Source organism: Xenopus tropicalis, chromosome 3, assembly GCF_000004195.4.
Source record: "Xenopus tropicalis strain Nigerian chromosome 3, UCB_Xtro_10.0, whole genome shotgun sequence".
In the NCBI taxonomy this organism is placed as follows: Eukaryota; Metazoa; Chordata; class Amphibia; order Anura; family Pipidae; genus Xenopus; species Xenopus tropicalis.
In genome coordinates this window covers 113,890,062-114,012,128 of record NC_030679.2, presented here as the reverse complement: position 1 = coordinate 114,012,128, position 122,067 = coordinate 113,890,062, and the positions used below count along the sequence as shown (strand labels likewise).

General features: G+C 39.9%; 1 protein-coding gene and 1 long non-coding RNA gene across 12 annotated transcripts; one reads left to right on the top strand and one right to left on the bottom strand.

The window, feature by feature from the left end:
- Positions 1 to 14,129: 14,129 nt before the first annotated feature.
- nr2f2 (nuclear receptor subfamily 2 group F member 2) lies at positions 14,130 to 27,300 on the bottom strand. Of its 3 annotated transcripts, none has more exons than XM_012958361.3 (3): positions 21,346 to 22,491; positions 19,169 to 19,717; positions 14,130 to 17,009 (listed from the first exon to the last, which is right to left on the bottom strand). In XM_012958361.3, exons 1-3 carry the CDS (start codon positions 21,767 to 21,769, stop codon positions 16,735 to 16,737), a joined length of 1,248 nt encoding a protein of 415 aa, XP_012813815.1. In that variant the 5' UTR covers positions 21,770 to 22,491; the 3' UTR covers positions 14,130 to 16,734. The 3 variants fall into 3 exon arrangements, with proteins under 3 accessions (XP_012813815.1, XP_012813816.1, NP_001107703.1); XM_012958362.2 differs by lacking the exon at positions 21,346 to 22,491 and adding an exon at positions 27,160 to 27,300 and having other exon boundaries at positions 16,634 to 17,009; positions 19,169 to 19,696; NM_001114231.1 differs by having other exon boundaries at positions 16,692 to 17,009; positions 19,169 to 19,696; positions 21,346 to 21,899.
- On the top strand, positions 23,339 to 78,633 carry LOC105946774. Of its 9 annotated transcripts, none has more exons than XR_001170225.3 (10): positions 23,339 to 23,781; positions 38,993 to 39,090; positions 40,991 to 41,159; positions 41,594 to 41,619; positions 45,618 to 45,758; positions 49,229 to 49,303; positions 55,774 to 55,868; positions 56,306 to 56,426; positions 62,413 to 62,554; positions 77,921 to 78,633. It is a non-coding gene; the product is annotated as an uncharacterized LOC105946774 (long non-coding RNA). The 9 variants fall into 9 exon arrangements; XR_001170223.3 differs by having other exon boundaries at positions 23,339 to 23,794; XR_004222061.1 differs by lacking the exon at positions 23,339 to 23,781 and adding an exon at positions 25,689 to 26,733 and having other exon boundaries at positions 49,145 to 49,303; positions 55,802 to 55,893.
- The last annotated feature ends 43,434 nt before the right edge of the window (positions 78,634 to 122,067 follow it).

The window sequence follows — 122,067 nt, the reverse complement described above, 5'->3', positions numbered from 1 at the left end:
AGATAGATAGATAGATAGATAGATAGATAGATAGATAGATAGATAGATGGATGATAGATAGATACTGCATTGCAATGGACAGGTTGTGCTGTGCCTCTGTGCTCCCCAGCACAATAAGGGTTAAGAAAGCCCCCTACTCCCCCAAAGCAATATTCATTACTGTGTTGCACCAAGTATTGTTCTGTTCTGCCCGGTTCTTATCTCAGCAATATGATTTGAGAAATAAAAGAGGGATAGGAGAGTGAGGAACATATGACAGAACGACACAAAGGATAAAATGACAGTGGGAAATTGGTGCTAACGCAATGCAGCTGAGATCTGGACTTCAGATCCGTACAATAATATATTGGACAATTTGCAGATAAGAGACCAGATTGCAGGGGCTGAATATTCCATCCTTCTCCCAGGGACTCTGCCCGGCATCTCTGTCTGTGCTTCCCCACTTTGTTCAGTACTATCGATAAACTCATTAAATGCGACTCATCTTGTTTGTCAACAAAACTTGTGCAATCAATCACTTCCGCCGATCAGATCGGCCAGAAAACTGAAGTTTTAACTCCATTGGCTCTAGGACTTCGTTTGTCCCCAATGACACAAACAGCCCAAAAATAATAAGTCAATAAGGAGCCTGGGAACATCCTGTGAATCGTTTTGCTTGGTAACCAGAATTTTATATCTAAAATGTTTATATTCAAGAAATAAAACATAAATATTCAGACTTGGTGAGCCCCAAATTAATTTGGCCAAGCTCAGAAAATATCTATCTATCTATCTATCTATCTATCTATCTATCTATCATCTATCTGTCTATCTATATGGTTGAAGGCTTTAGGTACACACTTGTGAAAAATTCAACCTCAGATCTATAATACAAGATTTGAAAGAAATGCAAATGCACACCAGGAACTTTAACAAAAAATACTTATTTATTGCATTAAATATCCATCTTATTTATTGCAATATATATATATATATATATATATATATATATATATATATATATATATATATATATATATATATATATATATATATATATATATATATATATCTCAAAATCAGAGATTGGCCATGGTCTCAGTTGAAGGTAGACATCATTACCCGTTTACCCTCGTCCCTGATATAAACTAAAGCGCAGGTTAATGCCTCTCTGACTTGTTAAACGGTGTATATTCCAGCTGTCGCTTTTTATATGTTTTCTTCAATAAATAAAAGAAATATGTTGATGTAAACTCAGAGATCACGTCCCACACCAGCCGCTCTCATTTTACACGACTTCTTTTTTTCTGATGCCTAAGTGGAAATCGCAGATCAATACAGACAGGGGGTTTTGCCTTGTAAGAGTCACATAATCGTCTTTTTATTCTCAGTCCTAAAATATATCTTTGATAGAGACAGATAAAAAAAAAAAAAAAAACAGGAGTCTCCATGTGTGCGGCACTGTACAAATTCAATTATACCAATATTTTAAAGAATTTCATTTGCTCTGCGTTTTGACTCCAGAATGAATAAGATCAGAGTCGTACTTATTAAACGCTAATATATAAACCGTAATTGAATTTAACATCGAAATAATAAAATATGCCATTATCCGTTAACACAAGTTTGGCAACCAATAATTAAGAAAAAAATTACCTTTAATTCATAAGCATATTCAATCATTTGAGTAGTTGTGCTTTCCAGAAGTGCTTATTCGTTTCGTGCCGATTAATAACTAGCTGTATTCGTCCTTTTTTAAATAGCAAGGCTCATTGTCTTCGATATATTTAGTTATTATCATAATATAATAAGCAGCGCATTTGTGATAAATTAGCTAACGCTTTATTAGTTACTGAAGCAAATACAAGGTATGGAATTCACATCCTTCTGCGTGTTGCTATTTTAAGTTTATTCAGTTTTACAGTAAAGAATATGCATGTTCGTTTATTTGTTGATTAATTCTCTTTATTGCTTTCCCTATAAAATGCCTGCATTAATTATCTTGCAAGTGACCTCTGCGCCGGCTGCAGAGACTGTGCTAATGGGAAAGGAAAAAAAAAAACTTTTAGACGTTGCAGCGACACCTTGCTGTCGCAGTAAGAATTGCCGCGATAAAAAATAAATAGACTCTCAAACACTTGCGAAACTTCAGCAAGATTACTTTTCCAAACCAAACAGTGAATGGGACAAGGACACTCAGAAGTAGCCCTTGGACTCATAGAGAAACATTCTATTTTTGACCAGATCACATACACAAAAAATGCCTTTTTTCCAAGTAAAACCAAGCATGCACTTTTGATAGCAAGTTGAAGGGGCTAATAACATAACTGGCAGTGATCACAGAAAGAGTTATAGACTGTCAATATTCCCATGCGATATATAGACTCTCAAATTGCATTTTCCCAGCTAATAACCAAATTATATTACAGGCAAGGATCGATGCAAATAGAAAGGGCAATGGATACAGGCAATTCCAAATGAAGAGTGGAATAGACTAATTACACTTTGTCACAGGGAAAAAAGCAAGCTTTATCTTGGATTTTTTACTCTAATAAATCTTATTGCATGTAAGTGAATTTAGCTGCCAAGTCTATGCTCTTTTGGAAGACAGATAATTAGCTAGAATTTAACAAGACATTATTTTAACTGGGGGAAAAAAAAGTTTGTACTGCAGACAAGAAATCGATGCGGCTTCCAAGCTAAAATGTTGTGGTGGGATATCTCTAATATATTGGAATTTAGCTGAACAAGTTATTGGGAAATACCGAATTCATTTGAAATGGGTTTAGGGATCTGGTTTAAGCTCCCTGCCAAATGACAGTTTATACACACACACACATATATATATATACATTTATTTGGACATTTTTCGTAGTTGTAGTAACGGTAACAGAAAGTATTAATAGGATATTTATCCTATTTTAAAATAATGTAGTAATTATTAAGATCGGAACACTGGTCTGAAAGTAGAAGAGGATTGTGTAGCATCCCTGACACAAGGAGAGAAGGCAGACCTGGCGTTGCAGCGGCCCCTGCTCCCTTTATTTTGAGGAGTCGGTTGATGCGACACCCAAGGTGGATCGGTCTCTGTTGCTCTCAGCACACAGAGATTCAAAGCAAATAGTCTGGGTGTGTAGTACAACTATGTTAAAGTGTTTCACTGATGCAAAACATGTAGCCAGAGGGGATTGCTAATGACTCCAGGATTTGAAAGGAGGAAGAGAAAAAAAAAAATTGCAGCAATAACTCAAACACATTTCAGCACATTCAGCGGCAAACATGTGCACCATATAAACACCTATTTGTTCGAATAAATATACAATAACACGATGCTTCGTTTCGAAAAACATTTATTTTAGTTTCCAGCAGGTGAAATCGTTCGGCACTGCGTAAAAGCCATCCATTACGTCATCTCCTGACGCAAAAAAATAGATTCTCTCTGTTCTGGTCCCAATGTGATGATGAATAAAGAGAAATTAAGAAAGGACAAAATGCTATAAAATAAATAGTATATACATATGGGCACACATACGGGCTGCTTACATTAAGCAGTGTTTCCATGTTACACTTTTAAAAGACGATTCTGTTGAGACCCCTTCCAGCCAATATAAATGTCATGTAACGCGGCTGAGATATTTATAATTTAACTTCATTTCTAAATCTACGCAGCGATTTTTGTGGGTGCGACAACTGAGAAATCGCAATTTTTAACTCTGGATAGTTGAGACTTAACATCTAAATGTAACCCTCATGGTCCATCATTTGCCCTGGACGTTACTTCCCGGTTGTCGTCCTCCTGAATATAAATTCTCCGAGAGTCTGCAACTGACTGCAGAAGGCAAGTGGCCCTTTTGGCTAGCAAATACTCTCTCTATGCCACCCGTATCATGAGATGAGATTTATGGCAGGTGTAGCCATTTTGGCAGAATGGAGGATCCATGATATTACTGGTGGGCTTTTTTTAGGTACCAATATAGGTTTGCAAATTATAAAAAACATTTCCACCAATAACACAATAGAGTGGGCAGAATTGCAGATTATGAGGCCGGGGAATGAGAGCTGTAAGGCACAATGTATTTATATCAATCGACATTAGAGGGAGACCCAAGATCAGAGCAGGAAAGAAAGGGAATAAAAGCAAAAGGCAAATGCCTATCCCCTCAGTGTCTGATCCGAACACCAGGACACATGCACAGGGGCCACACGATAAAATGCCCTCGCAATGTATGAGGTTTGCGCCTGTCACTGTATAGTGAATGCGTTGAAAAGAGGCCCCTGTGGCCCCAAATCAGTGGCACTAATGCATTGGTAATATCTCTTGGGATACACGGATATATCTATTAGCAGGAAAAAATAGGCAACATTAAATATATCTCTCTGCAAGGCAGCAACCCGCCCCCAAAGAAAAAATGAGAAAACTGATTCCTTTTTACTGTATGTGAAGTGCCATATAACTAGCACAGAATGCTAATTACTATCCCAGCCCACAGGTATCCTGGTAAATCCCAGTCTCACTAGTGCAGAGATGGCACCTTCCTTCCCCTGGCTGCTCCAGACTGGAGAAATTATAGGTGTTAAATGGATCCCAATCACACACCTAAAGGCACCTAATGGCATGTGATACTGAGGCAACAGATTTACTTACAGATTGGGCTAAAATGGTTTGGGGATAGGAGTATTTCTTTCTTTCTTTCTTTCTTTCTTTCTTTCTTTCTTTCTTTCTTTCTTTCTTTCTTTCTTTCTTTCTTTCTTTCTTTCTTTCTTTCTTTCTACAGAAAGCTATACAGAGAAGATGATACAGATAGACATACATAGACATACAGACAGATAGATGGGCTGTGCATGTCTCTGTTCTATAGTCTCTACATGAGCTATTCTACATTTCAACTAAATCTATTAAAAAAAAAGAGGGGAACTATTATGCACAAATACGCACAGACAAACTTTAAACTATATCGTTTCCTGAATTCACTGGGAAATGACTTGGGATAGAGTTATCACTCTGAATGTTGGACTAATATATATATATATATTTATATTATCTCTGTTGTTCCAGATGTTACAGCATTGAGACGCCAAAGAGGCATATGGAGGTGCCCAGCCAAGCAGGGGTTAAACATACCTTGCCATCGTTGGAGCTCACTAACTTGTACGAATAAACAACTGCATGGTCGCCGTTTCTTTTCTGGGTAAATATGTCTAACAGACCTGGACGCAAAACAATTGCTCTCATATCTGTACAACTCTAATGTCGCTGATAAATTTCTGCCTTCGCAAGAGGAATAGAAAATACTGTACTTTTTTTCCACTTTCGTTTTTGAACCAAAAATTGTAGTGAGTAATAAGGGAACTGCATGAAGCTTGTACTCGCATTTGGGCAAAGGATTCCTCCCTGCAAGGAGCCTGCTACACCATATACATATATCTAGAAAATAAAAATAAATGTATTTCTAAATAAAAAAAATGATTTTTGTGTGAATCCTGTGAAATGATTGTATTTTTTGTTTTAGCCCATTCCACGCCAGCTAATTTACTGCCTTTCCTGGCGCACATGGGGTTAATTGTGAAAGTAGGAAGGGCTAATTTGGATAAAGGTATAGCTGTAGATTTTTTTTTTATCCCATTCAATAAAAGTAAAATGTGAGATGCAAAAAGACTTTTTTTTTATCCAGGAATAGAAATTACTCAGAATTCTGTTATTAGACTGGGAGCTGCTGGAGCCAAATACCCTTTTCATTTCGGGCTGTGGCCCATCCATAGACTGGTAGCAATGCCAGCCTGACTGCTGTACGGATTCCAGTAGCCTTGTTGCCATTCTAGCCTTGTTGCCATTCTAGCCTTGTGGCCATTCTAGCGTTGCACTGGGCTAGAGATGCCACCAAAGCGAATGGTTATTTATCACCCCAAATCAGCACTGACACCGGGGAAATATCAGAGAGGGTGAGGCGATAGGCGATATCATTAGCGAAATGCAATCAGTATCCTAATCGACATTATTCCTTATTGGCGATGATTGATTTGGCCAGTTGGATTAAATTATATATATATATAGATCTAGATTTATATGTATATATAATTTAATCAGGGACAGAATAAAAACAAGTGGCTGGCATCTCACTGAGGAGAAAAGTAATCACAACATGGGTAATTATAGGCACATTTTATGGCAATGGGGAAAACACACCTTTGGGGATCCGAGCTACAAATCCATTAGCATTAAAAATCATATTTCATAAGAAATGTAATAATTTTAATTACCACGTCTCATTTCTCCCCAGTGGCCCCCAACTAGGGATTTATATATATAATAGTAAACTGCATTACCCGTAATCTGCTTTTAGAGATGGATTCTGGGAGTTGTAGTTTATGTACAATTGGGGGGGGGGGGGGATCACAGATTGAAGAGGCTTCACCAGCAGGATAGACTTTGATTTCACACTGCCAGGTTTACCATATCTTTTCGGCATTAAGTTCTTGGTACCGTGCTGGGCACTAGCGTGGTGCTTTATCAGCATCAGCGATAATGGAAAACAAAGAAAACTAACCAGACGTTTTGTTTGGGGCATCGAGCTTAATACATTTCCTGATTTATATATATTATATATATATATAGAGAGAGAGCTTTGTCATTTCAACTACCCTGTCTGATATGATCCCCCCTAAATATTTTGGATGTGCCAGAGCAAATAAATGTTGGCAGAATGGCTAAATCCACCCCAAAGATTAGTACATTGTAAAAGTTTTTTTTTTTTTACAATTTCCCCCTAAACTGGGAGAATTTGGCAAGTTTTAACGATAAAAACCAGAGAATAGGAGACAGTGCAAGCCTGGTAGACTCCAGCCTGCCTCTCTACAAAAGATACCGGCTGATTGAGATTTATCGGTTTGCAAATGAAAAGGTTCATTCGGTATAAGAGGTTAACTCCGAGTTCCTCCAGCGTGACCAGAATTACCAACAGGCCGTTCCTGCTCAGCACAAAGGCGCTTCAAAGGCATCTTTAAAACACACACAGATATAGACATACACACAAACACACTCTCACATTTTCGCCTGCACTGCAGTTTTCTTTTCATTTTTGTTTCTTTCTGTCCTTACAAAGCCCCCAAGTCCCTTTGTAGAGAGAGAGCTGGGGAACTATCCTTTCTCTATAGCACACAACTTGAATAAAAGACACAAAAAAAGATTAAGGAAAAAAAGTGAAAAGAATCAGGGATGGGGGCTGCAATCCTACCAAGAAACTAAAGAGCTGTAAAATGAAGGAACACGGGGCTAGGGATATGGGGAAACTGTTGTAGTTCTAGATTGGGAAGGGCGCCCTTAGTGCTGCGTAAAAAAAAAGGCAAATTGCGCGCCTTAGCAGTTTGCGTTACTAGGGAAGCGCAGAAATATGGCAAAGAGATGGAAGATAGAGGGGGGCGGTGAGGATGAGAGAAGAGAACGGGGGGCTGCCTGTGCTGTAGAAATGTTAATAAGGGGACATTAACCCATCCTTTTTGCAGTATTTCAGAAAGATCAATGACTGACCCAGGGGCGAATGAGATAGCTCACTTCTCCTATACACAGATATGAGATAATCTGCTGAAACAAACCAGTTCTGTAATAATACATGGAATAAACAGCGCTGCATCAAGGGCTCCAAAGGGAAGGCGACAGATTTAACCCTTTCATGACAGGGAACCCCCGAGAACGCACTGCAGGAGTCTCGCCCTCTGCTAACAATAAAGAACTTTAACAACCCTGCGATCTCTGGGCTTTGGTAGCACCCCTCTCCCCGCACACTCCATCCCCTCTCAGGGGGCTTGCGTCAAATGAGTTCTATTGCGTGGGGCATGAAGCACACTCATTAAACAATACAGGGTTCTGGGTATTTTTTAAAATCCATTTTCCTTTTTCTAATGGAATTTTTGAAGAAAATAAATAAACGTTAAATAGCTTTTTTTTCGACTCCAAAATATTTAATATTTTTGCACAAGCAATTCTGGATTATGACAGATATCACAACAGTATACACTATACTATAGTACATAGTAGGGTACAATATACTTTACTATTATACTATCACACTATAAACGATATTCCAGAGACCCTTCACTCTGCTGTATATGTGTATATATATATATATATATATATATATATATATATATATATATATATATATATATATATATATATATAGCAAGTAAAGATGTCCCGCACTCACAGGTCTTAAGTGAAATAAAGGTGTTTATTCAATCCACATCTAACGTTTCGGCTGCCTCCGCAGCCTTTCTCAATATATATATATATATATATATATATACCGAGAACACATTTTATTGCGCTCAACTTAATGCAAGTCAAAAATCTTAGGGAATCAGTCGTCCAATATTGTTAGAGCATCAAGCATGAAAATGCTGATACAACGTGCAATTAATTTGATAATTACATTACGAAAATTTAGCCGGTAAAAAAATAAAAATGGAAATTCAGCTGAAAATATTGTTAAAAAACTGTCCTTAATGGCAAAAGCGCAGTCCCTGTGCCATAAGTGTGGGTAATGCTGCCTGCTCGCCTTGTGTATTTATCCTTGGTGTCAGATGTAGGGGTTAGAGATAAATCATTTAGCAGTTTCCAGTATTAGAAACAGACCCTGTGGATTTGTTTGCGGGGAATGGGAAGATCAGGCGCTTGGTACTGGCAGGCCCGGTTCCCACTAGCGCTACAGGCTGAGTCCTATCCAAGCTGTGTGCAGTCCCCACCAGCCAACCCCTTGACACGGCTGCACTAAAATGTGCCGAAGGTCCTTAGAGGTCTGTGCCTGTGTCAGTACTTAGTATAACTGGTAGATGGCACAATTTTCCTACATTTAGACAGCAAGGCAGACTGAGAGCAAGGAGTCTATTTAAACCTCTTTTATTTAAAAGATTACTGAGTGGCAAATCAAGGTAACAACTTAGTGCAACCTGGAAATTGAATTTAAGATATTATGAAAGCAAATGGCACATTGTTTCTAATTTTCTTTAAAAAAAATAAATAAATAAAAAATGTTGAGGTCACCAGGACATTTGCTTGTTGGGCTGTAACATATCATACAACAAATAATCTACATTTGGATACATTTTGTACATATCTGATGATTTATAGCCTCCAGGTTCCTGTGCAAATTGACTCCTCATTTCCTGTATTATATATAAACGTTACATTCCATATATAAATATTTATTCTATGTACATATAAAAGGAATCAATGATCTTTCTGCGTTGTGCAGTTATATGTATTAAAAGAAGCAGGGATGTGTGAGCTCTGGGTGCGCTCCTAGGAACTAGGGAGCTTCAAATGAAGAACATGGGCAATGTCATTCTGAGAATAGAATCCTTATGGGAATGATTTCAAGCCACATACAAAAAAAAAAAAATAGATCAACAAAATACAGGAGAACAAAAAAAAAGCATCCTTCCCTAAAATAGGGTTGGAATATTTAGGAAAGATGATTTATAAACCAATTATGCTAATACGTTGCAATTAAACAGCAGGGAAGAGATGTAACACCAAGGAACAGAAAAACGACTTCTGTCAGATAAGAGAATATATGTATGTGTATATATATATATATATAATTTATTGATATATGTATATTGTTGTACATTAAATACTTGTGTCTTGAGTGGATTGGTTGTGGCAGTATATAAACACTTGCTTAATAAACAATAGGACACCATTAAACTAAAATACACAGAAGAATATGGGAAAGTCATGCCTACTTTTCATAAAGAATTCCATAATAAAATAATAGAATGGTGTAATTGTAACTCCATAAAAATGTACTGGAGAGAAAGGGGCTTTATGGAGATGGATTTAGGGAAGGAGAGAGAGAGAAACAGCTTGTGTAAAATAACAGTCTGATGAAAATGCCCCCAGTAGACCAGTAAAAAATGCGCTTTTTCTCCTTTTTATTAGTCATAAGAAGAAGATTGAAAAATGTAAAAAGAGGCCGGGTGGCTGGGAGCTGCCAGGGAAGGGGAATTCAGATTGAGGGCAAATAATTGTATTTGGGTGGGTGCTTGTGTGTCCTATTTGGAGAGTGGATCTCCGGCTGTGCTGCACCAGGATCCCTGTTGGTAAATCCATCATTACCGTTCGGATACAGGGAGAATGCCGGGCTACTAAATTTATCTTCCATTTGTAGCGCTTTAATAGACATTTATTAAATGCTCTCAGAGAGAGACATGCGGCGCCTGATTACATCCCAGTTATAGGCAGAACAGAAAGGCGCGCGTTACAGGCAATTTACTGGAAGGGAAGGGAAAAGGGAAGGAAAAAGACTGGAGATAAGAGAGAGCAGGGGACTCTGAAACAATCAATTGCATTTTCCTATCCAGTCGGACTGGAAGGCAAAGACATTCACGACCAAAAATAGTGGCCCCTTCTCTGCAGGATTCACCGCTGCTGGGGCCCTCAGTGCCCACGGAAGGCTGCCAATTAACTAATACATGTTCTCCAAGTTGCCCTCAGACAGGGTCAAGGTAGGGAGCTGGTACTTAGAGGGTTAATAGGCCTTTAACGCTTTAACAGCTGCTGTGCGGTTTATCTGCGGGGGCTTCTGGGAGCTGTAGTGCAACATCAACTACTGTATGTATCCCTAACAGCAAACAGCAGCGCTTCTAAGCGTTCCCCCAAACAAACATGATCTGTGTATAGAGTTTCTCTTACTACTTGAAAATAGTACCCTCCCAGTCGTAGTAAAACTACATCTCCCAACATTCACAGCTATCTCAAAGTTGTAAGAGACAACAATTAGGGGATGGAATTAAGTCCAACCCCCCCTCACGGCATAGACATATAAATGTCATTTCCTCTTGCAAACGCAATGAAAATGTAAAAACTGGCAGTTAAATGTCCTTTCCACTCTGTACCATCTGCAGCTCAACCAGCCAAACAATTTCACTTGTATCATCTGTGGATCCTGCGCCAATCTGCAATAGCAATTCCAATAATCCAGCTGTATATTATATATATATATATATATATATATATATATATATATATATATATAAAATGGACATTTCTCATTTCTTTCCCTCTATACAGAATGTATGGTCTCATTGCATATATTTTCCTGATTTTTAGACAGCTAATGGCCTATGATCTCCAGTGCATTAATCTCTTCTAATACAGCCAGAGTAACATTCTGCCTGAGCAAACTCAAATATCTTTACTCTGCTCCCAAAATCCATCTCTGGGTGCTAATGCATCTAATGTATTTAACTCTGTAAGCGGTGCAAGCAACAGGGATATTGGAAAACGATTTTTTTTTTCCAGAGAAACACTTGGGCTACGTTAAAGTTTCTAAAAAGAAAATAAATACAATTGACATTGTGCTGGGGGAAAACTCATTAGTTCGGTGTCTCTCTCTAATCCAGCAAGAGAAGTGCAAATTATAGAGTTCTGCCTGAACACACGCTCTGTCAAGTGAAATCAGCCCAGCGCACTGCTGATTCCCACTGCCCAGCCGTCCCCTTGCCTGCTGCTCTCTGGGAAAGGGGCTTGGCTGGAAAAATATTTTTCTAATGGGGGGGGGGGGAAGAAGACTTTTTACATTTTAGGAAGAAGAAGATCCAGCCTCGTTTCCCATCGGTAATCCCAATAAAATGAATATTGCAGGGCTAAGCAGCCTTTGAAAGAACAATATTCCTCTTCCAGGAGGGGAAGGAGGGCTGCAGACTCTCCCTGTTTTGGTAATTAAGCAAGGAGAAACTAAGAAAGCAGATGTGTTTGCTTAGCTAATCATTGGCATGTTTCTTTCTGAGAACCTCTAGCGCTTGGAAATTCCTTTGATTTTTTTTTTCTTCTTTAACCTCTCAAAAAGGAATCTATCTGTATAAATTGTGCCCCAGCAGTGCAGCTCCCCGGGGTCACGTGGCATTCTTTACACTAGTGTTTCACTTTGTCAACAGAGATCACTATTATAGATAAGTGAGCCCCATGCCTTTTTATGATCCGGGGGTAATAATGCGCCGGGTCCATTTCAGCAGACAGCACCAACTATTATCTTTGCATTATCAGGGAGCAGATAAGATTTATAACTTCTGTAACAGCTCCTTTAGCCGTGTGAGTGCTTGTGTTGTAGGGAATGGAGCCGCCTCTCCCCTCTGACAGGTGCTACAGTGCGCAACTACTCACTGCTCACTCCCTGCGCCACTTAGCCCTGCAATTCTCTAGTGTTTACACTTTCTGCTGGGAATATTTATCCCCCGACACCTTGGGCAGACCTTGCTTGTCACCTTTTGGATGCCACAGAGGTCAGCAATGTGTTCAGGCTGCCTCAGGCCCTAGTCTTTAACCCCCAGTTGCCCTCGGGGGTCACTATTATAACCTAACCCCTTTGCACAAGGCCACGGATCTGAAACCCCCCAGATGTAGTTCAAAAAAATGAAACCCCCTCTTGCCATTTTTATTTTTCAAATTCTGACTATTCTTATTTAACCCTTCTTATTTAAACTTTTTAGCGATCATTCTTCGCTCTAAGTGGTTAAATCAACATTTGCACTCTGCTGGGAAGCCTGAGGTTAAAGGGAGAGCGCACAGTTAAGTGTTTGCGCCATCAGTGGCTTTCGGGGTTCTAAACAGAGAGTGGGGGGGTTCCTTTTAGCCTAGTAGGTTACCGAAACTTATCTGCCCAATTTCCCAAGGCCAGCTGGTACCAGGCACCCTCAGATAAACCGAAACGTTAGCAATTGTGTTACAGTCCTACCCCTCTAGTTAATGTTTCATTAGCAGATAGAAACCCTTTCCTGACACAACCTATGCCTCACCTGCATTACATTTTGCCCAACACCTTGCTGCACACTATAATAAAGGGGATCAAACGCTTTTAAGGAGAATGCGCCCTTTTCATAGAAAGAGACGCCTCCGCAGAGGAAAACAATATGGCAGCTCCCAAGCATAGCATTAATTGCTGTTTCATGCTAACAATACACTGTTCCCTCTAATATGCTTATTTATACCTACATGTAAACAGGCAATGAGAATGAGCACTATTTGTCCGATCCCCTTGGCTTTGCACTGGTCAGAGAGCACCCCTTCCTTGCACCCAGCACTGCACATCTATCAGCACATCTATCAGCAGAGCCGCTGCCTGGGAGCCGCAGGGCCAAGGGCAGAATGTTACTGTATTACAGAATGATCAGAAGCCTTTCCCTGGGCCTTCTCCTTGCACAAAGCTGTAGGCAGAGAATGTAGCCTTCCCCTGACTGCTGGCTGCTGCTCACAGATGGAAGGTCCCCCGCCTGTCCTCCCTCAATGTGTTTTGTATTACTAAGCTCTGCCTTTGCCTTGTACAGCAGCTAACATTGTACTGAGAGCCGCCATGTTGGCTCAGCTAATAGGACAGCAAGTCACAAGCAAGCTTAAAGGCATACTTTCACACGCTTGGTTTGTCACTAAAACACCCCCTAAAAATTCCACTTAACGTAAACACAAGCCCTGAGACCAAATAACATAAAGGAAGCAGCTTCACTGTGTGTGTGGGGGGGATCACTGGGAAAAGGGATGATCTGCACATTGCAAAAGAATCCAGACCTTAACATAGGAGCATACACTTAACCCCTTCTCACTAGATCACAAGCGGGTTATTCAGCCGAATGCACGGTGAAATATCACCCCACTCGCTACATCTTTCAGATGGGAGGGAAAAAAAAAGAAAAAAAGATTTCAGTTGCTGGATTTACTGTCTGAGATCGTCCTTGGTTAACTGCAGATTGGGAACAGTCTGGCGAAAAAGACACTTTTATAGTGTTGCCATGTTGAGCAGCAATGCTTAACCCTTGCAGTCCGGGCCTCGGAGGCACTGCATGTCTGAGCCTACCTCCCCAGCCTTTTCCTAGCAAGGAGAGGGTTAAGATCTCACAGAACTTGCTCCTAAATCACATCCCCCTCTTTTGTCCTTTTCAAATGCTTTGCTAGATCTTTTGTTCTAACTCAGCATGGGAAGGCAAACTTGCTTTAAACGTAATAAACTTAACCCCCCTCCCAAAAACTGCAGCCTTCAAACAAATCCTCCTTTAAAGCAGCATACATGCATACACAGGTTTTGTGTTCAGCGATCATACACAATCTGCCTAGGACAAGAATAATGCATTCGGGCAATGTAATAAGACAGGCAGGGACTGGCTTTTGATTTTCAAAATCATAAATTATAATTTAATACCAATGACAATTTACAACACATGTTTACAACAAGCTAACACAAAACAAACAAGAGATCCTGTGTTTTTTGTTTCTTTTTTTTAGCTTTTTTTATACAAACTTCACACACTCACAAATGACTTGCAATGGAAAATTTTTAAACCTAGAGGTCAGCACTACTCTGCAATTGTCATCTTGCTCAACACATCCTTCTCCCTATATATGTGCTCTGTATGTATATATGTATGTGTACACACACACATATACACACATACAAACATACATTAATATCATATGTATCCATTTTCATTATGTCACATCCGTACATCATTTTCTGGTCCAGACGTGCATTTCAAATAAATTAAAAGTGAACTTTTTTTTTTTAAATTAACTAAAACGTAGATCGTTTTGGTAAAAATAAACCACATTGAACTGTGGGTGAATAAGTCTTAAACCAATTACAGGCGTTCATAGCACAGCATCTGCTAGATGCCTAAATTTAAATTTATGAGGAAAAAAAAATAATATATAATCCAAACCAGTTCTCTGTTGTAGTTTTGTGTTTTAGATATATAGATATATATTTATAATTACAAGGCCCAGTGCATGTTGTAATTGATTGCTATGAATTAATGTAGATGTCTAACCAATTATAGAATTATATATATAATTAGAAAGACTGGTAGTATATATATATATATATATATATATATATATATATATATATATATATATATATAGACACATACACATACCACCACTCTTTTTAAATTGTAAAATATGTATGATAGCTTGCTTTCTCCACCACCAGTTAAATTCAAATTCAATTCAGGTTGTTGTGTGTATTTTATAACCTTAAGGCTAAGCCAATTGATGTGTACACTTCACTCAATAGCAATGATAAATGATATTTAGAATCCCAATTTATTCCTGAAAACACAGTTAAAGCAGCTGGGCTGAATATGTGTGTGTGCCACTGGCTTGTGTATGCACACCAGAGATATATTTCCTCTTTAGGATTGTAAAATAGATGCTGGATGAATTCTGGGTTGATTGAAACAATCTATTTTACTTAGAAGGCGCTTAAATCAGGCCCTTAAAAACCCTACCTTTAATTAAATATGGGATAATGATACAAGTTGTTGGCAATATTGTACAGCACTGGTGAAACCGCAGATAAATCATTGATTTTTACATTTTCCAACCCAATTAAGCATGCAAATACACTGCTACACCTTTTGACTGAGGTGGTTTGTATAATTAACCCTTACAGTACCAGGCACACTCCGTCATAGCAGATCCAAGTACGCCAAGGGCTGTACGGGGTAACTATGTCTATCAATACTAAGGTCAGAAATATAATGATTGGAATGGTTATTCTGGGGTTGAAAGACACTTGTGACAGCCAGTTTTTTTCAGATATCAAATAATATTTTAATTTCTGAATACTTTCAATTTCCTTGGAATATAACACACAAAGACTTGACCAAACAGTTCAGTTATAACTTTTACAGTATACAGAAAAGAAGTTGCACTTTAAAATAAAAAAAAGAACCCTTCAGTTTTAACACAAAACTGTAAACTCTAAATACCGAATCAATCACATTATCTATAAGTGCCAACAGTGTTATTTGTCATGCTGATCTGAATTGTAACTTTTTTTTTTGTCTCTTTAAAAAAAAATGGGCAAATATCAACAATTATAATACAAAGGGATTGCAAATATACAAACAGGTAGAGGAACTTCAGATTGAGGATACTGCGTGGACAAAAAGGTAATTGAACTACACTGCAGTGTGTGTAACACGGCAGCTCCTTCCACTTCAACCCCACAAAGCAGTTATTTCTCAGAAAATGAAACAGAAAAAAAAAAAAAGATCTGTTTTGGGCAATGAAGTAACGTGTGTGGTTCAGGTAGGGAAATAATAATTAATTTAGGCTCATCACTTGTAAGTGCGCATCCAACCTGATTTTTGCTTTGTTTATTAAAATTCCATTTTTGTTTCCTATGATATCTGTGTGGACATTGTTTTAATTCCTGGAGAACATTTTCTTTTATAAGGATACAGTTTTTTTTTTAAGCCAAGAATATATCAAAAATATTATAGAACCACAGAATAAACTGGTTTGGAACCAGAAAAGTACAAAAAAAAATATGTTATAGATACATAGACACAGGACAATTAATAATTTGGAAAAAAAAAATCTTGCTTTCCCATTTCTGCTAATTTTGTCCACTTTTTCCTTAAATGCACTTTTAGCGATACTTAAAAGGTTACAAAAAATGACTAATTTCCTGTTTTGTTTTTTGAAAATTTTTTTGTCTTTTTTACAAAAAAAAAAAGATAAGTAGCAAGTTGTTCTCAACGACACGTGTTTAAATGCATTTTATAAGAGTTCATTGATAGTCTTTTTTTTAAATTCACAGTCCAATAAATTCTTCCCTCTCTTCTTTAAAGTAAACGTGTAACAGCTTTTTTTTTTTTTTTATCCTTTCTTAGCAGAGGGGGATTTTATGCAACCAGACCACCAGTCTCTTGTTTTAATCTTTTTTTTTGCCCTCCTTTATTTCCCTTTCAATACTTAATGTTTTATTGTATGGACATATAGGGCCAATTGAAACTGCTTCCAGAGAGTAACATATCCCTAATTAGGGTCTCTATAGGGGTTTTACCTACCAACCGGACGAAAAACAACTGCTCTATGACAGAGGAGGAGACAGTGCGGAGGGAGGGCAGTCGAAGTAACAATTTCCCAAATCTTGTTGGTTGGTTTGGGTACTGGCTTCTAACATATTCTTCCAAAGCACATTGGGACTTTTCTTGCAAACTTTCCACATGTGCCACATCAGACAGACCACAGGCATCTGGAAGAAAGTGTGATAAAAAATATATATCTGATTAGGAGTTTGCTGACTTGGTTGCCCTGCCACAAAACTGCAGATGTTCTGCTAATTCCCCTTGTTAAAAGTAATTTACCCTCCCCAAACTGTAACAGAAAGTGTATCCAGCTCATAGGTCCCTCATTTCTCGAGTTACTAGTGGGAGTTACTATACTGCATGCAATTCAGCAGAGGCCTGTTAATTATTGCTGCACAGCGCCGGTGTCCAGTCAACAGTAATGGCGTCCAGCACTCTGATATATTCTCCTTGGAGGACTATACGTTTTTCTTTAGTCTGGGAAACTCTCTTAAGTGGCTCTTTAAAGATCATGTCCAGGGTATATAGGCTGTTCAAAAGCAGCCATGCAGACTCTAATAGCCCTTCTCCCTGCAACTCTTCCCTTCACTTCATCCTATAAGGCCCTTTCTTTAATAGGAGCCTTGAGAAACCCCCTGCCTGCACTTATGCCCCCCTAAAATCGCATAGAGTGAGGGTTTTAAGCAGAAGGAATGTGAGCCACTGGTTTAGCAATGCAACACTGACATGGTTATGCACAGCATTGATAGCATAAAGATAATCTGACTAGCGGGTCTGGGAGGGAGGACTGGGGGGGGGGGGCGTCCCTGTGTAATTTATTCAATGACCCTGTTTTTGTTTAAGGGGGGGTGTAATCTGTGAGATTGTGAAGGTAAGAAGAAGCCTTGCAGGCAGAGGAAGTGTTAAATAATTGCCGTGGCCATTGTAACATAGTTATATTCTAACAATAAATAATATTTCATGGCAATAACAAGGCTTACAGTATATTCTGTAATTGAGCTAAAATAAAACAGATCTCAGATACAAATGCACTGGCTTCATAATGACAGATAAACACTGACATGGAGCTATGATGACACTATGGTGATGTCACTCACAATGCCATTAGTATGTACATGCTCCTTCAACATCACAAAATATAACACCCCGGGGTTTTTGTAAACACTGAATCCGTAAAGAAAATCACATCCCCACTTACAGATAAAAAATGGGCCACTAAATGATTGCCCACTATGTTGCTTCCACACCAGGCGCTGTATTAGTGTTTATAGCATTAGATAAGTGGAGCGATCAAGGCGCTGATATTGGAGCAAATCAATAAATATGAAACCATTTTATTTACAGAGGGAGCTACAGACGCTCGGTGGGAATGAAACATTTTAACAGCCATTCTCACTTTTGGCAACTTATTATCAGGGTATTTTTTTTATCATTTTGCAATGATTTCTTCAAATGGGGCTAAATAAGTTTGGGCTGCAAGGAATAAAGAGAAGATAGAGAAGGAGGGACACAAAGGCCCCAAGCCACTGAGACACTGTACAAGCATTTGTTTTACAGTCTGGACCGACGAGTTCATTATTGTCAGATATATTACTCCCACCGATTAACCTGTTATACATTCTAATTAGATTTCATAATACATTCATTATTGGTTTGTAAGTGACACACTAGCTCTAGACTGGCTGTAAATACGCTTTTATTATTTTTTTTTAACTCTGTTTTGTAATGTAAATTTTTTTTTTTCTTCTCCCTTTCTCTAAACTCCTTCCAGTGACAAAGTTATGGCTTCGCTTGTCTAGTATTTCCCACACCAGAAAAAAAAGGCAGGAATCTGTCTAAAGTTACACCGGTTCAGCAAAGAAACCCGAAGTGCCTGCCTGAACTCGTCCGATTTACTAACACACTTGCACTGCCACAAACAATACACTAAAAGCTGCAGAGTCTTGCTCTAAAAATGCCCAGTAAATAAACAAAGGGAACTGGATATATAAAAGTGCTGGGATGGTGTGGCAATTTTCAACTGCGCATTTTTGTAAATATTATAATTATTTTATGACTTGCTATTAGATTGTTTTCTCTCCTCATTCCTAGGGTATAAATAATAATAATAGATGAGTTCTGTTTTTGCATTTTAGGGCATATTTTTTACGGGCTGATGTGGGGTGGTCGTTCTTTTGTATGCTATGGGGTAGGCAAAGTAAACAAAGAAATCCCTATTAACTGTGTGAGTGACAGAGGCTAGAGCAGGCTACTGCACAACAAGGAGGATGCCCACCCCAACCCTGGCAGCAGAGGGGCAAAGCTGGCAGCACAAGAGGCATCTTACCTGAAGTGAAGAGTACTATGGCCTTGAGGCAGCTGTATTCTGCAGAGTCAACGTGCAAAGCCTTCAGTTTTTCGACCTGTTCTTGGAAGATTCGTATGTGATCCATAAATGCCACCACTCTGTCCGCAGACATGGGGGAAGCGTGCAGGCCAGCAGCGGCCAGTAAAGGGGCCACATGGAGGGGCATGGAACACTGGGCAGCGTTGAGGACAAACAACTCACTCCAGGTCAGCCTGAGCAATGCCACCTGGTCTGTGATCTGCAGGTCTGGGAAGAAGGGGATATTCCTTGCCCACTCCACAGCACTGAACAGCATCCTGGCTGCCAGCTCACAAATGTTCTCGATGCCCATGATATTGTTGGGTTGCATGCACTGGCTGCCAAATCTAGAGGTCGGGTAGGGTTCTGCCCTCAGGAGTAACGATATATATCCGGATAGGTAGGAATGGCAGTTGAGAGGGTCTCCATTTGTCAAGGCGAACTGCCCGTGTGTAGGCTGTGTGGGTGGCATTCTGCCCCTCTGTACGGCTGCAGTAAATAAAGAAGAGACTACAGCAATTAATATCTTCATCTGCATTGATCGTTTTGTGTCGTGCAGTGTGTGCCTAAGTCTGACAGGAAAATAAAACTCCCTAAACGCTGCCGCTGCTGCTGCTGCTGACATTGTCTTACTGGGGGAGATCGCACAAGTACTAATGTTTTATTTTAATGATTAAATTACAACAGCACATAATCTAAAGTGCCATGCCTGCGATTGCTTAAATATCACTGCGATTCTGGCTTCATAAAAACAACAACAACAAAAAAATCTGCTGACTTCCCAAACACGAAGACATTCAATTATTCCTCCATATGTGCTCGTATTGTCCTTATGTTTCTCTCTCCCTCTACCCATAGAACATCGCTGCTAGATTTTAATTATATTTTTTTTTATACTCCGCCTTGGCCCTAAAAGGCCTTTTAAAGCATTAGATTGTGGCTGGAGGGAAATATAATAGAACTAACAAAGGGAAGGCGTTTTCTTATATGGATATTTAAAGAGCTGCTGTGGGGTTCCAGGGCCTTTGGGTTGCAGGTTAATGCTGTTTTTATTTCATTAGAAAAACAAAAATCAGCACTAGGGATGATAGGAAGGGAAATTGCCGGGTTTAAGCTAAATTCCTAAAAGTGCAGTGTTTCTTGTGTGTTTTGGGGGGATTTCTATGGGGACATTCCATGCACCGCAAGGCCAGTGAGAGCACAAAGGAAACACCAGGCTGCCTGTACCCTCTCCCCTCCAGCCCGGCAGTGTAGCAGCAGCCCAGGCACAGGCAGCCTGATCGGCTCAGCCACTCACTCCAGCCCCCTGCTCTGCTCCCCGGCACAGCCTGACTTTCAACCACGTTGTATCTACAGTCAGAACCGCCACATCAGGGAAATCGAGTCACAAGACTCGCACAGATACAAAAAGGAAAGAATAAAATGACATTAAATCGCATTGTGTTATGGGCGAGACTAGATCCGAACTCTCCCCTGATCATGATCACTATTTACTCCTGCTGACATTCTAGGTCAAGGGGGGCACGGAGATTATACAAAGGGCAGGCTATTTTCAAAAATAAAATCGTGAATTTAGCATTAACCCTTTCCCTGGGTGGTGAAACCCACGTTCGGCCCTGTAGTGAGAGCGCTGACAATATGTGCAGTTTTACAGACAAAATCAAGGGTTTCCGTGCAAGTTTCAGGGCAAGACAAGGGGGTCGGGGGCAGGGTTGGCAGGCAGGAGTTGGGGGTAGGATAGGCAGGAGCTGGGGGGTAGGAAAGGCAGAAGCTGGGTGTAGGAAAGGCAGGAGCTGGTGGTAGGAAAGGCAGGAGCTGGTGGTAGGAAAGGCAGGAGCTGGGGGGTAGGAAAGGCAGGAGCTGGGGGGTAGGAAAGGCAGGAGCTGGGGGTAGGAAAGGCAGAAGCTGGGGGGTAGGAAAGGCAGGAGCTGGGTGTAGGAAAGGCAGGAGCTGGGTGTAGGAAAGGCAGGAGCTGGGGCAGGATATGGGATGTGGAGCCGGGGAAGGGAACATGCTCCCAGCTCTACTCATGCATTGGGGAAAGTTACACACTGCTCTGGCTGAGAGTGAATGAGGGGGTGGTTGGGAGGGAAGGAAAGAAATAACAAATAAGTGCAAAACAAATGAAATCCCAATACCTTCCCGTCTCATGCCAACTTTGAGGCATTTTTTGAGGCGACAGTACTGACACTGATTGCGGTGGTGTTGGTCTATGGGACAGTTCCTGTTGGCACGACACGTGTAAGTGAGATTTCGCCTTACACTTCGCTTGAAGAAGCTCTTGCAGCCCTCGCATGTGAACTGTCCGTAATGTTTCCCGCTGGACTTGTCCCCGCACACCACGCACTCGATGTGCTGCTGCTGCTGCTGCTTCTCCCCTTGGTTCTGGCTCGGTTGGCTGGATGGGTTGGACTGGGCTGGGGTAGTAGAGGGGACCCCTTGGCCCGGGGTCTGCGGGGTGTGCGGGGCCCCGTTTGGCCCTTGCCCTGGAGGTGCTTGTGAAGGTTGAGTTCCTGGCATATCGTCCTGAGGGTCTCGCCACGCACCCACTACCATTGCCATATCTATTGGGAACCGTTTCTCCCTCCTTTCTTTTGCCTTCTCACGCTTATGGGATCAGGCGAGACAGAATGGATTTAGGGGGGAGAAAAAAAAAGAGAGGGGTCGAGGGGGGGAAAGGGGGGGAATAAATTCAGATGAGGCTCAAGCTTGGGGTCGTGCTGTCTTGGCCGGGGAAGTGCAAGAGGAGATTTGGGGATGTCCCTTGGAGTGCTGGGGGCCAGGTCCTGGGCAGATCACAGTCAGCCATGGAGAAAAGCCATGGAGATAGGAGAAGGCTGAAGGGTTCCCAGTCGCACAGGAGAGAGCGGCTCTTCCCCAGAGCTGCTGCTGCTGCAACTGCAACTGCTACTGCTGCTGTCACAGCCAGTGGTGGAGGCTCCCTGGGTCTCTCTCCAGCAGTAGCAGGACTTGCACAGATCTCCTCTTCTTCCTCCTCCTCTGCCTCACTCACACATGCACAGAGTCCACTCTCCAGCAGCCACAGCCGCAAATAATAACAATAACAATAACAGGGCAGAGAGAGGAAGCAGTTCACAGGCTGCTGGACATCCTTCATGCAGAATAAAACCTCAAATAAAAGGCTGGAGCCTGGAATCAAAGTGATCAAATATGCTAAAGAGAAGGGGGGGCGCAGGGGGGGTGTAGGAAGTGATTGCGATTTGTAGGAAAGGGCTGGCAGAGTGGTGTCTCTCCGATCAGCTCACTGAGCTCTCTATATAGTGAACTTTGACACCACTGCTGCAACTTAGCACACGTTACCATGGAGACGCCTCTCCTTATAAGGCAGGAGATTGTGTTTAACTGGTCAGGGCTCCCAGCCCTCCCCTTGCACCTCATTGGTCAGGCCAGCCTTAGTGGTACAGGGCGTCTGGGACGCTGTGCAACGCCCGGTCCTAAAGGCAGTCCGCTCTGGCGCTCACTCTACAAACCCTGCTGTTCCCATCCAGACACAATAAGGTTGTGGTGGGTAAAAAAAAAAAATCACTTAACATTGCTGGAAGGGTGAAGGCAGAGAAGCCCGGCTAATATGTGTGGGATATTTTCTTTATATATTGACTGGTCTAGGCGAGTGGCATGGCTGTAGCACTTGAATGTAACCTTATTTCATTCTTCCATTGCCACAATATATCAACTTGATATCATAGGAGTACAATATGCAGAGTGTAAGGGCTTCCCAGCAGGTGAACTCACAACTGTCACTGACAGCCTCAACGTGGGATTCCATGCTTGGCAGGGGGCAGTAAGGCTAGCACAGGCTATGGGAATGGGAAGGGGTCAGGGATTTGCCCTACGGCATCTATCTATCGATCTGTCTTTATTATCTGTTTGTAGAACTGTCTTTCTATTCATCCATCTATCTTATCTATCATCTATGTATCTATCTATCTATCTATCTATCTATCTATCTATCTATCTATCTATCTATCTATCTATCTATATATCTATATCTTATCTATCATCTATGTATCTATGTATCTATGTATCTATCTATCATCTATCTATCTATCTATCTATCTATCTATCTATCTATCTATCTATCTATCTATCATCATCATCTAATATTCTTCTAAGTCTTCTATGTGTCTTATACACAGCACATTCACACACACTCACGCTTGCTCACACAAAGATAGATACTTGTGTGTTAGTGGGTGAAAGTGTTAGTGACCCTTGGTTGGACTGAAGGAGCAGGAAGGAAGGCTGAGGGAGCAGAGGAGGCATTTTCAGGGGAGGTGAGGAAGGTTCAGATGGACAATGCTCCTATGTTGAAGGATGAGGGTCGGGGGTGTTTGATCACTTGCCCATCACAAACTCAATAGCTGGGACTATGATTGACTTCAGGGGGGGCTTTTCGTGCCATCTAGGACTGCAGGGATCTGTTGGTTTAAGGCTAATTGCCCAGACAAGTCAGTATGACATTATCAACTGGAGATATCTGTCATTTTGTTCCTATTGCACGGATTTGCCCGTTATGAGCCTGCACCCCTGGACCTGCACAATGGATAGAATGAGTAAGCTGCTAAGGTATTTCTATATATTTTTCTGATGGAAACTTAATCTAAGCAATCTGCCTTATTGCTTATACTTACACCAACGGATCTAGAGGTGTGGAGGCAAAATCAGATCCACTCTAATTATTCTACACCTTCCAAAATCCCAGTCTGCTGTGCCTGTAAGGCATCCCACTGATATTCAATAAACTACCGGCTAAACTCTAGTAGGAAGGCAATAACCATACACTTAAGCAGCAATATATGGATGCTTACATATGTGTGCTTGTATATAACTCAGGGTGGATTGTCTGCTACACATGTATCATCACAGATATATCCACTCCTGTCTGTTGTCACACGGCTTAGGTGTTAAATAAGGCAGTAAAGAAAAAAACAAATAACACAAACACACACATATTTATATGTGTGCCTGCGTGGGAAATATACTGTGTAAACTCAGTGCTGTATATTTATTCACATATATGTAGACTTATTCTTATTATAAAATCAATTATCTTCTATAAGCCCATCGTATACGCTTTCCCTATGCACCCCACTCATCCCTTTTAATAAAACAGCACTGTGTAATAAAACACTGTGAATCCCAGATTTACTCCTGAGTACAAAGAACTCACACATCCACAAGGACACGCATTGCTATTTATATTGAGCCACACATACAGCACTATGAGCGTACAAAACATACAGTATACACACATGCATATACACACACATTTTGTAATAACATACTAAACACACGCAGACTAATGCCCTGTGTGTACCCATCACATCAAGCACAGAGCCACAGGCACACAACTACCATGTTTAGCCTTTTTTTAATGTATTATGAAATATAACGTTTTTGGATATAAATGGGCACCTTTACATGTTTTGTACAGGGGCAATGGCAGAAAACCCATCCAGTGTTACCCTTCACTAATCTCTCGGCAGGGGAATAATTAGCAGCAAGGGAAAGTTTGCACTGGAAACCCTTGTTTATACCAGAGTAGATATGACATCTATATTTTTACTGCTATCTATCTCACTTGCGCTGAATTCTCCTCCAGCCACAGTTTGGGAGCATATCAATTTCACATGGTCATTTGACTCTAATGAAACCCAGTACATAGGGCACTAGAGTCACAACTTCCTACACACCTATTGCAATTAATAAAATCCCAGCTAAGCATTCAGACTGCCCCTGGTTTCATATTATTGGGAGATGGGCCAGCAGGTTAGCAAAAGATTTTATTTTACTGTGAAGTCCAGTCTTCTAAATAATTAAGTCAAGATTTAGAGCAAGCCCTGTCCATCAGGCCCTGTGCCATGTGTCTTCATACTGCTGCTCAAGAGCATGTCGCAGGCAGTGTTCAGATGCTATATATTCCCATAACATGTTTGTCAAATCCTAATGATCATACTGTCCACTAAAGATGCAGTCAGTTGTAACATATACACTGCGAGTCGTACAGCAGCACCAGATAGGTACAGTGTGCATAGGAGCTTTAAAGATACTGCATTTCCCCTAATATAAAGTCTCTGTGTTTCAAATAAATTTAGATATTTCAAGGTAATTGTTGGGTATATTTGGAAATGATGGCGGTAATGCTTGCAGCCTTTTTTGTCATTAAAAATTATTTAACAAGCGCAGTTTATACCCAGTTCGGTCCAAATAATCTGCCACCCAGAGAAAATCTGAGTTTGCTTTTTCTGAATACTGTTACTATGTGCATTGTGTGAGTCCGTATTTGTGTACTGTGTGTATGCAGTATGTGGGAATTGTGTAAGCATCGTATAAGTGGGATACTGGAAATGTGTATAAATGCTTATGTCATATATCAGTGTATCAGCGTGTATGTGTGTGTTAGTGTCAATGCACAGAACATAAGTATTTGTATTTTCTGTATGTATGTATGTATGTATGTATGTATGCATGTATGTATGCATGTATGTATGCATGTATGTATGTATGTATATTGCGTGTCTGTGGAACGTAGGTGTGTGTATATTCTTTCTCTCTATGTATATCTGTGTGCTAATATCAGTGTGTAGTTACTGAAGTGCTTGTTGTGTGAGTTTATATTGTGTATGTGAATACTTATGTATTGTATTTATCCATTGTATGTACTTCGCCGAATATGTGTCATTGGATGTGTGTGTGATTATTATATATATATATTTGGGTAATAATGACAGGGCTTGACGAATGTTATGAGTCTATTGTGTATGTGTAGTTAGTTTCTGGAATAGTTGTGCCTAGTGTGTGAATACACTTTGAATACACCTGATTTATGTGCATATATGTGAGAATTTGTGTTTGCCTGTTAAGAAGTGTGTGTAAATGAGTGTATATTAATGGGAGAGTGCATGTGGGTGTATGTGAGTGTGTGTGAGCCCCAGGAGTGCCATGCCCCAGGGGCAGTGAGAGTGGCCCCTATTGTGTCCCTCTGAACTCCCAAGTCAATGCAATTTTTAACCACTGGCTTGTGGTACTGTGGAAATCACAAGGGGCTGTCAGAGTTGGCTCCTCTGCAAACTGTACAGTGCTAAATCAGAGCATATGCTGAGACAGAAAACGCCGAAGATTGGAGCAAGTACAGTATCTGTGCGCCCCCTAGCGTAAGGCTCTCGCCAGCCTGCAAACCAAACCTACAACGAGGGGGAAAATGTCTCTTAAAGGGAAAGGACTTTTTGGCTGGCACATGCGAGCGAGCAAGAAACTTCTACGAATATTAATGTGATTAAGCGCAAAGGATCAGCGATGAGTCGGCTCTCGGCGTGACTGGAGCGCCCAGCGTCAGGGAGCGCTTTGTACATGTGGCGAGTCATTGCTGCGGATCCGGGGCTGAGCTGCTCCCTGGTCTCACTGACAGAAGCCGTGTGTGCGCCTGAGCGGAGCGCTAGAAAGAAGCCTTGGTACAACAGCCCGTACAGAAGCACAGAGAGCAGTCCGTACAGAGAGAGAGCCGGGTAAGTGAGCGCTAGCAACCTGCCTTCATGCCAGCGAACGTTTGATAGATTTAACGCACATGCCAGCGCACTTTCTATGTCTGATCAAAGGCACCCAAGTTGCCTAAACCTTACATCACTCGTCTTAACTGGGGTGAAGTGGAATAGATAAGGTGTCATTGTGCCCTCTGGTACAGAAAAGCCTGTCCTGCCAGTGGCAGTGTTATGTACCTAGTATTTAGCGAATCTATATACATTTGTAGGCTCAGCTACTGGTGCTAAATAGTAACATCTCATCAGCCTCTGCATTCTGCCTCTGCACTGGGCTAAAGCGCACAGTCAGCAGCTCACTCCCCAGGCTAGCAGAGAGTTAACGAGAGAGAACATCTCAAGGCAATCTGAGCACATAGAGAAAATAATCATAATAATAATAAATAGTGCACATACCAAACACGTATTTTCCTTGCTCTGCGTCCCAAATGGCTTGCATCTTCTTCCTAAAACTGCAAATCCCCTTTATAGAGTGGCAGGTGAAATGACTCCCTTTCTGCACGTTAAAAAAGGAGGGTTTTTTTTCCTTGCAAAGAGAAGAGGATCTCTCCCTTTTCTGTGTTTATTTTAAGCGATTGAGCAAACTGATTCAAAGTGAGCCAGAGGGTGCAGGGAGAAAGGTGAATGGGATATCTCCAGCCTGAGAGAAGTAAGTACTCTTTAGGCTTTCAGGCTAAGGGGGGGAAAACTTGATACTATAACTTTAAATATAGTGGGGATGATGGAGTTGGGAGTGCAGAGCTTGTATGGAATGTGAGACTCGCCTTTAAGAAAATCCCCATAGCCAAGGTAAAGGCAGCATGCAGTGATCTCCTCTCATCTCATTCCTTAGAAGGAAGAGAGCCAGTCTGCTACACCTTCTTGTTTGGGGCAGGGAGAGATGGGACTTCAAGCATTCGCCCAATTGGAGAAAAAAAATCTTTAACTTAATGGGGATTTTGTAAGGCAGATTATGGAAGAATGTGAGCTCCACACAATCTCACAACAACCTTGTACTAAACATAGCACCATTTCCTGAATATTTGGAGCACATATTTACTTATTTGTTATGAGGGTTTAACAACTTTATTGCAATAAATGCAGCTTGCTAATGCAGTAATCAAGCTCTCATATGTATATATATAAATATATATATATATATATAATCTTTCTGTCTCCCCTAGGGCCCCTAGTATACTGGGAGATTTAATTACTGCCCTGCATCATGGGGGTATGTGTAAAGCACAGTGGTTGTGGGTGATTAATTACAAAAGTCTCAATGGGCACAGCCCTGGTAGAATTGATGTTCTAGAATCCCTACAGATTGATCAAAAGTAAAAAATACAGTAGTTTAAAGATTTATTTCTATTAAGTTTGTGCAGTTGTGCACCCACCCCACTCACACAGTCATATTTAGTGTTTAATCCCCCTAGCCTGTCAGCCCTGTTAACACCCCCCCCCCCAGCTTTATTAACTATCCACCCTTCTTATTTGTTAGTTCAGCACAAGAAAAAATGATTATATATACACGTCCACACAGAGCTAAATATGTCACCATGACATCAGTATGTCAGAAATGCAACCATAGTTTCACATGTCATTAGTCTGCCTTTAAATCATAGGGGCTGGGTGGGGCTGATTTGTTTTTTGTTTTTTTTTACATTCTGCCCAATTTTATATTTATAAAAAAAAAAACTAAAAAAACTTTATGCTACATTTTTGGTCAAAATAAGCGCCAACTTCTACTCTTCTTGGCATTGTAAGGAATGCAGTTAAAGACATTTCTTGCTAATTACATGTTTACTAACTAATGGGAATTACTATTGGTGTTACCACCTCAAAAAAAGCAGGTAGGCACAGTAATTACAGGCTTTAGGGAAAGGAGACTCGGGATCTTATGTAACATAAGTCACTTACTTTGTAATGCTGTAAATAGGAACAGGTAACAATGTAATAATAATAGTTATAAATATGAGTAGGTACAAAGGTATCCTAGATGCCCTATACAGTGGTGACAGTGGTCAGAACTCGAAGTCCTGGTATTATAGTAAATATATATATATATATACATTTCTAAGCTGTTTCAGAAAGTTATTGTAGCAGAATAAGATAAGGGGCTTTACAAGAATTTTCGTGTGCCAGGGTTTGACTCTTGCACAAGGCAGTGCATTAGAATTTGTGATGTTTAAAAGATCAGTAGGGATCACTTGAAATATGTGCTCCAGCTTTGCTTCCATAGCCACATGGGCTTTCATGTAGAGCAGAGTGGAGTTCACTAGCTGAGGTTTTTTAAACTTTGGCCCCCATTGTAGTGATAGAGGCAACTCTGCTCCCAGGGGTCAGGGGTGAGGATTGCCTTGGCCCCTATGTGCCGGATGATTGTTAGGCTGAAGCCACAATTCCAAAAGCCCAACAAGTCATTGTAAAAAAAAAATAAATAAATAAAAAACAAAACAGGACAACGTGGTGAATTTGGAGTTCACTATTTACGATTTGTTTCTGATTTTGTGCCATAATACATTTTTGTAGCTGCAGAATAGAAACGGTGGCTCTTTGCTTAGGAGACTGGATTCACTCGCCTGGGATTCCCAAGGCTTTGCCTTTGTGTTGCAAGGAATGGGGGTCTCTGAATGGTGTGAAAAGGGACCTAGAGGGTCGCTTCAAATCGATTTTACTTGTTCTCTGTGTCTTTTCGGATCAATGACTCTCAATAGTCTTATATGAGCTCTTTCAACCAAAAAACTTGTGCAACATTTTCTGTCTGTATTTGTGCTAAATACAATAAATTTGATGTTTTTCTTTTCTTTTTAACATTTTTTTTTTTTTTTTTGCCAATCAGAGAAAACTCTTATCATAAAGACAAGCGGGCAAGGTAATTAAGCCCAGGCAAGTAGGATGATTTTGATAATTAGCATGTGCTTTTTAAATCCACCATGCACTGGAATAAACACGTTCATGCAGGCAGAAGATAAGGCGAACAGGTGCCTTTTGTAGAATTTGGGGTCATTTTTATATTATTTCATATTGTCATTTCCCTTGCAAATAATCGGCAAGTTTAATGCACATGCATTCTGCGTTTGCCAGTATAAATGCAGTGAGAAGGCTGCCACAGATACCCCATATTTCCTTTCAAATAGCAGCAGAATTAAAAGGTAAATTCAAATCCAAAGTTGACAAATCATATGCACGTCTTGATCTGATAAATTTGTTTGCCAGCCCACGTTTAAATCCATCATGGAATGGCCACAAAAAAACTGTATTTGAACAAGTTCTTTCAGTGTTTAATGTAATTAATACAAGTCATGCTATTACAATGTATTGATGGATTTAAATACATTATGGCCATAAAATTTAGCGCTGATTGCAGCGGCCAGGGTGGGGTGGAATTACTATGATTAATTTTTTTTGTTGTACCCCTTTCTCTAGAAAGAATCGCCTTCTGTATACATAGGTAATACTGTACTCCACAGGTATAAAATAGAATGTAGATAAACACTGTAGCAGTGAAATGAGGTAAGATAAAATGTCACTGGTATTTTTTGAAAGCAGTTGCCTTCACTGAAAATGTACTTACAGCTGGTTTGTATACAAAGTTACTACTGTTTTCTTTAATTAAGGTGGGAGTGGGAAAGGATAAAAGAAACATATTTTTTAGTGAGGTAACTAGTGAGATTGAAAACTACAAAAAGAAAGATGGAAAAAAGAGGAAAAGAGAATCAATAGGGGTAATTATTAGCTGGGCGATATCTATCTATCTATCTATCTATCTATCTATCATCTATCTATCTATCATCTATCTATCTATCATCTATTAATCAGCTATTCTACCACTACTTCTCTCTCTAATCACCAATTATCTATGAACTTTCTATTATCTTTCTCTTTATAACTAATCACTATCTATCTATCTATCTATCTATCTATCTATCTATCTAGCTATCTATCTATCTATCTGTCTATCTATAATCTATCTATCTATCTCTCTATCTAACTATTATCTATCTATCTATCTATCTAATATCTATCTATCTATCTATCTATCTATCTATCATCTATCTGTCTATCATTCTCTCTCTCTCTCTCATCTATCGATCTATCTATCTGTCTATCTATCATCTATCTCTCTATCATCTTTGAGCATACAAAGTGCCTGGGTTGCCAAGAGCATTATTGAGCTAGCCCTGCACCGGACAATGCAATAAGCCCCCCGTAGAGCTGCCTATTGATAAAAAACAGAAGCTGAGATGTCCCCACACTAAATATTTACTGATGACACACAAATAGCTGGGACTGGGCGCTCATCCCCTGTGAGGAAGAAGAGGGAAAAGGTAAATCAGTGTATTAGTGTATATAGAGCACTGAGCACACACTGCCATAGAGGGCTTTAAGATGTGTCTTTAACGGGATGAAAAGAGTTAGGGAAATCGATAGTGAGTGATTAGGAGACCCAGCAGTGACTATTCTCTTAGTGCAGACACAACATTCATTTATCTGCAACAGAAGAGAATAAAGGCTAGTGTGGGGACAGGACAGACATTTACAGCAAAGCTCAAGGCAATGTATATAGAGTAGGGCGCTAACTGCCCTGGGTGAGGGCAACCTGCTATCAGTTAGACTTCCATGCTGAGAATAAGGACTTCACAGTGGCCCCCAGCGTTGGGCTTGTATCCCATTTGCTTACTTACCCCTAAGCAGGTGTCTGTAGCAACATAAAAGTGACACGATGTCTCTATGGCATACTACTGGCATATATTTCAAATATTATTAATATAGTTTAGGCAGTTTTTATTGTATGGGTTAAGAAAATAAAAAACCGAATTTATTGAATAAAAGTAAGGTTGCCAGAGTGATCACTAGCATGTGTAAGTGAAGCAGCGAGAAATGGTCACTATCATGTATAAGGGAGATGGAAGAGCTCTCACTAGCATCTGTAAGGGAGTCAGTGATGGGAATGTAACCCCTAGGGTGAATTTCCCATAGGCCAGAGGCACACAGTTTGCTCACTATGGGACAGATACGGGCTATTGTGCAGCAGGAGCTGACGATCTGCTCTCACTGGTGTCTGTAAGACACACAGGGCGCTGGGTAGGAATGTGGCGCTGCAGGGGTGGCACTGGCAGCTCAGGCTAAAGAGACGCAGTGACAAATCGCTGAAGGGAAGCAGAGCATTTAACCCTTGGCACTGTGCTGATGGCAGAGGACGGGCTGGGTGCAGGGGCTACTGGAAACAAACTTTGAGGTTAGACACATCTGCTAATAATCACCCCGGTCACTCCTCCCATTGAGAAAATGACTTTCCAATGGCCTTAATAAGCCCTCTCCATCTTAATTACGTTAGTGAAGTCACAGACTGCCTTGCCTATTTATACCTATTGACTGTGTGTGTGCTGTACCCAGGGCTAACCATACACTGATAATATATACAGGCAGCTCCACCCTGGCTCTGCACCTTCACATTAACCCATTCGGCCCTTCAGTAGAAGTCAAACTAAATATACACGTGGCTTGATTTCACCAGAGCTGGGTGGGTTCGCTATTTATCGATCAGCTAGGTTAATAAAGTGCAGGGCTATAGTGAATGATTTATGGATGAAACAATGCATCAAATTAAATAGGATTTATTAAATCAGTAGACTAAAAAAAAGGTAAAAAAAAGGAGAGAGGTCAGAATTGTATTGGTGGTGAATTAGTTAAACCCTCCAGCCATTCTTTATGGGAGCAGCTAAATCTCAGGTGCCCAGCAGCAGCTTCCACAGGCAGTTACAGCAAGAGGGCACCTTCTCACTAGATAAACTACTGGCTCCCTCCTTTGCCATTCCGTTTATCTCCACTTGCATCAGTCGTTTTGTGCAAGGAACCAGCACTGAAAACCCCACTACAGAGGTTAAAAAGAGCCATGTATTTAGTAAAAAAGCGTTAATTGCTGCCTCCCTAATTCTGATCAGGCAAAGCAGCTAAGAAACGTCTGCTAACGCTTATGCGATCGATAGAAATATCCAGGTAGCAGTAAAGTTCATGTGCGACCATTTCCCAGCTAAACCCAAGTGACTCACTTGTCATTCCCTGCATTAGTCGCATTTAAAGGTGCAGTAGGAATGGCAAGTGCTGTGTGGGGTAACTGACACTTTCATAGAAGGAATTTGACACTTTAGGGCTGTATATGTTTGTAAACAAACCCACATGCATGTATTTCTGGGAGTCACTTGACAGACCTGCAGTTTGGAACCACCTAAAGGAGAAGTAAACCCCAAATAATAAAAAAAAATCTAATGCTAAGCAAATATTTAATTGAAAAAATGTGAGTGGCTCTTAAGTTATTTGTAAACGTAACTGCCATTGAAAGTAGTATCTGTGTGTCCCTTCTGCACCGCTGGTCCTGACTCTGTACAATATAGCTAAAGTCAGCTTCACATGTTTCTTCCCAGGCCTGTCACTCAGCTGGCTTCTGCAATATTGTTTCAAAAGTCAGAACCACCACCAGGGGAGAGCAGAGAAAGGAAAAGGCAAATGCTGCTTTGAATAGCAGTTACTTTTATAAATGACTTGCCTAATGAATGTATATTGGAAAGTTGCTTAGGATGACATTTTCTTTCATTAGGCATTTCTGGGTTTACATCCCCTTTAAATGACAGCCAGGGGTGGCTGGAGCAATGTCATGCTGCACACTGCTTGTTAAGGGCTGGGAAGTTTGAACACATTCTGCCTGCTTCTCTCTATCTATCTAGTCTGTGCCCCAGGGCCGCTGAGAGAATGTTACAGATCCAAGATTGCTTTCAGAGTTCTCTCACTGATGATGGATTACCATGTCAATTTAAACGGCATAGGATTAATTTGTTTCAATGATTTCTCTTTAGGATGAATGCCAGTCTTTTTTTTTTCTATCTGTTTTTACTTCCCCGAACAACAAGAAAAAAAAAATCGAGGAAAAAAAGAAAAAAAGAAGAAACTTCTCTTTAACACTTTATTTTGGTGGCGGATTATAGCAAGGGGCAAGCTGGGGCTCATGTTTCTGGAGATCTCCCCATGATTTATCTGCCTCTGTGGTGCAGGCTCCTAAATCCTGAGTGGAAATGATATTGGTTCCAACAAGTTTCCCATAAATACTTGTCTGCTAAGTTATTTAGCGCAGTGCACTTCTCACATACAAGGACTTCATTTGTCTTCAATATTAACATTTAACACATTTAAGTATTCTACCTTAAAAGGCAATTTATTTGTCTGATATAAGTCACATTATTTCTTGGGAATAAGTGCCCTTAAAAACGAATATACATAGAGCAATATTTCTTCTGAGTATTTTTTTCTGTTTGTCTAGATCCAGTAAGTGAAGGGAAGTTATAGATTAAAGAGAGAAAAGCAAAATGAAAGTGACCTAAAATGTTATTTTATCTTAGATTTGGAGGAACTTGCTGATTTACAAACCCATACACATTGTATTACAGCAGGCTGTGTGCACATACATGTGTTTGTGTGTACTTTTGCCTTCCTAGACCCAAGCCAAGCAATGTATAGGAAGTGATGAAGTCCATTTGTTATTGCTGCAAGGGGTAAGGAACCTGGGTAAATGTGTTTGAGAATGGGAAAATAGGTACACAATCTTACATTTGTTTACAATAACACAAAAACGTACCCAATCCCTTTCTTTAAAACAGATGTTGCCCTTAGGAATCTGGTGTCAAGCAACATCACACACAGTATAAAAGAAAACCAGTTGCCTGCAATTTTCCCCACAGTCAGTTGCATGTAAAACCATTTTCATTAGAGGTACAGGTATAGGACCTGTTATCCAGAATTCTTGGGACCTGGGCTTTTCCAGATAAGGGATCTTTCTGTAATTTGGATCTCTGTAAACCCTAAATAAACCCAATAAAATTGCTTTGACTCCTTGGTAACGGGTTTCACATACTTGTACTTGCATCAAAATGTGCTCCTTGCACTTCTGTGTACTTACACTCCTTGCACTGCCTGCCTTTCTTTCCAAATTGATGCAGGGTAACCCTGCATCTACTGCCACCCCCTGACCAGGCAGTAGACCACAGTTCCCTTTGTGCCCAGTGTCAGTAGAAGCAAACTTGCCCCTGAACAATTGGACAGAGATATTACTCGCATGCCACATACCTGTAACAATTGTGTCCAATTTGCAACAAAATGCTCATGCAGTTGCAGTAACTTTGGTGAACTGGGCATATCTGCGCAGCACAATTGCCCCAAGTGCATCACCCCCTTGTGACTGCAATGATGCCTGAATTCTAGGAAAAAACTTTGCATTGTGGGAAACAGACATAATGATCGAGCTCAAAATTGCACTTTGTTCACTTCACTTGCGGGCATAAATCAGCCCTGAGGGCTTTGATCACTAAAGCTTACAATCTACTGGGGTGGGGGGGAGATGGAGGAATACAAGATCCAAATCTCGATAGATTAATTTCCCTGGAGCTATGAACGGTACATTTCTGAAAACAAGTACAGTACATTTCAAGTTGGGCAAATAGCAGTTTCACATAAAGCTACTCATAGTACGTGCCTCCAGTTATTAGTTTCCCATGTGTTCCATACACTCATACAATTTAAAGGGAAACTCTATCCAACAACTGTTTTGATAAGAAATTACATTAGAATGTAAGAAAATGTAATTCTAAGCAACTTTCTAATATACGTGAATTAAAACATTTCAGTGGTTTTAAGTGATGTAAAAATGTAATTGCTGTTGAAAGCAGTATCTGCTGTCTGGCTTTCTACAGAACCAGCAGGGAACAGAAAGGGAACAGAAAGGGATCCAGCTTTCAGCTGCAATTGCATTTAAAAACAACCAAATATTTGTAATGAATTTTTACTGAAAAGCTGTTTAGAATTAAAATGTATTTCATCATGCAAAAACAAAAAACAAAAAAAGGAATGTTTTGGGGTGGAGATCCCCTTATGACAATTTGGGTGAATGTGGTTTAATAACTGTGCTGTGATTGTGTCTGCCGAAGGGATGGGTGATAATCAGGGACATGTTTTTTATTGAAGGAGAGGAAAAATATGAATATGAGAAAACTGATGCACAGGAAACATATTTCCTATAATTTATGTGTTTGGACATTGTACTGTAATGAGTACTGTTTTATTTCAGGATAATATCAGTATATCTGGGCACCAGAGTCCTTCTCATAGTAAAGGTCACCCACATGTGCCCCTACACACACCCACATGTGCCCCTACACACCCACATGTGCCCCTACACGCACCCACATGTGCCCCTACACGCACCCACATGTGCCCCTACACGCACCCACATGTGCCCCTACACACCCACATGTGCCTCTACACACACCCACACATGTGCCCCTACACACCCACATGTGCCCCTACACACACACACACATGTGCCCCTACACACCCACATGTGCCCCTACACACACACACACATGTGCCCCTACACACCCACATGTTCCCCTACACACACCCACATGTGCCCCTACACACACCCACATGTGCCCCTACACACCCACATGTGCCCCTACACACCCACATGTGCCTCTACACACCCACATGTTCCCCTACACACACACACATGTGCCCCTACACACACCCACATGTGCCCCTACACACCCACATGTGCCCCTACACACCCACATGTGCCTCTACACACCCACATGTGCCCCTACACACACCCACATGTGCCCCTACACACACCCACATGTGCCTCTACACACCCACATGTTCCCCTACACACTCACATGTGCCCCTACACACACCCACATGTTCCCCTACACACTCACATGTGCCCCTACACACCCACATGTTCCCCTACACACTCACATGTGCCCCTACACACACCCACATGTTCCCCTACACACTCACATGTGCCCCTACACACCCACATGTGCCCCTACACACACCCACATGTGCCTCTACACACCCACATGTTCCCCTACACACTCACATGTGCCCCTACACACCCACATGTGCCTCTACACACCCACATGTTCCCCTACACACACCCACATGTGCCCCTACACACACCCACATGTGCCTCTACACACCCACATGTGCCCCTACACACCCACATGTGCCTCTACACACCCACATGTGCCCCTACACACCCTCATGTGCCCCTACACACCCACATGTGCTTCTACACACCCACATGTGCCCCTACACACCCACATGTGCCCCCACACACACCCACATGTGCCCCTACACACCCTCATGTGCCCCTACACACCCACATGTGCCCCTACACACCCACATGTGCCCCCACACACACCCACATGTTCCCCTACACACACCCACATGTTCCCCTACACACACCCACATGTTCCCCTACACACCCACATGTGAAACATTTAACCCTTCAAATCCTAATTAGCATATGCTAATTAGGGTTCGGATTCGGTTTGGTCAGGACCGTGGATTCGCCCGAATCTGAACCCTGCCGAAAAAGGCCGGATCCTGGCCGAATACCAAACCGAATCTTGGATTTGGTACATCTCTAATTTACATACATGGCGCTGTTTCCTTTGGCTAAGCTTCATTATCTCAGTTACGCTAATCCAGTTAGGGGCTCACAATCTCACAGTGATGCAAACAGTGGGATTCATATTGCATCTGGGACCGCTGAGATCTGAATAGAGATGTAGCGAACTGTTCGCCGGAGAACTAATTCGCACGAAAATCGGGTGTTCGCAAGTTCGCAAGTTCGCGAACTTTTAGCGATGTTCGCAATTTAGGGTTCGCCTTAGCTGGAGCCAAATTTTGACCTCTCACCCCAGAGCCAGCAGATACATGGCAGCCAATCAGGCAGCTCTCCCTCCTGGACCACCCCCGGACCACTCCCTTCCATATATAAACCGAAGCCCAGCAGCCATTTTACATTCTGCCTGTGTGTGCTTGATGAGTTAGCATAGGGAGAGAGCTGTGCAGGGGTTTGAGGGACAGTTTAGGTAGCTTTGCTGACTAGTGATCTACTTTCTACTGCTCTGTATGTAGCTGCTGGGGGCAGCTGTCCTGCTGATCTCATCTGCTGTAACCCAATAGTCCTTGTAAAAGCAGTTTATTACACAAGTTTAGAAATGTAGTGTGATTTCTGCCCTTTACAGCACAAAACGCAACGCTGTGTCAACAACGTATTTTTCAGAGAAATTTTTACCCTTGATCCCCCTCCTGCATGCCACTGTCCAGGTCGTGGCACCCTTTAAACAACTTTAAAATCAGTTTTCTGGCCAGAAATGGCTTTTCTAGGTTTTAAAGTTCGCCTTCTCATTGAAGTCTATGGGGTTCGCAAAGTTTGCAAAAGTTCGCACTTTTTGGCAGAAGTTCGCGAACGGGTTCGCGAACTTTTTTTATGAGGTTCACTACATCTCTAGATCTGAATGCTCTGATATAACATATATAGAATTTTTGCCATAAAGCATGACAGAACTGCTGCTTTGCGAGAGACATGAGTCAAAACCATCTGGATCATTTTTCCTATACAAAAAGCAGTTATATTTCAGTACTTGAATAATTTCTTTATGCACAAATACAGACTTTATTTTCATGTTGATACTGTTTCTCTTTCTTTTATTCTGTCGTGAGGAAGTATTTTAAGTATTTACAGACTTCTTTGATTATTTAATTTTTGCATTACCCCTGCCCCTCTCTCAGTGACCCCAGCAACCACACTGCAGAATGATTTCCAAATTCTTTTAGAATAACATTGTTGTTTAATAAGTACTTTCACCATTTGTTTGTGTCTGTACCTTTTATTAACCTAACAACTGGAAGGGACAGCAAAAGGAATTTTCTTTAATAGAAATATTGCTTGATCAGTTGACTGCATATAGCTTAAAAATTACCCTTTAGTGAGCCTCAAATCCATATTTATTTAGCAGTAAGTTTCCCTTTAATTTCTGGTGGCAGTCCAATTTTACAATTTACAGCAGGTAAGTGGTTTTATTCTTTTTTTTATCGCCAATACAAGCCCTAAATGTTTATGCATATATATGTACTTATGTGTGTATATATATATATATAGTTTCTCCTGTTTAAATAAACACTTTATTTTCTTATAAGTCCTGCGAGAGCGGCTTCTATCTGACACATTGTTTATTGAAATACTTTGAAGACTGCTAAACTATTTTCTATAGACATGAGTGCCGGCAAACTCTTATATATATATATATGGTATATACTGTATATGTAGTTGTCAACTTAAGGATGTTACAAAAACAAAGATCACATGGTTACAGCCTGTATTTTATTTGCCTCTTAAACTTTTTTACAGAGCACTGTCAGACATAAGAGCTGAGACATCTCCATGCCTAAGGATGCTGGGGGGAGCTGGTGGGACCCATCCCGGATATCCCTGCTTTTGCTTGAAAGGTAATTCCTTTTTAGATGCCAAGTGCCAGATTAAATGGAAAACTAGCGTATGTGTTTGGCTGTGATACAGTATAAAAGGATAGATTCAGTGGGAGATTTGCATGAGGACCTGGAATGAAGATGTTATGAGGCTGGGACAGGGTGCGGGAGTTTGGGTGCTGGACACAGATGGAGATACCTATTGAATAGTATGTGAGGAAGATTAATAGGGAGTGTCAGGGGTGTCAGGGTTGGGAAAGCTCTGCTTTGCTCCATATTCCTAACAGTAGCAGATAAATTACTGATGGACGCTGAGTTATCCTCCCCATTCCCTATCATTAGACACTATATCAAACTGAGCACTTACTTGCAATCGAAAATGCCACATTGCCTGAAAAAAACATATTATGCCTGCTAAGTACTTACTAGAGAAGTGTAAGACCATTCCTTGTTTTTTTTTTTCTTTCTGTAGGATACAGGACATTCATTTGCCTTAAACTGTTAACCCACTAACTGCCAAATTAAATAGAGCACTTCAGATACCCAGCATTCCCCCCAGTCCCTAGAGAGGAATGCATGACATATGACCTGTCACTAAAAGGAATGTAAATTAAAGAAATAAAATGCAAAGGCCATGCCGTCCAGTTTTGCTGGGCAAAAAAGCTTTAGTAAGCATTTAATTGCCTAAGTGATATTCTGTATGCAGCAATTCTGATTTCTTATACGCAGGCAGACATTGGATGATAGCTTTATATTTAAGGGCAGACTCCCCCGTTTTACTGCTAATTTTATGTACTAGGAATACCCAGTGCCTATCCTTTAGAGAACAGAACATTTTAACAAGATTAAGCATAGAATATTAAAAAAAGGCCCCTGTTTTGTAGAGCTTGCAATCTAAGTAGTTGGGTAGTTTACAGACACAAATAGGAGGGTAATAAATGCAGCAATTTACAGTGGTTTTATACATTGCCTTGTAAGTGCCAAGACTGAATCAGTATTATATACATGACCTACAGCAGATACTGTAGACACTGAACATCAGAAGGTTGTATAATGTGATTTATTGATCATGTATATAATATAATGCATATTTATGTTCCAGCTATAGATAGATGCACATATATAATATTCTCCATAAATAAATAAAATATGTGTTGTTATGAAACTGCGCCTAGGAAACACATCTTTTATAGTTATGAGTAACTATAGCCATGATTTACTGCATTAATATTAGGCAGACGTATATCCACAAGCCGACGATATATCCTGTTTTATGCAGTTAGTTAACACCTTACTTACCCAGAAGTGGTGTAAAGAAGCCGCTTGGAATATGTTTAGGCAATAGAAAAATTCACAAGGACAATTCCATTTGATGTGCATATCATCTGCATATAATCATCATTACAGCTTGGAATGTTTGCACATACGTAATTACAGAATGGAATGTTTTCTTGGGCTGCGTTTGAATATCCAGGCAGTATATTATCAGTATAAGTAAATGCCCCTCGGAATATGAGCACCATCATTAGAAAGTATTTATAAAGCACCAACATATTCTGCAGTGGTGTACAACACAGTGTAGGTTGTATCTTACTGGGCACTTTAATTGCCACTTAAGGGCAACCCTTGTTACTGGTGTGCATTTTAGGGTGTCAGCTGCCTGCTGAAGGCTACTGCTGGTGATCTCTATTCTGTCAGTCGGAAGTGACTTGTAGTGAACCCCCCTCCAATATAATATATATATATATATATATTTATAAAGTGCTACATATATATATGTAGCACTTTATAAATGTGTGTTAATAATTTAGTATAGGGAAACAATCCAGCTTGTTATCTGTTCATTATAGGGCTGGTGAAAACACATGGTCATTCTCTTCTGAAGGAACCTTAACCAGACAAATGCATCTATTTTTCCTAGACCAGCAGCGAGTCGCCCTTGGAAATCCACCAGGCGCTGAATTCAAAATGACCAACATCGGCCACCAGCATTTTTTTTTCCATTTAGATGAACAGGAAATCATGGGACTACTATCAGCTTCCTGCCAGATTTCAGCACTTGGTACAAGGATTCCCTGCTGACAGAAAGGGTAATGAAGAACTTGGTGGCCCCATGCCTTTATTTATATTTTTTCTTTTCTATTAATTGAATGGAAATTATATAAATATATATACAGGTATGGGGCCTGTTATTCAGAATTCTGGGGTTTTCCAGATAAGGGATATTTCTGTAATTTGGATCTCCATACATTAAAGCTACTAAAAAGTAATTGAAACATTGCAACAGAATATAGGGTTGCATTTGTAACTCACAAAAATGCATGTAAACTTGTTTTTTTACAGGCTCAGCATGCATTTGTAAACGCATGCAAAAAAAACACTTGTGTGTAAGAGCCCTAATGAGTACTTTGTTTGGAATTGCTACTGGCCTTGCTATGTATCTGAAATAAAACCGTTGTGCTGCCATGAAGTTTGATCTGATTGCGAAAAGCATTTGTTAATTGGTTATATCTTTTTCTTGCAGAATAAGAAGACTGATAAGGAAGACAGGTAAGAATAATTACAATTCAAGTACAATTAGAACAGGTAATGTTATTTTACAGTTGTTTTTGTTCTAATAAACACATTGTTGGGTTTCTACTGACATTATTGCCACTCGAGTTAACCTCTGCAGTACTAAGCAAAACACAAGGGAAGCTAAATAAATAACAGAAGCATTTTAATCTATAATATAATACTGTATATCAGTAATACACAAGAGCCATAAATATCCTGTAAAATATATCCTTGGCGCTTAGTGATGTCATCAGTGGTGTTCAGTGCTTAGTTATCATTTATGCCACATGGGTATCATAAATAATAATAGAACCAGGGTTATATGAATATATCAGAGGTTTCCTCACAGTTGCATTACCTTAAATGGTCAAGTGATTTCTAAGTGATCTTTAATTTCCTTATACTTTTACAATAAGGGGAGCATTATTCCCTCTATAATACACATTTTTATGTGGACCAGGTTCTAAGTGACCCATAAATAAAATAGATATAATTCATCCAAAATGTGCTGTCTATAGAGCAAGACATAATAAGCAGTAGTGCCAGCCATGATGTTTTCTTGAGAACTTAGTTTATTGGATGATTTTAGTTATTCTTAATGTTTTATCATTTATATTTGATGTACCCTTTATAGAGTGCCTGATAGCAGTTGCTTTGTTGGTTTATTCATCCCCTGCTGAATGGAACACAGAAATGCACCATTATCGCTATCTTACATCTCACTTCTCCTGTTATAGTTTTGTTTAACCAGTTTTACTTACATATATATATATATATATATATATATATATATATATATATATATATATATATATATATATATATATATACAGTGGTGTGAAAAACTATTTGCCCCTGATTTCTTATTCTTTTGCATGTTTGTCACACTTAAATGTTTCTGCTCATCAAAAACCGTTAACTATTAGTCAAAGATAACATAATTGAACACAAAATGCAGTTTTTAAATGAAGGTTTACGTTATTAAGGGAGAAAAAAAACTCCAAATCTACATGGCCCTGTGTGAAAAAGTGATTGCCCCCCTTGTTAAAAAATAACTTAACTGTGGTTTATCAATTTCAATTTTCAATTTCAATATCAATTTCTCTAGTCACCCCCAGGCCTGATTACTGCCACACCTGTTTCAATCAAGAAATCACTTAAATAGGAGCTACCTGACACAGAGAAGTAGACCAAAAGCACCTCAAAAGCTAGACATCATGCCAAGATCCAAAGAAATTCAGGAACAAATGAGAACAAAAGTAATTGAGATCTATCAGTCTGGTAAAGGTTATAAAGCCATTTCTAAAGCATTGGGACTCCAGCGAACCACAGTGAGAGCCATTATCCACAAATGGCAAAAACATGGAACAGTGGTGAACCTTCCCAGGAGTGGCCGGCCGACCAAAATTACCCCAAGAGCGCAGAGACAACTCATCCGAGAGGCCACAAAAGACCCCAGGACAACATCTAAAGAACTGCAGGCCTCACTTGCCTCAATTAAGGTCAGTGTTCACGACTCCACCATAAGAAAGAGACTGGGCAAAAACGGCCTGCATGGCAGATTTCCAAGGCGCAAACCACTTTTAAGCAAAAAGAACATTATGGCTCGTCTCAATTTTGCTAAAAAACATCTCAATGATTGCCAAGATCAATATCTTGTGGACCGACGAGACAAAAGTTGAACTTTTTGGAAGGTGCGTGTCCCGTTACATCTGGCGTAAAAGTAACACAGCATTTCAGAAAAAGAACATCATACCAACAGTAAAATATGGTGGTGGTAGTGTGATGGTCTGGGGTTGTTTTGCTGCTTCAGGACCTGGAAGGCTTGCTGTGATAGATGGAACCATGAATTCTACTGTCTACCAAAAACTCCTGAAGGAGAATGTCCGGCCATCTGTTCGTCAACTCAAGCTGAAGCGATCTTGGGTGCTGCAGCAGGACAATGACCCAAAACACACCAGCAAATCCACCTCCGAATGGCTGAAGAAAAACAAAATGAAGACTTTGGAGTGGCCTAGTCAAAGTCCTGACCTGAATCCTATTGAGATGTTGTGGCATGACCTTAAAAAGGCGGTTCATGCTAGAAAACCCTCAAATAAAGCTGAATTACAACAATTCTGCAAAGATGAGTGGGCCAAAATTCCTCCAGAGCGCTGTAAAAGACTCGTTGCAAGTTATCGCAAACGCTTGATTGCAGTTATTGCTGCTAAGGGTGGCCCAACCAGTTATTAGGTTCAGGGGGCAATTACTTTTTCACACAGGGCCATGTAGGTTTGGATTTTTTTTCTCCCTAAATAATAAAAACCCTCATTTAAAAACTGCATTTTGTGTTTACTTGTGTTATCTTTGACTAATAGTTAAATGTGTTTGATGATCAGAAACATTTTGTGTGACAAACATGCAAAAGAATAAGAAATCAGGAAGGGGGCAAATAGTTTTTCACACCACTGTATATATATATATATATATATACACAGTATATATATCAGTCTTTCTAGTGTCTGCACTCCAAGGCTTATAACCATGCGGGGTGCACAGCGAAATGTTAAATATTTAACAAAAAATGCTCAGTGGCCAGCATTGTTTTGAAAGAATCCGACCTATTAAACAATATGTCTAAATAAGTATATGATGGTTTTTTTAAAGGGTGTGCTGGCCACTGAGCATTTTTTGTAAATGGAGGCCCCAAACAGCCACCCACAGCCCAATAAATAGTGACTGTTTATGGCATCTTACAACAGCCCCTTTGGCATTTGCCAGAATCCAGAGATTGTCAGTCTGGACCTGGCATAGGGCACAGCACACTCCTGTACAAGAGCACAGGTAGACAATATTACTAGCTGAATAGTAATTTAATCACCACAGTTTTGTTTTATTGGCACTTTTATGCACAGCAAAATATTAGTTGCCAAGATACAGACCACCGGTATTGTTAAGTAACACCATATAATACTGTATACATGAACCATTACGACCCACATTAAAACTGTAAAGCTGGGATTTTGCCCCTCCCAGAGCACCTATTAAACCTGACCCATCATATCCGTGATTCACTGCTTCTAGCAATTTTAAAGACTTGTTGACTGCTGCCCCGACTGATATAAAGTTCTATGTCCTTATGGGAAAAAAACACATTCTTGGCCAACGTACAAGGGACAGTGTAAATGATGTGCTTGTGGAAATGTGAAGCAACTTGGCTCAATCGGTGAGAAAATGGAAACGGGAGGTTCACAGATTTGCATAGCCCTTTACTTTTGGGACAGGCTGCTAATGGTTATAGAGTTGTGATGCTTGGCCCTTGATAAATAATTACTACTAATAAAACCAATGAATTTTGTGCAATAAAGTCGAAATGTGAGGTGGGGACACTGCTGGTGAAGGAGGATGAGTAGCTCCAAGGATGTTGCTGTATTTATTTTAGTCGGTTGCACAGCCATTACATGGCAAGTCTTTCTCCTACAATATTTACAGACAGGCAGTTTTTTTGACACTTTGGGTTTTTTGATTATTATGGATGTCACTGCCAGCCACCTCTTCCCATTCACGTATATAGTGCAGGGGTGCAGTGGAATGGTGTGGTATTGAGTCAGGCTTCTCATTAGTAGGACCATGGATAAGCAAATACCTCTGTACAAGGCCCTGTAGCTAAACTGAGCTTAGTTTTGTTGTAGAAGAGCCAGAATACTAAAATAAGCTGTGATAAAACAAAATGTCCCTACCCAGCCCTTAGGGACCACCAAACAGGCTAGGCTTTGGGTTCCCTTGTCTGAACCCAGGTGGTACTATCAGATGGCGTAAGGGTGCTCAGTCATTTTGATTAACTTGCCTGTTTTCAAGCAAGGTTACTCTTAAATCCAGGCCTGTTATGGGGTCCCGGGGGACTGCGCTCAGAAACACAGTGTTACAGCACTGACAGATATGGATGTAAATAGTTCCTTACCTTGACATCACTTAAGATATATGAAATTGTCTCTCTGTGTTGTTTTTATTAGGGCTCAGTGAAACATTTTTCTGCGCCTGTTTCTCTACACCAAAGACTTTTTCACATAGTAGAAATACTGAAGATCAGCGTTTAAAGCGACAGCAGGATTCAACATTATGAAAATGTATTCAACATATCTCTGAACCAGAAGGTAAGGAATGTGTTATCTATGTGATTTCTGTTAGAAAAACTGGCTACTCTGTAGCCAAAGCAATTGCTAGGTTTTTGCTCAGATATTAGGAAAAGGTGATGTACCGTGTTAGCCAGTCAAAAAATGTTTACAGGGTAACCCTTTTGAAATAAAAAATAACAAAAGTGGTATAAAGGTGATACCTTTATTGGCTAACTAAGATAACCATAGCAAGCTTTCAGAACATTTTAGTTCCTTTTTCAAGCTGATTAGGAACTAAAATGTTCTGAAAGCTTGCTATGATTATCTTAGTTAGCCAATTAAGGTATCACCTTTATACCACTTTTGTTATTTTTTATTTCAAAAGGGTTACCCTGTAAACATGCTCAGATATTAGTGGCACTGGCAGGTTTTTTTTTATGGAACTAGGGTGTAACCACTAGGGGGCACTTATCAAAGAGTAATAATACAAAAATAGGTGTAAATTTATGCTATTTTCTCTTTCCTAACAGCCTATGGGAATTAGTTCTTCATACCTTAAGCCTACTAATAATTTAAACACTAAATAAACCCAGAAGGGTTGTTCTTATACCGATATGGATTCATGGATTCATGCAGCTAAGTTACCATCAAGTACAAGGTGCTGTTTTATTATTAAATAGGAAAAGGAAATCACTAAAATAAATTATTTCCATTATAATAAATATAACTGGAAATATAAATCAGACATCTCCCTTTAAATGATTAAAAAGACATTTTATGAGCTCTAATATTTTTTTTTTGCTGGAAGGAACTTTTCACAAAGCAAGTAATGTTGGTAGCAGCAGTTCAGCAACAGCTGGAGTGCCACGGGTAGGAGGCCATCACATCAGTGGCGGCTTATCAAACCCAGGAATGCAGGCATAGAGTACAGGGGGTGTGCGTTACTTGGAAAGAAGTGTTACTGTGGTTTAAATCATGGTTGCTCTCTAGGCAGAGGGCTAAGATATTAGTGCCGGGACAGATGCTTTAAGTCAAACCAACAGCTCTGTGCAAGGCAAGATTAATGTTATCTGGAGTTTGTATAAAATTGCTCAGCAGAGAGAGTTTGTGCCCCACTTGTGTAACTATTAAACCTACAGCGTCTTTTCCTGCAATAACCCAAATAACCAGTGCTTTTAATGATTCTGTCCCCTCACTCTCTGTTTCTTTCTTATACTAAATATAAAATATAGTGACCCTGCTTAATGGGCAGAGTACTTGTATGGTCTCTTGCAGGTGTTTCAACACAAACCTCCCCCCAGCTAATTTGGGTTAATGTTTTGTAATGAATAGAATGTATTATACATGATTATGTTTTATAGTTATCTGATGTCTATGTAGCACATTTCTTTCACCAGGCATGGGTACGCAGTAAAATTCCACATTTTGCCACGGGCAAATTTTTCCAGAGACTGTGGCAAAAATTTTCAGCAAAAAAATTTGCTGAGACAAAAATGTTGCCAAGACAGAATTGTTGCTGTGATAAAAAAGTCACTGCAAAAAAAAAAAAAAAACACCCTTGCCCTTAATGCATTTGGAGTGAAAAAAAAGTTGCACATAAAAAATGTCACCTGCGTAAAAATTTGTCGCGCATAAAAATTGTCGCAAGGAAAAAAAAAGTTGCCCATTGACTTCAATGTGTTTTGCTAATTTTTTGCCGTTTCACTTTGCTGTAAAATTTGCGAAACACATTGAAGTCAATGGGTGACTTTTTTTACTCGCAACAATTTTTACACAGTGTTACAGATTGAAAACTGGAGCAGAGGGACCTTCCAGTCTGGCAACACCTCCCAAGTTCCCTGACTCAGATCTGGGAACAGACAGTATAGATGTAGGCATATATTTATTTAGGTTAATTCCCCATATGTCATGTTGTTTCTGTGACTTTTCAAATAATAAATGCTCAGAAACATCATTAATTTTAATCTTTTTTTGTTACACTGGAACCCTGATGAACAGGCAACACAGTGCAGTTATTACCCAACCAGGGCCAGAACAGTGACTAAATTGTCAGCATTGCTCCATGCTCCTGGTGAGGAGTAAGCCATTTGGCATCAGTGGGCCAGTTATGTACAGAGGTTGCTGTTGGCATCCTATTGACTGTACCACAATGTCTTATGCTGCCCAGACAATGCCAAGTGCTGGTTGTTATCATGGTGGTGCTTTCTCACATCATCACCCTTGTCTGGTCCAAGGATCTATATCCTTGGACCAGACAAGGGTGATATGGACCAGCCTCCTATGCTCTGAGCAATGAGAACATGAGCTAAAGGGACAGAGAACTAAAGGGCCACACATACATGCTTTGGCCACCAATCCATCCACTGAGGGAATGAAAGACAGCAGCTGCTCTTCACTTTCTCCTCTACCCATCCACAATGCTATAGCCTGGTATATAATAATTAGCATTACATTAATCATCTTCATGCTTCTCTATTCCTGCTAATTTTATGTTTCTCTGCCCTACAGATTTACTATGTAGATAATAATAAATGTAAAAATCTAGATTTAGAAACAACAATCAGCAACAGTTCTATTATTAAAAATGTAACTTTTTGAGAGGAAGCACCTAATGTTTGCAGTAGGTGGATGAGATAGCACACCCTGTAAACTCATTAGGGCTCTTGTATATCCCCAAGTGCAGATGGTGTCCCTACACTTTTCCTGCAGTCAGTTGCACATAACACCACTTAAATTAAAGGTACTATGGCACTGTAATAATGCTAGAATTCTGGGGGAAAACACATGGCTATTGCACTCGAAATTGCACTTTTTTTTACTGCACTTGTGGACGTCCATATGCCCTATTATATACATCAGCCCAAAAACTCTAGTTGCAATGGAAACTTTACACTCTGTATCTTTTCTACGTCCTGAGGAAAGTATAGGAAATAATGTTGATAAATGAAATTTGAAACATTTGAATTGGCTCCAGAGCTCTCTGGCACACAGTCAACCTTTCTTTGGCAAGAACAAGCTTTTAAACATGCTTGAAATATGTACATGTACTTCTAAGTGTGATTTTGCTGCTCAGTCAGTTTTGTAAGGGAGAAAAAACTCCAAACTTTTAAAACCTTAAATATTTAAAAGACATATTTACAAGAATAATAAAAAAAAAGAGTAAAAAATCACTGGGCATTTTACTTGGAACTTGAGTTACTTCTGAGAAACTATGATATAAACTTGTGGAAAGAAACATAAAAGTGGGGGGTTACAAACGTAGTGACGGTGAATAGAGAAATAAGGCTAAATTATACCCAGGACATTTATCCAATGGCAAACTTTACATTTTCAATAGTTTTTCAATTTTTGTCTCAAATTAACGCAAAACTTGTTTTTGCTGGCAGTCTACATTTATTACATTATATTGTACTTTTGTTCCTTAGCCAACCATATGAATATACCCTTAAGTGAATGGCACATGTGAACATATGCTAGCCAATAATGTTTCACTTTGTCGATTGGTCTAGATGACGATGTCAGAATTACCAGCACTCACTGGTACTGATTCATGGAACATGGGAGGATTCCTGGAAGAACACATGGTAAGGCCTTGGGCGACCATACTCTCTATAAAAACAGCACCAAAACCCACTAGTGTTCATTTCCCTTAAAATGACCATGATGTGCCCAATGCATGGGATTCATTTATAAACACTTGGCAAATTTACACCTGAGCAGTAACCAATAGCAACCGATCAGTGACTAGCTTTGAGCCAGTTGCAAGTAGAATAATAAAATCAAGAATCTGATTGGTTGCCATGGGTAACTGCCCTGGTGCAAATTTGCCCAGTGTTTAGAAATGACCCCACATGATGTCCAGTTCCCATTGCTACCGATAAGCAAGGAAGCCCTGAAGCTATAAACGCAGGGGCTGCATGACAAGGGATCCGAATGACCAGCAGCCAGATTACACTGGTTTATGTTTAAAGATTGAAAAATCAGATGCAGCTGTGATTGGGTGAGAAGCAGTATGTTAAGGAGGGGGAAAGCTGGGCTGGGGGTGGAGAAGGATAGGGATATGATGTCACAAAAGAAGGAGTTCACTTCCTATCTTCTGAACAGGTAGAAACATGAGGCAGAGCTCTCTCTTTAATATATTGTTATTAGCTGCAGTATATACACACTAACTCCTCACTATACTGCTGGCTTTGGGGGTAGAACTATTTGGGCAGCTGTTTGTTAGTCTCTTGCTGTTTGTTTGCAGCTTTACAGCAGTTAATCTCACTGTAGCCACTCAGGCAGCATGGAAGTCAGCCTGGGCCCAAAAATGTACCCTCTCTATTAAATAGGAATCCAGGCTGTGACATTGAGCTGCAGCTACTGCAACTCATTACAGTGTACAGAGAGCTATAGTTGGAGTATACAGAGAGCTGTAGTTGGAGTATACAGAGAGCTGTAGTTGGAGTATACAGAGAGAGCTATAGTTGGAGTATACAGAGAGCTGTAGTTGGATTATACAGAGAGAGCTATAGTTGGAGTATACAGAGAGCTGTAGTTGGATTATACAGAGAGAGCTATAGTTGGAGTATACAGAGAGCTGTAGTTGGAGTATACAGAGAGCTGTAGTTGGAGTATACAGAGAGCTGTAGTTGGAGTATACAGAGAGCTGTAGTTGGAGTATACAGAGAGCTATAGTTGGAGTATACAGAGAGCTATAGTTGGAGTATACAGAGAGCTGTAGTTGAAGTATACAGAGCTGTAGTTGGAGTATACAGAGAGCTACAGTTGGAGTATACAGAGAGAGCTGTAGTTGGAGGTGGGGCTCAGTTGGTAATAAGGCAAAGCCTGAATTCAGTAACTTTCCTGGGCTTTGTTTTACTAACACTACGTATTATACAGTAGTTCTATAGATATAATCATTTGATTCAGCAGCCTGCTGTCAGAGTTTTACCTCTAAATTTACTGGGCCTTATCCAGTTGCGGATGTCATCTATCTATATATTATTAACCCATGCAGAACCTGCCAGATAGCCATCTAGTTATTTGGACAACATTCCTGTAGAGGCTACACTCAGGCTGTGTACCTAGGGCAGAAGTCGTTCTACTGTGTTTCGGCACACACACATATATATATATATATATATATATATATAGAGAGAGAGTGAGGGAGGAGGGGATTACAGTACTATTGCCCCTGTGAGTGTATCATGGACCATGTACAGACCTCTCCTTTTACATAATGTTATTAGTTGAAGTATATACAAATTTACTCCTCATTATACTACTAGCATTGGGGGTAGAACTATTTGGGCAGGCTGCTCAATAGTCGTTTCCTTGTTGTTGCTACAGCAGTTAATTGCACTGTAGTCACTTGGGCAGCAGGGGAGTCAGCCTGAGTCCAAAAAGGCATCCTCTCTATTAAATATAGAAATCCAGGCTGTGACACTGAGCTGCTGCTACTGCAACTCATCAAAGTACACAGAGAGCAGTAGTTTGAGTTTACAGAGAGGAGCTTAGTCAGGAATAGGGCAAAGCCTGAATATAGTAACTTTCCCAGGCTTTGGTTTAAGAAGTCTGTACATTGCATGGTATTTCTATAGATATAGTTCTCGATTTAGCAGCCTTTAGTAGGATCCTTACCTCTAATTTATTGAGTCACAGATTTCAGGTCATGCTCAGAGGACAATCTGCTGCTACTGCAGACAGAACCTAAATATAGTATAATCCTCTATTAGTACAACTAGTAGGAGTCTGATGGGTAAGTATAAAAAACAGAGCCTGCCTATTGTAGCTTAGCTGGGATGCAGCCGACTATTAGCGAGGCAGGTGCTTGATGGGCTTGGGTCCCACAGGAGTGTTGACAATTGGCTGCCTGGTTACACTTGCCCACCCAACCCCTAACGGTTGGGTGGCTGGCATGCCAGGTAGTCCATGAAGGCGGATGGTGGTTTATTACTGGCAAGCATTCCCTCTGAAAAAAGGTTTGTATAAGAAAGCCACAGCTCCTGTGAAAATACCATACGCTTAGCACAATGTCGCTTGCAGTTTCAGGGCACTCAGCTTGCAATTGGGGGGTAGATACAATTTCACCATATCTGTGCAATTATATAGAATTAGCAACCCCAAGATTATATGATAGAGGCCTGCTTACTGTAGCTTATATGTGTATATATATATATGTATGTATATATATATATGTATATTTAAGCTGATCACATGGCTCCCTGGCACAATGCTAGCCTTTAATTCATAGAACTTATTTTTAAATTTTCTGGGCAGAAAGCAGTTCCCCACTGTCAGTATATGATTTGATCACCTGGGGGGGAGGGCATACAAGCAGGCAAGAAACTAATAGCCCCCATTCTCGACAAGGTTATTATTTCTTTCTTTCTGTGGCTAGTTGTCACTACAGTGACTATAATATCAAAGCCTAAGAAAAAGTGGTTGGCTGGCCTTTTCCCTGAGCTGGGCCCTTATGAGCTAGGCTTGCAAGGTTGGATGGAGGTCTCTGCACAAAGGGATGGGCTGTGGCAAAAAGCACAGTAGTCTGTACGGGAGCAGCGACAGGAGCAGTTTGGCCTTACCCTCAAAGCTGGGCATTCACAACGTGGAAGGGCTGCTACGGAAGCAGCATGGTGGAGTGGTTGGTTGGCCTTACCCTCAGAGCTGCGGTAGTGTGTACAGGAACAGCAAGTGTACGGGAGCAGCAACAGGAGCAGTTTGACCTTTTCCTCGAAGCTGGGCATCCACAACGTGGAAGGGCTGCTACGGAAGCAGCATGGTGGAGTGGTTGGTTGGCCTTACCCTCAGAGCTGGGGTCTCTGAGCTGGGTCTCCACATGTGTGGAAGGGCTGCTATGGAAGCAGCATGGTGGAGTGGTGGTTGGCCTTAACCTCAGAGCTGGGGTCTCTGACCTGGGTCTCCACATGTGTGGAAGGGCTGCTATGGAAGCAGCATGGTGGAGTGGTGGTTGGCCTTAACCTCAGAGCTGGGGTCTCTGACCTGGGTCTCCACATGTGTGGAAGGGCTGCTATGGAAGCAGCATGGTGGAGTGGTGGTTGGCCTTACCCTCAGAGCTGGGGTCTCTGAGCTGGGTCTTCACAGTATGGATGGGCAGCTACCGGACCAGTATGGCAAAGTGGTTGGATGACCTTACCCTCTGAGCGAGGCAAGTACAGCCGGAGGGAGGTCTCCACAGAGAGGACAGGCAGCTATGGAGCAGCTTGGTAAGTGGTTGGTTGATCTTACCCTCTGAGCTAGGCGTGTACAGCTGGAGGGCATGGTAAGTGGTTGGTTGACTTGTGCTCCATTGTTATTAATAGAAGTGCAAGTTTGGTATCCAGGATGGAATCAGATTGCCTTTGAAAAGCCGTGTTTGCATCCTAGTCTACCACATGGGCAGAATACATGGTAATTTGCAGCAAAATAATGCTACAAATTTTTAGTCTCTTGGCCAATAGAATGCTCCAGTGGTTTTTGTTTTTTGTGCTCATCAAATCCTCTAGTTGAGAACTATTTGGGCTGATATGCCAGGCATCCTAGTGGGAAGTTTTGCCTTGCTGTAACGTGTCCAAAAAATATACATCCATAACTGGCCATGTTGGTAATTGCACATGGTCATGGATTTAAAGGTATTTCAATAAAGGAAAGTATTTGTTTATGTTTTGCATACATATGATATTTAAAAAAAATAAATAAATAAAAAAATGATTTGTATTTATACCATAGAGCTAATGGCCAATTTTATTCTATCCTGTGGTACAGTATGTGTGATACAAAAAGAAATGTTTTATAACATAGTTAAAAATTTATGGTGGGGACGAACCCAACTGAAGGTTTTCAGTTGGGCTCGTTGTGGCGGTAGGACCTTGCCAGAGTACTGCACAGGAAATTTTAGAAGAGGGAGAAAGGAGCTTCTCTCCTTTGACTGCACGGTGGGTTGATTGATACAGACGCTACTACTGCTTGTGCTAGGTGACAGCCTGCTTGGATTTCCTATCATCGAGGCACTGCAGATTCAGGACCGGCAGCAGGGCTGCTGAACTTCTCTCATGGTGGGAGATGCAGCTCCTGCTGGTAGCAGAGTTTGGGGCCATCCTCTCTGTAGGTAGAGGCAGCCTAATACTCAGTGGTGGATATAATGACATAGTGCTGATCTCAAGTCTTCAGTAAGGAACAGCAGAGCATAGTAGCGATCTCTTATGGAATTCTGGCTTCGAATATTGCCTTGGGGTGAGGCTGGCAAGGTCCTATTTATTTGATAAAATGTAAATAAATGCTGTGGCCTCTTTTTACCCATTACCGTCTCCTGGTGTTTTATTAATGTATGTAACAATGGGGTTCAGAGGGATGGCTGAAGGCGAAAGGAAATTGAGGAGTCCCCTTGTCAAGGAAGCCCTGAAGCTATAAACGCAGGGGCTGCATGACAAGGGATCCGAATGACCAGCAGCCAGATTACACTGGTTTATGTTTAAAGATTGAAAAATCAGATGCAGCTGTGATTGGGTGAGAAGCAGTATGTTAAGGAGGGGGAAAGCTGGGCTGGGGGTGGAGAAGGATAGGGATATGATGTCACAAAAGAAGGAGTTCACTTCCTATCTTCTGAACAGGTAGAAACATCCCACCCACCCTCCCCTCTTTTTTGCATATTTTGTAAAATGCCAGGATATTTTCTTCTTTATGCTCTCATATTATCTGTTAATAACAGAATGTGAATGTTTTCCAATATGCACTGTTATATTGTGGTTTCGGTAACACTATACAGTATGAATGTGAGAGTCTGCATGGTATTATTTATGTTAAATAAAAGTCAAATCCTTGATCCAGGGAATTTTCCGATCGCCAGGTGGGGTCAGGAAGGAATTTTTTCCCTCTTGAGGCATAATTGGCACAGGCTTCAGGCTGGGTTTTTTGCCTTCCTCTGGATCAAAACAGTGGATATATGTTAATGTATTTTAAGTTGTTTCTGTCACAGCAGCAGTAGGACCTTGCCAGAGTACTGCACAGGAAATTTTAGAAGAGGGAGAAAGGAGCTTCTCTCCTTTGACTGCACGGTGGGTTGATTGATACAGACGCTACTACTGCTTGTGCTAGGTGACAGCCTGCTTGGATTTCCTATCATCGAGGCACTGCAGATTCAGGACCGGCAGCAGGGCTGCTGAACTTCTCTCATGGTGGGAGATGCAGCTCCTGCTGGTAGCAGAGTTTGGGGCCATCCTCTCTGTAGGTAGAGGCAGCCTAATACTCAGTGGTGGATATAATGACATAGTGCTGATCTCAAGTCTTCAGTAAGGAACAGCAGAGCATAGTAGCGATCTCTTATGGAATTCTGGCTTCGAATATTGCCTTGGGGTGAGGCTGGCAAGGTCCTATTTATTTGATAAAATGTAAATAAATGCTGTGGCCTCTTTTTACCCATTACCGTCTCCTGGTGTTTTATTAATGTATGTAACAATGGGGTTCAGAGGGATGGCTGAAGGCGAAAGGAAATTGAGGAGTCCCCTTGTCAGGCGGATTTACCGTTGCCAGACAGACCTCAACCTCGTCCAAACTTTGCACTGGTGATTACTCAGCCTGAGGGGCACAGATCTGACCAGTAAAACTATGGCAATATTTCCGCATAACAATTTTTTCAAAAGAAATATGACCTGTTTGTATTATACATTTTTAATTTTGCTTACAACAGCAATTTCATTTTCAGATCTACAAAGATATTTTGTAGATAACAAGGAGCTTTCTGCTATTCCTTATTGCTACTTATTATTTCTGCTCCTGTTTATTCATTACTTGCAGATTATTCTGTGAACCGCAGGTGGAACTCTGTATGGCTTGTACATAAATGTAGCAAGTCAGAACAGCATCATCAAACATAGACAGTTAGACATTAACTGGAGGATAAGGCCTCCATTCAGAAATGTTGTACATATTGTGCATGTAAGTGTTACTTTTCTATTGCATAAAAATGTAATATGTTGGACTGGGCCTTGCTGCCCTGAAAGCTCTGTGGCACTGCATAGGTACATTTTATAAGCTGTCATGTCTATACATATAACTCTTGTCTTATTCACTGCAGTTTCCCTTAATGTTGTCCTTTGGAGCAGATATCCCCAGCATGAATATGGATCCCTGTAGTCCAGCTGTGATTGGGTGATTTCCCTGCTAGTCCAGGTGATTTCTCATAACATTCAGAAAGGTATTTAGGTGTTTACCATGCCTATAAGTACTTTACCTTCTTCAGTTTAGTTATACTATATTATGTGATTGGGCAAAGCCTGTAAATTGCCTAAATATGAATTCCCAAACAGAATAGTGGCTGATTGATTTATCAAACCAAACCAAAGCAATGTATTTATATGATGTATTCTTCATAATTAGGTGTGTTTGGTGTGTCACTTTGAGTAAGTGGTTTCCAATGCAGTCACGCTATGATGTGATCATTTAAAACCCTTGTGACAGTCTCCCAATACAATCTGAAATAAGTATATCATGCAGAATCCTTAGTACTACAGCAGTGGAATTTTCACATTCATAACGGCTTCAGTTTGGAATATAAAACACTTTTCCCCTTTTCTTAATTTCTCAGCCATTTCCCTTTATATTTACAGCACTCAAGTAAGAATCTTACCTATGGAAGTGTGTAGCCAGCCTGAACAGGACCCAGGTATCTGGGGAAAGCCCTGCCATGAAAGGAATCTGTTCAGTGGTCTGTAGCCTGATTTCATGGAGGTAAGCATTTCTCTTTCTGAAAGTACATATTGTAACACAGAGATCCAGAGCTTTGGTTGTTTGAGATACCCATTGTCTATAGCACAATCTGGATGATAACTTCATGTCTCCTGTAGGCCTGTTAGGAAGCATGGATCATGGTTCACATCATGGGCAACTGTCAGTTTTTTGGATGTTAAAAAATGTGCTTTTATACACGTGAGCCACATTTAAATGGAAAAAGTGTTGGGGAGCAACACAAGCATGAAAAAGGTTCCTCGGAGTAGCAATAAGAGCTATAATTGGCTACTTAATAGCCCTTTTGTGGACTGGCAGCCTACAGGAGGCTCTGTTTGTCGTTCACCTGGTTTTTATGCAACCAAAACTTGCCCCCAAGCCAGTAATTCAAAAATAAGCCCCTGATTTGAGGCCACTGGGCGCAACACTATCACTGCTATAGAGCATGTTTAAAAATCCTTGACCTTGTGGAACAACATGATCTTTTTTGAGTATGGCTTGGTATGATACATCATGTCAAGCCTATGCAGGGAGGCCCCGAAATAAAGATGCATAAACCACTATCTAAAAACAAATAATAACATTGCAAACATGCTCAGGAGAGCACTTTGAACACATTTAATTGAGTTTGAGGGGCTACACCTTCAGAGGAGCCAAGGTAATTAAAAAATTCCATCCAGTATGAATTCCTTGGCTGCCACAGGGCTGTTGTACCTCTGTGCCGGTAACATGTCATGCAGAGGAATGTAAAATAAGAAAACAGGACAAAGCTGAGCCTCTCAGAGCCTTGTGACCCCAGTGACCATACAGTAAGCAGTCCTACACTGAAAGCTTTGCCTATGTTGCCAGGCCAGTCGTAGCCCACTGTGTGCTGGAAGAGGCATCTTCTGCCTTATTTATAACACAGTGCTATACTAAAAACCTGCATATACAGAAACTATAGGAAATTTCAGGTAATACTATTTAGTCGCCGTTTAGATTTTACATTATTTCTCTCTATAAAATTTAATTTAAAATATAGGCAAGCTTTCTGTCCACTAAGAACAGTTCCTCACTCTCTTTGCACACAAATCACAGCCAACACTCCTCAAACTGTGTAAATCTGCTGGGGTTTTCAGAGAACACATTTGAAATGACGTGTCTGGCCAACATATTTCCCCCTGCCAAACACAATGCACTGTTAAGCACAACTGTTTAAATGTACCACACTAAAGTAATTGAACTCTCTTCTTGGCCAAAAAAATCCCGTCTTATGTCTGAAAGGCAAGCAAGCAAGCGCCTCAGACGTTATTTTAGAAAAATCCAATTTCTATTTATCTCATTTTCTTCAATTAAAGGAAAGCAGGAGCTTGGAATAACAAAGCGTGTGGAATTTCTCCATTTTTAATCACAGAGTTTCCTAAATGGACTCTGGGGGATAGGTATCAAAGTGTCACTGCCTGTGCAAGCTGCAAAATAGCTCAGTTTGTGCCAAGAGGCATAGCTAGCTCATACTATATATACCTTTAGCTGTTATTTCAGGCAATATTGAAGTAGGGAAAATTCCCAGACCAGGTATAGTGTACAGGTGTGATGTGCCTCGGTGCTACGTGTGCATGAAACAGATCCTAAATAAACTTGCTTAGTACTTTAGCATCTCCAACACCCTGCGCCCATGTTCCTACACCCAGAACAAAAAGGATTTGTCAGTTCTTGCTTATCCTTTATGCATCTGAACGTGATTCATTAAAGGGAGGTTCATATTGCAATACTCTTACTGAGCTCACTGTGGCCATTATAGGGGTGGTTCACCTTTAAGTTACATTTTAGTATGTTATCGAATGTCCTTTCCCTAGCAACTTTGCCATTGGTCTTCATTATTTATTTTTTAGAGTCTTTTAGTTATTTGCCTTCCTTATTTGCTTCTTTCTAGCTTTTAGATAGGGGTCACTGACCCAGCAGACAAAAAAATATTGCTCTATTAGGCTACAGTTTTATTGTTACCTTTTATTTATCTTCCTATTTAGTCCTTTGCCTATTTATATTACAGTCTCTCATTATAATCACAGCCTGGTTGCTAGGGTAAATAAGATCCTAGCAAAAAGATAGCTGCTGAAATACCACACTAAAAACCACAAAAAATAAAATCAAGACCAATTGCAAATTCTCTCAGAGTATCATATTTACATCATAATCAAAATTAAAGTTAAAAGTGAACCAACCCTTTGTGTGATGTCGTCTGGCAGGGTGCATAATGCTTTGCGGTTACTATGCATTCTTTCTGCACCGAAGTAGTAATATGGTGATACGCACTAAGCCACAGCTGCTTGGTACATTCCATCTGGCCATGTAAAGAAGTTACACAAATATTAGTACATTCCAGCCTCCATATAAACAAAGAATTCGGTTTGGCCAGAGGTATGTATTTGGCCAAATTCTGCTGAAAAAGGCCGAATCCTGAACCGGATTCGGTGCATCCCTAGTCTGTCTATCTATCTATCTATCTATCTATCTATCTATCTATCTATCTATCTATCTATCTACTAAAGTTTGCAACATGGCTCATAAGTTTCTAGTCATGCCTAGGTCATCGTTTATGAAGCCCGTAGGCTAGACGGCCCCATAATCTGCTACACATCCCCAATGCTTTGGAAAGAATTAAAATGCTTCTGGGCTGCCTAAAGTCTTGCAACCCTAAGCCTGGGATTTTGTGGCCTTTCCACAAATCCAGGCCTTGTTACACCACTGCCCTTGCATTTTTGTATTATATAAATTCAGCACATATGTACTAGCGGAAGTGAAAGTGTATCTCCGTGCCAGTCAGGCAAGATAAAATATGAAGTTTAAGGTTGGATTTGGAGAAAATTGTTGATTAACTGACAATTATATATCCTGTTGAGTGCCGTTACTTGCACTCTGATGTTAGGTCATTGTGTAATTGTTAAATGCTCAGATAAATCTTGCCTGAAAATCACAAAAGATACTATCATTATATACAAAAAGGGGGAAAAGCTAAACTGGAAAAACATATGCCAAGTAACATCATGCAGGCCTTGGAAAACAGGAATTTATTATTTACAATGAGCATTTAACTAGAGGACACAGCGTTTAATGGCTAACAGCTGTCTAAGAAATTGCCAAATAATGCACATATGATGCATGGGAGACAGCTTGAAATTATAGGACTTAGTTCTGCTCTCAGAATTGTAAGATGCAGACTCGTGACAACTGTATGCACACAAGGTATAATTAAAATATCACAGCTTGAATTGGAGCTTCTCTGGAGCTGTGTTGCCGAAGTGGAAAGAAACCACATGGCTGGAAGGGAACAGGTTAAAATCCAAAAGCAATGATAACATATTTTCAAAAAAGCTCATGGATGATGATACTACCAATCTCCAAATCTTTCTGCAGCTTTAATATTAAAGCATTCAAAAAATTGTCTGTCTCTGACACCAACAGGTTTAATATTTGGACCATCCTTAATTCAAACCTGTGGAGTCTTTATTGCAGGGGTTCCCAGGTTGTGGGGCCAGAGCAGTGCCAGGCCGGCCAAGCATACAGAGACTACTTGGGAGAATGCTTATTTGCTCTTCTATAGAACAAATCTTAGCTTGAAGGTGTACATTTATGGGGTTCTACAGATCCATGGCATTGTATAGAGCAGTGCTGTCCAACTGGCGGCCCGCGGGCCGCATGCGGCCCGTGACCCCCCTCTGTGTGGCCCCCCACCTGTCTGGCTGCTTTGATGGCTTACCTTTGAGTAAGCATTAAATGGTATCAGTACTGAGATTAACTGCCCCCCTACATGGTTCTCACCTCAGATTCAGGCTGTAATCCTCCTGTATTGTTTAAAAATGTAATCCCCTGTGTTTTTCACACCTTTTAATACCTGCATTGTTCACCCCCTGCAGTGTTCACACCTCAGGCTCAGACTGTAATCACTCCCATTGTTCACTTCTTCACACCTCAGACATAGGTACTGTAGGCAGAGTATGGCACATACAGCCAGCATAGGGCAGGTAGAGTATGGCACACACAGGCAGCATAGGTCAGGGAGGGTATGGCACACACAGGCAGCATAGGTCAGGGAGGGTATGGCACACACAGGAAGGGTAGGGCAGGCAGAGTATGGCACACAGTCAGGGTAGGGCAGGCAGAGTATGGCACACACAGGCAGGGTAGGGCAGGCAGAGTATGGCACACAGAGGCAGCATAGGGAAGGCAGAATATGGCACACCCAGGCAGGGTAGGACAGGCAGAGTATGGCACACACAGACAGCATAGGACAGGCAGAGTGCTGCCTGTGTGTGCCATACTCTGCTTGCCCTATGCTGCTTGTGGGAGGTGAACCTGGCAGGGGGTTGTTGTGGGAGTTTGTTAGCAGTTGGAAATAGCCATTAAATGGTCCCTAAGGTGTGTAATTATGTACTGGGGGTTGCTCTGCTATCCACAGGGGAGGAGGAAGCATATGGAATTTAAGGGTATATCTTAATATGACATAATTCTTTCACATACGAATGATGGTTGATATCCCCACAGTAAGGACCAAGCATTTGGGATTTTGCTGTGCTACCACCATTGTGATAAAATAGGTGTGGTTTGAAGTGGGTGTGGTTTCAAAAGGGGGAGTGGTCAAAACTGGCTTCCATTAGCGGCCCTCCACCATGTATGCTAGAGAAATTCCGGCCCTCGGCACCGTAGAAGTTGGACAGCACTGGTATAGAGTATATTTCAAACCTGAGCCCACACTACAGTTTCTTAAGATGTTTGTAATGTAACTGTACAAAAACAAGTTTGAAATGTCACCTGTCAAGGTACTGGGTTCTACAGCTAAGGATTAGGAATCTTGCCATAATGGACTATACTTGGGATAGGCAAACTCTTGGTCCCCTTATTTCCTAGCATTGTGTGGTTTCTAGTCTTTCTTTACCTATTCAGTGTGACACCAAAGCCTTTAGCTACCTCATCAAGCCCATACAGGAAGCTCAGTGCTGTAGATCTGTGAGGTTAAGGCTGAACAGACCAACATAAAGCTCTGCTTCATTTCACTTACTCTTTTCCATATGCCCCCCCTTCCTGCTCTACACTGACCACTTTTTATAATAGGAAAACCTGATATTACCTCATGAATAATATGCAATATGGTCATAGTTGCTCCTACTACTATGTCTAACATCCTATGCACCATATTTGTGCCAGTCATTGTATGTATATATGTATAACTTTATTTATAAAGCGCCACAAGGGTATGCAGCGCTGTACAATCTTACAAAATTACACACAGGGAGGACAAGTGTTATAATAAATAAATACAATAACAATGTCATGTGGTATGAGACACAGTAGGAAGGAGGTCCCTGCCCCGTAGAGCTTACAATCTAAGTGGTTGGGTAACATACAGGCACAAATAGGAAGTTGGAAATTGCCATCATTAATCAAAATTTGTAAAACAAACGCCACTGACAAAAAAGGATATGTAAAATTTCCCTTTAAGCTGGAAGGCACATCAATATAATCGTATGAGATGTAGTTTCATACATTTTTCAGACCATGTGTGGGCTCTGAATAATCGGCCCAATATTTTACCCACCATTTCAATCGGTCGACTGGAAAGTTTAAAAAAGTTTGGTCGCATAACGATAAAATCTGTGCATGTATTGTGTATCTGCCGATATCCTTGGGGGACCTACAATGCATTTCCAGGAAGTCACTTTCATATGACTGGTGTCTGCCAACTATTTTATGTTCAGAACCTCTGATTTGGATTTTTAGATCCTTATCCTACAATTTCAGTCTGAATGTTAGTTTAAGATCATTGCACTTAAATGTACGATCAATATCCAATGTTAGTTGTAAGAAGACTGAGATCTGAGCGTATATGGCCAGCTTTAAACAGATCAAGTGCAGATGCATATTTATGAAGGCTTGGAATGCCCGGAGATAGTCCGAAACTAATATTTATAGAATTCATATTCATTCTCATAGAAGGTATTTTTATCTTTTTTAGCCAACATGAAGAAAGGCAAAAATGTCCCTACTGCCAATAAACAAGAGTCTGCCATTGATCGTGATTCTGACCAGGGTAACTGAATTGGCCAAGAATCTGCAAACATGAATCTGGAGTGATATTATACCTCAAGTTGTTTCATGTGAGTATATGCAGGATAATTCCATTCTTTATTCCAGCTGTTAACATTATTCTTTATACCAGCTGTTAACATTATTTTGCATGTTTGATGGCAGGGCTGCTCATTGCAGTTCTTACGACCAACACAGGCATTTCTGTGATTTTCTGTAGTGGTGAACTGCAGAAAACAATGAAATGAAATTAAAATAAATATAGATCATTATTATCTTACAGTAGATAGAAATATACAGGACCAAACTTTATGGTGTTCTATGTGTCTACACAGAATGGGGTAGTGGGCTGTGTGTATTAGTACATATTAGCCTGTCAGTATGCACCAAAAATTACACCATATAAACTTAATAATATCGATGGGGCTCTGTCCTTAGCACCTACCCTATAGCAGTAAGGAGACGGCTGGTCTGTGCCCTGACACTGCTCTGTGCAGCTTGTGCAGATTTTTTATGCGGCATAAGATGCACATTACAGCCATTTCACCAGGCAGAACACTTTGAAGGGGTACTGCTTCTTTAAGTTTTAAAATATTATTGGTACAATGTAATAAAGGCCATTAAGAGAAAAAGTATATATAAAGCTACAACTATTCCTTTGTACACATTTAATATGGGTGCTTCAAACCTGTAGCTTGTCTGTATATTACACATTTTGTAGTTTGCGCCAAAGCGTGTAATTTCTAACTGAAAAGTAAAGGTTCTTAAAAATGCCCTTCTAAATGTGCAATGTAATTTATAAACCTACAAAATATGTTTGCAGCTATTTGGGTTTATGTATGGCAGTCAAAAGGGGCATCATTTCCAATGTTCGGCGTGCGAGTGACATGTGTGCCTTATTTGTTGGCACAAGTGTGCCGTGCCTATTGATGGAGGGTGCTAAGGGAACCCTGCAGCTACTGCCTTGTCTGGAGATGATGGTAACTCCACAGTTCCCCTGCTTAAATAGGCACAGTAGTGCACAATTCAGAATGGAAGGCAGAAAGGATTGAGGTGTGACAAGCACAACTATATGAGAGTGCAAGGAGCAGATTTTTGACAAAAGTAGCTTTAATGAATATGGTTTCATATCAGGGTGAAAAACACAATTAAGGTCCCCATACACGAGGCGATTTCACTCGTTGTGCGATGAACGATCATATCGACAAACAATCGCATTGCTTTACACTTTCTTCCAGTGTATATACATGCTATCCTATGGTTCAGATATAGAAAGGTATTCTGAACCATGGACCCCAAAAAGGACAAGGTTTAGGGAAAAGTAAATGTGGGTTTGTGTGAATGGGCAGGGTTAGTGGATCAGGGCATGGCCTAAGCTGTCTTGGCAATTCAAGTGCTGGGATGTGTGCTTATGTTTAGCACTCACACTTAGTGCTAGGGGAGGATTTATTATAGATCAAACAGAAGGATTCCAGACAGAACCTGAGCTATTGTTTATTTGGGTATGAAGTATGGTAATGGTAAATGTAGTAAATGTACCAATGCCCAATTCAATTAAACACAACTGAAAACTTCCAACTGTATTAAATTCCAAAGAGAGCATTAGCAGCATGGATTTAGTATGCTTTCCCTGGGTTTGAATTTTCCTCTGGAGGGACTCAGTTTTTTTTAAAACTACAGCCCCCAAAATCAGGTAGAATTCTGGGTACAGAAAAACAGAATTATATATAGGGTTAATATTTATTTCACAACTCTTTTATTAATTTGTCCCAATGAATTTTTACATCCACTCCAATGGCTTTGTAATTTTTATGTGTTCTGATGACTATTCAGATTATTCTATGAATTCCTCATGGAGGTGGGAATAAAATATATTTACAAATCATGGCAGATAACAGTGCAATGCAGGAAGAGAAGCCTGTTGAGCTCTACACTGGAGATGCTATGAGTGATAGTAGGAGTTAGAGGAGAAACGGGGAAGGCTTTCCCCCCAGTAAGAGCAGCCTATGGATGAGAAGCACAATATGGAATGCTTGCTAACTACTCATGAATTTGCTGTAATTGTTTCCAGATTTTGGGATTTTGTAGCTTCCTCTGTGAAACATCTAATTTCTTCCATATAACAGCCCTATGCATTGTAATAAGTTGGTTTAATGTTGTTTTATGTGTGTGTTCCTGTAAAATGTGTATTTTACGCTCCATTTCAGTTCCTTACCAAAAATACTTCTGTGCTCATCACTGCTGAAGTCATAGATGGCTTTAAAAAGCAACTTTCTTGGAAAACATGCTTCATGCCTTTAAATCTTGGGTAACAGATAATAAAATGGTGTAGTGAAAAAGTGGGACACAGTTCTTATTTTTTTTACAAATACATTTACTTGAATTTGATGTTTTAGTTCAGAGAACGAAACTTGGGTTTGATTTGAATGTAGTGAAATTTCTCTTTAGGCTAGGCCACAGGGAGGACTCAGCTTGGCCCATATGATGTGGACTTGCTCTGAGGAGCAGCATCTGGGTGGCACTGGGCAAACAGAAAAGACTCGCTCATGTGACCTCAGACTTACTACAGCCATATGCCTACATGGCCTAAAGCAGTCAGGCAGTGCGAAGGTTAGTTATGGATTAGACTAGAGCAGTGGTTCCCAACCAGTGGCTCAGGGCAACATGTTGCTCTCGGTGCCCCCAAACCAGGTAGTTAGTTTTTAAACTGATAGTGTACATAGGCTACCTAATAGCCAATCTTAGCCCTTATTTGGCACCTCCATAAACTTTTATGATGCTTGTGTTGCTCTCCAAGTCTTTTTATATTTGACTGTGCCTCACTAGTAAGAAAGATTGGGGACCCCTGGACTAGAGGATGGCAATTTGGCTTTCTTTGTACTCCTGGAACTCATCTTGATGAGTTGGGATTCCCTTTTGGGCATGTAGCCTAATTTTGTTATTAGTTCAGGACAACACACTGATGCCTTCTATTAACAGGGATAGATCCTGAAAGGTACAGTGCATTTTTTTTAATGGTTGCCCTGGTGGTTTATATTAAAAGAGGAAAGGACAGGACCTTTATTATAACACACCTGGTTGACATGGTAGAACCAATCCAGAATTGTTGCACCCAAAATCTATATGAAAATCACATCTGCTGCATTTCGTGCATAGTTCGTAGCCTTAGGCTGGCACTGAATGACAATAAAATCACCTCTGCTATTAAAGGTAAATAGGATAAGGAAGGCAGTGATAGTTTTCTTTTAACAGGAAATAACACTTTGTCAGGCATAGAGAATGGAACATGTTTTTATTCCAGATAAAGAAATGAAACCCAGTAAGCTCTTAACACTTCCATTGTCAGAGGAGAGACCTATTTTAATAATATTTATTGGCACCACATGCTGTATTTCAGCTGCTCTGGTAGGGAAGGTTAAATGCTTGGAAACTTTCAACTTTTTTTCTCTGAAATAAATGTTTACATCTTTTGTTGTTCCAAATGGGGTGAATACCGGTAATTATTTCCATCTGAAGCCTTGTAATTCTCCCAGAACATTGGGAATTCTTTCTTTTTAAGTTTTCCTTTTGTTTCAATACTGCAGCACTACACTGGAAACTCAGGGACGGAGCAACTTTGTTATCTACTATAGCAGTACCCATATTATAATGTTTGTGCATATAGATATATATAATATTATTCCTTGATTATTTTATTATTTCAATTGCTTGTTAAAGGGGTGGTTAACCCTTAAGTTAACTTTTAATATCTTATCAAATGTCCTATTCCTAGCAACTTTGCAATTGGTCTTCATTGTTTGTTTTATAGTTTATGGATTATTTGCCTTCCTCTTCTACATCCTTCTACTGCTCTATGAGGCTACAATTTATTGTTACTTGGTATTGCTTATCTTCCTGTTCGGTACTTCACCTATTCATATACCAGTCTATCATCAAATAACTGCCTGGTTGCTAAGGTAAATAAGACCAAGTGAACTGATATTCCAAACTAGAGAATGGTTAAACAAAAAGCTAAATAACATAAAAACCACAAAAAATAAAAAATGAAGACCAATTGCAAATTCTCACAGAACATCAATGTCTACATCATAGAAAAAGTTAATTTAAAGGTAAATTACCGCTTTTAAAATGACAGCTTTATAGGAGCTGGTTGACATAGCAATTGTTTGCAGAAGGAATAAAAAGTCAAATCCTTATTTATACAAACCCCAGGAATCCCAAGAACTGTTAATACAAATCAAGTCAATTTCTTCTGTATCATAAATAATTAGCATTTTACAAAAATATCCAAAGTTTCCATAAAAGTCTAGTTAACCTAACTAGCAATCAATAGTGTCACGTGCCTACCAAAATACCACTGGATCTCACAGTGGGCCCCAGTAGAAAACCAATTGGTCACCTGGGGCCTGCCACCACAGCTATAACCCCCCCACCCCCCCCACACACACAAACACTGGATATAAATTTCCATTATATTTTAAGTCTTTTATTTTACCCATTTTCTGATTCATGATTGTGTTTTTTCAACACAACCCAACCCAACAATGTTATTAATGATTCATGTTGTCTGCCTGCTGCATATTCCAGTTGCTGGCACCTTCTGGTTCTATTTGCCACAGCAGGGAAATCATTGCCAGGCCTGGACTGGCAATCTGTGGGTTCTGGCAAATGCCCGAGGGGCTGCTGTAAGATACCATAGACAGTTATTGTTTATTGGGTTAATAGGGGGCTGTTTGGGCATCTGTGTACTAGAAATGCTTGGGCCTAGTTTAAATCTCAGTCAAGAGCTGATCATTGCACTAAGTAGGACAATTTTCCCCTGGTGCGCCCAATTGCCTCCTGCTATAAGGGTGGAAAAATTGTTAAGAGGCTACTGTAAAAATAAAGTAATCTCAAAAACCACAAGACAAAAAAAAAACCACATAGAACAACTTTGGTAGATACAAATTACCCTAACATTGTTGCTAAGATAAATGATCCCTTTTTTTTCAGGCTGGGTAAGCTGTCAGCCATCAAAACACAGAATAAAATGTGATTTTTGTGGCAGAGGAGTATAGAGAGTGGGGTGACTGAAATGTAGCCCAGTGTGAATCAGACACACTTGCAAATCGTCAATCAGATCTCGGGATCTTTGCCAAAAGAATTGGGAAGCGGCTGCTCAGCTTGTGGGTCTATTCAGTCGCAAACAGAGCTACTCTCATTCTCAGGTCGGCGCGGCAGTGCTATGGGTATAGCAGGGAGCATGTGAATGCCTTCTGTTTCGCCCAGGCTTTTGCTGCGCTCAGGCACAAGTACTGTTTTTATTGCATATCGAGAATGTGATGAAAGGTGTGAAACAACAGCCCCATACTCAGCCTGAACACCAGACAGTGGGAACATCGCATTTTTATTTGCCTGGAAAGGGAACACAAATCCCAGACCTTCCTTTAAATGTACAGTTATCCTCTGACAAATTTGCTAGATAAAGGGACATTATTGTGCATGCAAATGTAGAAATTACAGAGTAAACACCATACAGTTCATTAAAATATCAGTTTACACTTGTGCGGCGACCTAAAAAAAACGTCATTTCATCAAGCTAATGGCCTTAAAGAAAGAGAGAGAAAGAACTTAGGCTATTAGCCTATTATGGGGCTTTCTCTTAATCACAAATAAGGGCTGTGGTTCCCCAGGGAGAGTTGTATTCTAATTTACAATTGAACCACAGATCACAGTAATCAATCTTGTGTAACACATTTACAGTGTAATTGCAGCAAGATGACAAAAAACAGTACTTGCCACAGTTTGGCTTGGGGGGGGGGGGGGGGGGGGGGTACGCCACTACCTCTGCTTTAGTGCTGGAATGAGGAAGGCACCATGTCTATGAATATGCAATGAGAGCTTATTAGCGGTCTACGGTGGTGTCTGAGATGAATGACATTATCTCGAGATGGGTACGGCCTAAGCATGAATTTTATAATGACCCATTTTTCATGGCTTGTCATCAAGGATATATAATGCTGCACAAACACCTTTAGCTTTCTCAGCAACATACACTCCGCTGTTGCGCCTCTGTACTGCGACTGTCACAAAAAAATGTAGATTGGCGAGCTCTCCATCTTCATAAAACTTGGGCAGAATCGTAAGGTTTCATGTTGGAAAAATAAAAAAGAGAAGGGTTTTTTTGTAATCATTTATTTATAAAGCACGAGCATCTATAAATAAGAGATCTATAAATAATAAGCAGAAAATATATGTATATTTATAATATAAATACATTTACACACATATGTATGCTCACATACAGTTGTATAAACATGCTCGCGGTCACTCCAGGCACTGCACGGAATGGCGTCCAACTTATTAAACTTGGAAATAGCATCCAGAGGGAATTGCAAGCAACAGTCGCATCGCACGGAGAGCCTTTTATGTCCAAGTTAATCAGAAGAGTAGCCAGTAGAGTACAGTGGGTTTTACAGAGCAGAAGGCAGAAGGGTAGAAGTCTCATTAGATGGACATTAAAAATGTAAAATGACAGGAGGCCTTGAGCAGTGCTCAGTAATGTCAAACTATCCTAAAATAAATACATTGTATTTATTCAGTAAGCAATCGATGTACTCAAATAGGGACTCAAAGGGCCAAAAATTGATTTCTCATGAGCTTCTGCCCACTGCATTACCAAAAAAGCTTGGGCACCTAGTAAGAGCCCCAATGGCACTACACAAGTCCTTCATGTCAAATACTGTAAATGCACCAGAAAAACAGTGGGATGGGCTCAAGACAAAAAAGTATAGGTACTGACAGAAAGGTATATGGCTTACTGAAAGAGAGGTGAATGGGTATACCAAAGGTAGGTCTCAGAGAGTAAAGGTTTGTAGGTAGTTATCCAAGGAAATCATCTATAGAGAATATTGGGAATTGCCTCTGCTAAAACATATAGAGAGAGTAGCTGCTGCTACTACTACTAAGTCTGTGTGTCTTAGCCCTTAGTAAGAGTAATGGGGGTTTATTCAGCATTTTCATAGGCGCATGGGGAACCTTTATGCTTTCCCAACTGTCCATGAACTTGCTAGTAACTTTTCTATTCTCCTATATCAATACCTTGAAACTTGCACTTTTCCACACCATCCATGCTTTTTGAATGAGCTTGTATGCTACAATTATATCACTTTCTACCAATCAAATAGGCCCCACCTGCTTTACCTTGCCCGAGAGCTGCAATAATGCCCGGTTAGGCAACATTGGTGCCATGTCTGTTTGAACTACATCCGGATACTACCTCATCTTAATAAGGAGCCCTTTCATTATACTTATTAATGTAGCACCAAAAATGTATGCAGTGCTTTACAAGGCTTAGACACAAACAGGGGTACAATTATTATAAATTAGACATTGACAATAAATATATAAGTTCTAGGAGATGCAATACACAGTGGGAAAGAGGTTCCTGTGTATAGTATAGATACTACTAAACATATTGTGCATGTATGGAAGGAAACATGACAGCAAAAAGAAGTCAAGGAAAGAGGGGTAATTGTAGATAGGGGATGTGGAAGAAAGGGGTTTCTGTTCTGTTTGGTGTTATTTGTATGCCTGTTTAACTGAGATCCATTCTCCTTTAGTATTTGAAAAGCAATTTGCACTATCCATATGAGTCTGTGTGTCGTGCTGCAAATAGTCTGAGATTTGACAAATTACAGCCTGCTCTTCATTTCTGAGATAACAATGACTTTTTCACAAAATGGCCCAAACTGTGAATTTGCGGATACGAGAGGTGCAAATAAATGTTGCAAAACACATACCAAATATTTTATCCTGTTAATAAGAAGTGAGCTTTTGTGCTTTAGTAAATCACTGAATTAAACTAAGGATCTGACTGCATCCGTAACACTTATAGCCGTGGCTGAAATGCATACAGTGCTTGCGTATATTGCCTGCTGTATTCCCATGTATCCCTACGGAGTGTTTCAATGTATCTTCATAATAATAGCCTGGTTAGGATATTGATATACACTTGCTACTTTAAGTTGATCTGTTCCTAAATACTTTAAGTGTATGCTATCTTGAAACCCAAAACCCACATCAGCTTATGAACCTGGCTTCTTGCAACATCCCTATAATGATACCTGCCTCCTGACAGGGAGATACGGGCATCTGCCATAGTCTTGCAAGGCAAAATATTTGACAAGAATTTAGCTGCTTGCACCTAGTTGTACCAACAGCCAATCATACGCTGCTTGTCTGGCATGTCAGAAGTGACATCATAGTGACATCACATGACTTAACCAAGTCCACTTGCAGTCAACAATCCACAAAAACACTGCATACCCTATTGCAATTAATAGTGTGATTGTGTGATCAAGGCTGTAGGAACTACATTTGTTTTATGTTATTCATCAGGTAGTCATTCCATGCCTAGGACTACTACTTGCAGTTGTTCTGTTTGACATAAATGTGTCCATGGACATTTCAGGCTTGTTATCATCACCATTTGTGAGTAGAGTTGAGATGCACCATAGCCCCTTACTTCTGCTATTAAGGTTGGGGTCCTAATGGAACGATAGAGTGCTCTGAGATTACATTATGCTCCAAGGTTCTTGTTTTCTAATTATACTGCTAATAGCACCAATATTTTCCATAAAGATGTTTAGCCAGTCACAATAAAGCAGTGATCCCCAATCAGTGGCTCTTGAGCAACATGTTGCTCTCAAATCCCTTGGATGTTGCTCCCAGTGGCCTCAAAGCAGGTGCTTGTTTTTGAAGTTCTGGTAAGGAGGCAAGATTTGGTTGCATAAAAACCCAGTGCAAAGCCAAACAGAGCCTTCTGTAGGATGTAAGTCCACATAGGGGCTATTAAATAGGCAATTACTGCTATTATTGGCACCCCCAGAAACTTTTTTCATACTTGTGTTGCTCTCCAACACTTTTTCCATTTGAATGTGGCTCACTGGTATAAAAGGTTGGGGATCCCTGCAATAATGGTTCAGCCTATGAGGTGGTCAGTATTGCAGCTCATGTATCTTGTTCTTTATGTTATTACTTCCTACACTGACTTTGCAAATACTATTGCAGTGCTTTGCCACTCAGAAGGCATGGCTATGATGGAACACAGCAGTACAACCTGACTTTGGGGAGCAAAGTCCTGCAAACTCAGAAATCAATGAGCTGCTAATATTTCATTTAAAAGCACAATTTAGGGTAATGTGTTCTGTACTTAATTGCTGATATTTGATAATATTTTAGAAGTGTTGACACTCGTGTTATTAAGTCCTTGCCCAGGTAATGCTTCAAGATCAGACCATAAAGCAGGTCCAAAAAAAATAGGCCCTGGCATCAGGCCCGGATTTGTGGCGAGGCCACAAAGGCCCGGGCCTAGGGCGGCAAACATTTAGGGGCGGCATGCCGCCCCGCCGCACCAAAGTTCTGCTCCCATACGGAGCAGCGGGGACCTCTCCCCGCTGCTCCGTATGTGTTCATATCGGCGCCCGCAAAAATGCGCATGCGTGCGCTGGGGGGGGGGGTGAGTTGCGCATGCGTGCTCTGGGCGAGTTGCGCATGCGCGGGGGGGGCGGCTGAGTTGGGTGGCCTCCGGGCGCTCGGATTTTAAATCCGGCGCTGCCTGGCATTTCAAGTACACAGAGGCCCAAACAGCCCCCACCAGCCCAATAAATAGTGACTATCTATGGTATGTTACATCAGCCCCACGGGCATTTTACATAATCCACAGATTGCCAGTTTAGGCCTGCCATAAAGTCAAGAGTAAGTCCATTATTTGACCAAAGTAACCAAATTTTGGTACATGCATCAAAGTGGCAAGTAAATGTTTTTTTTCATACAGGCCAAATTTAGAAAAGAGCAGACCTTAGAAGATTAGCTTGGGCAGAGGGGGAATGGCAGGAAACAGGGGTTTCCATTGTGTAACCATACAAGTTTAGCTATTGCTGGGGTGCAGTACAATAAAATCTAGAGGGCAATGGAGTGACAATCTCTTATATACACACTGCAAAAAGGTAAGAATTTCCTCCCAATATAGTATGTCCTATGCATTTTTATATGTGCTTCCACCATCAAAAGTGGCCCCTCTGATGCTGGGGGTCCCAGGAAGAATACCCTTTCTACCAGCTCTTAGTGCAAACAGCCTGCAGCTCTCTTCCTTCCTGCACACATTTGGAAAGAGTGAGTGGGCTGCTGGTTAATAAGAGGAGCCAGGGATTAGGAACATTTTTCTTGTAACGTTTCCCCTTTTCTCATTACGTCAGGAATCTCTGCCAGGTGTGGTAAACCAGCCGGATCTGTATGAGATGTTAAAATAGGAGCATGGTAAAAACAAGCTCTAATTACGCGCTGAGCTGCCCCTGGAACACTACACCCTGGCTATGTTTGCCGTTGCCATTCCACATGCACTCAACTGTTCTCTCTTTCCTGTTGCTTCTAATGACATTTTCAGTCATTAATGAGTTAATAAAAATTTCAAAGTCATCTGGGTTTAGATAAGTGGAAAGAAAGAGGAGCATTGTGCCTGTAATGACAGGCTGGCTGCTGCCCTTGGGATGTCATGGGTCAGACATGTTAAGAATGTGTGCACCCAATCATCTGCTGATCTTTATCAGCAGGCCCTCAAGCACAATCCAAGCCAAGCAAGTATGGGAACTCCAATGAATAAACAATGACTCCTTGGATTGTTGGCGGCTGTGTGATATAGTAAAGGGTTTATACATACTAAAACACGATGACATTAACAATCAATATACCAATTACTGGACAAGTTATTGGCCTAGGAATGTACATGGCTTGATCCTAGGTGCACTTTGAACAGGGTACCTGCCCTAACAGCCATTGTTGCTTAAACTTTGGGTGACACAGGAGCATCAGGGTGCATTATAATGTATTGAAAACTATCAGCCAACCCCCCCCCCCGTCCTCGCCTTCAGCAAGTCCCTCTCAGATACAGAGCACTATTTCTCACCAATAAACTGCATGCACTTGTGCGTCGGGGTTAGAGGAGCAGCTCCAATAAAGCATTCACATCTGTAAAGCATCACTTGGAAAAATATAGTCAAGGACTTTTTTCATTTGTTATGGTAATAATATTTAAGGAAGAGGTCAGAGGTAGTTTCATTGGAAAGGTCTAGGTTTCTTCTGCCTATTTACAATAAACCAACCAATGAATTAAAAACAATTATTTAAAGGGGAACTCCAATAACATAACTTGTTAAACAACTTGTTTAGAACTTGTTAAACACAGATTTTGTTACACTCAGAAACCCTTAATATACCTATTACTGTAATTTGTTCTTTCAAAAAGTATAAATAAATACCATGATATGTTGAAATCCAGCTGTAATACAGTTCTTCTCTTCCTGCATCATTTGAAATCCTGGCAGGGGAGGAGGGACTAAAACATTGATGTTACAAATTGTAACAACTTCTCCACAGATTACAGACAGCATGCAGGAACTACATAACCCACAATGCATTGCTCTGTGATGTTCCTTATTGATATCACACGTGCAGGGAAATGTGGGATTGGGAGGATGCAGGCTGAAGGCAGGCTGAGGCCAGTCAGCTACTGTTACATTTTATTTGAGTCTCAAAGTACTCAGCCAGATCAGCAGGAGAACAGGGGGCCGGGCTTAGGGAACTGTTCCAAACTACCGTATATACTCGAGTATAAGCCGATCCGAATATAAGCCGAGGTACTTAATTTTACCTTAAAAAAACTGCAAAAACTTATTGACTTGAGTATAAGCCTAGGGGGGGGGGGGGGGGGAAATGCAGCAGCTACTGCTAAGTTTAATTAATCAAAATAAATACCAATAAAATTACATTAATTGAGGCATCAGTGGGGTATATGTTTTTAAATATTTATTTCAAAGACAGTAAACTAACTCTGTAAGTGGAGAAAAGGGTCAACAAAAACAATATGGTATCAACAATAATACCTTAAAAGTACTACCACCTTAGCTCAACCAAGCTAAAACACAAAGAGTTAAAATCCTTCAAAACCATATATAGTTTATATAGAATATAAAGTTCAATATCTAGTGCAGAATGGGGCAGGTGCGATGGAAGATGAAGATGACTTGAGTATAAGCCGAGGGTGACTTTTTCAGCACATTTTGGGTGCTGAAAAACTAGGCTTATACTCGAGTATATACAGTATATTATTACATTAAAAATCATGAAAAGGCTGCATATCTTTTAATTGATGTATATTTAAAGGTGCTTGAAATTGTGTTTACTTTTCACAAAGCTTAAGTTGTGTTTGGGTGTAGTTCCCCTTTAAATGTGATTAAAAATCCATAATTTTTATATCATTATATCATTTACAGCATTGATTCTCAAAGTACTGTTTGCCTTGCAGAAACTTGTAATCCCTTTATTTAAAACATTGGCAGGATGCAGTGGGTTAAATCTAGGAATCAGTAGTGCTTTCTTTTTAACTTTCCTTTTTCTAACTGTAATATATTCTTATAGCCTTAAGCAAATTCACATTCTAGCTTTAATGTACATATACTCTTATTTCCAGTATATAATAGTAATGCCAGTGCTGGAGAGGGTTGTAAATTTTAGGTCTGTCTGTTAGGAAAATCCAGGTGTGGCCAATGGCACAGCGGGCAGAAATGGGGCTTTGTGCCATTTTGCTGTCTGGAACTGAAGTTATCCCCATATGTAGCCCACAGTCCCATAACCTACTGGTATTTTATTTTTCTTCTGAAGGAATTGCCTGTAGGGTTCATGTGCCAGTGTTAGGATATAATATATAGCAACCACCACTGGGGCTGGCGCTGAAATAACTTGTGCACAATTAATGTTTTGGAATATGGAACCTGCCACGGGGCACTGTACTGTATATGAGGGGCCCAAGCTGCTCATTACTCTTCTCTATTAATACAATTATACACAGACTCCTCAAGACTTTTTAAAAATGTTTGGAAGGAAACTGACTGCATTATATAGCATAGGTAGCTATGTAGGAGTCCATGATGCAGGGGGATTATCTGTGCTCTGATAATCTAATTATGTACTAAATGTAGAGTAGCTTCAAATTCCCTTTTTGCCCATATCATTATAAAAAGTGGTTACAGGCCAATAAAGGCCCTGTAGCCTGCACATTATCGACCCATGTATGGGGCCCTCAGGGGAGCCTGCATGACGGCTGAAAATTGTTTAGACATCTCTTAGGGTTGACACCTTTGTTTTCTCATGATCTGGACTGGGGGCTTATCTGGTGACATTAGAGGCTCATCAATGATGTGTTGTAGGTGGGCAAACGCTGTTTAGGAGGCAGGTCTGACCAGGACAACTTATGTAAAAACCAGACTGGATGGGTTGGGCAGAGATGTGATTGATTAGCAAGGTCTCCATATAAACTATGCAGTGTCTGGCCAGTTTAAGGGTAATAGCACACATTTTATTATTTATAAAATGTGCGCAGTGCAGAATTATTTGCACATTGAACGTATTTGCCCTGCCTGTGATTATATTTATAAAGCTGGACAAGACTGGTGCATGTAATATGCACATTATTGCGAAATCTTAATTTGCAGTGTGAATGTCCTTAAGGGTGAAGACACACGGAGCTACTAGTAGCAGCTACTTTTTCATGGCTATTAAACTCTGGAAAATACCCTGCCATAGACAACACTGAGAACTGCCTCTGCTAAAACACATGTAGAGACAATTATCAGTAAATCAGCATTGTCTATTTTAGCCACGACAAGTAGCTGCTACTAGTAGCTCAGTGTGTCTTCACCCTAAGGGCTCTGCGCCTGCGACAAATCTCCCTGTTCGCGGGCAACTAATCTCCCCGAAATTCCATCCCACCGGCGAAAATGTAAATCGCTGGTGGGATGGCATACGCGGCAGCGCGATTTCAGTGAAATCGCGGAAGTTGCCTCGAGAGGATTTACATTTTTGCCGGTGGGATGGCATTTCGGGGAGATTAGTCGCCCGCGAACAGGGAGATTTGTTGCGGGTGACTAATCTCCCCTTGTGCCAGAGCCCTAAAGCTTTTTAAATATGGCATCTTCTCAAATTGCAAATATTTATGCTCACACTCTGCGTCTGAGTTACACCACTACTAGTGGGGGAAAATAAATCACTAATTCGCAAATTGTGAATTTATATTCGCAAAGAGAATATTGGCCCTATATTCGGGCATAATAAATGCACACAGAGCATGCTCATGCAAATCTCAATCTCATTTGCCAATTTTTGTACCCAATTCACATTTCACTGCGATGGAGCAATGTACTTTGACCCCACCTGGTTTCCACTTGAGGTCAGTTGAGGTTGAAATGTCCAGTGTTCCACTAGTCTTATTAGTTGAAGGATATCCATTGCCTTAAAGGAATACTGTCATGGGAAAGCATGTTTTCTAACCAGAATCCTGCATTGAAATCTGTTTTTCAAAAACACAAACAGATTTTGTTACATTTAATTTTGAAATTTCACATGGGGCAAGCCATATTCTTCATTTTCCAGGGTACCACAGTTATGTGATAGTAAGTAATCCAAGTCTGGCTTGGGACTCCTCCAGTTACATGGGAGTAGGAGAAACAATAGGTTACCTGAAAGCAGTTCTAATGTGTAGCGCTGGCTCCTTCTGAAAGCTTCTGAAAGCTCAGACTAAGGCACAATGCACACCAATATTAAAACTAAAAAATACATTTGTTGATTTAAGAATAACATTTTAAATGGTAGAGGGAATTATTTGCTATGTAAACAGTGTAATTTAGAAATAAAAATTATATCATAAAAATCACGACAGTATCCCTTTAAAAAATATCTGAACTGTAGCTGCTTAGCAAACAAAGTAAAAACATTTTTCATTATTCAGTTGGCAATCGCTAGCAAGAAGCTCACACTGATCCTGGGGTTTCCGGCTGGCTCTTCGGGTGATAAGGAAATTTTCAGTGGAAAAAAAGGGGTGCACAAACTTTTCTGTGCTGCTTCTGCTATAGTGCACAGGGCCATTTATATGCACTAATGTGTGAAGCAATAGGGTTTCAAGTGTCACAATTTTAATGTCTGATATTATAATAAGAAAAGAATCCTGGCTATAAAGTAAAATATGAATATTGACTGGTAAGAAAAGCTCTATTTTGAACTCACCATATTTTGCTTTACTAGCAAAAATATATGGATTTAGTAGGAAAGTTGGCCAACATTGCAGAAGTAAAAATAGTGCCTATCCCCAGTTTTACCCCTGCAGGAGTTTAACATAGTTGTCGCAGAACTGTATACAGCGTTGCTATTTGAAAAGAGTGTGACTTGTCCTTGAACTGATTGGCATGAACAGTCCAGATTCCACATTGTGCCTTGTATTTGCCAGCACTTAACAAGGGAGTCATTTCTCCTGTCATATTTACCCTTGCGCTAGTGTTCAAGTGCTAAAAACTGTTAACTTAAATATCAGTATCCACTTCAAATGTTCAATTCTTCTTTTTAAACAGTGCATAGAAAGCAGACTACGACTTGCCTCTGGAAGATCAAGGTCAACAGCCATCCACATAAAAGAAAAATGAAGAACTGAAAGCTTTGCAGGTCTTTACATGATTTATACCTCCCGGATTACTCTAACAGTTCACTGAATAGAGACTTGTTTAAAGACGAAGAAAACAACTTTCATCCAAAAAAAAGACACCTTTTGAAATGATTTCAAATTGTACTGTACTGTTTGTGGCCCGGTACTTACTGTGATTGGGGGGAAGGCCACACCCCCTCTGGAAATGGGGATAATCAAACACATTACACTGTTATAAACACTGTGGTTATGGCTGTGTGCACAGGCAAATGCTTTGTGTGTTCTAGTCAAGCTCTTATAAGCCCTATATGTTTCAGATTAAAATATCTTACTCAAGGTCACTCAAGGCATATGGTCCTGCTCAGAACATTAAACAAAACATTAGTTTTTACAACCTTTTGTAATTTGGGATTGTATACAACAAGGGTCTTTTCTGTAATCTTTTTCACTGGGTGACAGAAATATGAGAATAGAATTTAAAAACCATTTAGGGAAACTTTGAATCGATTTCATGCATCGGGATGAACGGCGATGGGTCACTTTTAATCCGGCTTTGGTGGAGCTTTGTTTTTCTTTTAAACAAACCATTCAGAATTGAAAGAAAAAGTGGAGATTTGCTTAAAAGGTCATTTACTTCTTAAATCTGTTGTAGCTTGCTTTTTTTCCTCCAGTAACAGTAATCTGAAAGGTGCGTCAGAGACAGAATGGGATAACAGTTGCAAGGCCTCAGCTTCTTGGGTGCTCCGAGCTGCACCCTGTATAAGCCATAAACTCAGGTACAAGCAATAAAAAAGACACCTAAAGCTGCATGCAGAGCTATATATATGTGGGGATGTGCTCTTGGGCAGTGATCATGATCCCTGGAAGAAGGTTACCCAGCTATTATCTGTGCCCAGGCAGAATGGTCCTCCCATGTGCTTGGTCTTGGACTACTTCACATCCTCCTTACATATATAGGACTGGGCAATTTTATATACTGGTCTGCTCTGGAAAATTGCCACGGGGCCTCCATACCTGCACTTGGCAAATTTGCATCTGGGAATTAACCGTTAGCAACCAATCAGTGATTAGCGTTTTTCATCCAGCTGTTAGTAGAACAATAAATAAAAAATCTGATTGGTTGCCATGGGTGCAGATATGCTCAATGTTGATAAATAAGCCTCAGGCTGGTCCTGACTGAGATTAAAAATAGGCCCTGACATTTCATGTACAAAAAGACCCCCACCAGCCCAATAAACCGTGGCTGTCTATCTATGGCATCTTACAGCTGGCCCTTTGGCATTTGCCAGAATCTATAGATTTCCAGTCCTGGCTTGGCCCCACTAATATGTCTCAGCACAATGGGAGTATTTATTAGTGTTTCCTTGACATTTTTAAAAGTGGATGAAATTTAATCAAGGAATCAACTTTATGTCCCAAAAATTGGTTTAGCCCCAGATTTCATTTTATTCCAGATCACTATGACCCCCCCTAGAAAGAAATGGGGCCCAATTTTGGCTTGTGACCAATAGGTTAGGAATCCCAGCCCTAAGGTGATGTTTTGATTGTGTTATTTCCATGCAGTGGATTTGTATGTGTTCCACTGCACAGCAGTTAATAATTGCCTGCCCTTTAGTTCTGTGCATACAGAAGCAGATATGGTCAGTGTTTTCTGATAGCTTGACAGAGAGAACTGCAATACAGACAGAGATCAATTAACCCTTGCATTGCTGTGCATTGAAATGCTCAGCGTGTCCTTGTGGGTGTATACTTAGCAACTACTTTAGGGCAATGAAAGCAAGCATCTGATTGGCCAATGTAACTAACTAGGCCTGCCAGAAATATACCTGGTATTACATTCCACTGTAAATATTTGTGAAAGCCACATCCCATTCTGTTTTATATAAAAGCAAGTTATGCTTAAACTTTACTTTTCCTTTCAGTACATTTGTCCTTCTGATCAGTCCTGGCAGCTATTAATGCTTAGATATTTAGCCATTGGTTAATTATACCGACCTAGTGACCTTCCTATTCAAATGGTTATGCCTTATTCTCTAAAACAGGTAAATGTAACCTGCAATGTGATTGTTGCTGAACCACAGTTCACAGAATCAAATTCATATTACATTTCCCCATGAAGTTTTCCAATGTCACTGTCTATACCTTCTTTTAGCATGTTAGTTGCACAAGTTGCAGAAGCCCTGCCTGAGCTAAACTGTCTCCATGTTAATCCAAAGGATGGCAAAACCAGTTAGGGCAGTGCTCCCTGACACCCAGACTGGCAGTCACATAACTGCCTGGATCAAACACTCTAATGAATTAATGTAATTACTATAACGACATTTTCATGCTGGAAAGGCATCCATCCCATCCCATGTTTAATCCTAACCAATAAATCACTCATCACTATGTCCCAGGCATTCCATAACTGAAATACCTCCCGTAACACATTAATATTAGAGGATATCCCTATAATTCCTGGATACTGGAGGCCCACTGGTGGCACAGTGATCCTTTATATAAATCATTGGGGCCTGACACAAGCTATATTGCTTTGGGCCCCACAGCCAATTGGGATGCTGTTGCCCATTCCCTTATTTTTCTGCAGGAAAATACAAGCAGACAAATGTAGCCCGCCAGGTGTGCAAGATTTATTCTGGTTTTGGTTACATCAATTGCTGTGACCTGTGCTGAGAACAGGGTCGACTTTAGGGCTGTCTGTATCCAATTTCTCTCTGATTGAAAAGGCTTCTCTCTCTTTAAAAAACATATCAGAGAAAATCCTCCCACTTTCTGTGCGATTCCCCGAAAGCCCTAAATTGGCAAAATCCACAATGTGGGAGTAGCCTATAGGATTCAATAAAGGGAAGAATGCTAAAGTAGAAACAGGTTGTTGTCAGTGGAACAAATGAATCTCTAACCAGGGGCATTGCTATAGAGGAAGCAGACTCAGAGACTGCTGGGGGCCCAGAAAGTATGGGGGGCAGCAGGGCACTGGGTGATAAATTGATTTTACTATGGGGCCCAGTAACTTTTATTTAAACCACTTATTTGCATGGTCTTTACACTTGAAAAAAATTGGTTCATATTTAGTTCAAACAAATTTAATATACCTACCTTATATGTGTGTATGCCAGTGGCTACAGAACGTTAGTCACATATATTTATTCTACAAATTCTTTAAAAAAACCCCAACCAACGAACAATTTTTAAGCAGCTGCTACTAAATTTGCAGCTGCCTTTAGCCAGGTATTGGGGGGGGGGGGGGGGGAGTTGTTGGGTGGTCCTTTGTTGTGACTGATATTGGGGAATATCAATGTAGCCATGCAGCAGTTGGCTTACTCTACTGTGGCTTCAGTTATTGTGGCAGCACTATGTTTATGCTTGAAACATAATATTATAGAAAGCAAATTTCAATTTTCTATATCGCACTCCCCTTTGTAGCCCTTGGGTTTAATGGCTGTTTGCGGGTCACCATTGTAGGTATCATTATGACTTATTTCATATATGCTTTATTGTAAAGCAGCCAACAATAGACTGCACCTGACACCTGATCCCCCTTGTGGGGTGGGATGGGGAGTTTGACTGAAAAGCCAGGTCAGTAAATGGCCTGTACTGATTGCCATCTCCATGTTTGCTTATTACAGATTGACTGACATTATTCTCTTAGTGAGACAACGGCAAACAAATGTCTTGCTGGGATTCTTATACTTTCTGCTTCTACTTCTGAATGGACAAAATACCTAGACCCTGATTTCAAAGGGAGTGTACAGCTCACCAACATTTTGTCCATTGTATTTAGGTATAAACAGGCTCTAAATGTGCTGACGATACAGAGGGTTAGCCAGAGAGTGACAGGAGGCTTAGGACAAAGGTTCTAATGTTTACTGCAAATAGGAGCAAAGCTGGAGCAGTTAATCGCACTGATCAACAGCAGCCCGTACAGGTGGAAAATAGCAAAGTTGGTTCAACAAGCCCGTCTCAGTTACTGCACCAATTTCTTGCTGCATCCTGTCTGCTGCTGCATCCTGTATCTGCTTGTGTTTTTGTCACCCCCCATCAAGCCAAGTCCAGGAAAGGATATGGCACAGGACTCAAACCTCACACAAACACAAATCTAGGTGCCAGTGGTTTTTATACAAAATGATTTCAATCTAGAGTGTTTAAATACAAAAAGAAGTCATACTTGTTCCAAGGTCACAACCATAGCACACAAGGCCCACCAAGGGACTGAAGGATTCTCGTCCAGCCTAAGTCTACTCATCACCCACTTGTGACAAGCACCAAGGGTACTAGCCCTCTGCGCTGGAGCTTCAGGTCTGATCTTACTCCAGGGCTCTTTCTTTAATGGGACCTTCCCTACTTCATTCTCCTGGCACCATATTCCCATCTCCATGAGTGTGTCGAAGAGAACAAACATGGCTAAAAGGGTATAGTGATAGGCAGGGGAGTTATAATTATTAGGTGATACTCCTTCAGAAAAGGTTACAGAAGCAAGCTTTGTAGACTGAACAGTAAGTCTGGCTTTAACACTGCCGGAGAGTGTACTCCCTCTACAATGCCAAAGTTGCCTCCTGCCCAGGCCAGGAACTATCCAATGCAAAGTTAAGAGGCAGTGAAGCGGAATTTGGCAGCTGGGCTCTATAGATCAAGTAGAAGAAGGGCCCAGATTGCCCAAAGAGAACATTATATGAAGGGACTGCAATCCTTTAACCCTCTATCTATTGTTCTACTATAATTTAAGGTTGATTATTTTTTTCTCTGGTTTTTAGGAAAGTAAAATAGACCAAGTCATAATTAATACTGTGACACACAAAATAATTTGGTGGATCAGGTTTTGGACCTCCTACTACAAAATGCAGCAAATATTTATCATGGTGTGTAAAAAGCGAAGTAAAACATTACCAGTGATGTTGCTCATAGCAGCCAATCAGATGCTTTGCTCTTGTTTTCTAACTGTTGAAACCTAATTGCTGATTGGTTGCTCTGGGCAACGTCACCAGTAATGCTTCACTCCACTTTTTACAGAGCATGAAAAATATACCCCTTAGGGTGCATTATTTTAGGCAATGGATGACTGTAAAAATCTTAGTTTCAGATCATCTTAAAAATATGTCAGTCTCTGCATCAGCAGTAAAGTAATTTAGACGGACCAGATATTTACCTTTATGAATCTATGTATGTATAACTTTATTTATAAAGCCCTACAAGGGTACACAGCGCTGTACAACCTTACAATATACACAATTACACACAGGGAGGACAAGTATTATAATAAATACAATAAATATGTACAAATACACAGGGACTAAGTGCCATGTGGTATGAGACACAGTAGGAAGGAGGTCCCTACTTCTACCCAATGCACTTTTTTGGGTACATTTTGAATTTTTTGGGAAACCCAAGCTCAGAAAAGTATTAATACAACATGAATGGTTACTGCTTTTTTTCAGTCATTAATAAATCTTACTGCTACAGGGGCACATATTGGCGCTTGATTTGACTGTCTTTGATGGAATAGGCAGCTGATTGACCCATGTAAGCATTAACCTCACAATATCAATAACTGATCAGTGTTCATTCAGTTATCAGTGTGATCAGAATGCATACCTTGAGTTTGGTCCTTCCAAAAGCCACCCACTTGTTCAGCCAAGGGCGAATGAGACCCATATAGCCCAGCAAATGGTCAGTAGGTTTTGAAACTGCCAGAATTAGCATGTGGTCCTCTAAAGGTTTTTATGGATATGATACTGATGAATGAGAATCTTCATAGACATGTTTTTATAGATCCCCAGCTTGCTTGAATGTTCTGAAACCCCCTTTGTATGACTTAATGTATGACTTAATGCATTAATGCGGTAGGAACAGATTTTGTCATGCAATTGACCCCCTTGCATATAGAAAAGTTGGGCAAAACTCCTTTTGAACCCTATGAAGAAGAACAGGAGAATCGTGATGCCATCACAGATGCCCTGGAGCTGGTTGACATTCCCAAGTACTACTTTCAGCCTCTCTAGCAAGCCATTATATTGTTGACTTTAAATTAAATACTTATGAAAAAATCAACACGCATGTGAAATTGAAATGAAGTTGAGTTTATTATTTTGGGATGCGGTGTGCCCCTGCGGTATGATAGCACTCAGGATAATGCTTTGCTTAGATATGAACCTGCTGTAAAAACATCCAGAGCAGATTGACAGAGCAGTTGCCTTAACCCTTGTCTTTGTTCTTCAGCACTTTACCTGCTGAATAAAGGGTTTGTGAGTTTTTCCACCACAAAAGTGGCTAAACACAGAGTGCAAAGGTCTCGTCAGTAGAGGAAATGGGAAATGAAGTTTTAATACCATGTTAATAGGAAAGCAGGCAACTGCCAGTTTCTAATGAATTGAGCTTGCTAAATATTTAGCCATTTAGAATGGCACTTAACTGCAATATTCGCCTTTTTCTGGTTCATTGTGTTTTTCTTTATCTGCTAGTTCCTTTGCATTCACACATTATTTAACCGTTTGGAGCTGCCCTGCTTTCCCTGTAAATTATTAATGACTTGGTCAAATACAGAGGTCTGTGATAGTCTGTGTGGCTGAGAGTAAGCAATGCACTGCAAGGGTATTGAAATGTTTTTTTTTGTTTTGTTTGGTGCATATGGTGTTATAAAAAATATGTGCAATGATTCCACTCTGCTGTGATCAATTCAACTCCCAAGGAACAACAATGCCACTGGAAGACATATAAAGAGAAAACAACTGATTCCATAGCATGCATGGGATTTGAGAAGGTTAAAGGTGCTAGTCTATCAAGGACAAAAATAAAATAAAAAAAAACAAAACAGCTCATAACTGACAACTAATTAACTTAGTTTCTTTGATAGAATCCTATGCAGAACCTGCATTACAGTAAAATACTTTGTAGTGAGGGAGAGTGTTTGCCTTACTTTATATTTAGTTACAGTACATAGAAAATACTTCTTGAGAACCAGAGGCTCAGTAATAAAACAATGGAACAGAATGACAATGTCATAGGGCAGATGAACCTCAATAGAAGAGTAATAAATTTCATTCAAAACTTATCACCATTCATAGCTCTTAAGCTGGCCATACACGCACCAATAATATCATATGATATTTGGTGCATGTATGGCAACTCGGCGAGGCGACCAATATTGCAGAAGGCTGCAGATATCGGACAACTCGCCGATCGGGCGGGTTAAAAGATTTTGATAGGGCACCATTGAAGATGCCCAAGCAAAATCTATGTTCAGGGCTGAATCGGCAGAAAAAGGTAGAAATCCAATTGTTTCTACCTCCATGAATGGCTATTCAGCCCTGAACTTCAGTGGAGGGTTGGAACGAAAGATCGAAAATTGCCACATGTAGCCAGCTTAAGACAATGATCCCCAACCAGTGCCTTGTGAGCAACATGCTGCTCACCACTCTCTTTGTTATTGATCCCAGTGGCCTCAAAGAAGGTGCCCATTTTTACACTTCTGGCTTGGAGACAAGATTTGGAAGCACAGAGACACATTTTTACTCCAAGCAGAGCCTCCTGCAGGTTAGCAGTCTACATGGGGCAACCAAATGGCCAATCACAGCACTTATTTGGCATCCCCAAGGAACTTTTTTCATCCTTGAGTGGCTCACCAAAACTTTTTACATATGAGTATGGCTCATGAGTAAAAAAAAGTTGGGGATCCCTGCTCTAAGGGCACAAATAAACCCTAGGCTATAATCACTTGGGTTCTAGAAAAATTTGGTGCAGATCCAATTTTATTATAACAAATAAAAAATGAAGACCGATTAATAAAATGCTAAGAAATAAACATTCTATGATATACTAAAGCAAACTTTATGTCTAGGATTTCAACTGCCATTAAGAAAGGAACACACTATTGTTGAGAACAACACAGCTATTGGCTCACTGGAGCATATATTTACAAAAAGGTTTTTATTATATAGTTCTGAAGTACTTAAATAGTTGGATACATAAGATAGAAATGCAACTGTCATTCCTCTATAGTTTCAGCAGCATCCAGGACAACATATAACACATATTTTTCCCTGTAATTGACATGTTCTTTATTCTGGCTTTTAATTTGCTCCAGTCATTGGATAATCACTGGATTGAACAAACGATATGTAATCTGATCTCACATGGAAATGTTCATTTTCTCAGCCGTCTGAGCTCAGAGAATTGAGACTCTGTCTTTGAACAAGAACAGGTTAATATGTAGGAGGAAAAAGCAGATTTCTGCAGGTGCCTAGCAAAGATACTCTATGGAGAATCATCAGAACCTCCTTGGAGATCTCAAATTCCTCTGTTTTTAATCATCTGCAGGCAGGAGAAACGGCTTCATTTCAGCTTGATTGGAGCCAAATTATAAAGGGAAAAATTAAACAAAGTGCACCAATAAACATATTGTTTTATTTTGATGAAAGTCCCATGTGTGATGTGCAACAGCTGAAATGGACTGAGGGGGACAAGTAAATGGGCTCTTAAAGGCTTCCAGGTATGAGACAAATTACATGTATGAGGTTTACTTCATACAAAGGACTGGTTATATTTTGTTGTCATCTATTGAATACACTGAGATTTTCAAACAGAGGTTTAAACGAAAACTATATGTTCAGAATGAATACTTAACCATCAGATGGTTAATATATATAGTGGTCTAGGATCTTACCAAACTAGAGTACATATATCTTTTAATATTGCCCTTTTTCATCTTTTGCCTCGAACCACCATTTAATGATGGGCTGTGTGCTCCTTCAGAGATCACCTGACAGGAAGTAATGCAGCTCTAACTTATTAGAGCTTATTAATAGCATGAAGCGTGTGCTAGTATTACTTTAACCTTTGTGGTTTGTTGAATTTTCTTACTCTGACTTTAGATTAGATCCGTCATAACAGTTTTCAGCACACAGACCAGCAGGACAAAACATGATTACTAAATCAGCCCATACCCCAGTGAACTACATGACAAACTATGAGCTATGTAGGGAGAATCAGTAGCTAGCACCAGAGCTGGGCTGGGGTGATTTGATACCCAATACAAGGGCAAACTTCTTCCTCTCCCTAGAGCAGGTGTTTGTAAACATGTGGGGTATGGTGTATTTTCTTCATCAGGGGAACATTATTAAAGTCATGAATGCAGCAGTAGACCTTACTGAGGGGATGGCACTACTAAGATAGACAACTGGATTCAAAAAATAAAACTTTTGTAATACCCTAATAAGCATTTTCTGGAATGCCATGAGAAAAGTACTTGTCCAAGGCTAAAGATGCTACTTATACAACTTGGAAGTGGACTTTTTATATCTTCCTATGCTAGCTTGCTTGGCTTTAGTCTAATACATAAAATACCTTTTGGTTGCCAGAAATTGGTACCAGAAGATAAATTCAGAGGCTATTTCAGTTTTTTTAATTTCTTCAGCCACTCTCTTATTCACACTTCTGTCATTCAAACAACTGCTTGACTGCTAGTGATAGAGTAACCCTAGCAACCAGATAACAGTTAAAATTCCAAACTAGCTGGCTAAAGGATAAAAAGTTAAATAACACAAAGCCGGCAAAAATAAAAACTGCCTTTGGAATACCATTGTTTACACCACACTTAGGCAACATTAAATATTCCTTCCTACAGCTTTCACTGCAGTAAGGGCATTTAGGCAAACAGGATTTCCTTTCACAGCTTTCAGAGTTAAAAAACAAACATAGTCCAGATGACAGGAAAATACCATCCAACTTTCCTCACTGTGATCGTTGTCCTATCTAATTTCCGGGGCAAAGAAAAGAAAGTATGAAACATCTGTCTGTAAACATTGTCTGTGGCTACTACGAATGTTGTAGATTGGACCTGCTGACAATATGTCAGTGATTTCTCCTGGCAAAGACTTGCCAGTCACGGGGCTTTTCTCCAATAATTCACTTTAATGAAAGACAGATAGCAGCGAGTTTCTCAGCAGATGTGAACTGCAATGCTCGTCCTGCAACGGATTATTCCATTGGCAGTGGAGACAAAGACTACTTGCGAGATTAATGATAACTTTGATTTCTCTTGTATCCTATTTTTTTTTGCCAAGTGACTTTGAACGCAATGAATGTTCTCCTGGCTTATGATCTAACCGAGTAATTAGGAAAGAAACATTTTAGTAAATACTGCGGCAGGGCTGAGTTTCATGCAAGAAAACGATAATATTAACGAACAGTAAAGAAAGGAAGGATCAGTGTGACTACGGGGCAATCTCTTTGCAGGTTTCCACCTGGAAGGCAGGAAGATCAGAGGATAGAAACAGTTGCATCCAAAATATAGTTTATACATAGCTGGCAGGACATATAATCAGGGCAGCCAAGTGCCAAGAAAAATTGGCAAAAAAAAAGGTTATTCAAGTTATAGAAAGAAACTCAAATCACTGCATTTCCTTAGAGATAGTTCAGTGTACACAAACTAAAGGTTATTATGTTAAACACTATCTGAAATTACCCTCACGCAAGGTTTAGATTATGGATGTTACTGGTCACCAAGAAAATATCCAGCTGCCAGCTGTTTCTGTTAGACACGTCAGTCTGTAGATGGGCATAGCAAGGAAACACCAATGCTGAATTAGTGAGATATTTGCCAAAATAAGATCAAATATTTTGTGAGTGGGGGTCAAAACATATTGCCCCATTATTCTGTAAGATGGTTTGCTGGATAAGGCTACACACATAAATGGCCCAATGACACTGACAGACTGGGTAGGCCTATAGACTAATAGGATGGAAAAAACATGAATGAAAAGCATGGGCCAGTATATTTATGGTTCTGCCAGTAACCTGATACATAAACTGGGCTAATCAGTGGGTCACATAGTTATGCATTTAGGCTGATCAGTTTGGGTCTGGTCACACAACAAGGTGATTTATTTTTATTCATTCATTTTTAAGGAGCTACTCAATCCAAGATGATCCTATAGTTTGGTTGTAAAGAAATTAGTACATTGGATTAGTCCAATGTACTAAAGGCCTTAATGGCATCACATTACCTGCCTCACAAAATCTGGAATTATTATTATTTCAGATCATTTAAAATATTATATTTGTATTAGGGATGCACCAAATCCACTTTTTCAGATTTGGCCGAAAGGCTGAATCTTAGCTGGATACTGAACCAAATCGGTGATAAAATCCTTAATTTATGTCAAGCAGAGGCAACGTCAGGCCAGGGGCAGGCTGAGCCGCCCGGGCGCCCTAGGCTACCCCGGTCGGCCGCCTCGCCCCTGCACCTGCATCGCGCAAGCACCCCCCGCCCGTTTTGTTTGGCGCGCAGGCACAGTTTGAAAGCGGAGCGGGGCGATGTGCGGATCGCAGACTAGGGGTAGGCAGGAGAGGCTGCCTGGCGCCCCCCAATCATTGCGCCCTAGTCAGCTGCCTCTTCTGCCTACCCCTAGTTCCGGCCCTGCGTCAGGCTACTATCCCAACTATTTTGTTCCAGGCATCCCATATCCTCTCAGATTTTTGGGGCTCTATGTTGCTGCAGACGGCTGCACTCCTGTCTATATGAAACCAACATTTCTATAGAAATTATGTTGCACACTAGGAACACACTTGGAAGGAAGGACAAATGTGAAATATGAAAGTTGAAAGAGAAATTGAAAGTGTTCTATAAACAGGGAGTTAAATTACAAAGCAATGAGCTGCATGGTAGCCTAAGGGTTAAATCTTGCATGGCAAGATCTGCATGTCGCTCTGCAAACTTAGCCTGGCTCATCTCCGTAACCCTGCCTTTCAATGGTGGAACCAAGCATGAAACAGTCAGAAAAGCCTGACAGGAAGGGTAAATAGAAGAAGCAGCGGAATCTTGCACCCACAATATTGAACTTTAAGTGCAAGTTCGTTGAAAACAAACCTAAATATTTGTTCTGCACTTCTCGTTGGAGAACAAGGCAACACTGAGCAGCTTATGATTGACGCTTATGTCGTAAAGGGTCCAGGTGATGAAAAACATTGACTTGCCTTTTAGAAATAGCTAATTATATTTCTGCTTTGTGTATCCAATGGGTAATAAACCATTTTTTACAACCAATTAAATGCAGGTGTTTGGCACTGGCATTTGATCACATTAGTCACACAATACCCATTAAGAGAATGCAATTACACTGCATGTATGTCACAGAATGGTACGTTCCTCTCAGCAAGTTTAACTCGATCCGGGCAGAAGGAAAACGGAAAGAGATTACAGAGTGACTATACAATAGCAATGGCCTTATTTATGTAGTCCATTTACTTTGTGCTGACAATGCAGGAAAGGAAAATATAAACTCATTTACCGAGAATGAAGTCCCTTTATTGAAGATTTTATATGTGCATTAATGAAAAGCTGACATACTAGAAGCTGGATGAACTATCAAGCATTAATCTGCAGGGCACATTTCCTAGAAAGGAGGCAAGTGGCCATGTTGTTCCTACAGCACCATGATGGAAGAGAGAAAACCAGACTTTACTGCAAATGTCGGAACACTGGGAAAATTGGGGTAATTCACTTTATTTAACAGAACAACATTGTAAAAATAACATCAATGATTTTTTAAAGCAGGCGACATTGCTGCTATTATTAAAGGAGGGCTTTGGTAAACTGAGCTCTACTAAGCTGCTGTACAATATCAGTATCAATATTCTACAGTGCAGTATTGTACAGAGCTGCAAAATATGTTGGAACTTAATAAATACCTGTAATAATAATATAACAATAAGCAGATATGGTCCACATTGGTACACTACGGAAATGTGCATTACCCAGTATGATTACATAAATTCACATGAAAGGGGCTTTCTAAGTCCAGGGCAGGGTGCAAAGTGTTAGAAATCGGCACAGACAGCGATGTTTATGCACTTTGCCTGGAATTTCCTAATGCCTCTACGTTCTGCATCCCTCCATGGATACAATACTGCCTGCATTTGGCAGCAATCAGGGTCAGACTGGGCCCAGACCCGACCCTTGCCGGCGCTCCCCCTCCCGAACGCTCCTCCCCTGACGCGTCGGGTGGGGGCCCTGCGAGGGGGGTTAGAGGACGCACCCGGCTGAGTGCACCTGCAGGGTAATAATAATAATCATCATCATCATTTTGTTAATTTACAATGCTTGATCACTCTAGAAACATCATTATAAAGTTCAAAGTTTTAAATTGTATGCATTAATGCACACTTTGCATGTTTTACATTTTATTAACAAAAATACCTGTAGGAATTTTTGTAAGATTTACTCTGATTCGTATACATAATGGTTGCAGACCAGGAAAATACATTACAGTGATGTGCAGGTTGACCCAAAATCCATAGGACCCAAAGGTTTACCTTTGGATCAGGCAGGTTGGGGTTAAAATTTGTGCAACCATTGTGAGTTCATGTTGGATGCAAGTCAGACTGGGGATGTGCATTCTTCCACTGTTCCCAAAGATTCCCTCTCTTGGAAACAGAGGCGCGCAGAAGTAGCGTACTGATCATGAAGGCATGGGTACTGGTTGGGAGCGGTCATACAATGCCACCATTTTGCAGGTTAGGGTAGATTGGTTAAGTATTTCCTGACCCGCACATCAATACTCTCTGTCCTTCTCATCTGGTTATTAGTTTTATTGCTACAGTACTGTTGTGCCACAGTGACTATGCATTGCTACTCATTTTGCAAGAAAGCCTTGGCTGTGGGTTCTATATCAGGTATTTTCCACCCAGATCCCACTGGCTTTTTCCTGCAGTCCCTTGCCCTTCACATAAATATACCCTGGCAATGGTAAAAAAGACAGGTTTTTTATAAAGTCTATGAACAGAAGAGGAATCCATTCTGGTCTGCACCTAACACATCTGGCAAGGGCTTTGGATTGTAGTCAAATGGCTCAAGCCCTAGTCCATAATTAGGACTCTCACATGTTTGTATTTTCCCTTTTTAATACTGGGTCCCAGTAACTTGACCATAAGCTATATGGAGCCTGCAATGACCAAAAACGTATCTGAAATGGTAACCTCTATGCCAATTTTTTTTACTTTATTTTACCTTATTTTCTAAAAAATAAAAAATATTACCCATGAATTTACAAGTTATGTACTATTTACAGTATTGGGTGGCAAAACCTGTGAATATCTTCCATTGCCACTGTGGAAACATCAGTTATATCCTGTTGGGCAAAGTACACAGCTGAAAAACATGCAGGGCAAGCAGTTTAATTACCGGGATAATTGTTGGAGACGCGTAAAGCGGTGTTCATTGTAGTACAGAGTTTTGGAAACCTCAGTAAAATGCTTACAAATGGTCCCTTCTCATTACTTTGTGGCCATATGGTTACTGGGAGGAGTTTTAATGATGAAAACGTTCTCCTGTTTTACAGCTTTCCTTTTTTGTGTCAGTCATCAGCAGCCGCCATAAGGTTCTCACTTAGACAAGGGACACTAGCAATAAGGGAGGTAGAAAAAACACAAGTCTGTAAGAGCCCCAGCTCACAGCCGCCCCATGGCTTCCAGCTCCAGGGAGTTTTGTCCATTGTACAGAGAATAACAGCTGGAGTCAAATGCATGCTATCTTTCTTCTTTTTCTATAATTATTATTACTATTAATATGTATCTATACATCACTGTACAATAGAATGTTGACATAGAAATACTGACTTATACAGGAGGTAAAGAGGCCATTGCTCAATAGAGCTTACATTCTTAATGGAGAAGGAGGTCTGAGGGGGTTATTGGTTTGTAAAGGTAATGTAATGGTTCTCATAATATTTTGGCTACTAGGGTTATTATTCCAATGGGATTGAATGAAAGTTGTAGCTTTACATTAAAAAAATAGGGTTTATAAGTGCCAAAAAAAACAATGAAGGCAATGAAGGGGTAACTGATTATGACTCTAGACAGAAGTGCTCATTTAAAAAGCACTTGCACCCAGGGTATGGTTACACTCTACACCTAAACACTGGATCAGAAGAGACCAGAAGGTTCAGGGGCCCAAGGCAAGTACTCCTGCTTGCTGGCCCCCCACCTGCCCACCAACAACACCACCTTCCTTCCTCCAGGAGCTACCCATCCCCCCCCCACCCTGTTTCTCACTCAGTCCTCTGTTGAAATTATTGGGTAACCAAAACTCACAGGGCCCAAGTTAGGGAAGGCAATAGAGGCTTTGAGAATCAGAGCAATTGTCTTATGACAAAAGGCAGACAAATGCACTTTATATGAAAACATTTTATACATACAGTATATATATATATATATATATATATATACACACATTTTAAATATATATATTTATATATTTAGAACAATGCTGTCTAAAGAGGTCTGTGTGGTGTTAATGGCTCCAGGTAAAATTGCCCATAGTGTGTATGTTACTATGTAAGGGACTATAGACTGTAAACTCCACTGGGGCAGGGGCGAATATGAATAATGTATAAAAATAATGTAAAGTGCTGTGGAATATGTTGGTTGCTTTTTTAATTTGAAAATAATAATAAAACCATCACTACCTGAGCCATTAACCCAAAAGCCATTTCACACTGCATCGGTTATACAAGGCACAAAGACAATGATAATAACACCTAGAAATTACTCACATTTTTAGGTAGGAAGCTCTCCCAAGGCATAATCCTGACCCTAAAAGAACCATCTTTGGTAGAGGCACAAAGCTTTAAATGCAAGGCAGTGCAAAATGTTCTAGCTTCTCACACGTGGCTTAGGCAAACATTAAGATTCTCTAAGAGTAGTTTATAATATCTCATTTCATGCCAAACGCAGGGTTTTAAGAGAGAGAAGTAATAATGTTATGGTATGCTTGTAGGCAGAGCAAGTGTGTTTTCATAGGGAATTAGTGGAAAAAATAAGGGTTTTACTGAAATCTTGTGCATTTTTGCTTATTTGTCCAGCTGACTGAATGACAGAAAAGCATTTTATTCGATCACTTTGATGCAATAATGTTTTCACTTATTCTGTCTCTTTTTTTTTCTCAGCCAAAGCCACAATTCCCAGGTTCGCTCTTGCAAAATATTTTCTGGCTGCCCAAGTTTCCAAATTAATATTTTCACTCTAAATAAACGTTGTACCCTTATCTAATAAATGTCGGTCTTGTGCTTCGCAAATTTGGAAGTGTGTGGCCCTTATTGAGCTGGTTACGCAAGCAGCATGAATGCATGAATGAATGGTAACATGTTCCTTTAGGGTCTTGGGCCTTTACCAGTATTAATATTCACATTGTATTATGGCAAACCCTTTTGGGAAATGAGTGCTAACCATGGAACTGCCACAACTGTCAAGCTATACTCATACTAGATAAAGGCCAATTGACCTCTTTGACTAGTCATACTGATTGGTCATTCTTGCCTTAAATTCAAAAATTCTCAGTTTGCCCTGTTGGTCTTTTCTGATCTCCACACCATAGCATGGGGGGGTCAGTAAGTAGATACTTATAGATAATTCTAAGTGATCTTTGCTTCTTTGTATATATCAATTTCCATTAATCTGGAGGCAATGGTATTTTTGGGCACTGTGTCACCTGTGGGAGAAGGTAAAGGAGATTTCTCACCAGAGACAAAGCACCTCGTCTTCCATCTCCCATCAGAACATGAAATGCTAATGGCTATTAAACGTTGCACATGAATAAAATATTCCCAGGCTAGTTAAAACCATTTAAGTTATTGGCTTTTACCTGATAATATGTGTGACTCTTTAATGGGGGAATAAGTGGGTGTTGAGTATAATCAGACTGATAGATTGGTCATTAAATATCTGTGAAAAGTTTAGTGCAAAGTAATCATTAGTAACGCTATCTTAGTAATACAAATTACTTTCCATTACTTCTTGTTATTATTATCTTTTATTTACAAGGAACTAACACTTTCCAAGCTCTTAACATATAGTGAGTAATAGGTAAAAAATAGAACTGCCACAAACATCTACTAAACTCATGGTTTCTCTCCATTTGTTTTGTGTCAGTTTTCTAACTTTTTAACTTTATAATGCCTTTACAAATTCATGTGAAACCATGAGCTGTTTCAATGTGTATTTGAATTTGAATGAGCTGTTTCAATGTACCTATTGTTGATTTTTAAGATGGTAGTTGTAGGCATTGCCCCACCTAATCTCTGGTGGCCTGCAACATTATTGATGGCTAAGTTGGTAGCAATCCCTGTCATACTTGTGATATCTTCATTTTGCTGAGTTCTCTGACAAAAAGAGGGTTTGCCTCTCCCCAAAAATATTAACTTGCTTGTCGAGTCTGAACCAGTTGCATGGTCACTTATGCATTTCTCTTTGGGAATTGAAAAAGTTACAGTGTCTGGATTATCAATGGTGGGGAGGGAGGCTGGAACAACGTGGAGTCTTCATTTCCCCCCTTGTGCTGTCTTTGTGCCATGTGCTTTTCCAGTCTGTTTATAGTGTAAAAAAGTATTTGGGCCAATTACATAGCAAGTGTGAAAGCTGTGAATTTGGGAGCTTGTGTGTCATTTGAAGCCTGCCTTGATCCAAGCTTTAGTTAGGATCTTGTGAGCAGGGATCAAGAGTAGTGATAAGTGAATTTTTTTGCCAGGCATGGATTCGCAGCAAAGTTCCACATTTCGCCATTGGCGAATTGTTTTGCGAATCTTCTGTGAAAACTCACCACGGAAAAATTAGTCGAGCGTCATTTTGTGAATTTTATGGCGAAACAGGACAGATTCGCTCATCACTCATCAAGAGATCTAGGATCAGTGGGGTGAATTAGATCTAGAATAGAACTAATAGAGCTTATGATGGCTAGGTGCCACTGTGGGTGCATAAATGGCCTAATGGGTCTATATAGGGACACCTTGCATTTATTTGCCTTTTTTAAGCTCTTGTCCAATTCAGCTTTTGCTGGCTTCACTAAGCAAAATACATAAATGTACAATATGAAAATGCTGTAGCAAGACATATATATGAATACTGGGCACATTTGCACTTGTTCAGTAATCCATACCAAGCAATCAGAAAATTAAAATCAAAAGTCTAGCGAATGTTACTATCCAGCATTCCAGCAAGTCAGACAAATATTTCAGTTATTTAGGTTACCTGATGTTTTGGGCCACATGTTTCCAGTGTATCTGCTGCGGGCTATTCCTTTTTTGTCAAAAACCCTTCTTTTACTTGGATGCAGAAGGGTTAAGTAAGTCACACCTCACCTTATAACCCCAATCATTAGAATGTTATTAGAAGTAACATTATGTCACTGTGGCATAGAGGTTAATCTATTTATAAGAGGTTGGAAGATTATACTGTTTGTTCCTTTTACACAAAGAGAAATTAAAGAGAACGCACAGACAAAAAGCTAATTTCTGCACTATGGATGAGTCTGGAAAGCAGGCCACTTTAGTGACAGTAATGCAATTCTTTTCTGGCAGCTCATGTTCTAACATGCAGATTTCTGCTCACAATCTTTATACAATCTGTCTGTCTGTCTGTCTATCTATCTGTCTGTCTATATATCATCTATCTATCATCTTCTATTCTTCTTCTAATATCCTCATATTTTTACATCATATTTCCTTATTATAATACACAAGTTGCAGTAGTCATGTGACAGACATTATATTAATTAGCACTGATTATAACTAATGTCATCACCAAGTGCTGTTTATAAGGATATAATTTACAGGATATTCATGGCTTTCATATGTGTGTGTGCAAAGGTATCCCTTTGGGTGCTCTGGTTTCCTCCTATACTCCAAGAAAATACAGATTAATTGGTTCTTTATAAAACTGGCCTTAGTGTGGTTAATGTGATAGGTACCTTAGCCTGCTATCCCTACTGGGCAGGGGCTGAAGCAAAGAATGTATAATCTCTGTAATGCTCAGCACTATATAAATATTATTAGTAATGCCCAACAAAAGCTGCTCAGATGCTAAGTGAATTATTACTAAAAATGCCTAATTGCTTTAGACTTGCTAAATACCGTATACCATGACATGGAATAACGAAAACCTTCATTAAATAAATTTGGGAAAAAAAATATATATAGAAAAGCATCATTTTATTAACATCAGTACGCTGCTAGCCTTTGATTGCTTTCATCCAAACTTTCTCCTGTTTCCAATCCCTGCTGTTATTTGACAGTACAGGAGAGGACATGGGGATGAAAGATTGCAGGCCTGTTCATTTTAAAATCAGGCTAAGCATTACAGAGCGACAACAACCTCTGGAGGACCTTAATACAAAGTACTGATAAGCCTTATCACTCTGGGGCTATGTTTTATGTTCTCTCATGCATATAGAGCAAGGATACAAGGCAGCGGTCATGGTGTTCACACTCCCCTCTACCTTCTACAATTAGTTCTTGATTAAGAGAACCCGGCCTGACTTTTGCAATGTTTCATGTCATGTCACATCCCTGGTGATGGAGTGAGATGCATGGACACATCCCACTTACAAAACATTCAGTAATAGGATTGTAGTGGCCCATTCTATCATCCAAATGGAAACCAGATGACTTAACTCCCTCTTTAATTTCAAATATTTACTGTGTTCTTGTTTGGAATTGCTACAAGATTTATTCCAAGACTCTATTACCTGAATGAATCACCACAAGCCAAGGCTTTTAACTCGGAGTGATGGCAGCAGGGGCTCTTCTGCATGTATGTGCAGCTCTGCAAATGGCATATAATGACCAGCCGGCCAAATGTGTTCATAACAGGAACACTGATGGAATTTAAAGGAGCTCTGTAATTCTTTCCCTTGGGTTCTGAGACCTAACTGTAAATATTATTGCTTAAATAACAGGGACTTTCAGTATATATATATATATATATATATATATATATATATATATATATATATATATATATGCTGTTTTTTCATATTAGTGTGTCTTTATATGTTGCAGCATATATTCTTAATATTGTAACATAGGCAGTAATAATATGTATAATTATTCCATTTATAGTGCAGTGTACAATGACATCCAGCTTGCAGCCCTCCCAGTGTTACTGAACTACAACGTTTATTAGGGAACTTGTTCTGTCTGTGGAGAATGCCTGCATTGGCATCAGTGGGGCAGCCCCCACCCATATGGATAACTGTAAACCTATGCCTAAGTGAAGGCATGGTGCCTACACATAAAAAATTATAGGGTTAATTTACCTATGGAAAGGAAGTGTCCAAAGTGCTGCAACTGACCATTTTTTTATGCTTTGAGGACTGTTTTTATCTATTTCACACATCATCATCATCGTTTATTTATATAGCGCCAGCAAATTACACAGCGCTTCACAATAAAACAAACAGGGATCTGAAAAAGTTTAACAAACAAGGGTATACTCCTGTGAGCAGGGCTCTCTGATACTTTTGTTACTCTGTATACTATATAGAGTAACAAAAGTATCAGAGAGCCCTGCTCACAGGAGCTTACAGTCTGCAGACAGAGACCTGTGGCTTTCACCATGAATTCAGTGCTGGCTGCACTCAGCTGTGCTGTATTCATGAGGGGCAGGACGGGACATTGAGCTCCGACCCACAAACCATCCCTTAACTTGTGCTTCATTCAGACAACTTAGGGAATAGAGAATACACATTGCAACATGGTGATACTACTCTCTGAACTTTGGGCTGGATCTTTTTTTATATGCTAGCAAAAGTGCTTTATATCGTTCCCCTTAATGCTCTTACACTTCTGCTCAAGGGCATAGTACATGACCACCTACAGTTAGAAACACTGACCTTAAATGTATGAACTATGCCTCATACAGAACTGTGTCATACTGGCCCCTTGACAAATTAATGGTGAATTCATTGGCTTCTTACATGGATATGGATATCTGGGAATTGCTTGGAGATCCAGACTGTGCTCAGATCAGAGTGATATAGCAACAACTGGTACAAATGTAAGAGAAGGACCTGATCCCAACATCATAAGGCAACAACACTAAACAGAGACAGCTTTTAGGTTCCACAACAGATCTTACTGCAAAGTGCTCAGTGCAGCCCAGGGCTTGGCACAGTAGAGTTGGTTTAAAGGTGGAGATGACCCCCTGGCTTCTGAAAGTGTGAAAATGCCAAGAATAAGGTTATGCAGCCTCTGGCACATAATAAACTTCTGTTGCTGGTGGGGTATGCTGAGATTTGCAATTCAGCAATAGCTGCAGGTAGACCATCCATTACTGAGAACTTGCCAAGCCACACAACAATATGTTCAAGTAGGAACTGACCAACCGATCACTGGATAAGGTTAAGAAAGCTGAAAGACAATGAGGGGACTGTGTTGCATTTACAGCTGACAGAAGTTAAATCAGTGAGCACAATATTTCTTTCTTGGCAATTACATCCTTGCACAAATATCAAAACAATCCCTTGACATTTGTTCAGAAGAACTTGTTTATGACTGTGGACATTGTTTAAAAGCCTGTAGATCTTCCCCTGCTCACTATTAGAAGGAATCGCATGGAACAGAGTGATTGGTAATAAATCAGGCCACTTAAAGGGGTTGTTTACCTTTGAGTTAACTTTTTGTATTATGCGTAGAGAGTAATAATTTGAGACAATTTGCAATTGGTCTTCATTTTTTATTATTTAGGGTTTTTTTTTTTAATTATCTACATTTTTGTTCAGGAGCTCTCCACTTTGGAGTTTCAGCAGCTATTTGGATTGCTAGGATTCAAATTACCTTAGCAACCAGGGTGTGATTTGAATGAAAGACTGATATATGAATAGGAGAGGACTTGAATAGAAAAAAAAAGTACTGAAAAGTAACAATAACAATTAAACTATAGTTTTGCAAAGCAAAAGTTTTTTGGCACTGGGGGTCAGTTTGAAAGCAGCAAAAAATTAGAAGAAGAAGGCAAATAATTTAAAAACCATTAAAAATAAATAAAGACCAAATTAAAAGTTGTTTAGAATCACCCATTCTATAACATACTAACAGTTAACTTAAAAGTGAACCATCAGTTTAAAAAGAATTGTGATTGGGCCATTAGAATATTCAATTTGATAACCATGCAGGGCTCTCGTTAAAGAAGAAGAGGAGATTCTAGAAAAAGAGAGATTCTAGGCATTCAAGGACCTTGGAAATTATGGCCTAGGTGTCCTAAAAAATATCAGTAGGGAGATTCTTTTATTTCCATGAGGTTCTACTCTAAGGGATGTGTTGACATTGGAGACAAACATAACCGTTGGTGTTGCCCATTTAAATTTAATTGCTGATTGGTTGCAATGGGCAACATCATCAATGATGTTTGTCTCAAAGTTAATAAATACTCCCCTTAGTTACTTCCAACAATCGCGATGGCGACAAAAAAATCGCAAAATGTTCGTTTCCAATCCGTATTTTTCCCAATCGGGATTCAGATTCGAGGATTAGTAAATGTGCCCCTTAGAGTGTTAGAGGTCTTAAAACAAATGTGTTGCTTTTGAGTCTGTCAATGAAGATGCATATATGCAGTGGAATTAAGCGGAAAGTTAACCTGGGGCGTAAAACAACCCTTTCACTGCTCATATAGGACCCTACTGAACATACACATTTTGCCACCTTAGAATACATTACATTTTATTGGCTATGTGGCTATTCTACTTTACATTTGTTGGTTATGAGATGAAGTTTAAAGGGTAACTTTACAACATAGTGGAAAAGAATGCATGTAAGAATGATATATAGCAAGCTTCAACTTTGCTTTTGTGTAAATATATATTTTAATGGATTTATGCTCTGTGTATGTTTGAAAAATATGGGATGTAAAGTTAATCATCCCAAAAGTGAGAAAGTGTAACCTATGCCCCTGTGTGGGAGGTGTTCCCAATTAGCTCAGGGCTAATATGGGAGGTTTCTGTTCCCTAGTATATAAAAGGGGAGGGAGCACATGCTTTACTCTATAGAGGAGGTGGATTCTTCTGGAGAGGAGGCCTGAGTAAAAAACTGAGTCTAAGGATTGGAAAACAGCTAAGATAACCAAAGTCTTGGTGAAGATGGGGACAAGGAACCCCATGAATGAGGTTACTAATGTGGGCAGTAGCTTTAGAAGTTGTGAGATCCTGGTACACTGGGGGTATGAGAGATACCTATGTGGAACTTAGCGATGTGATTTGATAATTGTTACAAATATTTTGTGTACTAGTGAAGTCCACACTTTGTTCTATGTTCCTATTTAAGAACCACTGGAGCCAAAGATACTTTATGAAAAAGTTCAACCTAGAGACTCCTTTTCCAATACTTTAGCGGGGGCCCAACTCAAAATAGAAGTGACATGTACCAGTGCTCTACCCTTGAGAGCAGCCGGATAAGGTTACCCCAAATATTTATAGCAGTATAGAAATGCAATGTTCTGAAAGATATGAAAATGGTGGTGTTTAATAAATAAATACCCTATATCTTTGTCACCTGTCTTTAATACAAATGTATCTTATGATGGGACCCCTCTGTGTTTTCCTTTGCCTGTAATGTCATTGTTAGAGCCCCCTATGCATATAACTGGCATAGCCTTCATTTCACTCACTACATGAAATTCTAGAAGGCATATTCTGATGATAGTGAGTTTAGGAAGAGAAACCTTAAATATCTGTCCCTTGCCCTTCATGCGAGCATAAGCCAAGACTCCAGATCGACTACCTGTTAAATATTAACATGACCCGTTCGTGTACTAGCTATCCGGCTAACCATTAATATCTGTTTACTCATTCATGACCTCTGCAAGTATGTACCAGGCTCCTGGCCTGCAAAAGTCAACATTTTCTCAGTCAGAAGACTTATTATATCTTTCACCTGTCTGACCAATGAAAGCATGAATCATATGTGCCATTCCACTTAGCACTCTAGGAAAAAACACCTTTGCTTTCCTTTTCTCTTCATCGTGCTGTGCAATAACATGGCAAGATAACGGGGTATTAAAATAATCCTGATAAATTATTAAGATTCATTAGACAGACTCCTGGAAGGAATTTTCTCCCTTTACTTGTATGGAAATTTCTACCCTATTATAAAGTCTGCTGTTCAAACAATGTTACTCCATGCAGTTTGCATAGCCTGCGAGTATTAAAAAATATTAATACCAATAGAATTGCACTGAATAGATTTAAAAGTTTACGGTCTATACCACCCTTTACTACCTCCAAAGAGGTATTTATCTACAGGTGAGATGTCTACATGTGAGATGTGCTGTAATCAATATGAGCAAACTTTGCCATATAGAGTGACCACTGTCTTCTGTGTGTCATGGAAACCCAGCTAGACCACCAGCGGAGGAGGCAGGGACATGGCATTTAGTGAATGTGCCACTGAGCTCCACAGAGATCTACAAGAGTCATTTTTCAAGACAGAGGTTATGTAGCATCTAACATTTCCCCTTTGTTCTTTTTGGATATAGGATGCACTCCCACGAAGAGGAGTCATGTTCACCTGCTCTGTCTATCAGAGATAAAGAGTTTCAAGTGAAGTGCAATTCTGCCACTTTGTACTCGCTGTCTGGAAATGTCCCAATTTTAGAAGTTAATGCCAAAAACCAAACCACTGGAGATGAATATTATGATGTCTTTTGACTTAGCATAGCTAGCCTCAGTTAAAAGCTACATAATTAAACTTTGAACCTTTTTCATGACATTTGAGATAATATTAGCTATAACAGGTGGGAGAAGGAAAACAATGGATGAAGCCATAGTAGGGGCACAAGCAATTTTTTGGGAAATACAGGTGGAAGCAGAGAGATTTAGGGTATTTATTTATAGGCAGGCTGCTTTCAGTTTAGTGATGGATTTGGTGCTTAAATAGAGGGCATTTTCTGCTCAGCTGGGTCTGATACATGTCAGTGGGTTTAGTTATATGTAAGAAAGATTTTAATACAATTAACATTTTACCCAGTAATCTTTCACTTTATTTCTTTTGATTTTTCATTTATCATATTGTGTGTACGGAAGTAGCATGGCAGTCCCTCTGTAGAAAGAGGTGTATCGGTTATCATAGTCGGTGGCATGAATATCTGGATAGGATAATGTGTCACTATAATAACGTGAGGCTTTACTTGCTATTTCCAACTGAATGTCTGACTTCTAACCAATTACTGTTGCCTAATTTAAACTGGCAGTTGGTTGCATGGCAAGAGGGGGGGAGAAAAAAAGATTTCCAGCGGATAGCATATGACAATCTGTCCATTAGTTTCATGTAGCAAGATAACAGAAAGAATGCATTCTCCAGCACTCCTGTCCATTAACATACTGGGGGAGAAGATTGTGAAACATTATCTTTGTCTCACAATTGTGTGCCTTCCACTAAAGTATATTGCAAACATTAAAGACGATATCCTAGCCGCTTACAGCATTTATGGAGATTAAAGATTAGACGTGCCTTAGGTGTGCATTCACATTTTCCCGTTCATTGAGTTCCAACTCAAGTCAGATTAGTTTCTCCCAGCAACCCTAGTGCACTTGCTGTGGCTGCCATGTTATGCTGAGCCCGTCGTGCAGGATTGAAATAGAAGCACTAGCAACCGAGGTGCCAAAAATAATTAAGCGTGAGATCATTTTAATAATAACAGGAGATACCGTGAGTGGGCTGAAAACTATTTGATCTAATCTTGCTGGTGCTTTTTCACTCCTGGCAAATAAGTAGCCGTCATTTAAAGGTGTAATTGGTTATTTGCTGACCTCAAGGGGAAATGAATTATTCTGTGTATACAACTATGTTTTGGGGCTAATAAGAAGTATCTTATCAGATTAATTTGCCTGTTTGTAAACTAGGTTTGGTTGATGTAGTGGGTTTAAAGGGGTAATCATAGCTATGCACCGGGCAGAAGTGAAGCACACGTGTGTATTACTACTTATTATATAGCACAAACATATTCTGTAACACTTTATAGAAAATAATCATATTAGTCCACATCTTTGTGAAGTTCCCTTTCTGTACTGGTACTTTAGGTAGATTAATTCATTTTCTGTTTACTCCAATCTGTCTGAATATGTCAGCACCTTATAAAGGCAATAGGGTTGATTCACTAAGGGGCTGATTTACTAATCCACGAATCCGAATCCGAATGAGAAAAATTTGGATTGGAAAACGAACATTTTGCGACTTTTCCGTATTTTTTGCGATTTTTTCATCGCCGTTACGACTTTCCCGTGAATTGTCGCGACTTTTTCATTGCCATTATGACTTTCGAGAATTGTCGCGACTTTTTCATTGCCATTATGACTTTCGCGAATTGTCGCAACTTTCGTATTGGGAGCTCGAAAAAGTCGCGACAATTCGCGAAAAAGTCGCAAAGTACCGATCATTACGAAAAAAACGCATTCGGACGCTTTTTGGACATTCGTGGATTAGTAAATGTGCCCCTAAAGGTCAATAAGTTTTATTGCACTTTTTTTGCGTTAAAATTGATGCAAAAAAACCTGCGCAATTCGCTAAAGTATTATCGCATGCGTTAAGTCGCATATCGCGTGCGGTACTTTTTTTTTTACCGCATTGCATTAATTAGCGCACAGAAATAATACTAACGCATGATTCACAAACTATATTCCCAAATATCGCATTAGTCTGTACGAAAATTAACACCTACTTGGGGCAGGCGGTTATTACAGAAAAGTATAGTTCATGAGTTTTTGGCAACACAATATGGACTTTGCAGTGGGATTTATTCAAGTCTGTGTTGGCCCTAGAGTGATGCAGCCTCCAGTTTGCAGGGAAATGGGCATTTTCATAAAAGTAGTTTTACAAAAGTAATGCCGTGTATGGCTAATATGGCGTGCGTTTTCTCGCACGCGGCGACTATTTGTGCGCGATGCGCTGATTAGCATGTGTTCCATCAAATACCGCACAAAAATAGTCTTCATGACTTAAATAACGCAAGCAGCATCTCGTCTAAATTAACTAAATATCCTTTTAGTGAATCGTGCGTTAAGACGCAAAAAATTAGACGCGATAAAACGTATGCTATAAATAGCGCACATTTTAACGCACTTCAGTGAATCGGCCCTAAGGTTTTCTAACTGTTTTTCTAACAGTTCTGTGACTGGTTGTTGCGCCACTTTGCACATCCAGTAGCCCTATGACTAGTAAGCCACAGCCCCAACTCTAACAGGACTTGGCTCCTGGGTTTTACTAAGACAGAGGCCCCAGCACCTTTACCTGGGTACAGGGAATGAACAGTTTCCAACCCCTAAGTTGACTGGTATGTACTCTTACCATTACCTGTACTCCAGACAGCATTGCAAGAAACTGCACATGGGTGATACCAGAAGTGTAGAAGAAGGAGTTTCACTGTTTTGACTTTATTTCAGAGACTAAATGGACAATGTTTGCACTGTTTTTGTACTTAAAGTTCATTGCTGAATTACTTTTAAATAAATAAGTGGTTTTACAGTGGCTAGGCATGAAATACCCTTGTAGCAGTGGCCACAATACCTGGACTTCTAGTCAGTAATTGGGGGATTAATGGTTTTAAGTGTGTTGTGGTTTCTTGTTAAGCTGGCCATACACGCACCGATACTATCGTACGAAACCTCGTTTCGTACGATATTCGGTGCATGTATGGCATGTCGGCAAGTCGACCGATATCGCAGGAAGCTGCTGATATTGGTCGACTCGCCGATCGGACCGGTTAAAAGATTTTGATCGGGCGCCATAGAAGGCGCCTGACCAAAATCTACCGTCAGGGCTGAATCGTCAGAAGGAGGTAGAAATCCTATTGTTTCTACCTCCTTATCTGCCTGTTTCAGCCCTGACTGTGTGTAGCGGATCTGACGATGTTTCGTGCAACCATCAATCGTCAGATCGCCACGTGTGTGGCCACCTTTACAGTAAAACACTTTAACTTTTGCAGTATTTGTTGTGTATGACCATTTTTCCACACCAACTCTGGCTGTAGAAGAAGGATGGTTTAGTAATCCATGAAGTTAAGACCTAATAGAATGGGAGACTATTATTTGTTGATCACAGGACAGCTGCCAATGAGTCCTTAACTGTACTTCAGGCTTTAGTTGACTGGGATTCAAAATAGTCCCTGGCATTGTAAGTACACAGAGGCCCAAACAGCCCGATAAATAGTGACTGTCTATGGCAACTTACAGAAGCCCCTCTGGCATTTGCCAGAACCCACAGATTGCCAGTCTGCTCAACCTGCTATAGCTGTGCCCATTCACATTAAAAAGGGCAGACACTATGGAGCACATGTACTAAAACTCAAACATTTCTCATTCTTTTTCATTTAAATTTACTAAAAAGTCTGAACTCAAAAGTTTTAAAGTTCCAGAGCAAAAAGTAGGATCATCATATGTATATTACTGATGCCAAGCGCCAAGTCACTCCGCTTTTGCCTAGAAATATTTTATAATTAGACAAATTAACAGACAAAAGGTAATGACCTCTTTGGGTTAAGGTTTGTGCCGAAGTGATGTGATGGCAGATAAAGCAGACACCTACAAGAACATGCACATCAGATAAAGAGGTATATATGTATCAATTAAGACTTTATTTATTATGCTGTGTAAAATGAAATTTGCCCAAAAAGGTTGTTAAAGCCATGTAAACAAAGGCAAATTTATTAAGGTGTTTTTATTTTATGCTGTCTGAATACCAGATTTAATACAATTATTTTATGCCTCTTCAGACCTTGTGTAAGTAAGTTCTGGCAGAAGTCGTTTTAAGAAAAAACACAGAAAAAAATAAGGTAGTTTTTATTATGCAGCAAAGCCTGGCGATGTGTAGACAATTTAGTCGCTGGTTTTTACACCGCATAATAAACCTGCCCCTTAATGTTCTTTTTACAACAGAAACACTATTCGTAATCAAATGTATTAGGCCCTTTATAGACCAAAGAAACTGTTCGAGTTTTAACCATTTAGCAGGATAAAACAGTATTTTTTTGCATTTTTATTTTATATATGTTATATGTAGAAAATAGGATGTAAGTACCGTATCAGAGATTTTCATGTACTGATAAACAGAGAGCTAGAAAGTGACGTTTAATTTAGGAAACCTTTGCCAAGATGCCAAGCCTGCTGCTGAGTAAATGCACTAAGATTACATCTTGTCTGACCGGCGCCTGGAGGGTTACATTTGGGTGCAATCACTTTTGTTTCTACAAGACTGAGATGGAAACTTTTGCTTTTGTCTAGCTCTGCTTTTTAAACACATGGGCCTTTCTTTCTGCCCAATGCGTCAAGCATATAAATGACTCTCAGCCTTCCTTTAGCAAAAGATAACTCAAGCTGTCTCCCTCAGTGAGGTGGGTAATAAATAGTGATCCAACTTAGAACTGAGATGTTCTAACCAGTTAGATCTTCTGGTGTCCTAGAAAAGACAAGTAGATTCAATTACCATGGCATAGACACACATGCAGTGTCACATGCAGCACCCGCCGGAATGATAAATAAAGGCTCTGTTTCTTTTTTTCCATGAACCACATTGATTCCCCAAACCTTGGGGAGATACACAGAGGTTTTCCATGGCAGCTGGTGTGCTGCGCAGTCAACTCTGCAACAGAACGGATGGACACACCTGGGAGCCACGAGATTCAATGTTTCTGGGTTCCTCATACTATATATACTGAAACATCAGAACATGGAATGCATTTATGCATTTTTTAAATATTAAAGTTAAGTAATAAATATTATATACCAATAATATACTGTTATAATTTCCTTTCTCAAATCAAACAGAATTCAGTCTATGGGTGGAGAGGAATATTCCTTTAGTAACTGAAATTTGCAATTTTTAATAATTTTTTTCTCACTTATCTAATATATTTACATTTATAGAAAATTGTTCCCTCTTTATTTAACTAAATAGTGAAGAATAAGGTCATATTGCGGACCCCTAACATTCTAACCCCCATATACAATAAAAGGCACTAAGTTTGCCCATGTGCAATAATTTAAACTCTTTTGGGCAGGGTCCTCTTTACCTCTTATATTGGTTATTTTTATGTTTTCTTGTATGTTTAATATATACAGGCATTTATTGTACAACCCTAAGGAAGAAGTTGTCTTTTTAAAATAATAATAATGATAATAAGAACTCATGGCAACCAATAACATATTTGATTTTAAACAGGTGACCAGCAAATGCTACTTGGTGATTGTTTGCTACGGGTTACAATTACATTATAGGCAAAGTTGTAGGGGTTGTTTACATAACAATAACAGGCTGTGAAGAATATTCCAGAGCTCACAGATGTAGAACAAAATGTAGACCTTTTTTCACCACAATTTCAGTGTAATTGCTCCAAAGTATGTACACCTGTGCGCAGACTTGCAGGCGAACCAACACTGACAGTTGTGCAAATGTTTCATAATGTTAGCTGCAACATGCACCACAGATTGGGATTGCATTATAGAGGTACTGAGGGGAATTCTTGCTGCACAGTAAACTCTGGTTAATGAATTTCAAAGAAATTGGGATTTGATGATAAATAATATAATTCACTTTTTTGCTTTCTTTTTTTTTTAGTTTTGATGATTTTTATTTTTTACATTCACCTTGTTTATATTTTCTGTATGTTTGGATCACACTAGTGACATCACAATGATGTCAAAGGTTTTTTTTCATAAACGGAGACAATATGGTTCTCTTTTCACTTTGTTTCATCTGGAGTCCACCTGAAACCCTGGTCCGTAAAATAAAGCACTTTTGAAGTCTGAAGTGCACCTTTCCTATTTAGTGGTTGAACTATGACTGGTCATCTCTTTCTATTTGAAGACACTTTGGCTGGTTGACTTTGGAACAATGCTGTGTCATTGTTAAATATGAATCCATGTGTTCTAAGACCTGTCCGGATTGCATACTTTTCTACCTATAAGAAACCTTCTAGATAGAGGACATTGGTTCTTCAGAACGATATAGGTAGTTGGGTAGTGGACTTTTAAATGGACAGTTAATGGTACACATGCAATCATTATAGAGTTCACTGCATGGCTTAAAGCTCTCTGATGCCTCTAACTGGACAAGAGAAGACAGACTTTTTAAATATCCTTTTTCTCTTGTTAGAGTATCAGACTGTGCCTCACTGAACACAGATTAGCACAGCATCCCACCATTCACATCAAAACCTGGATATACCCATGAACATGTTGCTAAAGCTTACTGTGTCCATTCATTTCTCCACCTGGGGTACATGCAGCAGGTCTTTGGAAGAATGCAAGATTATTTACCGTGTAGTGGACCATTTTGATTTTTTCCTTACTAGTGAGACATAACAATGTGTAATAAGCAATTTGACTGAACCTATGCGGTGCAGAATTTATTTTGGTCTTTGTTATCAGTTGTTTAATTTACAACTATCACTTTCATCATGTATATGAATTCCAAATATCTTTTGAATATGAACAAGTATAAACTGTAACAGGGCTGATTAGTATGATCATGTGGCCAGACTTTGGCTTTAATGTCACCCATTATTCTTTGCACATGGATTAATAAACAATAAGCACTATGTGAGTGTGGCCAGCTTAATATTGCTATAATTGTATAGTGGGCTCTCTTAACACCTCCTTTCTCAGTATAGCAACCACCCGAGGTGTCTACAGAAGAGTGTACTATCTAAACTGTCAGTTGAAAGGAACATATCTCAAACACAGAAGACAGGATTGTTATTAGAACCTGATTTATTTTGATCTGTCTATGGGAACAGCTATATTCTTGTGGGAACTGACTTACCTTGCCATAGTTTTGTAGGCTTTCTCTTTCCAGCAGCTCTTGCTTACAAGTACAACAGTAGCCATGTCCTTTATTCCTAAGCCGAAGAGAGTGAATGGAGACTAAAGTTACTGAGAGCAAACAATCTCAGGTAAAAAGTACATTACAAATGTTAATGTTTGAACTTTCTTCTAAATGCACTTTTCAGACAATATTATTAACATCGTTTTGTATTGAAATCTAAACCTAAGAAACAAATACCTTTAAATATGATCAAGTGTAGAATAACTGTTGTATGGCTAATTAGTAATTAGTTTTGCCATGTGATTAGTAATCATGTGGCAAGACTAAGGAGCTTCTCCGCCAGCGTACATCAACTGATGGAGAAATGCCCAAACCCACCCATGTCGCTTCTCTTTAAAGGAAACCACCACTGATACAGAAGGTTATCAACCTTAAAATAAACTTTGAGACTGAGAACTGTCTATACCAGTGGTGTAAGATGTTGTCCTTTAAAGTCAATGAAAGATGGCATGACGGTTCACCAACTGAAACCTCGTCATATGAACCGAACCCAAAACCTAAAGCCTTGAGCTCACATGACTCATTTCACCACCATGGACAAATTCTGATTTAAGGTGCAGCCTAATACACCTCTAAGTTTGCTTCTGTATATTTTGGGAGTATTGTAGTATACCTTTAGGTTTGATAAAAGTACACATTGAGTCGTCTGTAAAGGTTCTCATTCATCCAGTTTATGGTATCTGTAGTAATAAGTCAAATCATTTATGGTATCCATAGTAATAAGTCAAATCATTCATGGTATCTGTAGTAATAAGTCAAATCAATTATGGTATCTGTAGTAATAAGTCAAATCATTTATGGTATCTGTAGTAATAAGTCAAATCATTTATGGTATCTGTAGTAATAAGTCAAATCAACTGGTCTCAATTCTTAATTGAGAAAGCCAATTGGATAACTGGTGAAATATCTTTAAGAAAAATACAGCAAGTCCAGTGGATTTGACTTATTACTACAGATACACACAGGGACTCATTTATCAACACAGGGCAAATTTGCCTGTGGGCAGTAACCCATAGCAACCAATCAGTCATTGGCATTCTTTAAGGTCCCCATACATGGGCCGATTCTAGCTTCCGATATCGGTCCCTTAGACCGATTCGGCAGTTAACTGGCCCGTGTATGGGCACTACCAATGGGCCTGCCTAAGCGATATCTGCCCTGAAATCGGCCAGATATCCATCGGGCAGGTTAAAAAATCTAGTCGGATCGACCGACTTTGCATATTCCCGTCGTTATAATTTGATTGTTTGGATTCTCCCTGGATTAGCCTGGATTCTCCTGATATGGGCCACCTGTAGGTGGGGGATATTGGGAGAAGATCCGCTCGCTTGGCGATGTCTGAAGTGAGCGGATCTTCGGATCTGAAGGTGTATGGGCACCTTTAGTCAGCTGCAGGAAGAACAATAAATGCAACAATTTGACTGGTTGCCATGGGTTACTACCAATGAGCTAATTTGCCCAGTGTTGATAAATGACCCCCACTGAGTTCCGAATTGCCATTAATTGGACTAAGATACAAAGCCATATTAAGGCACAAATAGTTTTACAAAATCTGTTACAAATCTTTCTCATATGCAATAGTACAGGCATGTTTAAAGATCTTCTATAGGCTTGGGAAATGGTTCTTCAGTTCTGTTTTGCATCAAGAACTTCCTTGTCATGTAAAAAAGCAGCAGGAAGTAGCCTGAAATGAAATACTTCACCAGTCCACTGAAAGATTCTATTATGTTATGAGAATTTATGTGGGAATACTATAATTTACCCTTGAATATTGTAACGTGTTGTATTTTACAGTCTCATTATTATAAATTCTTGCCTGGATAAATCAGGGGAATAGCTTGGGCTCTGTTCTAACTGTGTTTTATTCTCTCTCCCAGTACCTGTCATCGTTCTTCCCTGTTTAATCCACATACAAGAATATATCACCATGAGATCAATGTGGATGGAAAGAAAACTGAACAGTGACAGTTTCATTTATTATATTCTCAGTCATGTGAGCTGGGAACTCACCAATCATTATCAAGCAATGAATAAATGAGTGTGACAGGAAATGCTTTCTCTTCCATGGCTGCCAATTTAGGGGGAACACTCTGGCTTCAAAAAAAAAAATGAAAAGGGAGAAATAGAAAAATGCGATTTCCCTCCTTGCCAATATTATGCGCATAACTGGCGTATTGATAGGCCTCCTGTGTAACAGAGACAGGTTTTTGAAGAAATATATTGTTTTATCTCGCCTGTGTGCAGCCTCTATAAGTTAGGCTAAAAGGCAAAAGTAAAAAACATATATATCACACACACTGTAAATACATCGATTTTCTCCAACCTTGTAAGAAATATTTGCATGAATTTGCCTGTTCTTAAGAAGTGACAGTGAGTCAATAAGAAAAGGCTTTGCTCGTCACTACAAACATTTATTCATTTTGAAGTTGTGTTGCGACCACATAATTAAAAAAAACAAGAAATAGATTATCTGCAATCTCTCACCGGTGCATGAAATATGAAAATACCTTTAAAGGACAAGGAAAGGTTAATATAAATTAAAAGTAAGCCTAAAGGCATTCTTTTTAAGTACTTACTGCATATCTAAATTCCCAGATCCCTGCTTGCTTCTCTGAGATATGGAGCTGGCAGCCTACAGCAGTGTGAGGACTACAGTGACATCACTGAAATCTCTCTCCCCTTCCTGTAGGTGCCAGCGGCAGTGGCCTTCCTATTCTCTGAGCATGTGTGTAACTTGATCCTGTCTCCTGTTCTGAGCTATAAATTCCCACCAGCCAATCAGAAGCGGATCTGGCAGAGGGGAGGGGGGGGGAGGGAATGAAACACATGTGCAGTATGAAGCAAGGAGGGAAAGGAAGGGAGAATACCTTTTTAGAGATGGCTGCCTGTTCTAGAAAATGTGAAGTAAGTGTGAGTAAATATTTGATTAGGTGAGCCAAAAGTGTGGTGTTTTTACTAAACAATAGGAGGACTATTGGGCAGTATGCTTTTTAGATTTTGACTTGCATTCTCCTTTAAAGGAATTCTGTCACAGGAAAACATATTTTTTTTTTAAAACCCATCAGTTAATAGAGCTTCTCTGGCAGAAATCCATTTTTTCAAAAACCCAAACAGATTTTTTTTTTATAGTTATTTTTGAAATTTCACATGGGGCTAGCCATATTCTTTATTTCCCTGGGTTCCACAGCCATGTGACTTGATATCTCCCCCCTCCCTTTCCTACACAAGTGCGGTGGTCTGAGAATTTCTAGTAGCAATCTAAAGCTGGCCATACACACACCGATAATATCGTATGAAACCTCATTGTATTCGGTGCGTGTATGGCAAGTCGGTGAGTCGACCGATATCGCAGGAGTCTGCTGATATCGGTTGACTTACCGATCAGGCGGGTTAAAAGATTTTGATCGGGCGCCATAGAAGGCGCCTGATCAAAATCTGCCTTCAGGGCTGAATCGGCAGAATGAGGTAGAAATCCTATTGTTTCTACCTCCTTATCTGCCGTTTCAGCCCTGAACGGTTAGTGACCGATTGTACGATCTTTTGTGCGACCGATGGTCGCACGAAAGATCGGAAATAGCCACGTGTGTCGCCACCTTAACAAATTATACACCAAACACACACATAACACTGAATTAAATGGGTCAGGTTAGTACAATGTAAAAGGATGGGCTCTGGACCAGCCAAGCATTTTGCTATTCCCCCATACTGTGCACTGGGCTTATATTACAGGAGAGGCCAGGGTGTGCGGGTGTTCTGTTTCTACCAACCATGCTTTTCCCAGCAATGCTTAGACCAAAACCCAAAGAGAAGTTCTAAGAATAGGTGTAAGTATGAAAACCCTTTTCTATAGAAATGCAGTCACTCTGGCTAGCTAGAAATAGTGATATCTGCTTGGACCCCCCCATCTGCATGAGATGCTAATTGTTAAATTCTACAAAGCCTGGAACAGTCAGTGATGACCACATCTTCTTCCATTGCTTAATGTGACTAACGTGGATCTGATAGGGAAACAGAGGGCACTTATAACCTTCATATTAGTAGCATGATGGCTAAAAGATATTTGGTTCCAGGAATTATTCATTCTAATTGAAGTTTAATTCGATTTACTGAGTACAGCAAGATGCACAGAGCTATCTCAAAGACAGTACTGATTATTCAGTTAACACACACACGCGCACACAACTACATACTAACTCTCAGCTAATTTCATCAAAAGTTAAAATAATATCGTTTTTTCCCCTGCAACAGGGAAGTAAACAAATGGCACCCGCTCCTTTGTGTTTGGAACTCATTTTTTCTCTTGCTATTTTTTGTTGGATACTACAATACATATCGACAAACATTTTTGCACAAAATAAATAAAAAGAGCAGTTTTCAATCTTTAAGTACACTAAAGAGTACAGCAGTGGGCCTTTTACACACACATTGTTTATTTTGCTATAGCAAGCATGGAATGCAAGACTTGTATGGAGACTATACGTGTTTATTTTAGTACTGGAGGATTGAGTTTCCCTATCACTGAAGTAATATGGCTTTGGTGGGAAAATACAGTTGTGAATGTGTGAGGGAAACAGGACACCACCAATGGGAAAAAGTCCTCAATACTCACTCTGGGCATTACAGGCCTTTATGCTTATACAGATGGTGACAGAATCAGGTAATGTATATAGAATCAGTCAAAAGAATAGAATGGGACAGATACAGTGTGAAGACCGGCAGGGGCAGAATAGTAAAAAATAATTGTTTACTGTCTTTGACAATTGATTGGAGTACAAATGTGCCACACAATATTTTTGACTACTCCTCAAAAAAAAGGAGAAGGTTTGTCTCAAGTGTCTGGTTCAATGTTTTCCTTTATTCTAGTTGCAATAAGGAGTGATCCTTAACCTCCAGCACTCTATGTAATAAAGTCATGGGAAAAACAAGGTTCAGATTCTGTGGGTTAAATTCTGATCAGTATGTCACCACCCAATTGAGTGAAGTGCCTCAAACCTAAGTTTTCTAAGTAGCAGAAGAAAGTTTTTCAGAAAAAGAAAACACCCTTTCTATATCACTTATCTTTCTCTACAGCTAATAGCATTAGAATCAAGTATTATTTTCAATACTTGCACTGAGAAGAAAACTGGCATCCCTGTTAGTGGTAGAAAATGGTAGAAAAATAACCACCTCTAGAACTTTATGAACTGGTTATACCTCAATTACAAGAGGCTGTGCCCTCACACAAGTGTTACAGATCATTCTGAAAAAGAACATAAGAGACATAAATGTGATCAAGGGTAAGACAGTAAAAGTTAGAAACACTAAAGGGGGGCATAATACTGCGACAATTCAGAATCCGAAAATACTCCATCTAAAACTTTTCGACATCATGTAAAAGCCAATGGCATATGTCCCTTCCCTTTCCTGAAACTGTCTTTGGTTCTAATTTTTAGAGGTTTTTGGATTTTTACTGCTAGCTTTTGTGTGACAATTCAAAAAAGTCGTTATCATGCGGCAATGAAAAAGCTGCAGTTTTTGTGATGTTTCCATGACCCGTACGTGCTTTTACAGTTCAGATTTTTGATGAATGTCAGACATTCATGAAAATTAGTTTATTCAAATTTTTAAGGTACAGGGGTACACAGCTTACAGTCTAAGTCAGGAGTCCCCAACTTTTCTTACTCTTGAGCCACAGTCAAATGTAAAAAGACTTGCAGAGCAGCAATAGCATCATAAAAGTTCATGGAGGAGCCAAATAAGGGCTAAGATTGGCTATTAGGGAGTCTCTATGCACACTATCAGCTTACAGGAGGCTTTATTTGGTAGTAAATCTTGTTTTTATTCAACCAAAACTTGCCCTCATGCCAGAAATTCAAAGATAACTAGCTGGTTTGGGGACACAACCAAGGGGTTGGAGCCACTGGTTGGGCATCACTGGTCAAGGTGGATGGCTTTTGGATGTTGGCAGAAGGATTTTTTATGCTATCCTTTGCTTAACAGGCAGCCATGATAAAGGGGTTTGTCACATCTTAGGAGAGAGCAGGAGGATTTTAGCAGCAAAATTTAAGACTGATTTCACGGAGCCCAGTTAGTAGGAGATTGCGAAATTGCAATAGTCTAAACTGAAAAGGATAAGGGCATGGAATAATGTTTTAGCTGTTATTTGTGAAAGAAAGGGGAGTATCTTGGCAATATTGCAGAGGAAAAAGCACCAGATTTTGGCAGTAGCATTGATATGATTAGAGAAGGAGAGGGACTGGTCAAAGATAACTCGGGCAATGTGCCCAAATTACAGGTTTAATGGTCATGCCGTTAATAGTAATGGTAAAAAGACGAGAAGGGACAGGTTTGGGTGGGAAGACCATGAACTCTCTTTTAGCTAAGTTGATTTTTTACACCATGGGCAGCCCATTGAAGTGGATAGGGTCCCAACTCAAATGCTAGACAGGGTAAAATCTGAGAATGCTTATTAGCTGTCATAAATATTCATGGCACTGTAATGTGATGACTGTTACAACCTGGCCCAAATACATGTGGCCACAATAAAGTGGGGCTTGAACCTAAAAGTCTGAGAACATATGAGTTAAAGTTCTTTGAAAATACTGCTGTATTAGTTTTTACTAGGAGAGGAGACATATTTTTGAAGAATAATTTGTAGACTCCAATGCAATTTTCTATAATAAAAGTTAAAGGACAAACCTTCTGGACCACCATTTAGAATTCGAAAAAGCTACTGCTGTGTATTAGGAGCAAAGAACTCAGTTTTCACCAGGTGTACAAGATACTCTCACATCTGTGGCTGGTCTGGCCATTGAGGAAACACTGCTGATACATTTCATTGTTTAGGGTCAGTGCTCCCATATTTGTTTGAGAGTGAAGAGGTGGGATTTTATTTATGTGGAACAGATTTTATGTTTTGGAAGTACTCTTCTTGGGCTTGAGAGTGTTAAGCGTGAAATAGAAAGGTCATTGACAGCATTGTCCCTCTTAGAATCACTACTAGAAAGGTCACAGGAAACATGGCCAAAGGCAGTCTTGGATTGGCATAAACAGCAAGATCCCCACCCACACAAAAATCCACATAAATGTAAATAGAATTCAGTGTTACAAAGGCTGTAAGAGCCAGAATGATTCTACTTTGTTTAAGCAGTATATTTCTAATATAATTGCAGGTCTGCCCCCTCTATGTAGGAAACACAGGCGTACTCTTTCTGAAGTGCTCACAATCAACATTATTGAGGTAAATAATGAAGTACATTCCAAGACAGTATTAACACAATTGATTTATTGATGATTACACAATGGGAGGTTATCTTTTGCTAATTGACTCAGTAAATATGCTGCATTAAATTGCACCGCTTTGTGTGTTATCAGCCGCAGAACATGAAAAATCAAACATTCGGTGCCACTTCTAAAACTGTGTGGTCATTGTGGGAACAAAGAAGCCACTATATTTTCTAATCTCAATATCAATTAAGTCACTAGATGAATAGAATCTTGAAATTCTTGAATGATGCATGGAGTAGGATCTTGTATTTGACTTCGGCAGAGAACACAAGAAAAGCTCTTTGTCTCAAAGGTCACCTGTGAAACCTAGTGCAGGTTCCATAGTCATAGCTTGTTCAAAAGCCGTTCAACTGCTGTAGGTTGCCCACCTTTGCTCCAAAGCTTTGCATCATTTAAATAGGACCAAGGAAATTAAAAACAATAATAAATAAGGAGTTACTTGCATATGGAGCTTGTTTTTGTAGTCAATGATATATAGATAATGCAGGGTCTTGATTTTAAAATGAAGTTGAACTGTTATATCACATATTACTTTTTCTTTTATAATGGATTTGCTATAATATATATGTATATTATATAATAATAATTATAATATAATAATGTTATATCTTATAAGGCAAGTGTTGCATTAAAGGGCTCATTTACAATGTACAAAGTGCAATGTTGCAAGTTGGTCTGTTCTTTAACCACCTACAGTGTTTTCCCCACAATTCTGTTGTTACTACAGCCACGAGGTGGCTACTCCCCTGATGCAGTTGTGGCTAATGCTTATGGGCAATGTTCTACCGATGCTTCAACAGATGCAATTGTGCTAAAAATCTTCAGTGTTGTTGTCATTGCACCACTTGTCATCAAATTTATGCCTGCACTTGATTCTTTAGGCACAGGTTGATTGCAGGCCACTGTGGGTATTTTGGAGCTGCCGCCTCCTTTGGGGGTGATTATAGGGGGGTTCTACTGTATCAAATAATGGCATTAAGTCACACGACTGCAACAAACTTTGCATGACCACAAATGCATAGAAATGCAGGTGGAAAAAATGCCAATCTGCTGACTTCAGCTTTCTTTTGCCTATGCCCTGGCAAGCGTATCATTCTCCTGCTACTGCACAAAACAGTCAATACAATTCAAACTTTTGTATTTCTGCAACAAAATCCACCTGGTTTGCTGAAACCAATGGTCTGCATTTGCAGCTGTTGTGATCTTATCATTCTGCCCTTGGGCCAAAAGATAAGCCTATATCGGAGGGCATATCGGGGAAATATCAGCTTGTTTGTCCAAATGAGCAGATCTTTTAGTGAATGGCCAGCTTAACTCATCAGTGCAAGTACTATCGTAAACACAACATGAAAATATGTATGCCAATAAAATAGGTTATCTGGGTTAAATGACAGTTGCCTTTCTATTTAAGTAAATATTTAAGTATCTTGCAAAAGTATTTATCTCTTGCCAAGTTCTCTCTTTTTACTGAAATACAAATTCTACATGGAAATTGTGCTGTTCTCTATGATATTTTTATTTAAAAACATTTAAACCAATTTACAATGTATTTTATTTTAAACAACAATCATTAAGAGCTTTACAAAAACTGAAATATGCTGTTTTGCTGAAGTATTCAGCCTCTATGTTTTTGGAAACAACAGATCAGCTTTGCATTTGGATAGAATGTAGGCCCTTTTTTCTCGGCAGATCTTCTATCTGTTATTTATACCTGTATGATGACAATAGGGCAACTCATTTTTCAAATCGATCCACACATTTTGAGTTGGATCAAGATCAGGGTTTTGAATTCAACTTTTTTGCTTTTAAACCACTCCAGTTCTACTGTTGCCATGTGTTTGGGATGTCACTATGGGCAATTCAAGTGGAGAGCCACCCTAAACCTATTACTTTACAGGTAGTATAACTGAGTATAGTAGCCTTTGGATAGATGCTAGTTTGATAGATGATAGTTTTGATCAGTTAGAAATGGAAGTTGTTATTGTTGAATACCCATACAACAAACACAGTAAATTACAGGAGTTAGTGGATTCTGTTTTATTCCCTAGAAGGTATAGCTTTGAACAGGAAGAAGTAATATCTGAACATAAAAATCATATCTAGGATACACATATATATATTGTTGACGAAAGGAAAGCCACGAAAACCTACATTATTAGATCCAAAGACCAGTAGCGTAGGGTTTAGCCCTATATCCTCTGTATTGTTTGTAGCTGGAAACTGGAGGACAGGATATCCTTTGCTAACTCTTGATTGAAATCAAAACCAACATTTGTACTCAAATCCCCCAAAGTCTCTCATCTGCTTTATTGTTGTTTTTATTTTTTTTTTTTAAACCCTGCAATAAAATTCTGAATAATAGCTTATCTACTTGATTTCAGTGCATTACTGTTTGAAAATATATGTATTACAGTTTCAAATTCACAAATTACAATTTATAATGCAATAGAACTGCTAAAGATGTTGGATGTAACACACTAGTGGAAATAGTTATTAAGAATATAAGTTTATGACCAAAATTGCCATGTTTAAGACAGGTTTTTTTTCTCAAAATAAAACAAAAATAAAATAATAATAAAATAATTGTTAAACAAACACACCGGCTATTTGGAAATGTTTGCAACTTGGAGTATAAAGACACATACCAAATTTTGAATTAAAAATCAATACAATTTAGTCTATACCTCTGAACCATGTCAGCTACCCCCAGTTATGGCCAGGCACACCTCCAATCTGGCCAATAACCTGCCTAGTTTTTATAAAGCTCCACCCCTTTGGACTATCTCACCTATTGGGATAATTGAAAAGTATGAACAACAACAACAACAAACATTTGTAAAGCGCTTTTCTCCCATGGGACCCAAAGCGCATGAAGGAGGGGCTAACTGCACTCTGGGGTATGGTAACTGGTAACTGCACTCTGGCATATTGGCATATCTGGCAATTGACGTGAAATAATATATTTGCATATATCGCTTATATAGAATTTTAGCTATCTCCTACTATAAATTATATAGTGAATAAAGTGCTCTCTGTTGTGAAATATAGGGTTATTATAAGTCAATGTAACTCCAAAGTGACTTCTAATATCCCCATATTTTACAACAGGGGTACTTATGTATTATAATATACAAGTTTTAGTCAGTTATGTGACAGAAATGATATTACAGGTATAGGACCCATTATCCAGAATGCTCGGGACCAAGGGTATTCCGGATAAGGGGTCTTTCTGTAATTTGGATCTCAATACCTTAAGTCTAATAAAAAATCAATAAAACATTAATTAAACCCAATAGGACTGTTTTGCATCCAATAAGGATTAATTATATCTTAGTTGGAATCAATTACAAGGTTCTGTTTTATTTCTACATCCAAAAAGGAAATCAGTTTTAAAATTCTGAATTATTTGATTAAAATGGAGTCTATGGGAGACAGGCTTTCCGTAATTCGGAGCTTTCTGGATAATGGGTTTCCGGATAAGGGGTCCGATACCTGTACTAAGCTCCAATTATAATTAATGACATCACTAAGCACCATTTATAAGGAAATCTGTGAGCATATGAAATAATAGGTACACAGGCTGAATGCATTTGTATTGTCACAGTACATTGAAGTCTAATGATAAAATAATTTTTAGTATGCAATATCTTATTCTTAGTAATAAACAACTTTTAGCAAAAATGGAATTCCCAGTATTGTACCACCTGGTAACTGTCTCTTCCTATTGGAGGCTGTTTATGCTTGTAGGTCTGCCAATACTACAGAATAACTCTATTAGTATCAAAATGGTAGGGATTTTGTAACTTAAATTGCCAGAATCTTCGAGCAGATCCTACAAGGGTAAACAAGGTTTTAAGCTGTATTAAAAAGGGCATAGATTCAAGGGAAGAGAGGGTGCTGGTACAAAGCGCTGGTAAGGCCCCACCTAAAATATGCAGTGCAATACTCCAGTGCTCAAACAGAGTTTTATTGAAAAAGAAAGAGTCCAAAGAAGGGTAACTAAGCTGATAAAGGCTATGGAGAGGTTCAGTTATGAATAAAGACTGGCCAAGTTGTGGTTGTTTACTGGGGAGTAAAGGCACTTGGGGGGGGGGGGGATATGATAACTATGTATAAATACATAAGGGGATCATATAATGATCTCTCTAATGCTTTATTTTACAATGGGTCTTTCCAGCAGACATAAGGGCACACATTGCGATTATAAGAAAGAAGGTACTGGCTGATACATTAGATACAGTAGCTTTTAGAAGGTTCTGGATGGCTTTTTAGCAAGTAAGGAAATACAGGGTTATGGGAGATAGCATTTAGTGCCAAGTTGATTTAGGGACTGGTCCGATTGGCATCTTGGAGTCAGGAAGGAATAGTTGTCTATGACTATGTTGCTTTGCTCTGGATGCAAGTGCAAAACCGTGCCCCTTAGCGCCCATGCACAGATCTCTTGTACCCAGGGCAACGGCTGAACTTAGCACATGGTGCAGAGTGCAGAACTGTCAGGCTCATAGCAGCCCTAAAGTAAATGCCTGCATTAGCTCTCCTGAGATGAGTTTGGTACAATAATATTAGTGATGAGCAAAATTTTTCGGCAGGTATGGATTTGCAGCGAAATTCTGCATTTCACCATTGGTGCCGCAAAAATTCATCATGACAAAAATTCGGCGAGTGAGGAAAAAATCACAGTTGCATCAAAGAAGTCACGGACACATCAATAAAGTCGTGGTCACATCCAAAATAGTCACGGCCAAGTAAAAAAAGGTGCGGTAGGATCACGATTCAGATTCATCAGATTTGCTCATCATTAGTCCATCTTTATATATTAAATCCATACAGTCTTAACTGTTACACATATATAATCAAGATATTAGGATATTTTGTTCTGGCGATATAGTTTTTTCTTTTAAATCTGCTATAAAAACTCAACCAATACTGGAAACAGATTATAAGTCAATAAATGATGAAAAGCTGATATTTTGTTTCAGTAGTAAGAGAACAGATATTAAGCAATAGTTAGAGATAGGACATCGGCAGTATATAGAAAATGAGAGGAAGAACACAACAGTTGGGGCTTTGTTTTTCTCCCCCCTGCGTAATTTCCATACATTGCATCTGCTGCCCCTTCACTTTCCCCTAACAGCAACAGGGCCCCAGGCATGAGAAATGGATGTTGACATCACATCTTGCATGC

Coding starts and splice junctions, on each gene's coding strand:
- nr2f2 (XM_012958361.3), bottom strand. CDS start 21,769: ATGGCAATGGTAGTGGGTGCGTGGCGAGACCCTCAGGACGATATGCCA. Junction 19,718..21,345: donor AGTTGGCATGAGACGGGAAG/GTATTGGGATTT, acceptor TAATTGCTGTAG/TCTCTTCTTTATTTACTGCA. Junction 17,010..19,168: donor CATAGTACTCTTCACTTCAG/GTAAGATGCCTC, acceptor ACTTTCTTCCAG/ATGCCTGTGGTCTGTCTGAT.